The sequence below is a fragment of the Manis javanica genome, chromosome 5 (assembly GCF_040802235.1).
Source record: "Manis javanica isolate MJ-LG chromosome 5, MJ_LKY, whole genome shotgun sequence".
Taxonomy (NCBI): Eukaryota; Metazoa; Chordata; class Mammalia; order Pholidota; family Manidae; genus Manis; species Manis javanica.
Window position 1 is genome coordinate 30,710,830 of NC_133160.1, and position 117,538 is coordinate 30,828,367.

The 117,538-nt window shown below is 43.4% G+C and overlaps 3 protein-coding genes and 2 long non-coding RNA genes across 8 annotated transcripts; 2 read left to right on the forward strand and 3 right to left on the reverse strand.

Moving 5' to 3' along the window:
• Positions 1 to 21,173: 21,173 nt before the first annotated feature.
• Positions 21,174 to 31,822, reverse strand: TMEM230 (transmembrane protein 230). Of its 2 annotated transcripts, XR_012131517.1 has the most exons (5): positions 31,665 to 31,822; positions 29,641 to 29,761; positions 28,206 to 28,328; positions 27,344 to 27,607; positions 22,091 to 22,226 (listed from the first exon to the last, which is right to left on the reverse strand). XR_012131517.1 is itself a non-coding variant. In XM_017662337.3 (4 exons), exons 2-4 carry the CDS (start codon positions 29,737 to 29,739, stop codon positions 22,086 to 22,088), a joined length of 363 nt encoding a protein of 120 aa, XP_017517826.1. In that variant the 5' UTR covers positions 29,740 to 29,761; positions 31,665 to 31,822; the 3' UTR covers positions 21,174 to 22,085. The 2 variants fall into 2 exon arrangements, 1 of the variants encoding a protein (XP_017517826.1); XM_017662337.3 differs by lacking the exon at positions 27,344 to 27,607 and having other exon boundaries at positions 21,174 to 22,226.
• Positions 31,823 to 32,287: 465 nt separating this feature from the next.
• Positions 32,288 to 38,111, reverse strand: PCNA (proliferating cell nuclear antigen). The gene is made up of 6 exons (XM_017662345.3): positions 37,728 to 38,111; positions 36,809 to 36,906; positions 36,599 to 36,666; positions 35,708 to 35,902; positions 33,644 to 33,767; positions 32,288 to 33,553 (listed from the first exon to the last, which is right to left on the reverse strand). Exons 1-6 carry the CDS (start codon positions 37,946 to 37,948, stop codon positions 33,474 to 33,476), a joined length of 786 nt encoding a protein of 261 aa, XP_017517834.1. The 5' UTR covers positions 37,949 to 38,111; the 3' UTR covers positions 32,288 to 33,473.
• On the forward strand, positions 38,107 to 40,665 carry LOC118972266 (uncharacterized). Its single transcript, XR_005061135.2, has 2 exons — positions 38,107 to 38,502; positions 40,229 to 40,665. It is a non-coding gene; the product is annotated as an uncharacterized lncRNA (long non-coding RNA).
• Positions 40,666 to 43,128: 2,463 nt separating this feature from the next.
• LOC140849527 (uncharacterized) lies at positions 43,129 to 45,740 on the reverse strand. The gene is made up of 2 exons (XR_012131518.1): positions 43,855 to 45,740; positions 43,129 to 43,376 (listed from the first exon to the last, which is right to left on the reverse strand). It is a non-coding gene; the product is annotated as an uncharacterized lncRNA (long non-coding RNA).
• Positions 45,741 to 45,991: 251 nt separating this feature from the next.
• On the forward strand, positions 45,992 to 115,133 carry CDS2 (CDP-diacylglycerol synthase 2). Of its 3 annotated transcripts, none has more exons than XM_017662343.3 (13): positions 45,992 to 46,243; positions 100,772 to 100,908; positions 102,072 to 102,168; positions 102,886 to 102,983; positions 104,794 to 104,933; positions 106,420 to 106,478; positions 107,118 to 107,200; positions 108,514 to 108,601; positions 109,102 to 109,170; positions 110,100 to 110,252; positions 111,763 to 111,882; positions 112,329 to 112,432; positions 112,666 to 115,133. In XM_017662343.3, exons 1-13 carry the CDS (start codon positions 46,187 to 46,189, stop codon positions 112,796 to 112,798), a joined length of 1,338 nt encoding a protein of 445 aa, XP_017517832.2. In that variant the 5' UTR covers positions 45,992 to 46,186; the 3' UTR covers positions 112,799 to 115,133. The 3 variants fall into 3 exon arrangements, with proteins under 3 accessions (XP_017517832.2, XP_073092992.1, XP_017517833.2); XM_073236891.1 differs by lacking the exon at positions 45,992 to 46,243 and adding an exon at positions 57,458 to 57,579; XM_017662344.3 differs by lacking the exon at positions 45,992 to 46,243 and adding an exon at positions 99,586 to 99,762.
• Positions 115,134 to 117,538: the final 2,405 nt, after the last annotated feature.

Here is a 117,538-nt window from a genome sequence, read left to right on the forward strand (position 1 = left end):
GCAAATAGTTCTAAAATAAATATGGAACCACAAAAGACCACAAACAGCCAAAGCACTTCTGAGAAGGAAGAATAAAGCAGGGGGAATTATGCTCCCTGACTTCAAGCTCTACTACAAAGTCACAGTAATCAAGACAATTTGGTACTGGCACAAGAACAGACCCATAGGTCAATAAAACAGAATAGAGAGCCCAAATATAAACCAGCACATATACAACCAATTAATATATAATAAAGGAGCTATGGATTAACAATGGGGAAAAGACAGCCCCTTCAACAACTGGTGTTGGCAAAACTGGACAGCTACATGTAAAGGAATGAAACTGGATTATTTTCTAACCCTGTACACAAAAGTAAATTCAAAATGGCTCAAAGACCTGTATGTAAGTCATGAAACCATACAACTCTTAGAAAAGTATATAGGCAGAAATCTCTTGGACATAAATATGAGTGAATTCTTCATGAACATATCTCCCTGGGCAAGGGAAACAAAAGCAAAAATGAACAAATGGGACTATATCAAACTAAAAAGTTTCTGTACAGCAAAAGATACCATCAGTAGAACAGAAAGACATCCTACAGTATGGGAGAATATATTCATAAATTACAGATCCAATAAAGGGTTTACATCCAAGATATATGAAGAGCTCACACACCTGAACAAACAAAAAACAAATAATCCAATAAAAAAATGGGCACAGGATCTGAACAGACACTTCTCCAAAGAAGAAATTCAGATGGCCAATAGACACATGAAAAGATGCTCCACATCACTAATCATCAGGGAAATGCAAATTAAAACCACAATGAGATATCATCTCACACCAGTAAGGATGGCCAACATCCAAAAGACAAACAACAACAAATGTTGGTGAGGATGTGGAGAAAGGGGAACCCTCCTACACTGCTGGTGGGAATGTAAACTAGTTCAACCACTGTGGAAAGTAATATGGAGGTTCCTCAAAAAGCTCAAAGTAGAAATACCATTTGACCCAGGAATTCCACTCTTAGGAACTTACCCTAAGAATGCAGCAGCCCAGTTTGTAAAAGACATATGCACTCCTATGTTTATCACAGCACTATTTACAATAGCCAAGACTTGGAAGCAACCTAAGTGTCCATCAGTAGATGAATGGACAAAAAAGATGTGGTACATGTACACAATGGAATATTATTCAGCCATAAGAAGAAAACAAATCCTACCATTTGCAACAACATGGATGGAGCTAGAGGGTATTATGCTCAGTGAAATAAGCCAGGCAGAAAAAGACAAGTAGCAAATGATTTCACTCATATGTGGAGTATAAGAACAAAGAAAAAAACTGAAGGAACAAAACAGCAGCAGACTCACAGAACCCAAGAAAGAACTAACAGTTACCAGAGGGAAAGGGACTGGGGAGGATGGGTGGAAAGGGAGGGATAAGGGAAAATACGGGGCATTACGATTAGCACACATAATGTAGGGGGGTGGGGACATGTGGAAGGCAGTATATACAGAGAAGACAAGTAATGATTCTATAGCATCTTACTACACTGATGAACAGTGACTGTAATGGGGTATGTGGGGGTGACTTGATAATAGGGGGAGTATAGTAACCATAATGTTGTTCAAGTAATTGTACATTTACGATATCAAAAAAAAGCATTACCAGTATAAAAAGTTATTAAAAGAATTAGAATTTTAAAATAATTCATTACAAATAATAAGACCTATAAGTTCAAATTATTTAAATAGAAACTGGAAGACAAGAGCAGGAAAAAAAATTGTGCTTAAATTACCTTACAAAACAGAAGTCAGTAGATTTTGTTTCATTGATGTCATCTGGCTGAGAAATATAAGTTCAAATGTCTTTGATTGTAAAGGTAATCACAATTGGAAAACAATGTCAGAAAATAGCACATACAGAAACACAAGATATAAAGGAACTAACATTGGTTGAAAGTCTACTATGACCAAGCATGTACCAGATATTTTATGTGCATTTTCTTACTTACTCTTCACTACAACCATAATTTTATGCTGATTTTTACATCTGATGTCAAGTAATTTCTATAATTTCACACAGAGAGTTAAGTGACAGAACAGAATTTGAGCCCTGGATAAGTGACTCCAGAACACAAATTTTTTAGTTTGGAGCTTCCTAAGGATCTAGTTCCAGCCTCCTTATAGGGACTTGTGCTCTGTGTCATCAGGGCCAACCAGCATAGTAACTTAGGTGGGATTCTCTAAAACAGACCCTGATATAAAGATCCGTGTACAAGAGACAATTATTGAGGAAGGCTTCTAGAGAAAGTGGGGAGGGGCGTAAGCAGTATAGGATAAAGGGAGGAGGGTGGCATTTCAGGTGAAGTTCTAGTTTCGCCTGGTTCCTTGGCAAGTTCTGGAGTGTCAGTTGAACCCTAGGGTTATCCTGCCACCTGGCAAGACAGCCCGGTTTTCTTTCTCTCAAACCATCATTCATTGATTAAGGGCTGCTCTGGACAATGTAAAAATGGAGTGTTTATAGAACAACTCCAGGAACTCTAGGTCAGTCTTCCCATGAAAGTCATAGGCATGGGAAAGAACTTAAGTGCCCAGGGTTGGGCACACATAACCAGTGAGAGGGCTGCTGGATCTGGACATGGCACTGATAGTAACAGCCCAGCCTACAGAGCCAGAGACCTGGATGGAGCCAGTCTGGAGGGCCCCTGTGCTTCCTTTCCTGGGCTTTGTTTCTGGTGGCTCAGACTGCAGGCTCCAGGGTATTGCCAGGGCTCTGCTGCAGAGGCAGAGCTGGGGCCAGGTTCAGGCCGAGGCCTGGCACTAGTGCCTGCACAGGGTGGACAGCCCTGGGCCTGGGCAAAGAGAGGTTTGCAAAGCCCAGGCAAAGCAGGCTGCCAGCTCAGAGACAGGAGAGCCCAAGGCCATTCTGAGGCTTGGGTTGGTCAGAGTTGATGCACCAAGGCGGGGAAACTGGAAAAGGGCTTTCCTGTCCTCCTCACTCTTGGACTGTCCCCCTGAAGACCACATTTGCTCTTCTTCTTCCCACAGCTACATTCTTCCACACCTGTGGTGGAGTGTTCCCTGTGTCAGTCCTGCAGCTGACTCCTTTGTATGGCACTTCTGGCAGCAGCTCCCCTCAGGGTGCATTTGCTTCCTGCCCTGTTCTTGGACCCCCTGGGCCTGCCCATCTGGCACCAGCTTTCACAGCAGATTCTGGTCACACCCACCCTGGGGTGGACTCTGTTGAAGGCCCACCTTTGACCAGCTCTGTACACCCATCTCCTGCCAGCTTTACTGAGAATGGCGGCATGAACCTTCAGGTGATTGCCTTTCAGCACAGGAGACTGGTAACTGCTTGGAGGGCTGAAGTATTTGGGAGTTTTAAGTTCCCCTTTCCCCCCAGCCAATAACCAAAGACTGGAGTAGGATCACAACAGCCCCATTCCTCTGCCTGGGGTGTCATTTACAATCAGCCCAGAGGGCTCAGGCTGGGGCTGCACCACCATCCCACTGCGTCCACACTGGGCTTCCTCCCTCCCCTTCCTGTCCTGCTTCCCCAGCCCCTCCGCCCCACAGGTTTCCCATGGGAGCATTTCCCTCATAATCAACTTGCACCCATTCCTTGATTCAGGGACAATTTGATCCACACCTCAAAGGTTCATCGAAATGTTCATTTTGTTAACTGGAACTCACTGAATACTGAATGATTGACTGATAAAATTACATAAAATACCATGACGACATCACGATGTTGCCCCAGCATCCACTGCCCCTTTATCGCATGCACCCTAATTCTCCTTAGTCAAATCATCACTCCCCAGTTGTCAGTCAGGCAGTGTGTGGGGATTAACCCTACCCTAGCTCCTACATGGGCCCTAACTGGCTTCAGACAATCAACAGGCTCCATTCCTTCGGCCAAGGGATTAATTCCATCCTGGGCATGAAACCCAAACTGATCCAATAGGGACCTGAGGAGGCATCTGCTTGGGTGCTCAGGAAGGAAGAGGCCCCTTTTTGGAAGGTAAGGAGGAAAGGGTTGGCTGGTGCTGTTCCCGCCTGCCTGGGAAGGGAGACAATTCCTGCAGACATAGCTGAGATGTGAAGAAAGGAAAGCTAGGCCTGGTCACATCATTCAAGCCCTAGAAAGAAAATTACAGAAGCCCCCAAATTCCCTTTCATTATTTAGCCAGTTTGAGTCGGATTTTTTTTTTTGCACCCTTAATGTATTTTGAATGATTCATTGATTCTTTTTGGATGTAGCCCTATTTTGAAATTCTTTAAAGGAGTTCTTTATACATTCTGAATGTTCCATTTATAAGGGTGAATTAAAAGGAAACTTTCCCCCCAGGGGGAGGGGAGTTGCAGTTAGTGGGTATAGAGTTTCAGTTTTGCAAGACGAAAAGATCTTAGAGATCTAGTGCACAACAACATGAATATACTTAATACTGCTTAACTGTACACTTAAAAATGGTCAAAACAGTAAATTTAATGTTATCTATTTTTTACCACAATAAAGAAATCACGCAGAATGTGAGTGTATACATTTACCTAAGTGCATCATGCTGTACAGATAAGTGCATCACGCTGTACAGATAAGTGCATTTTATAGCACATAAACTATACTCCAGTAAAACTGATTTTTAAAAAAAAGGAATCTTTTTTCTATAGCAGCCCAACCTCACTATATCTTGTAAGATTACGTTTCACAATTGCTGTCAGGACTTCCAGCAATGGCCCAAGAACCCAACTCTGCCACTGGACAAGAGGGGCTATGATGTGGTTGTTACCATAACCCCAGGGGATACAATGATGCAGTGACTTGAGAGGCAATCACTGAGTACTGTTGAATGGATGGACCAACCAATAGGCAGCTGCCTGTTACAAATTCTCTTGCTCATCGTCTTTCAATTCATTTATTCATTTTTTCAACATATATTTACTGAGCAGTCACTACATGACCAGCACTGCCCTAGATGTTAATATAATAGTGACTGATACAGACAAAAATCTGTGCTCTTGTGCATTACTTTCTAGTAAGGGAGCTACACATAAATTAGATAAATGAGTAAATGTGTATTATGATGGATGGTGGTAAGTATTAAGGAGAAAAGTAAATCAGGATAAGGAATAAGGAACGTGGGGGATGGGAGTTAGCCTCACTGAGAAGGTGACATTTGAGTAAAGACGTCATGAATGATGAATCGCTATGTTGTACACTTGAAACCAGTATAATATTGTATATGTATATCAACCATACTTTAATAAAAAAAACATTGGAATTTTTATGGTGATTGGAATAAATCTGTAGATCTAAAAAAAAAGACCTCATGAATGAAACACAAACAGTACCTTCACTGTTTGTGGAAGCATAATCTGAAGCAGAGTGGTGAAGAACTTGCACCCGGAGAAAAGGGAGGCTGAAGACACATCAATTCCACATGGCTAGGGCCAGCTTCATGCATGTGTAACCTGTGTAGTCACACAGGGACCCACAGTTAGAAGGGCCCTTATATAGTTTAATGACCTGCTGTCACCATCTTGAATTTTTAATAATTCTTCAACAAGGGATCCTGCATTTTTATTTTGCACTGGGTCTTCACAAGTTTTGGAGCTGGTCCTGCATACAGCCCCTTCTTCTTTTAAATAAGCAATGCCTTCTTCCTAACATCCTCTTTGAAAGCACACATACTCCCAGAAAACATTAATGATTCATTGGGGTGAATTGTTTTTCTTCTGACAGGAGTGAAGTATGAGATAAATTTTATCAGTCAGGATTTTTTCAGGCTGGATTATGCTATGTAACAGACACTCCAAAATCCAGTGGCTCAAAACAACAGTTTATTTCTCTCTCACACTGTATATTCACTATGGGTCAGCTGGGGGCTCTGCTCTGCACCATTCTCACTCTAGAACTGAGTCAGGAGGTATGTGAAAACAAGGGAAATTGTGTACTGGCTCTTAAAGTGGCTTCTCAGAAGTGATGCAAATTATTCAAACTGACATTTCACTGGGCAACACAAGCCACATGGCAACACACACCTGAAGGGACAAGGAAGTACAATCAAACAGGAGCCCAGGAGAACTGGACATATTTCTTAATCAGCTGTTCTAATACCATTTATTAAACAACCCATCCTTTCTCTCATGATTTTAACTGTCCATTTATCACATACGATATTTTTATTGATATTTTGGCCTCTTTTTCGACAGTCTTTGCGTTCTGTTGATTTCCCTTTTGAAGTCTTTGCAGAATTACCCTGCTCTAATTTCTGCAGCTTTACAATGCCGTTTTATATCACACAGGGTTAACTACTCCTTCAAGAATCTCCTTTAAAATTTTTCTGGCTATTATCATCCCCTTAATCACTTTGTCAAGTCCTCCTTACGCCTCCTATGATTTTGATTAGAATGAGGTTGCATTTATAGATAAATTTACATCTCATTACAACATAGAAACTAACAAAATCACTTAAGTATCTCAGTAAGGTTTTATGATTCTCTTCAAATATATTCAGTAACTTCCTATTAGTTTCATCTCCAAGTATTCTGTTTCATAGTTATTGTGAATGAGACCCTTATTTTATTATATTTTCTAATTAGAATAATACAAGGGCTCTGATTTCAATATAGTTTGTAACCATCCATCCTACTGAACTCTCATTAAAAATTTATTAGATTTTTATAGGCTGCAGTCTATTTATTCACAAATTATTACTTTCTCGCTCTCTTCCTTTTTCTAAAAAAAACAAAACAATTTTATTCTTCTCATTTCTGCAGTAAGAGTGAAACTTGTGTTAAACAATGCAACTTTCATTTCCACTATTTTCTGTGCCCTCATGACCACTTCCCTCCAGCCTGGCAGCAGCTAGGATATTCTGTGCCTACTGGCTTAGAGAAGGGGTGACACAGCAGAATGCATGGGAAAAGGAAGTCAGTCAAGTTCTTGGAATTTTTAGTGTCCTTAACAGATACAGAATAGCACGTGAGGAGGCGACTGAGTCTTTATACCGGTTACTCAGTGTGGCCTCTGGACCACTGCTGGTCCGCAAGCTATGTCACTGGCCCATGATGGGTGAAGTATAGATAGTGAGAGGAAGCATACCGAAACTCTTACAGCAGTTTGATGTTGCCACAATATCCTAATGCATGACTGGCAGACTCATCTCCCTGAACAGCATTACGGATGAAAAATAATAGTCCCTGATTATTGGAAGTAAAATGAAAGGTTTTTCACCACAGACTGATCTTTAGATTAACTCCTTTAGTTAATGTGCTTTAGTTTAGTGCTTCTTAAGATTAAAAGGTGGATTCAGAGAAAAGAAGAGTTAGAGGGAAAAAAGTGGTTTCAAAACTTCATTTTGTCCTTGCATTCTGCCCCCTCCCACAGAAACCCAAGCACTGCCATACATGGAAGGTAGGGAATGCAAGAGGAGAGCTGCCCCCAGAACACGAGATATCCTTGACTGGGAAACTGGAATTGGAAGGGACTCATGCCCTTTTTCTATGTAGAACCTGGAAAGCAGCAAGGTCCTATCATTTCTTTTAGAAATGAAAAGGCTATAGGCAGAGCTGCACAGCCAGGTTACAGACAGCCCAGAATTCCCACACCCCAGCATGGGGCTGGACGCAACAGAGTAATTTGATGTGTGTTCAGAAAGAGCCCAAAGGCAGTGAAGAACCTTGGGCGTTGCCACCAGGTAGGCACAAGGGCCACCTAATGCTCTGACATACCCACATGGACACAGAAGGGGCTAAGAGATCTCTCTCTCTTAAGAAAATGTGCAGCTGAAAACATCAGACAATGCTACAGCTGCATGTATGGACCAACATCTGAGGTGTAGACATTTTCACACTATTGTCCATCTGGGTGCAAAATTTTGCGGAATAAGGCCTTTGAGGACCCTTTTCCCATTCTCAGGAGTTAGTGGGTCAATGCAGGTGTTCCATTTCTTCCTGAGTTTATTTTACTGATTTCTATTTATTTTAAAAAATACATTTCACTTGTTTTTAAACTCTTACATAAAGTTATACCTATAATGTTCTCCTCTCTTGAGTGTCTACCCCTAAATTCAGAGTTTCATCGGAAAGCAGTACTCTTGAACTCCAGGTGGACCCCTCCAATGTCCTCTTCAATCTCATTACAAATATGAACCTTTTTGTACAAGTTTCCTCTGCTATTGGAAGCAACTCTCCTCCAGTTCTCCTGCTCCATTTTCCTTTATGTTCTTCAATATTTTCATGAGCCAAATGCCTCCTTTCATCTGTACCCAAAGGAGTCTATTTTTGTCCAATGTCAGGAGTTAGATGGGCTTGATCAAAGACTGGGGATGCCTGTTCTAATCTAATTTCAGACAAAGAAGAAAAGTCATACTTTTTCTGGGCTTGCTTACCAGATTTAGAGATGAAAGTGAGAAGGGCTGGATCCCCAGCTGGGGTAGGGGACAGCAGGCTAGACTCTTTCCCATGATATAGAGGGGTCTCCAGATCTCGCCCGTCTGCATCTTCTTCCAAGGCCCCTATTATTTTATCCTACCAGCTGTAAAGAAGTCAGGCCATTCTTAGGCCACATCTACTTGGTTGCCTCTTACCATGTTACCCAGGCTGCTCAATCTGCCTGGGATGCCCGTGTCATGCTTCTTGACTTGGGAGGTGCTTCCTTGAGTTTTCACTTTTATGATAATTACTCAAGCCATATGTTTATGTTTTGTGCACCTTTCTGTATGTGCATTATATTTCACAATGAAAGGGGTTTAAAAAGTATGTCGATATATTTTTATAGATTCATTTTTTCTGAAAGAATACAATGGCAAACTGTTAATGAGGAGTCCTTAATCTTTTACTTCTTAATACAATTTCATATTTGAATAAGTTAAATTATTATTTTCTAAAGCCTAGAAAATGACCAGGTAGCAGGAAACCCCCAGGCTGACCCTGGATGCCCAGAGACTCTCACAGTCTTGGCTGTGTCCACAAAATTTCAACATGCAAATGTCTCCTTACTGGACCACAGACAAACCATGCCTTTGACCTGCTACCTTCTACTCTCATTGCAGACTGTCAATTACTCACAGAGTTTTAAACCTCAGGACCTAGTCTTTGCCAGGTCTGGCTCTGCACACTCCAGAGGCTTTCTAAGGATCTCAAAGAGCAACAGAACGTTCATTAAAAAAAAAAAAACACAGTTAGCTCTAATTCAATTACCCTTAAAAAAAAAAAGACATGGTATTTTCCATGGGAGACAGAGATATGAAAAGGAGGGAAGCTGTCCTTGCTTTCAGAGGGTCATAAAATGTATTTATTGAGCAGTTTTGGTACATTAAGTCAATGAGTAAAGAGGTGCCCAAGTCTCCTAACTTGGCTAGGTCAGCAGAAGTGTGAGCAAAGGCCAAGGAACCAGGTCTAACAATGGAGGGGCACTGCTGAGCGGAGCTCCAAGCAGCAAGTATAGTGACACCGCTGGTAACACAAACTCATCTGAATGTGGGTGGTGGGAACGTGGAAGAATCCAGGCCCTGGAAGGGTTTGTGGGGAGAAGGGAACATGGGCACCAGCAAAGAGCCTGTGGTAGGGAACCATGCAGGAGAACAGGAAGGAGGGATGAGAAAACAGAGTCAAACACAAAGACAGAGTGAGGCAAGATATAGACGATCACACTCGGGGACTAGAATTGTAATTCACCTTCCCTCCTGCTCATGGCACAGGAAGCAAAGAGGAAAAGCATTTGTGTGCTGCTTTGCTGTGATATTTGACAGCTGGAATCTTCCACCTAGGGCCAGTACAGACCTTAGGACCCTGGACAGTCCGAGGACAGCAGTTCATCTGCTCAGTGTCAAGTAGATGGGGCAGACCCTCCCACGCTGACCTTCCTCCCAATTACTAGAGAATAGTGAATCCTGATCATAAGACAAAAAAACAGAGAAGCAACGTAATCTTACAATACAGAACCCCTCAAAAGCCTGGAAACTGGCGATGCTAAGTATCTCTAAAAGTGAGGGTAGAGATGAAGCATACATGAGCGGATTGGTTAAAAGTTTATTTAAGAATTAGACTTTATGAGTTTGTGAAAATATATCAAGCTTTTGATTTTGGTACTTTTCTGCATGTACACATATGTCAATAAAAAGTAAAAAACAAAATGAGCTTAACCCTGTCTCTGCTCCCTGACTGAGCAACAAGGCAAAGATCATTCCCATACCTTGCGGGAATCTGCAAGTTTGCTCTTTGGAGGGTTTTTGAAATCAGAGTTTTTGACTGAGAGGCTGGGAGATACCATTTACAGGTGAGTGGGGAGCAGCATACTCAGAACAGGGAGTTAAGTAAAAGTCTACCTACTGAATGTAGAGACTCCCAGTCTTCTTTGCCAGCTTGGTTCCCGGATGTTGATGGTCAGCCCTGTCTGGGAAAGCCTCAGGGAAAGCTCTGGAGTTACTGACCATGGGTATTGTGCAACGAATGGCCCAGGCAGGTTGTCCCACAAAGAATTCCATAGTCGGCACAGCCCTTCCACTGGTACAGAGCTCCCTTGGGCTTTGTAGCCTCACTCTTTAATATGAACTGATAGCCAAGGATTACCTGAAACATAGAGACTAAAGTAAGAAACAGAAAAAGCAACCAAGAGAAAAGAAAGGCATGAAGGGAGAAGGAAACTTCAAAAACAAACGATCAATATCCTTAAAGAGAGTCATTCATTCATCTTTTCACTCAACGAAGATTTTTGGTGCCCCAGGTGCCAAACTGGTTTAAGGTGCTGGGAACATTAGGAACAACAAGAGATGTTTGCCCTTATAAACTGATAATCTGACTGGAATAGGCTGAGGGAGTGGGACAGAACAGAAAACAATGAAGAATACACATAATACAGAAGTAAAATTAAACAGTGAGTTGGAGAGTGACAAGTGCTATGGAAAAGAAGTCAGGCAGGAAAAGGGAGACCAGGAGAGCTGACGCCAGGGATGGATGGGGTGGAAGTGTGGGTAGGCGGCAGTAGTCAACACAGAGGCCGGGGCAGGCTTTACTGAGATGTGATTTGAACAAAATCCTGAAGGAATGGGTGATTCTATGCAGAAGGAACAACTAAAGCCAAGGCTCTAAGGTGGGAGGGGGCCTAGAGAATTCAAGGAACATGAAGAAAGCTGGGGTGGCCGGAGCAGAGTAACAAGAGCTGATGACAGGGACGCAAGGGGGAGAAGAGAGCACGGTGGGCCGTGTTGGCACTGCAGCTGTGCAGGCTTTTCCTATGAGTCAGATGCAGAGCCACTGTGGAACTTTGAGAGAAGTGATACATTTTAAAAGGATCACACTGGCTGCTGGGCTGATTAGTGAATATTTTCTGTTGGTTAAGATAATATATTGAGATAAGAAAAGATGTTAATGGCCACAAAATTAAAATTTACTGCTGTAAAAAGAACACCCTGAATGTTGAAGAGACCTTGAACATTAAAACCATGATAGAAAAAAATAAAACAAAAAGTATAACAAGAGAGTTAGAAGATAGAACTGAGGAAATCTTCCACAGAGCAGAATCTAAAGACAAAACTGTGGAAAAGAGGAGAGACAAGGTAATGACCAACACCTAAAGAAATAATTCCAGAAATGGAAAGCAGAGACATCTGAGTGAAGGAAATGATCAAAGAAATAAATTTCAGAAAATTCCCTAACACTAAAAACTATGTTTCCAGACTGAAAGGGCCCAGGTGCCTAAAAAAAAAAAAACAGATAATGGGTGCTGGGTAGAAGCAGGCTAACAACAAGACATGCCATTGTGAAATTTTGGATCACTGAAGACAGCCCTACAAGCAACCAGAGAGGAAAATCATAGAGAAATGAATAACCTTTCGTTTCATTTGACCAGACATCTCCACAGAAGTTCCACGGGAAGCCTAAGGCACCACAGTCACATCCTCCCCTCTGCGGGACAATAAGCAGTGAGAGAACGGGGCAGCAGGCCCCAGAAGAGTTCTTCAGGATGAAATGGATGGAATACCAGAAGATATGCACAATGGCAGAGTCTGAATTAGTGATAGGTACACAGAAGATCAAGCAAACAAAACAAGATTGTCAACTCCAGGGAAAAATGAGGAGTTGTGCCACAGGGAGAAGTAAGTCATAGTATGTGTCCTGGCTTAGCAGTAAATACGGTTTGTATGTTCTTCATAATGTAACATTTAATACTGGCCCAACCAAAATGACACAATTATAAAGAGAAAATGGAGGACCTGGAGTGTGTGAGTATGATGGAGTGCAGCAAGGCAAAGGAACAAGCTCTCTCTTCCACTGGATAAAGCCAGTTGATTAAGCCAAACACTGAAGAACTGTGGAATGGCAACATAAATATTTCATGTGCAGACACAGAAGTGAGAGCAAAAACACTTCACTGGAAGAACTACAGATGGGTGGCTGTCTTTTTGGGGAGCAAGAGAGGCTGCAGAACACTGCTGATTTTCATGATGAGCCTAGTGGAACTATGACTTTTTCAAGTATGTGTATTGCTGATTCTGAGCAAAATGAAACAGAATTCAAGAAGAAAACTACTATAGTTCCTCTTTCTTAGCTGGTCACAACCTGGTCCCATGTCACTTGGGCAACCTTAATGCACAGCTTTCCCAATGCCCAGTCTGGGGCCCCCTTAACACAGTACCCATTAACAGTTTGAGGCCAGCCCGAATTCCCTCCCACCTGCCCTTCATCTAGTGCAAGGCCTGTCTCAGTGAGACCTTTTCAGAGCCTAATAAGCCCCCTTTCCTCTCCAATCCACTTCACAGAGCAACAAGTTTTCTAAATCACTCATTTATTAATATTAATTATTACATTTGTTTAGCTAGATCAGGTGCTCTCTCCTTAAGTTGCAAACTTTTGGAGGAACTGGACAGTTCCTGTTTGATGCCTAGCAAATAGTAGGTGCCCAAAAAACATTTTCTGGGTAAACCTGAAAGTGCAATTCAAGGTGAATTAACAGACAAATTCAAAGTCTCGAGATAAGACCAAGGTTAGAGTAAAGTTGTGACTGAGTGACTGATGGTAGGCAAGACATGTGGAGGACCTACCTATACCAAGATAGAGCTGCTTTCAAAGCTTTGTGGTCTACTTTTTTGGTTAATATTTAAGTTGAGTTGTTTTAATAGAGATATCTTACTCTCAAAGTACTCTTTTAAGGTTCAAGTCTTAGTAACCCAGACCTTGGTTAAGTAAATTACCTTGGGTCCACCCTGCCAAAACCCTTTGTGACTTTATACTTTGTGCCTGCTTTCTTTTCCTAGATTGCAAAATCCTAATCTCTGCACCTTGAGAACTTCTTTTACTGCCAATCAGTGAGATAAGACTGAAGGAGAAGGAGACTCCCTGGCTCCTCGCAGGAGAGGCATGCAAACAGCTGGGAGAGCAGCACTGTGGAAGATCATCCTGAGTCAATGTCAGACGAGCAGGAGTCCTTGTACTTGGGCTAGCATCGTTCCATGGCTCTATTGGTCTGACTGTGGTTTTACTTTCCATTGCATGGAGAAAATACTTGGCATTTTCTAACATCCCCAAGACAGGGAAACTTGAGCTCTCCACAAGTCCCATCAGTTAGCTTTTAAGTCTTAGATGTTCGGATCACACCTACAAGGACAGGGGCTTGTAGTTATGTCCAGAGATCTGAATTATGTCCAACTCCTCATGGTCACTCCTCTTGACCAGTGGGTGTAAGTTGTCTTCTTACTCTGCCTGACCACAACCCTCCTAGGCTGTGCTGATGACCACTGCTGCCATCTGTTCAGTTATGGGGGTACTGGTCCCTTGGGTGGTAGTCTCAGAGCAAACTATGGATACTAATCCTAAGAAAGTCACCTCAAAGGAGTAGCATATTGGCCAAGAAACCTGATCCCTCAGGCTAGAGCATTTCCTAGTTGGTTCCTCTTAAGTTACTAAGGTAAGAATGGAGGCATCAGAGACCCACAAAGGTCTTGTAGAGAAAACAGAAGTTCCCTGGCCAAGATTCTCACCTGACCTTAGTCTGCTTGCTCACTGTGCATGTGCAAGGCACAGGCTTGCACACGTGTGGGCAATGAGTTATTACTGATTCTGAGTTCTGCCCAGTACTGCGGGGCTGTGAGGTGGAGGAAGCAGAGACTGGCTTACTGCCCGAAGACTTGCCCCAAGGTGGATGGGATTCTAGTGCTTGACCTGCCACCACAAGACTAAAGCTGAGTATGAACTTTAACCCTCAATGTTCCGCTGTCATTTTTGGTCTCACCGAATCCAGAGTAAACTTGCCTAGGGCTGAAACCCTCATGGTCAGACAACTGGCATAGTCTGCAGGATTCACTGTAGACTGAAAAAATGGAATAAGCTGCCTTCATGGGAGGGGTACTTTAATAGGCTTCCCCTATGAATGGGAAGACACTCAGGTATGCCCCAATGGAAATGTGGTCTGAGGTGGCTTGCCTCCTCTAAGACTGGGCTCTCCCCAGGACTGGGGGGAGGTGGAGGTTGATGCCTGAGGCAGTGATGGAGGCCCTCCGTGAGATTGGGAGATCCTTAGAGAAACGGAGCGCCTATGAGGTGGTGGGAACCATGCATTGGCTATTCTTCACAGTATCAGAAAAGGCCATGGGGGAGAAGGATGAACTCCTGCAAGGAGCACAAGAGGCAGCATGAGAATGCAAGCTGCAAGGTGCTGAGGTAGAAAACGACTTGGTGGAAAATGAGAAGTGTCACAGCAAAGCACTGAGGAAAAGGTAAAGGCCATGGAAGGGGAGGACATGCTTCTGTGAGAAGCATGAGAACGCCAGCTGTGAAGCATTGAGGTGAAGGTAAGAGAGCCGTTGAAGACTGAAATAGTATTGCTGTGAGGCACTGTAGAAAAGGTAAAGTGTGTAGCAGAGGAGGCACTCGGGGGAGTAGAGAGAAAGGTGCAATCAGCCCTGGAAATAGTGGAGGTGCTGGGGTTTGATGAGGGGCTGGAGATGGTGCTGGTTCCAGAGGCACCAACACCTCCTCTATTGAAAGCCCACTGGATAGTACTTAAAAAAATAAAGGCACAGCAACCAGGGATTCCTCTGGGAGAGGTGCAACGCCCTTCACGGGTCATGAAGCACTCTATGCTCTACCCCTATACTCAGGCTGAGCTGGTGGATTCGGGCTCCTGGTTTCAGCAGCAGCTTGGCCCTGCATCTTCAGGAAGTAGGGGGAGATGTATTGTTCTGTCTGGATCAGGGATGGGAAAGCTGGCTTCCCTGATAGTTCACCCTGTCTTACAGCAGTGACTTAAAAATGCACATCAAAACCCAGAAAATCACTCCCTCCTCCATTGGATTATGGCTGCACTTTGTGATGTATGGCCCAATCAGTGATTTACCATCCTTCCCATAAGATGGCAGAAATATGCCGAGCTCCAACAGATGTTATGGGGGTTAAGCATGAAACATGCCATTTATAGTTGACAATTATGGCCCAGATGAGGAGACTTTTACTGCAGGAATGAGAAATGTGGTGTTTCAAACAACTCCCCCATCCCTCTTTATGCCCCAAGTGAGGTTACCCATATAGTAGCAAACTTGGGAGAGGGTGAAGCAATGAGAACACAGAAGGGAATATGGTCCACTACTCATAGGAAGAGTTTCAAAGGGCCCATAAAGGTCACGAGGACCCAGATGTGGGTTGATTTGATAAAGGCAGGAGTGGACAGAGAGAAATTCGATGGAAAGTCAAATAAAACCTTACTGGAGCTGTGGCAACAACTGAAGTTCAAGCAGCAGTATCAGCAGTTGGTTAAATCAAGGACCAAGAAATGGAAACCAGAGACAAAGCCATAAGTCTGGCCCATGTGCCTGCAGGACTTTTCTGCTGGAGAGTGGGCTGACTTCACCTGGACTCTCACAAGAAGATGACTGGGTGATATGGTTTGACTAAACAGAGTCAAGGCATGCATCTTGGGTGACCAGGGTAACTAAATATCAATTTATTGGTCCCCAGTGAATGTGCACTGTTTCCTGGCTCTGGTGGACATAGGAGCTGAATGCTCTCTGATTTATGGCAACCCTGAGGGGTTTCCCAGGACCCCTGCTTTTATAGATGGATATGGGGTAAGGCTATTGAAGTGAAATATGCCTGAACTCCTTGAGAACAGGGCATCTAATATTGTATATGATCTTATGCTTACTTCCAATTCTCTTACAGACAAATGTGGCATTATTGCAAGAGGTTTGGGGTCTTGTAGGCTGTAGGCTGTTGAGAGTGTTTATCTCTCACTTGGCACAAATTCTGAGGCCCTTATGCCATTTGTATTAAAAGGTGTCAGGTGGGGCTGGGATGAAACATGCAGTTGCTTTTGCCATTGCAAAACGGACAGTCAAGTTATGGCCTTGATTGAAGCAGATCCATCAAGGCCCTGTGAGCTGGATGTCTATGGGACTGAAGGTGGTTATGACTGGGGCCTCTGGCAGTGGCTTGAACAAACTTGCATAAGCCATTTGCATCCCTAGTAAATGAAGCAGACACATTGGCCCAGGTGCACTGGCTAGAAGGAAAGTCTGCCTTGGGGAAAAGATAATGTGGCTGTAGCCTAACTTTGACCTTTGAAGAAGTCAGCAGAGCCAGCAGGAGTGCATTGTGCTCTAAAAGGGACTTACACTGAGTCCCACAGCAACATGGGACAATAGCTAAGGGACCAATTCCCCTTGTCAGGTGGCAGATAGACTATATTGGGCCTCTGCCCATATCAGAAGGGTACTGATATACTGTGACTTGTGTAGACACAGCTACTGGACTTCTGGCTGCTCTTCTGCATGTTGTACAGACCAGCAAATGACCAAAAGAGGCCTTGGGCATCTCTTTGAAGCCTACAGCTAACCGCAGGTAATTGAGAGTGATCAAGGCACTTACTTTACTGGACATGCACATGCACCCAAGTATGGGTGCAATAACTAGGGATAAAGTGGAAGGTTCACATACCATATAATCCTACTGAGGCAGATATGATAGAGAGGAGAGCTACAACAGTTTGTTAAAATCTGGCCTGAAGTCAGACACCAATAGTCTTTGGGGATGGTGAGTCTGCTTATGGGCAGTGCTATGGTGTTTGAATGAAAAGCCCTGGGCACTGAGACCTGCAGACATGCTAACACACATTGCTGCCTCCCCTATACAATTACAGATACAAACCAAGGAGGAATTATTGAAGCTGGGGTTTGGTCACCAGAATATCTTGAAAGTAGCACCAACTGCAATAAACCCCAGAGACTCCATTCAGTAGACACTTCCTGGATGTTTTGATAAGACCAGTGATGGTTGGTCCTCCTGGCACCTTTGGGGCAAGGCCTACAGGCCGACCTCCTGCAGTAATGGCAGAATTGCCCCCAAAGATCATGGTAGTATACCCTAAACAGCCAAAGATAAGGGCATCTTACTGGGGAGTTTTATCATTATTGCCAGGCAAGTGCCTCCAGTAGCACTATATACACACCCCTCTGTAACACCCACAGGGAGAGGGGTAAAGGTACAGTATACTAGACCTAGAAGGGACTCCCTTCCTGCCCCAGTCCTATCACAGGACCTCTCTTGCAGGCATCCTACCTGATGGACAAGATTTGCCTATGTTGGTGTCACTAAAACGTGTCTTATTGCCCTTAAGGTTACTTTCCTCTGTGTCTGGATTGGGCACCCACCCTAGCAAAAACTGCTTGCTTGCTTGGGTATGCACTAAAAGTGCGAGTCATGAACTGTGGTTTGAATACAGCTGGAATGACCACTTGGTGGCAATCTCCTCAGGTTTGAGGATTATTATAATTTCTGTTAACTATATCGTAATTTTTTTATTTGCATATTGTTATAATCTGTTATTGTGGAATTTGCTTACAATGTTTCAGCTCTCTTGTACAGGGACCATCATGGAAGATGAGGGCATGGTGACTGTGAGGCAAAAAACCTGGAAGGCTGCAGTGTAGGGCAGATGCAAGTTCCCTGGCCAGGTTCTCACCTGACCCTGTCTGCTTGCCCACTGTACACGTGCAGTGCCCGCAGGCATAGGCTTGCACATGCATAGGCAATGAGTTACTAATGACCCTATATAGAGTTCCATTCAGCGCTGCAGGGCTGTGAGGCAGTGGAGAGGCCCAGAGGCACAGACTGGCTTGCTGCATACACACTTGACCTGAGGCAGAAACGATTCCAGTGTTTGACCTTCCACTACAAGAATAAAGCTGGGTGTGGATAAAGTGAAGGTTCCTTTGGCCAGGATCCTCACCTGGCCCTGGTAGGCTAGCTCACTACACATGTGTGGGCAATACATTGTTACTGACTCTATATAAAGAGCTCTGCCCAACATGGTGGCACAGCTGCAAGGCTGCAGGATAGCAGAGCAGAGGCTGGACTGGTGGCAGCGCCAAGGACAGAGACTGAGATGGCTGCGTGGGTAGAGAGGCCCAGCGGCAGAGACTGGCTTGTTGTATGCAGACTAGCTCTGAGTGGGTAGGATCTACTGATTGACCTGTCACTGTGGAAATAAAGTTGGGTATAATCCTTTCACCCCAGGAATGTTCTAATGTCATTTCTTTGGTCACACTGAATCCATAGTGAACTTGTCCGGGGCAGAAACCCATTGGCAAGGCACTGGGTATAAACCCTTTTACCCCAATATTCCATCATTTTTCGATCTCACCAAATCCAGAGTGAACTTGCCTGGGGCTGAAATCCTCAGGCAAAACAGGTCTCCTCACACCCTCCCACCACAGGCTGTTCTGTCAGGGAAGGGAGCCTGTGGAATAGCAGTTAAGGCCAGCCTCAAGGATAACAGACAGTCTCTCACCCCCACTGTTTCACCCCAGGCACTACTCCTTGAAGCCAGGGGAATGACTTTCTTCATTTTCTCCAACAGCAACTTCCACTTACTGAGTGCTATGTGCCAGGCTCTGTGCAAAGCATCCTCCCAAGTTTAATTTGATCCTCACAATTACCCTACCATGTAGTAACTGGCTTATCCCTACTTTGAAGATAAGGAAACTAAGGCTGCAGGGGTAATTTGCCCAATAACCTTGGACTCAGTCTGTGCCCTTCCCATGCTGGCATTAAACCATAACTGAACCACACACCTGTGAATCCAGAATTCTGTGGGCTGCATCTAGCAGAGGAGCCTCTGCATAGGAATTCACATGATAGAGCAGGGCAACTAAGGTGGGTGGTTTTGTTTATGACCCTTTGAAAGTCAGAAAACCAAGGCCTTTCCTGTCCCTCTAGTTTCCCTCACCACACCAGAAACAGCAGACTCTTCTGTGCCACCTGCAGTCTCCTTGCCCAAGCTGCTTCACTACCTAGCTCTCATTGATTGTAGCCTCTCATTTTTCAGGAAAAAGCCAAAAGCAAGATGTGAACCTTTCCATTAAAAAAAAAAACTGCATGCCAACATCTGTGGTCACTAGTTTGCAACCTCCGTCCCCCACTGACCAAGCCCTCTCTCTGCCTGGCTTTCCTTCAGCACTCAACAATTCCTGGCAGAAAGGAAGCAGTCAGTAAGCGTCTGGCACACTGATCAGGTGAAGCTCATCCAGAGGCAATGGATCTTAAATCTCCATCATATGTAGAACAGCTGATGCAACTACGGAGGACTTTTAGCCTCAGAAATGACTCATGAGAGGTGAATAGTTGTTGTGAATAAAATCCTTATAAAGCTAGGGGACATGGTTTGACAAACACTTTACGGGGGAGGGAGAAGGCTGCCATTAGGTAAAATACACATTTGACAACTTACTTTCATCCCTACTACTACTGTCCATACCTCTACCCACCCCCAGGCCCCCCAAATTCTTTACTTGTTCAAACCTTGAAGGCATTTGGCTCTCATAATCAGTAAGGGGAGTTCAGGTTCTGCCAAAATTTGGGTCCCAAATATCCAACCTATTATCTAAGAATCTTACCCAACTAAGGGTTTTTCCAAGAATTAAAATGAAATAAAATACATGATGACAGTGCTTGGCACAACATTTAGCAAAGGGTCAAGAAATATTCACCAATATGATAGAGGTTTAGTTTCTTTGAAGCACCAGAATATATAATTACTTTCAATGCACAGTTACAGGAAGTCTGATCTTAGCTTGATAACACTTCCATAACAATCCCAACTGAAATGAGATTATGAACCTACATGTCCAAACAGAATAGCAAGGCCAGTCCTCAGGGGACATGGAGAGGGGTTACCTGTTCCAGATATATGACTTTTATGGTCTCTGCTCCTAGGACCCTTTGACTAGATGTGCAACATAGAAAATTATAATGTACTTTAAAAAGAATGTGGCTGATCTTGATGGACACAGATACATAAATTAGAGAAAGTGGAAAAACAGATTACAGAACTACACAGTGGGAGCATGAGTTTGTTTTTTTAAAAGGATATATATAGGTTTATGTGCTCAGAACATTTCTGATTGAGTGTTCAAAACACTTAATTAGACAACCTTGGAGCCTGGGCTGGGGGAGCAAGTGTTTACTCCCCCACTATGCAATGATTACTTCTCGCTTTACAGGCTCTTTTTTCCTTACCAGCAGCATCATTAATCCTTATAAAAAAGGACTAAATAATTTAGTTTGGCCCAAACCTTATGGTCTTGAGTTTGCTTTGCAAATACTGCCCAGGATAAAGCTTTATACAGCTCCTCACGCCTTCACTCTCAAGGCCTTAGGACTTTCATTAGAGCACTGAACCCCCCAAGGCAGCCCTCCTACTACCAAATGCACCTAATCTTGGAGGCTGCTTCAGGTCACACACTCTTTGTCCCTCATTTCCTAGATCTTAGTTTTTTTTCCTCCCATGTGCACTCACTCCAAGGGTGACCTCATCCTTCCCCATGGTAGGCACTGTCCCAACATTTACTCCCAGAATTCTATCTCAAGCCTAGACTCCCTCCTAAATTCCAGACTTGTGCATTTCAACTGCCTACTCAACAGCTCCACTTGGGTGCTGACTGGACATCTAAAACTTAACACATACAAAATTGAATTCATCTACTCCAATACCATAAGACCTCCGAATCTCAGTTGATAGCACTTCCAGGCTTCTGGATACCCACATCCATAACCTCAGAGTAAAGAATTACTGGAAAGCAGTCGGCCCACAATGAAAGTTATCTAAAAATGAAGGTAGTCCTGAGTATTGGGATCAAAGATATACAATCATTAAACATTTTCTGAAAATATTTAAAGTTAAACCATTTTAAGTCTGGGACTTAGATTTTGTCATTTTAATTTTTTTTGACTACAGGACAATTCTTGCAAGCTAGGAAACAGAATCAAATTAATGCAGTCAGTCCTCTAGAGATCCAGGCTAAATCTTGAGCTCTTTAGCAGAATGGTATAGTACAAGGTGCTAATGACGGGGTTGTAACAACCATTTATCTGTAATTTTCCTTAGAAAACAGCCAAAAGTCCAGTCCTTAAAGGCATGATATATAGAACATCTTGATCTATAAAGGACAGAACGACTCAAATTATATGCTGGCCTACCTACTAGCAAATCTGATCAGAGTTGGCCAAGGACTGGTGAACAGAAAAAGTGTTCATTTTTTTAAAAACTTGCTCTGAAGTTTACAAAAGTCCTAGCTACTATATAAGACAGCAAGTAAAAAATATTACCAATATACCCACACTGATACTTGATTGTCAAGGTCTTTCACTAGAGATGTTATGTAGGGGATAAGATACTTAGGTATTTTCAAAACAAATTACTTAGTATATGAAATTTGAACTACATTCTTCTATTTGCCATGAGAACAAATTACAAGGAGGTCTATTGACAAGAAATGCTCAGCTGTAAAAAGGCTGGTGGCAGCAATGCTTTCCACTATAGAAGAAACTGTTTTCCCATATCATTAACATAGCCGCTCTTCCATGATAATGTATTCATGCAAAAAAACTTGTCAAGAGCTTTTGCCAGGGCCAGGAGATGAAAGATAGAGCATGTCCTAATTAGGTAATTATAAGCTCAGTTAACATCTTGAGGATGGATCCATAAAATCTGACCAGTTTTAACATCTGCAAACTGCATAATTTCTTAGCCCTTAGCCATAGTTTCTGCTCAGTATCTTAAAGCCAGGCTCAGTCCCATCTGTGACTCTTCTCCTCAGGGCTGAGGGTGGGTGTTAGTCATCAAAGTCTGGAATGTCATCGTAGGAGTAACCCCGGTAGCCTTTGGATGCATAGTAGGCGATGCGCAGGTGGTAAAATCCTGGCAGGAACACCAGAATGCCAATGATCAGGACGGGAACAGCCCGGTCTGCCCCCTGGTGGCAGAAGGAGGCAAATGCATTAGTACCATACAAGCTTCCAATTTTTTAAAATAAAAGGGTCCAATCCGTAGATCAGTATCTTACACTTTTTAGAGCATTTCCTTTGGGTAATGAACTAGCAAAGTAAGAGGCTTATATCTCTTTTCCTAACTATCAAATGAATAAAAAAACTTCAAGCACTAAAAATTATAAAGAAAATAAATTATAGATTTTCATCCACAGATATTTTCACTTATTTCCTTCTGTTTCTTCTTTCAAGTTTTTAGTCATGAACACACCACACCCTGTGCCTTGATTTTGTCTATTGTAACAAGCACTTGCCAAAATATTATTAAAAGCTCTTCACTAGAGGTGAGGGGAGGCAAAGTGGTGAGTGGTGAGTGGTGAGTGTGGTCAAAAGGTACAAACTTCTAGTTATAAAATAAATCCTGGGGATGTAATGTACAGTATGGTTGTGACAGTTAATAATTCTGTACCATGTATTTGAAAGTTACTGAGAGAACAGAACTTAAAAGTGTTCACTGCAAGGAAAAAAATTGTGACTGTGTGGCGATGGATATTAACTAGACTTATTATGACCATTTTGCGATACATACATCAAATCATTATGTTGGACACAGAATGCTGTGTGTCAACTAATGTTGTGTAACTTTCCACTGTGATACATGTAACACAATTTTACTTAACTGCCCTCCTAGACTTTTGGATATGATGGTCACTTCTCACTTTTCTTAACTATACAGACCACCACAATAAACTTCGGTGGTTTTTTGGCCTTTCAGATTATTGCCTTAGTATCTCCATGAGCACAATTCACAGGTCAAAGAGGGAGGAATGGTATTTGGTCTCTTTATCAGTATGGCTTCAACTTTTTGGAGAATTCTATGAGGGCAGGGACTTTGTTCACCCTAGTATCTCTAGGTGTGCCCAACATCTAACAGAGGCTCAATAAATCTGCTAAATGGATTCACCTTTGTAAAATTGCTTTCTCTGTCTTGTTTCTCCAGATGCAGTTTAAAATGTTTGCACAGTTCGATTTATCCTTTTCCTTTGTGACTTTTCCCATTGTTTTTAAGCTTTGGAAGATTTTCCTCACCTAAAAATTTAAACCCAATCTAAAAATGTCCATTTAATGGGGTTATTTACATAATGTACTATCACTAGGTTACCTAATCAATGTAGCTTTGGCTGATTCATTCACAAAAAGAAATAGGAGTATTTACCTCATATAGTTAAGAGTGAAAATTAACATGAAATAATTTAACCAGCTGGCACACAATGATTCAGTAAGTGTGAGTTTAAAACCAAGGGAACAGAAACTGAAGATGCTCCCTTAGACCAAATACAGACTATCTGATCATGGAAAAGAAAGTCTACAACTCTCACAACTGACTTTCTTGGTTCTACTTCTGTTATCCTATTTTACATTTTCTACTTTCCTGCTTCTTTTATCTTTTGCAGGACTTTGACCAGACATCCCTAATGGGATATATCCTAAGGATTGAAAGAATTGCAAAGAAAACTTACAGTGCATTTAACCTTCTTATATTTAGCACTAATACTCCTATTGGTATTTTGAAGCTAACATATGTATAATTTAGAATAAGGCAAATCATTGCATCAATATCATTTGGATAGACATACATATATAAAAATCAAAGAAATTAAGTTTTTTCTCTAATCTTAAATTTTGCATTGGAAATGTCTGTATGTTTTTATATCTCTATATATCTGTATGATATTTTGTCCCTTGTTTTCTAAATGATACCTATATCCTGATTCTGTCATTGAAAAGGCCTAAAAACAAGGAAAACCAATAGCAACAAGCACCATTAATGTTCAATTTGTGATCTGTAATTCTATGTCCCATTAACAAATCAAGGCTCCTTACAGAAATGGCTGTTTAAAGGTTGGGGGTGGGGAGGGTGGGGGCAAGAAATGTATAGATGGTCCTGGAATAACTTGCTAGGCCAGAAAGCAAGAAAGCATCAAAAGCTACCAAGACGTAGGACTAACTTGAAGAGACTCCTAGTGACCAAATATTAGATGATTTATGTGTTAAAAAGAATACAGACTGCAACTGATTGAAACACAAATATATTTTTAAATGATGCTAACAATTCTTTGGTCATCTTTTGAAGTTGCTAGGTGTGTTTTTATAAAAGTTGAAAAGAGAAATAATCATTTTCCTACCTTTACTATACCACATTGTATTTCAGGGTAACCAAATAGTGGATTTGAAAAAGATCTTTATAGAAGAATTTCAGCTGATAAATGCAGAAAATGACAGAACTGGATTCATCGGTGCAAACGGTGATAGGCAAGTTTATAAATTAGGCTGAAGACAAGTGAACCCAGCCATCAATCTTAATAACAACTGAAAATCAGGACAATCATTATGTCTCCTAATGTAATGCTATAGTGATAGTTCTCAGTATGTGGTCCTTGTACCATTAGCATCATGTGGGAACTTGTTAGAAATGCAAATTCTCACACCCTAGCCTAAACCTACAGAATTGGAATCTGGATGGGGACAAGGAATCTCTGTTAGTAAGTCTGCCAAGTGATTCTGATTAACTTTTAAGTTTCAGAACCAATGTGTTAGCAAATACACAGTATTTCCTATGAAATGTTCTTTATAAAACAAAAGTAAATCCAAATCTAAGCAAGTCCCTAAATCTAACAGTTTGCAAGAAATATGAGGAATGGACAAAACAAGATCAATGATATTAAGATAGTACCAGAGGGTTTATGTAAAACCTGTTAGAGTTGCATACTGAAAAGAATTTATCAGTGAAATGTAAATCTGGTATTTGCTTTAATATACAGGAAAAAGTTGGGGGAATAGATGAAACACTTTAATTGCTGATTCTGGATGGTAGACAAATTAGGGTTCAGTATATTATTCTATATACTTGTGTTAAAATGTGATAAAAAATGAAACAAGTATTAAGATTAGCATGCATAATGGGGGGGTGGGAGAAAGGGGAGGACTGTACAGCACAGAGAGGACAAGTGGTGATTCTGCAGCATTTTGCTATGCTGATGGACGGTGACTGTAAGGGGGTTTATAGGGGGGACCTGGTATAGGGGAGAGCCTAGTAAACATAATATTCTTCATGTAAGTGTAGATTAATGATAACAAAAAAAAAAAAAAGAAAGAAAAGGGGGATTACTCCCTGATAGGATAAAACTTACTGTAAATCAACGATTAATGCATGCTTTAAATATCTTTAATTTTGATCACTTAAGGGTGTCAGATGATCAGCTATGGAGGTACATTTTTCTGATAATATTCCTTTCTCTTAAAAAAAAAAAGCAGTTCCTGTGTGGTGACCTCCAATGAGTTCTACACAATGGTATAAAGGGCATATCAAAATGTGGGCAAAGGGTCTGTTTGTGCTTATACAGAGGATCAAAGCCTAATTTGGCTACCCAGAAAATGAATTAAGATACGATATGAAGAAGAACTTCCAACATCAGCACTCTCTGGAAGACTCATACCAGAAGATGATCATCAAAAAACCTCAACAAAGATTCAGGCACTGCTACAGCTATAGCTGCATTCATCCCCCCGGTTCCTGGACTTGTCATTGGAATGAAGAAGGAGGTATCTAAGCTGGCCTGTGCATACAGTAAAACAACAAATTTGACTGGATCTATACTGTTGGAACTCAACCAAGAATTAGGAGAAGTGCAAGTTGTAGCGCTCCAAAATCTTACAACTACAGACTATCTACTGTTAAAAGAACATATGGGATGTGAACAGTTCCCAGGAATGGGTTGTTTTAATTTGTCTGATTTCTCTCAGACTGTTCAAGTACAGTTGGACAATATCCGTTATATCATAGACAAATTTTCACAAATGCCTAGGATGCCTAACTGGTTTTCTTGGTTTCACCGGAGATGGCTGGCAATTACAGGTCTGCTATGGTTATGTAACTGTATTCCTAGTATGTTGATGTGTGTGCGCAATTTAATTAGTAGTTTAAAACCTATACATGCTTAAGTTACTATACAAGAATATATGTCAAAGAAATAATCAATCTTCCCATGTTTTCTTCCGTCTGCTACTTCTATAGCTTTTCCTCTTCCTTCCTAATTACAACCCTTAAATAGAATTCATGCCTCATATCGAATTTACCGAGTATCACAATTCTTCCAAGTGGTAAAGATACCTCAAGACAAATGCTGGGCATAGAAGCCACAGGGCATAAATCTGCAAAGAAGTAAAAAGCTAACCTTTTCAAACAATATTGCTTCTCTCTCACTTACCAACTTTACATCTCCCTGTATGGCCCCGGAAGATGAGTGGATAGCCAGAGACGGGTAAGATTCCTCAAGGGAGGAACAACCTAAGACAGGCACAGTCGCAGGGGGGCCATCAGGTGAGAAACTGGGGATCAACAGAGGTGAGGCTTAGAACCTCACCCCCCGTTTTGAGAGAAATCTTCTGCATCCATGGATGTTTTATTGCCCTTGTCTAGCTAGGATTAACACTTAGTCTATAGGCATACACCTGATCATCTACATTTGCTCTCTTACAACACTAAACTATGTTTTCTACCTTTATCTTGCATCCACCTACAGCTTCAGCATTTTATTAAAAAAATAATAATAATAGTAAGGGAGAAATGTGGGATTCACATATAAATCAAGTATAAAAATCAAACGAATATTCATATTTGACCTGATCGTTTATAGTTCATAATGCGTGATCAAAACCAAAAGTCTCTGTGATGACTGCCCTTGTACTGTTCACCATGTAAGAACTTGTTCGCTATGCTTCAGAAGATTGGAGACTGACGAAAATTAGGCTTGGGGTGGATTAATGATTGTGCATTGAGCATTGAGTCCCCTATACAGAATTTTATTGTTGTTAACAACCATTTGATCAATAAATATGAGAGATGCCTTCTCAAAAAAAAAAAAAAAAGTGAAGCAAAACAACCCAAACCAAAACACAAAATCTACTAGTGATTTTTTTTTGGTATCTACTAGTGATTTTTTAACATCTTATCCTTATAGTCTTTTACATCACACAAGGTGAAATGTTTGTTGCATGTGGATCTCACATCCACACTCTATTTTTATAGTATTAATAGACTTACCTAATACTGCATGCTGTTATGAATGTTAACTGAAGGCACAGTCCTTTAGTTAGGTGCTCAAACTTAGATTGCACCAGGTAACACTTGGTGGTTACATAAAAATTTTAAATAGCTAGCTATAAGGCAAATCAGATGCACTTCTTAAATGCCATATCCAGCTATTTTATCGGGACAGTGCTACTATTTCCCAATTTCTATGATAATGTCCACAGTTTCAGCTCTTGGGTGTCTCTTCCATGAAGCAATATGACCATCACCCCTGGCCTGGTATGTGTTGAAGAAAAGACATGAATTATGGTCAATATTAGTTCAGAACAACTTAGACACTGTATACAGCCCAAGAGAATGAACTACCAAACACCACCTTAGGTTTCTGAGGTAACATATTGAAGCTCAGCTGGAATTCCAACCAAACTGATATAAGAAGGATCTGGTTCATTAGCCAAAAGTCCGGGTTTGGTCAGTGGCCCAGACTATACATGCGTCACTGCTTCTCCCCCAAAACTGAGTAGTATGTTTGTGGCATTGCAAAACTACAGTAACAGCATTTGATTCCAATTACAGCCTTTATCAGTCAGGAATCCTTAATGCCAGGCTCAGCTTTGCTGTTTCAAACTATGACAATGGGAAAACTGCCTAAAGACCGGAGGAAAATTTTGCCTATCCCCTACCACTAACCTCATAGGAACTAAGGGAGAAGTTTGTAACTGAAGCACATTTTTTCTTATCAGAGAACATCTGAAAGAAAACCTTTTTCTTCTTTCTGCTGGAATCTGTTGTACTAAGTATTAATATAAAACAAATGAGCCCTGGCTCACATTTTAAAGATCTCCTGGCACATTTCCCAAATCCTTCAGCTTACCCCTTTGCTGATATAGCCCGCCAGCAGGAGGGAGCCTATGATAATGAGAAAGGCGCCAATCAAAAACAGCACTGTAGCAAGCGCAATAGCCTTATACGGGATCTTAGGAGGGCTTTTCTTGAACTGGAAGAGAAACAAACAAAAAAGAAAAGTAAGAGCATTATGAAAATACTAGGCCTCTATCACTTTAAAACAGGAATGATAGTAAGAACTAATCTAGAGGTTTTGTGTCTTGAAGTAAATCCTACTACCCAGTGCCGCTCTGGGAGAGTAAGGACAGGGACAGGAGGGAGATGAGGCTCTAGTTATTGTTCTAAAAGTCACTCAGAGGAGTCCTAGCAGAATGGTATTCTTTTCAGTTCTAGACTTTTCCACAGACCTTTCATTGTATACCATAAGAAACTATTTTCTTACATAAGCAAAAAACACTTTATGGCCATTAATCGACTGGAAATGTGTTCATTAAGTGGCATATGGAAGGCTGTACTAATCTATAAGGATTCAAAAGTAAACAATATGTTCTTGGGAAGTAAAGAAAATAAGTGATTTCTGGCACTCTAAGTAAAGCCAGCATATAAAGGTTTTAGAAACAGCTTTTTCTAAAGCATTAGTTTCCTGCCCCGTGAAGGAAATAACCTGACTTACCAAGTTCAATTCAAGGTTAAGATTCAAGACAAAACTTTCTAAGGTTTGACTCATAGTTGTATCTGACCTAACTAGCTGGAAGCTTCCCAGATGTACTTAAAAAAAAAATCTATCTCCTGCATGTGTAGGTCCAAAGAGGACAAAGAATAATTGATTTGTTTATATTTAAAAGGATGGGTTCTTGTCACTTCCTCCTTGGCCCTGGTTCCATCTAAAATATTCCGTTGTAAGGGAAAGTGGGCAAAGGAGATGGTACACCATCAAGTATTTTATAAATGATGATCAGGGTAGGGTATAAACTTAATAAATATTCTATTTTACTTACTGTTTGCCCCAATGAATACATTTAATAAATTGGATCTTATGACATCAGGAAAGAAGGAAGATTCCCACAATCTGCTGGCTTTAGCAGTTAATTTCTCCCTTAAAAGATGAACTGGCTTTGACTAAAGTGTAAACAAACTGATGACACAGTCCTTTAAAAAACTCTACTTAACAAACACCATCTAATTACTTTCCAGATGAACTAAATACAATTTCCAAATACTAGGCTCTGGCTTTACAACTAAAAATTCTTAGAAATGGACACTATTTATATTGGTTTGAAACTGCTCTGCCAAAGTCCCTCAGTCTGCAGGCTATGGCTAAAAGGGTCTCAGAGCTTGAGCGTCCTTCTTGCTGCTCCCTCTACTCCCCAGGGACAGTTAGCAAAACCTCCACCTGGAAGGCCTTCCTGCTAACTCAGTAGAAACAGAGCCAGCCAGTCTCACCAGACTCCTTTTGCAGTTACCTGAAGGTCAATGTAGCCATCGTCTGTGCTGGAGAGCCTTGAGTATTTCACTTTACTACTGGGGATTCCAGTAGCCAGATTGGTACGAGATGGCATCATAACACTCTGACAGAGCTACAGTCTGAAAACAAAGAAAACTATTATTCTCTGCAAGTCACAATGGTGTTATATGTATCGGGCGTTCTGGGCTGCAGTGTCATACAAGCAACTGGCAATTTAGGCTCCACAGCTCTTAGAACCTGATATTCCTTTGACAAATGAAAACATTCCCAATATGCTTCTACTCTGGTTTTTCTTGACAGAGTGAGTCAAGACATTTGCCAAAAACCAGACCTCATGTTTATCTTGCAACCACCAACATTCCCCTGCCTCTCAATTTTTTCAAAGCCACACAGGGAGTAGATGAAGAGTGGTGACTTAAATCCAAGTCCATCTGACACCAAAGTCCACATTTTCAACCATTTTACTATAGTACTGCCTGTCACCTGTCCTGTTTCAAGAAAAGGCATGAGGAACATATACTCAAGTGATTCTTTTATTTGTCCAGGGTGTGTGAATATATGTGTGATGGAATACATTCACATCAACAGTTTGCCATTTCCCCCGCTAGATAACCATTCTTTTAACGCAAAGGCTCTGTAATTAAAACTTGTAAACTATTGGCTATCAGTACTGTATCTGCGCAGTACTGTATTTGTCTGCCTCTCTGCCCCACCCCAAGCACTGAAAGTAGTGATTTTACTTTCCAGATTACTTACTTCTATAGCTCCATAAGAGAGAGGGGGAAAGAGGAGAACTGAATAAAAATCTGGTTTTTGTTCAAAATATTCAAAGTAAACTTCAGTCATGAAACCATGGCTATTTGTCACCAATTTAAGAGATACTACATAAAATTAAAAACCATGACATTTAACTAGAAAAAATTTGTACTTTGTGCACCTTACCTCCATAAAACCACAAAGTTATATGAATGAAATAAGGAAATCTACTTTGATCCTGAAGCTATTTATTTCTAAAGTATCTTTAAAAAGATAAAATTAAGTATTTCAATAAGGGCAATATAAAAAACATAAACCATAAAGACTGGCCTTCCTCGAGTATGACACTATACAAATAAATATCATCATTATAATAAGGGCAGTTAATAATGACCTAGTGTTGGTTAGACACCAGGTACTATTCCAAGTGCTTTATATATGCTTAATCCCAAATATTAATTAGCTATTTTAACTGGCCTGTACTCAACCTAAAACTAGCATTATGAAGCAATTTTGCTAAACGCTCATGTCCCTTCTTAGTAATTACATACTGGTGCAGAAATCAAGTATTGAAAAAACAGTATGCTAACGTATATGCTTTTCTAAAAGGCTGAGATCAAATTCATCAAATACTAAGTTTTTAAGCATTTCCACCTTGATCACATGATAATCTAAATTTATAAAACTTAGTCCAAACTACCAATATGCGGGGGGATTGAGAGCATTTAATCACGTCTGATTTGTATTAGCCTTAAAAAAAAAGTGTACGTATTCTATCATCGACTATTCATAAACCCACATCAGAACATAAAAAAGCTCAGGGCGTGAGGGAGAGGGGAGACGGATGTTTACTGGCAAAGAAAATTCTAAAGGAGAAAGGAAAAATGAAAATCAATGTTTTCAAAGTCCAAGTTCCCAACAGGCTTTTTGACAGCTCCACTGCAACCCCCAAATTTCCTCAGCACCTGAATGCTGCAGCATTTTTAAAGCACCCGCAAGGTACTTAACACAGTGCCTGGCACTACACTCCTACACTCACTACTTTCCGGCCGTCTCCAACCTAGCTAGTAAGAGAAATAAGAACCGACGCGAATTTAGACGGAAAACAAACAAAACCGGTTTGGGGAAAGAGGCCAGCAGTGCCATGGGCGGCGACCGCTGCACAGCGAGGCCTCGGGGTTTGAATTCGGCTGGAGCACAGCCCCTGCCACGCCGTGAGCCTGAGGGGGGCGCCTCTGCTCCTGCCCAGCCGCACGCGCGCCTTACCGGCTGGCCGCTCCAAGCCGCCTGCGCTCCCGGTTCACCTCGCTCACAGCTGGCAGCAAAGGTACTTGAGGTCTCATGGCCAGCCTCACCTAACCGCCGCCCCACCCCCACACTCCACCTCTTCCCCCTAGCGTGCCGCCGGAAATGGCGTGCGGAAGGCGGCGCGCCGGAAGTTACGTATGATGGAGCTACGTATTCTCCCGCTGAGGACGTCGATTCATTTCTACGTTGGTATGAGCGTCCTGTCGGAAGAATCGGGGCTCTCGGGGGCGCCGACGGAGCGTCTTCCAGTAGTTTGTTGCGGGATACCTCCGCTGGGGCGGCTAGGTGTCTAGTGACCGGCTGCCTCGGTCGCAGTCAGGGCCTGTGCAGGGAGCTCAGTGGCGCCCCCAAGAGGTGTAAGCTGAGCACAGCGCTCCCGGTGGACCGAGCTACCAGGTGGGTCTCCCACTCATGGCCCCGAGCAGCCATTCTTCCCTGGGAGCACGCCACCGTCTCTGCTGGTCAGTACCCCACAACTCTTCTAGATTATCCGCACAATCTTGTGCTTCAGTTTCCCTCTCGTCATCAGGCCTTGCCCCAGTAACAGGCCCACCTCACAAGGACATTTGCTGCACACGAAGCACTTTAACACGTCAGGTTTATTAAGGTATAACTTACAGTAAAATACAAGTGGATGAGTTTTGACAAATGTGTACATTCTTGGAACCATCACCAGTCTAGATAAAGCATGTTCACCCCAGAAAGTTTCACCAGGCCCTTTTGCAATCAATCTCCTTCCCCACCCCCAGACACACAGAAGGTAATGAAGTTACCCCACTGGATATAGTGAGTTAAAATGTCCAATTATAACTCAGTCCAGGTACTACAACAAAGAAACCAGCCATTTAATCCAAGCACAAAATACACTAGGAAAAAGGACTAAACCAATTCTCAATAACCCTGTAGCATAATTACTAGAACCCTTTAAACACTCTTGTCTTTACATTCTTGGTTGAAGTCAACATCCATGGAATTTAAGCCATCTTCATCTTTTGAGGGAGTCCCAAAAAAGGCTGAGACCAGAGAAATTATTTTTGCCTCAACATACTCATTGGGCCCTATCACAGATCTAAAACTTCCAAGATTCTTGTAAAAGGCTCCCTAGTCTACAGAAACACTGCCCTTTAACAGTGGGTCCATTAAGCTTCTGAAAAAAATGTGAGTCTTTTGCTAACAAGAATGACAAAAGTGAACTGTGTAGGATTTGTTCTTGTCTCCCCTGTCCATTTCTTGGGCTCAAGTGATAAAAGCAAAATGTTTGGCAAATAAATCCCAAAAACTATCTTATCACCTACTGTATGTGGAAAACTTTCCATTGTTGTTCCTAATATATTTAAGTGGGATGTTCTAAACTAGAAAAATAAGCACATTTACAAAAGAGGGTAGCTTGAACTGTGTCTTTCCTAAGATTCTTGCAACAATAGTCATGGTCCAAATAAAGGCACTGTCCTGTGATGTTTGAAATTCAAATAACTTTTATTTAAATTCTTAAAACTGCATTTAGAGTCAAAACCTTTTTGTTATAAAAATCTTAAGTATTTCTAGTTAAGGCAAAAGTACTTCTAGGTTAACAAGACCAGATTTGACTTGGGACTTTAGTCTTTAAACAAAAGAAGAGAGAGAAAAAATACGTTATTTACAGAAAACAGTATCTACATATGTACTCGGAGGTACAAATTTGATGACAGAAGAGACGTAAGTACATGCCGGCACCTCAGAAGCAGTTCTCAAAGAGCTTAATTCTATTTCCTTGGATTTTAAGAATGCCTAAGATCCATCTTCATCTTCAATCTTGGGAGCCAAGTAGTACTTTAAATGTCCCATATCAGCAATTTTATACTCTACAACTGAAAAAAGACAGGAACATGGTTAGTTACTGAGAATGACCACATAAACGACTCCTGCAAAAATAAGATAGAAGAAATGTATTCTCTTACCAAGGGGTACATCTGCAGACATACTGAGTGTTACTGTAGGAGAGAGTGGAGTGGCTTTTGTAAAGAAGTTCAGGTACCTCAGTGCAAAAGTTAACTGAACTGGTTCATTCATCTCTATGGTAACCTATGGGAAAAAATAAGATTCATCAGTTACAAAACATCAAGAAAGTTTAATACTCATTTGAAAACCAAAATAAACCTTTTCTGTTACTCTGGAGTGTGGTATGAAAACTAATTTTGAAGACTGGTAGTAAATCAAGAGTCAATAATTTAGCCTGCATTTCATTTATGAATTTTATATCAACCATATTGTGTGGTAAGACTCTTTATGGGAACATTGCTAATAAACAAATCAGTTAATAAATGAAGGAATGAAATATATTAATAGATTCTGGCAAACTCTAATGGCTTAATGATTCTAGACAATTATTTTGGCTGCTAAAATAAGATATCCTCATGTTTCCTACTAGACTATAGTAGGTCATTATGAAGTATTCTTGCTTTCCTATCCCCCCAATTAAGAAAACACCCTGAATATCATCAAGTTTCTAGAGCTATAGCTACCTGCCTATAGGAAACACGGAGTAGAAGAACATATTGACATAAAGGATACAATTGGCAAAACCCAGGCTTCGGGAAACTCAATGACAAATGACTTGGTTTTATTAACAAGTAAGTTAGTTGCAGTGGAGAGGGGAAAGAATGTGAAAAGATAGGAAAAAATTCAAGTGGCCTATCAATGAATTGCAATGTAAAGACTTTAATAAATCTTGATTCAAAACAAACTTCTGAGATAACCAAGGACATAGGAACAATAAAAAATTTCTTAATATCAAATATCTTTGATATTGTAAAATGTTTATACTTTAGGTAGTACCAAAATATTTATGGATAAATTAACATTTGAGATTAAAATAACGGTTGGCAGGGGGTGAAATATAATTTAGGAGAGATAAAAAACTCAGAAATTAGCCTCTGGACTTTTGTTACTGTTTTTTTTTGGCTTTATTTAAACTGAGTTTTACCTTCATTTAAACTGAGGGTTGACTACTCATGCAAAAGGACAAAAAAACATCCAATGCTGACCAAAAACTTACAATATACCAAACACTATGCCTAGCACTTTGAATGTTACTATATTTAATCCCAATAACCCTATGAGGTTAGGACTTTTGTCTTTGATTTACAGTTAACTGACATTTGTTCACAGGGTAGCAATTAGATTTTTTAATTTTAGTACTATTACTAAGTACTAGTTTATAAATAAGGATCTTTAAAAAAGCACTTGATTACAGGAAAACCTTAATTTAAGGAGATTTAGGAATTACAGTGGTTTTTTTCCCCCTAAATGAGGGTTTCTAGGCCCCCCTTTGAATCTACCATGCAGAAATATAAGGTCTACATAAGAGCTCCTAACAGCTAGACTTTTATCCCTAAGTAGATCCTTCTGTTAATTTGCTGTGCTCAATAGAGCATTTCCTATGCTCAGTTACTTGGTAAAAGCAGAGTAAATTCCTCCAGTAAGCTAGATGCTACCTTCCCAATCCTATCCGTAGCATATGTGTTCTGTGGTTTATAAAGTAAGCTCTGAATCTGCATTCCCCTCTCACAAACTGTAAATTAGATGGCACTTATAAATCACCTGCAGATTTCAGTAGTATCTTTCAGTTCTCACAAAGTAGTCACTTTGAAATGCAATTTTATTTTTCTTTAGTTTAATTTTAGCAATTATCTTGTTATAGACTGTCTCTCTCCCCCCCCACCCCCCAAAATTTATGTTAAAACTGAATCCCCAATGTGAAAGTATTTAGAGGTGGGGCCTTTGGGAGAAGCTCTCATGCAGGTTCCACCAGGTTAAGGCTGCTGTGAACTAAAAGCAGGTCCTAACCAGACACTGAATCTTCCAGCTTCCTAGCCTCCACAACTGTGATAAATTAATTTCCATTGTTTATAAGCCACTCAGCCTATAGTACTTGTTAAGCAGTCCGGACAGACTAAGACATAACCTAATATTAATAGTTTCAATTCTCTTCAAACTATTTTGCTTACTTAAAAAGTACTTACAGCTTCCTCCTCTTTATCGACATTACTTGTTTGTGACAACTTAATATTTCCATTTCCAAGTTCTCCACTTGCAGAAAATTTAACTCCATCTTTTGCACAGGAAATTACAACAGCATCTCCAATATGACTGAGATCTCGGCATATACGTGCAAATTCACCAGAAGGCATCTTTACTACACAGCTATACTCCTGTTCCTATAAAACAAACAAGCATTTAAAGGTCAATTGCTAGAAATTAAAGACTTGGCACCCTCACTTTCTGAAGAATCAGCATCTACACAGAACTCAGAGTTTAAGATTTTCTGATTACTTTAAAATATCACTGCGTAATTTCCAACCACTCAAAAAATACATGCAATATAAAAGGAATATAACAATCACACTAAGAAAACAAATTAGAGCTAAAGCCTGTAATAATACACTATCCAGGGAACAAGAGCCTCTCCCTAATCATTTCCAGGGTTAAATCAAGAAGACATTAGGGTATGGCATACAAAACATGATGGGTGTGCAAGCAGGTTGGTCCAACTGCTTTCCCAAACACAAGATACATGTTATTTAAAAAATACCAACACCTCTTTGATGTTGATAAAACTAACCTTAATGAATTTCTGCTAACATAGCCTAAAAATCCCTTAATAAAAAGGATGGTGGAGGTTAATGCAAATTCATACTTGGTAGCAATGAATTCAACCGGTGATCCATTTCAGGATAAAGGAGTTTAACAAAATGACAAATATGCCAGTCTAAATACTAAAACCTCACTTTGAAACATGCATCAGCAGATATATAGAAAAACTTGGTAGGAATTCAGCTTTAAATTAATTAACATATCTTATGTAATTACCATAACTATACAGTTATGCACAATCAGAAAATTTTGATACTCACTGGAATTCCAAGTTGTTCAACATCTAAATCCATTAATTTCATTTCATAATCTGAAACCTTTTCTTGATCTACCAAAAGAAAGTATTGAAGAAAAACACGTTGTTTATAATGATGTAAATTTTACACCCATCACAAAATTTTTCACAGCTCTTGAGAAATACGGGTATTGCATTTTAATTTTCTCTAACTCAGTAAAAGGGTATGACTTACTTGGAGCTTCAAATACTAATGCCAAGGTGTCTGCATTATCTTCAGCCCTTAGTGTAATGATGTCTTCATTGCCAGCACATTTCAGTATTTTGGACATGCTAGAACACAGAAGACACATGTTTTAACATCAACACCATCTTCTCAAGATCGTTAGATTTTTAACGCAATTAAAACAAGGGATTACCATTTTTACCAACTGGACGGTCTGCCGAATGAATTGGGTAAACGTACTGCAGGATTTGAGTCCAACGTAGTAATACTTAAATTAAAAAGCCCACACCTTGCCACAAGCAATTTCACTTTTAGATGTATATAAAAGAGCCGTATTGTATGAATTGCAGATCCCTGTGGTGGGTGCAGTAAGTTACTGGGCCTGGACGATCACTTAAAAAAAATCTAGTATACCTTTTAAAACACACTTCATTAGTACGGGTAAATGTTTCTCATAAGCTTTAAATATGTGTAGGTACTGTACAGGTAGTTACTGAAAAGTTGAAAGCCACTGCCCTGGAGAACTGTTTCCTCAAATCTGAGAACTTAAGAGTGCCCTCTGTAACCCTGCGAAAGACCAGAAACGTATTACTCCGTAGGTTGGGTGACAGAACCGGGCACCAGTGGTGCCCGCACTTAATGACCGTAGAGCTGTGCAAGTCATTCGCGGGCACGGTCGAGAAGACCGTCATTTTCCCGCCACCACCGCTTTGTGACTTTGGCGCGGAAAGATCCGGTTCGCGCCGCAGTCAGCGCGGGCTTTCCGAAACGCGCGCTCCGCTGGGTCCCGCCCTCCGGCGTCGCAGGCCAATGAGGAGGTGCCGATGGTCCATGCCAGCCAATGAGGGCCCCGGCTCAGAGGCGCTCCCGCCAAGATCCGGAGGTGGGGGTGGGCGAGGGACCCGCTCCCTGCTGCCCTGTAGCTCACCTGGTGAGGTTCACTCCCATGGCCAAGTTGCGGTCGCAGCGGTACGTGTCGAATCCCTCGGACCGCAAGGTGAGCTGCACCAGGGAGACGTGGGATGAGTCCATGCTCTGCAGGTTCACGCCGCTCGAGCTGATGTCCCAACAGGCCTCGTTGATGAGGTCCTTCAGTGCCTCCAGCACCTTCTTCAGGATGGAGCCCTGGACCAGACGCGCCTCGAACATGGTGGCGGAGTCGCAACAACGCGGCTACAGACAGGAATAAGGAATAGTGTAGCCGGCTTTGGCGTCACAAGATGAAGACGAGAGCCTGAGACCGAAGATCACAAACAGCCCGCTGCGCCGGCAACTGTTTAGTACCGCTGCGTCTGCGAGCGCGCGCGCTCAGCCCCTGCGCGCCCTGTGGAGACGTCACCACGCTGTTCCGCCCACTGGTTGGGCGGAGAGACTCCAGGGCCAATCGCGTCCCAGATCCTAGAGAGGCCCGCCCCCTCAGGACATCCATTGGAGAATGCGAGTGTGGGGGGCAGGAGGGTGGCTCCTCTGCGGGGCTGGCGAACCAGCTTAGGGCGGGAGTCCCAAGCTTTTTCGTTCCGGCTTCCAAGCTTGGAACTTGTCCGGGCATCTCGTAAAGACAGGTCCCCGACCGAGGTCGTTGAGCTACAATTTTGTGCTTCCTCAATCTTCCGCGTCAGGAGTAGAAAGTTTCTAGACACGAAAGTGAAAGTGAAACGCAAAATCCAGCCATCAAGAGGAAAAGCCGCCTTGGAACCTGAAGAGTACGACTGCTTTGAACTTTACACTATTTTTACTATTGTAGAAGTGACGCTCCTAAAAGTAAAAATGATAAAGCGGTGTACAGTTACGATTTTAAAGACGTTATTTCGGCTCCCACATAATTTCTTAAAACACCCTCCACATACACACTATACAGCTTTCTAAATTTTTAATACGAACGTTTTTAAAAAGGGGTCATTACCGTAAACATTTCTGCAAAGTACTTAATAAACTTTAATTTTATGCCATCTTTTCTGTCAACACCTCTTAAAAAGGTGACATTCTATGTATGTATCTTAATTGACCAATTGTAGTTACAAGCACCTTTGGGCGCTTGGTGATTTTTGTGAGGTCAACTCCTTGAAGTAGTTTTTCTTGGGCGGGAAGAGCATATGCATTAAATTTTTGATAGATGTTGCAAAATTGACAATTGATTGCCAAAAGATTGCAATTTCCCTTCCAGCCGAGACTATGAATGAGCATACTCATTTCCTGTATTTTCCTAGCTATAGATATTAGCAATGTTTTTAAATCGTGCTCATTTGTGTGAAAATTTAAATTTGCATATGAAAAAATTGTTACAGGTTGATATCCTTCATGTATTTCCTGACTTTTGCATGTTAATATTTTAAAATTAAACCTAATGGTTAAAAGGAACACTATCATTTCTCTATTAGATATGTCTCCCATTTGTTACTGCTTTTTTGCTTTGATTGCAGCATTTCACTTCAGTTCCATTTGGTGCCTTATCTTGGTCTGTAGAATTCTTTAGTTTTTCTACCATATATCTAGGTCTGGATTTACTTTTATTTATCTTGTTCAGGAAATTTTGTATCCCCAAATCAGAAGATTCATGTAATTGCATCAAGTCTAGAGTATTCTGAACCATTATGGCTTCAAATATTGCCTTTCCCTACTCTAATCTCTCTGGCAATTCTATTAAATATATCTATTTCATTGAATTTAAGATACCTTCAATTGTCAGATGTACAGTTGTTTTATGTGGCTCAAGAAAGAAAATAAAATATCAAACTGTTAGGAAGAAAGATACACTTGAGCAGCCGGGAAAGGGGAAGGTAAGTTCAAGGAAAAAACTGCCCAAACTATGCCCATGTAGGGGAGTACCATGCGAAGACTACAAAGGCTTTGCAGAGAAATAAATTCTTAGCCTACTGGGACCAGGCCATACTGGTCCCAATCTGATCCCAATGTGGACGCAATGGAACGACACTAAGAACTGCCCCAAACACACCGCACTGATGCTGGGGTTCTTGTTTGAGGAGGAACTTAGCAAACGCCCAAGGTAGGAGAGCCAGGACAGCGGCTTTTATTTAGAAATAAAGTGAGAGGGCAGAGCACCTGGCTCTTGCCAGGAGTGGACCAGAGAGCCCCGGGGTAGTTCGTTGTCTAGGGGATTTATAGGCAGTTGAGGATTTTGGGGAATTGATAAAGGATTTAGGGTGTGGACTTGTTAAAAGTGGCCTTAGGATGTTTGTCCTTGATGAGATATTAAAACCCTTTTAGCATGCTAAAGTGAATCTTACATGTGATTACAAACAATCAGCATAATAAAAACATGGGCTACTTTCCTTTATCTGGGGAGTATCAACTGATCTCACTGAAGAATGACTCTAGAGCTTAATGTTTAACACAAGAGTTTTGGTAGGGGATTTCCTTGCATGTAGTTACATTGCTCTGACTGTAAGTGTCTTGCCCTGCTTTTTCCAGAGGCCCTCACCCTATTCTAACTACACCCACGGTCCCTGTCTCAGCATCATGGAAAAGCCATGAGCACCGTAAGGCTGGAGGCATTGGAGGGAGAAGGGCGAGGACAATGCAGGCGGAGCAGAGATGGCACCAAGTAGCTCTGTGCTGTATGGGGAAGGAACGAACAGCTCTTCCTGGATTCCAGTCCCATGACGTGCTGACAAACTCCTGATGCAGACCCCCTCCATCCGGAAGGAGGAGACCTCTTGCTATCCATCACCCGACCCTGAGTCAGTAAAAATTCCCCACCTACCTCTAGCACGGCCCACTTCCCCCTCCCTTCCCCGTTCTCTTAAAAACTCCCTGCCTCCCCTCCTGGACGCGACTTCCCTGGCATGTGATAGCCAGACCGGAGGACCTCACTCAGAAATTGCGCTCAAATAAATTGCCTGGCCCTTTGTTGCCTCTGGTCGCCTGCTTATTTCGGCTAGAATTTATCTTACAAGCACTGAGAGGGATGGCTGTATAGCTGGACCTGTCAATCAAATAACCCTACCTTGTCAGTCAAAGAGGCGCCTCCTAGCCTGATTGTAGTATAAGGGCTTCCCACTTAAAGGATGGAGCCCTTTAACCTTGACTCTGGCCCACTCCACTCTTGGAATGTATTTAAATAAAACTTCCACTCTGCTTCGCTGTTGTATCTGGGCCTTTCAGTTCTTTGTTTTGGCGGGGACAAGGAGAAAAAACTGGACCGCAGTGAAACTGTCACACAATGAGTTATTTAGAATTTCAGTTTTGTAATAATCAAAAACTTTTAGACTTTGAAGGTAAAGAAAAAAAACAACTTGTATTATGTATTGCTTTTGTGCATATGTGAAATATATATATAAATAAAATAGTTTAAGGCATTCCTAACATTATATTCAGTTTCCCACTCAGTTGCTGTCATGTAACATCATATTATGTTGTCAAGGGTGTTGATGATGGAGCACTCTCAGTACTATTCTATCATCTTTGGAACTTCCAAGTCTCTTCCACCCACTTGTACATTTTTTAATTAAAAAATTTTTAAATACAATTTATTTAAACTAAAAGAAAAAATAAAAACCCAGTTCATCCATTTCTCCCCCCTCCCCACTCCCTGCCCCTGGCAACCACCAATCTATTTTCTATCTATGAGCTGGTTTTTTGTTTTCATTTTTGTTTTTGTTTTAGCTTCCACATATAAGAGCAGTCATAAGGTATTTTGTCTTTCTTAGTCTGACTTATCATAATGCTCTCAAGGTCCATCTATATTGTCACAATGGCAAGATTTCATTCTTTTTTATGGTTGAATAATATTCCTTGGATATTGTACATCTTCTTTATCCATTCATCCATGGAGAGACACTTAGCTTATTTCCATATCTTGGCTATTGTAAATAATGCTGCAGTGAACGGGTGTGCAGATATCTTTTGGAGTTAAGTGTTTTCATTTTCTTCGGTTAAGTCCCCAGAGGTGAAATTGCTGGATCACATGGTAGTTCTGTTTTTAATTTTTTGAGGACCCTCCATACTGTTTTCCATAGTAGCTGAACAAGTTTACATTCCCACCAACAGCACCTTTTCTCCACATCCTTGCCAATCTGTTATTTCTTGTCATTTTGATACTGGCCATTCTAATTGGTGTGAGGCAATATCTCATAGTGGTTCTGATTTGCATTTCCATGATGATTGGTGATATTGAGCTTTTTTAATATACTTGTTGGCCCTCTGTATGTCTTCTTTGGAAACATGTCTATTCAGATCTTCTACCTGCTTTACATCAGATTATTTTTTTGCTATTGAGGTAAGTACTTTATGTATTTTGGATATTAGCCCTTTGTCAGATAAATGCTTTGCAATTACTTTCTCCCATTCAGTAGAATGCCTTTTCATTTTGTTGGTGGTTTCCCATTTGTAAATTTTGATACTGACACTTTTTTGCTTTCTGTGATCAACTATCCTTTTGCATATATTTTAATATCAAAACATAACAGTTTCATCTATTTGTGAGTATTTTCCTTTCTTAGGTCTTTTAGAGTGTCCAGTCCTTTGCAAGATAGGGAATATGTTCATTCCTCCAGCAAGGAACATTTGCTTCACTTATAAAAAATGTATGCTCTGCTACCCTATTTCTGTGGTCTCTGTCTACATAATAACATTTTGGTTTAATGCCAAATCAAAGTGCCATCTATTTGAAGACATTTTAAATGACAATTAAGCTCCACTCATGTGGTACCCACAATGAACATGATTAGTTGAAATGAGGACATATGAATGGCTATAACCTAGGTCAGAGACAGCCTCTCCAAGGAAACAGAATTTTACCTGAGATGCTAGCTGTTTGAAAAGTGGAAGAAAGAGTATTCTAGGCTGAAAAAATAGCATGTTTAAAAAGTATAGCATTCTTAGAAGCTGTTCAGATAAGAGTTTGTTTTAGAATTCAAAAATTTTTTTGAATTCAAAGTTCACTGAATTCCTGCTCAGCATAGGGCAGATCCCTTGCCAACTCCTAAAGCCAGGGTCACCTGGTGTCCAGTGTCTGCTTGATTGCATGGCATGGGAACTAAGCCCATACCATCCTGGAATTGGGGGAAACCTCAGAGCACTGATTGAAGTAAGACTATGTTCTGAGAACTTCCCAAAGGCAAAGAAAGGAGACTTTTGGGCAGACTACTAAAGAGCAGGATCATATAGCTGCAATCTCATCCAGGTCACCCAGGTGACAGGAACTTGCAAGCTCAAATCAGAGATCTCAGTAGCCCTTCCCTACTGGTCTGAAGTAGAAGAGAGAAAGAGGTAAGACTATTGTTTAAATCTAGAAAACTGAATGAAGTAGTGAAGTAACAAAGACGTCATGAGGAAAGGTGAAAGGAAAGGAGCGACACACAGCAGCAATCCATCGGAGAATTCCGCTTTATTAGGGAAAGGTGCTGGGTTATATAGGAAGGGGCATGGGGTGATTGTGGTGTTACTTCTACGGGGCTGGTGGCTATTGGCTAGGTGCTGGGAGTGGGAGGGGGGAGAGAGTTGACTGGTCTTCAGGTGGCGCCGTCGGGAACCGAGGACTCAGAAGAGAAGCCGGAAGTTTGCCATCTTACTGGTGGGGGCCCTTCAAAAGGCATCTCTTTTTAAGCTCCCCACAGTCCTGGAAGAGTGTGGAGACAAAACATAATAAGCTGAGCAGTAAGGTTTTATTTCAGGCAAAGTACACACTTTCAGAAAGGGGAGTGTGGGCAACCTCAGAGAAGAGGTGCACTTAAAGGCTTAGGATTCATGTTTTTAAAAATGATTTCAACAATGGGGCAACGGACCAAGGGAGTTTAGGCTTGACATGATGTCTTTCTCTGGTGAGAGATCTTGTATCACCATACATAGCCAGTCCTCTAAATATTCTGTAAGATAAACTTAATACAAGGAATTTAATGATCCTGTTGTCTTCCAAGTTACTGGTTAACCTCAAGCAGTGGGGACATATCATTTAAGACTGCTTGTCCTGCCTGAAGATATGGTTGGTTGTTGGCTAATTGTCATAAAATGTTATGTCTTATTTCCTAATTCCCTGGTTTTTGAAAAGTGGAATCTTAGCCTTAAGATGGAGTGCCTCCTGTTTTTAGTATACATACCTCGGCATTTTTCATCATGGTCAGGAAAAGTTAATCATGATGCTTGTTCCATGTTTCTGTTCCACGTCACAATTGATGCCAGGGTTTTTGTTTGCAGAGTCGAAGAATGAACTTCACAAACATTCAAGGTAGGAGATAAAGCAAGAGGACAGAACTCCTGGCTGAGGCCAGGAGGGGACAAGAAAGTCCCAGGGTGTTGTGTTGTCTAGGGGTTTTACAGGCGGTTGAGAGACAAAGGGCTAGGGATGTACACCTGCTAAGTGGTCCCAAGATGTTTATCTTTGAAGAGACATTAAGTTTCTTATTAGTCTTCCTGGTTATTTACAAGAAATTTACTGCTCTGATTTCCTCCCAGGATAACTGCTTCCTGGTCTGGGAGCATATCACTCCAGACTGCCTGCTTTGCTCCCAAGGTGGGCTGAGTTATTGTCTGTTTGTTGAAGAGCATGTTAAGAAACTTACTTTTTAACTAATTGAGTTTAAAGATGCAATCTTATTTTCAAGATGGAATCCTTCCTGTTTGTTTTGGGCTTGCTTGTTAAATTGCCCAGGTGGCAAATCACTTGACTAGGGCTGGAGGAAGAAAAGCAGCACCTGGGTAAAGTCAGAAAAATAAGCTGAGCCCCCCAGCAGGCCAATCAAATCCCACAATGGATTCTCTTGCTTGGTCTTTTTCCAGAGGCCCCCACCCTACTCTGACTACACCCATGGTCCCTGCCTCACAATGACATTAGTCAAAATGGTGCCCACACACTAAATCTCTTTGGATTAAGTTTTAAAATCACCATCAGCATGTTATTTACTTTTATAAATAACATTAAAACAAAAGACAAAACACCAAAGAAAAGCTTTCTCTAAATAAATTATGGTTTGAAGAGAGTGGTCTGTTTCTCCAAAAAACAAGTATTTGTGCAAAGTTTTTAATAGGAAGCAAAGCATACTGAATTCTGTGTTTTCAATACCTATTTTGCTGCTACTCTAAAGCACTGTTACAGGAACTTGGGAATATACTCTTATAGAAATAAAGAGAATATAATGGTTTTCTCAGAATTATCACAACTTTCCCACAAACCCTCAGCTCAGGTCAAATTTGGTAATACTAAAGTACAACTCCTATGTATTCAAGTTTCACTCCTTGTTAAATTACAATATGCTTAAGAGAAGGGACCCCATTTTATGCTTGCTTATATGACAGAAGGCAGTGCTTGAAGAAAACAAGTATTAACAGTTTAGGAAGGTGGGAAGAAAATATAGTGATTAGTGTAGGCTTTGGTAACAGATTTGTGTTCTAACTCCCTGTGGGCACTTTCTAGCCGTGAGACCTTAGGTAAATCATTTTCTTTTAGGAGAAACTGAATTCATTCTACAAGTGCTTAGAATATGTCTGGTACAAAGAGGATTCAGCTGTGAGCTAGGTAGACAGTATTCCTATCCAAAAAAGTCAACAGGGGAGAAGACAGAAGAGGAATCTGAAAAATTGTGTAAGATAATTTTAACTTCCAAGTGTTATAAGGATTAAATTTTATAAACGATTACTTAGTTCAGGGCCTTGCACATAATTGTGCTCAATAAATACTAGAGACATCTAGGTGGAGCAACGGGCCGAAGTTTGGGTTTAAATCACTTCTTTATAACATGATACCCTTCTTACACAAGAGGGCTCCCCAGGCCTTTCTGCTCAGGGCTTGACAAATGTCTTTTTATATGTGTGAGGGAACAGCACTTGCTAATGAGGCCACGAAGTCGAGAGCAGAGAGCAGCAGGGGACCCAGCACCTCTGGGTAGCCTCGTCTCATGCTCCGCAATCCGTTATGGCTAGTGACCCAGGGCGCCAGCACCCGCCACACGCAGTCAGGCCGGAGCTCCTATTGGCTCGTCTCCCTCGGAACGCACGCCTTTTCCCGCCCCCTCACGCGGCTATCCAATGCACGTCTTTCCACTGCTTTCCACCCCGTTCCCCACAGCCCCGCCTCTCTGGCAGATTCGCCCCATTGGTGGATCTCCGGAGCCGGGATGGCGGCGGTACGCGTGCGCGCTCACTGTCGGGCCATCCTGCCGTGAGAAGCTAACTGGCCGAGGCTGGAGGAAGCTGGCCGAGGCTGGAGGAGGTCGACCTCGCTACGCTCGGGTGAAAGGGCTGCGGGGCTGGGTGGGGCCGAGTTCCAGGACTGACGCCCGGGGCTGCCGTTAGTGCTGCGAGTCGCTGCGGAGCCGCGCGCCGCTCAAGGCGGGGCGGGGCCGGCCCAGCGGCGTTCGCGCGTGCCCGCGCTGTGGTGCCCGCCCCGGCTGGAGCGCTCCTTGCCTGCGGCGACGTCGCACCGGTGTCTCCAGCATGACCGAGCTGAGGCAGAGGGCGGCCCGCGAGCCGGATGCAGCGCCCGAGGATAAGGTAGCGGCGGTGTCGGGCTGGGAGCGGAGGGTCCTCGGGTGCGGGGCCGCGGAGCGCGCGTCTGAGGTCAGCGGCTCGCAATCCTGGGACTCGGATGTGGGGGTGGTATCTCGGGGCGCGGGAAGGAGCGCGCGGCGACGGGGGCTTGAGCACGGCCGCCTACCTTGCAGGGCTGGCTGGGGGTCCGCGTCCAGTCCTCCTCCCCGGGGCCTTTCTGGGTGTGAATACTTCGAGAACCCCTCAGAGCTTTCTCTGGCGACTCCTCTGAGCTCGACTTAGGTTCTTCGCTCCCCTTTACAGTGTTATCCTTTGGGGAAGATTATCAAGACAAGACTGGGATTTGCCTCTTAGGACGTTTAAAGCCGTTCTTGAAAATTAAATGCGTTGGCTTTGAGCAGAGAAGTCTCTTGACTTGTGGAGTCAGCCGGTGTCGGAAAGTATACTCAGTAGATGGGCTTGTTTCCTGCTTCAAGTGTGGGCATTGATGGGGTAGAGGAGGAGGGTAAAAAGGCCGTCATGGCGGGGACGCAGCTGGTTGGGGGGGTGGGGGTGACAGATGAGGGGAGCAGACTCCTTTCGCTGAAGTGAAAGGTTTGTGTAGGGGAGTTGAAGATGGAAAGTGGTTGTATTACTGTGAATGACAGCCAGGGTTGGGACTTTGTGGTACTATTTTGAGCCTTGAATTAGCAGTGGTCAGGAGCAGTGTATTTGGTAAATTGACCTGGTGGTGATGTGCAGAATGGGCTACGGGAGTCCGAACCAGCATGAAAGAGACTGGGTAACTCGGGCGTTGCCAGTGCAGCACCTGCTGCTATTTTCTTTGGACCACATGTTGCTTTAAAAAACCGGAAGATTTCACCTACCAGTCTGAATTTCTTGCCTGTTTGGATAATTGGAAGATCTGCCATCACATTCCCAGCTGATGAACAAACGTTTGGCTGGAGCTGAGATGAACAGCCGTCCCCTCCAGTGTCTCTACACGAGGCCCACTATAACCATATATGTGGCTTGCAGATTTGATAACTGGAGGGAAGAGACATACAGAGACATCAGGAAGGATGAAATCACAAGATGGTGACAGGGAGGCAGTGGAGCAGGTAAACTAGGAGGAATGTTTTGGGTGAAAGAGAATGGGGTGTTAAAACAACTTCTTTGTTGTTCCTATTGATGATGGATCATCCAAGGTAGACTCTCCGTATTGGTTTTTAGAATAAATTCTGGAGAAAATCTAGGGTTTCAGCACAAGTTCAGGAGTTGCTTGCCAGAGGCAAGGTACCTTGAAATCTCTAATCTCCCCATTAAACATTGTGGTTGAGCTTGAAAGAACTCTGTCCACATCCTGCATGTGCTAGTTGGTCAGTGTTCAGATGTTTGGAGGTTATGTAGCCCTAATTAAGGGTGAAACACCAGACTTGATGTTAATGGGACTTCGTGGGCCTAGAAGGTGTGAGAAGAGGTAGAAAAAAGAAGGCTAGCTAGTGGGTTGTATTTTTGAAAAACTATTTTACCCGTAAAAACAAAGCAGAGTCACATGCACAGAAGAACCCCATGGGATTATGAGGTGAAATAAAAATTTTAACCTCCCTACCCGACTTCTTGGGTCCAATCCCAGAGAAAAGTACCAGTTAATTCTTATATACTTTCTCATTCCATTTTTTAGGTAGGGTAGGCATGAGGAGCTGTCCAGCTAAGGGTGACTTAATTTTTTACAACTGCTCTTAAACCATTTATATAATGACAGAATGCCTGGGGGGTTGAAGTCCACTGAGTGCTGCTCCCTAAAACACAGCAGCTACTGCATTCTTTTAGAAGCCTGATGTCATCCACTAGCCCTGAGCAAGACCCTTAGCTCTTCACCCCATTACTCAGTATCTCTGAAATAATCGTGTATGGTATATTTTTAATAAGATATGTTTTAAGAACTGCAAAATACTTTTATTTGCCCTTGATGAATGTATATAGTGAAGTTTTAAAAATGTTGATTCATTCGATTTCATACTTTGAAAAACCTACTTCCAGCATTCTGGCTTTGCCAATATTCTTGTGTGAGAACTTGAGCAAATTAGAAATAATAAAACAAGGATATCTTTTTAGGGAAATTAATTGATAAATAAGAACTTTGTTATTTCATAGTAGAACTCAGAAAACAGTATCAGGTGAACTCATTAAAAGAAGTAGAAAAAATTTGGAATATTCTTTAAAATGATACAGCTGCTTAAATGTGGCAGAATTGTAGATAAACAGCTTCAGAATGATCTGGTGAATGTTTATTATTAAAGTCAGAAGGTATTTTGTTATATTTAGCATCTTAGAATGGAATTTTCAGAGCCAATTGCTAATAAAGGAAATGTTTCCCTCTGGGAACTGTGCTTACAATTTTAAAGTCCCAAAGCACAGTATTGTTGCCAAACTTGGAATTTAAGCTTTGGGAATAATTCTCTTCCTGCCCAACCATGTTTTTCCAATGGAGTTTAGGAAAGAAAAGGATGAAACATGGGTCAAAAGATTGGCATCTTAAAATGTATCATTGGCTTGACATTTCAGTAAACTTTGTTACTGAAGGTTAGAGAGAAGTTTCTGGGGTTTTCTGCTGAACTTTGGTGCTGGAGTGCTATTTAAATTAGAACTTTTACTTGTCCTAAGGCTTCCTTTCTAGATGGATGAAACCAGTTTGGGGAGGAAATAATAACATCATTTAGAAAGGGGAGTTTAAATTTTAACTGAAGACAGTGGTTAAAAAGCAGGGGCATAACAGTCAGTCAGATCCATCTTGAGCCTGGGCTCTGACACTTACAGTTGAGTAACTGAGCAAATCACTTGATTTGTGTAAAAGCCTCAGTTTGACCATCTCGAAATGGGGACTAATAAAATAGCAAGTGCTTCAAAGGATATTCAGGTGGGTTAAATGAGTATGCATGTTACATGGTAGGGCAGGAACTGTCACATTGTAATAATGTGTTAGCTAATTCCTTCTGCTTGAACTACAGTATTACAGCAAAAACTTTAATATTCACCTTCCATCCTTGGAATATGATTACATCTTCAAGTTAGAAGTGTTTGGAGTCATCTTTTCCTGCTTGACACCTTTTAAGCAAAGTGGTACAGACAGGAATTGGCCTTTTGTGACCTATATTTTTCATTTCATTTTCTTACTGAATTTTTCAGTGCTCAGAATCACAGTTAGCTTTGGCTGCAGAAGGAGCATTGCTGTATGCAATTATCTTCCCTTCATAGCCCTAGCTATAATACATTTTAGGACAATGGTGAAAAATTAAAAGTGGTTTTCTGATAGACAAGAATGAGCTAGTGAAATAATAAAATTTTTCTCTTAAGTGCTATAACTACTTCAGATGTAGGAGAAATGCTTTCAGAAAGAATTTTTTACATTAAGAAATACTTTGAGTATTGAAGAAAAATTGGGAAACCTTAACTATTCTTCTCAGACTTGAGTAGGGAGGGAATAATAATATTGATTTGTTATATGACCCACCATTTTTTTATTAAAGTATCATTGATATACAGTCATACGAAGGTGTCACATGAGCAACATTGTGCTTACTACATTCACCCATATTATTGAGTCCCCCTCCACACACCATTGCAGTCACTGTCCATCAGCCTAGTCAGATGCTATAGAGCCACTACTTATCTTTTCTGTGCTAGACTGTTTTCCCCGTGACCCCCTACATTATGTGTGTCGATCATAATGACCCTTAATCCCCTTATCCCTCCCTCCCCACCCACCCTCTCTTACTCCCTTTCTTTTGGTAACTGCTAGTTCCTTCTTGGAGTGTGTGAGTCAGCTGCTGTTTGTTCCTTCAGTTTTGCTTTATTGTTATACTCCCCAAATCAGTGAAATCATTTGGTACTTGTCTTTATCCGCCTGGTTTATTTCACTGAGCATAATACCCTCTAGCTCCATCCATGTTGTTGCAAATGGTAGGATTTGTTTTCTTCTTATGGCTGAATAATATTCTTTTGTGTATATGTACTACATCTTTATCCATTTATCTATTGATGGACACTTAGGTTGCTTCCATATCTTAGCTATAGTAAATAGTGCTGCGATAAACATAGGGGTGCATATGTCTTTCTGAATCTGTGGTCTTGTTTTCCTCAGGTAAATTCCTAAGAGTGGAATTCCTGGGTCAAATAGTATTTCTATTTTTAGTTTTTTCAGGAACCTCCATATTGCTTTCCACAATGATTAAACTAATTTATATTCCCACCAACAGTGTAGGAGGGTTCCCCTTTTCTCCGCATCCTCGCCACCATTTGTTGTTGCTTGTCTTTTGGATGTTGGCCATCCTAACTTGTGTGAGGTGATATCTCACTGTGGTTTTAATTTGCATTTCCATGATAATTAGTGATGTGGAGCATCTTTTCATGTGCCTGTTGGTCATCTGAATTTCTTTGGAGAAGTGTCTGTTCAGATCCTCTGCCCATTTTTTAATCAGGTTATTTGCTTTTTGGGTGTTGAGGCTTGTGAGTTCTTTATATATTTTAGATGTTAACCCTTGTATATGACCCACCATTTTGTTTATTTTCATATTGATCAAGCAGTCTAATTTTATTTTAAAAATTCATTTGCTTTCTGATATATAACTACTTAAAATTAGGTTTTTTTTAAAAAGCTAATTTTGTTTAAAATGTCTTGTGTTTGTACAAATTTGTGACATTTCCTTAGAAGAATTTACATCTCTTTAAAATGTTAAATTGCTCTCATTGTGAAAGGAAAGGAGCGACACATAGCAGCAATTCACCGGAGAGTTCCGCTTTATTAGGGAAAGGTGCTGGGTTATATAGGAAGGGGTATGAATTGATTGAGGTGTCACTTCTACGGGGCTGTTGGCTGTTGGCTAGGTGCTGGGATTGGGAGGGGAGCGAGAGGTGATTGGGCTTCAGGTAGCGCCGGCGGGAACCGAGGACCCCGAAGAGAAGCCGGAAGTTTGCCATCTTACTGGTGGGGGCCCTTCATTCCCCTCTTTCTCCTCTGGTGTTGTGGACGTTGCTTTCTCTCTGGCTGCTTCCTGCTGAACAGGGGCGGAGAAGGGAGTGAGGGCTTGAGGATTGGGAGGAAAGGGTTGATAGGACTCCCCACAGTAAGGATGAGTAGATGTGGACTTCTTCAGGTTTGGAAATCAATGAAGTTTCCCTGTAACCATAGGTTGAGGGCCTGTTGATTCCAATGGTGCCAAGAGGATATGGGTGTCAGGAGCCAGGCGTCTACAGCCATTGTTTCCAGGAACAGTTTCCAGCGGGGAGAGGGGTCCATCTCAGTGTGTGGCGAGGAGGTCACGTGAGGGTGAGGGATCTTCTGTGGCCAGAAGCTGGTAGTTCCTGAGTAAAAGCTGGTTGAAAGCTTGATTAGAGATTTTTCCGACTTGGCATTTGATGAACTTTATTATACAGGGTAAGAAGAGACAGGCGAGAAGAATGATTATAATGGGGCCTGCAATGGGCCAGAGCCAGGTGAGGAGGGGGTTTGTTAGTATTGAAGAGAATGGGTTGGAACTGGAAGCAGAGTGGAGGCTGGAGGCAAGGTCGGTGAGTTTGGTGATGTCAGTTTCTACAATGCCGGATTCGTTGATGTAATAGCAGCACTATTCCCAGAGGAAGACACAGGTGCCGCCCTTCTCGGCTGTAAGCAGATCTAGGGCCCGCCGGTTTTGAAGGGTGACTTTAGCTAGCAAAGTGACCTGTCTTTGGAGAGAGGCTAGGGAATTGGCAGTGGATGTCAGGGCTCCCTCAAGTTTGGCGTTGAGATCTCTAACTGCCTATAGAGAGTGACCCAAGGCTTCTCTCGAAAACCCTGCCCCAATGGCTGAGGTGATCAAAGAGCTACTGACCATGATGGGAAGGAAAGCGGCTCTTTTTGTGCGCAAGGGCAAGGGAGGTTGGAGCTCAAGAAATTCTGCCATGCTGTAAAGTGTTAACTGTGGGATTAGGGTGACGAGAATGCAGGGTGTATCGGAGTTGAGAGGCAATGAGTTGAAAAGACTGCCATTACACCAAAAGAAGTGTCCCGGTTGCGTAAAAGTCTTAGAGTTGGAGGTAGGGGTGTAGATAGAGAGGCAGTGAAATGCGCTGGAGGGGGGTGGAGTTGGGCCTACACAGTGGTGGATGGTGAGATTATCTGCGTATTCTGGTTCCCATAGGGGTATGTCTGCCAGGGGGCAGAGGGGTTGTCCTTCTGCATGGAAAGAGTAGTTGGAAATACTGAGGGGCACGGCGGCCAGCAGTGGGCGCTGTAGTGATGCGCACAAGAAACAAATTGACGGTGTTGAGGGTGTGGTTGAGAAAGATGGTGTCTTGAATGAGCTGTAACCAAGAGTAGGAGGAATAAGAAGATGAAGAGGCGCCGTCAAGAGTTTGGATAATGACTTCCTCGGAATGTCTGATATCTGATGCAACTTGAGAGATCTGGGAGTGAGAGGGAACATACTCTCGAGAGATATGAAGGGTACCGTGGGGGGTCGAGGACCCCTTGTAGTAAACTGAGGCTGTTACTCCAGCAGCCCATCGAGAGTTCCAGGAATCTGGGATTGATAAGGAGAATGAGCCGTTGGGATATTTCATGAAACGGTTGGAGGAGTAATACTGTGGGTACTGGAAGTTACCCATGTAGTGAATGGTGCAAGACCAGTAGGGACATCGCCTGTAGGTGTCTGCCTATCGCCTGCAATAGGCTTGTTTTTGGTCATAGAGGCAGCAGAGGTAGGGAGAATAAGGGTAGCTGCTAGTGAACACTTCAGTGGAGGGAGGAAAGTGGAGGTATAAAGGCTCAGAGCAGCTTTTCAGAGGGCAGTCTGGTGTGGCAATGAGGGCAGTAACTTTTGTTTGATGCTGTGTGTAAGTCTGTCTGACTTTGAATCACCATACAAAGGAGGCTGGGGTGGCGGGGAAGACAATAGGAATGAGGAGAAAAAGCAAGAGAGCAGTAAAGGAGGAAAAAGTCATGATTCGGGTATGGATGGCAAAGGGGGTGAACGGGATTTTGGAGGAAAGAGGACAGTAAGGTCAGGAGTCTGGAGGGAGGGAGAGTCTGTAAACTTTTGTAGGTTAAGAGATCTTTTAGGTGATGTGGGTACAGAATGGTAAGGGGCGCCCTGAATGTCAGTTTATGAGCTTCTTTCTGCAAGAGCTGTCCAGTGGCTAATGCTCGTAGGCAGGGGGCCCATCCCCGAACTGTGGGGTCTAATTGCTTGGAGAGATAAGCTACTGGGGCAAAGGATGGGCCATAATATTGGCTTAGGACTCCTAGAGCTTGACTGGACCTCTCATGAATGTATAATGAGAAGGGCTTCGACAAATCAGGAAGATGGAGAGCTGGGGCTTCCACAAGGGCTTGACAGAGCTTAATGAAGGAGTGTCGGGGCGAGGAGGATAATGGTTTTTTAGGGGGGGCTCTTGCTGAGGTCGTATAGGGGTCTTGCCAACAGGGATCAGGGAGAAGTTAGGGATTTACGCTCTAAAATATCTAGCCAGGCTTAGAAAGGAAAGGATTTCTGTCTTGGTTTTGGGAATGGGCAGGTCAGAGAGGAGCCATTTTCTGTCTAAGGTAATGGACTTTCTTTGTTGAGGTAGAAGGAATCTGAGGTAAGTGACAGGAGGGGAAGAGATTTGAGCTTTGACGGGGGATACTCGATAACTCTGGACGCTAGAAGGTTAAGTAGGGAGGCAGTGTCAAGTTGAGACTGTTCTCACGAGAGACTGCAGAGTAGAAGATTGTCCATGTATTATAATAAGGTGGACTTGGAGTGATCATGATGAAACTGTTTGAGGTCCTGAGCTAGGACCTGTCTAAAAATATGGGGACTATCTCGGAAGCTTTGTGGCAAAACTGTACAAGTGAGTTGTTCAGAATGTCTTGTGTATGGGTCTGTCCAGGTGAAGATGAAAAAATCTTGGGAGCAGGGGCTTAGAGGGATAGAAAAATGGGTCCTTGAGATCTAGGACTGAGAATTGGGAAGCTGAGGCAGGGATCTGCAATAAAAGGCTGTATGGATTTGGAACTAAGGGATGGATAGGGACAATGGCTATGTTGATGAGGCAAAGGTCTTGGACAAGGTGGAAAGATCTGTTGGTTTTTTTAACAGCTAATATGGGGGTATTAAATGGGGAGTGAGTGGGTCTGAGGTAATTTTTGTTTAAGAGATCTTGAATGATGGGTTGGAGGCCTATGAGGGCTGAAGTGGTTAGGGGGTATTGGGCCTGACAGATATACTGAGAGGGGTCACGTAATTTGATAGAGGCATGGGGACATAGGGCCACGGAGGGGCTTGTAATGTCCTAAACTTGGGGATTTACAGGGTGTATGAGGGCAGAACCGGAGCTTTCATTTGGTAGAGGGGGGTCGTTGGCTATGAGGGCCATCAGAAAGGGAGTACTGGGGGCTGTGGGAGTGGATATAGTTATGGAAACATGGAGGAGGGAAAGGATGTTCCACCTTAGTAAAGGGATGGGACACTGGGGCATAACCAGGAAGGAGTGGGAGAAAGGTATGGGATTGTCTTGGATTGTGCATAAAGAGGGGGGGGGTTTAATGGGAAAATGTGTTTACCTCTTAACCCTGACTATAGGAGTAATGGTAGGCATGGTAGGGCCCCGGTATCCTCGCAAGACTGAGAAGGTGGCTCCTGTGTCTAGGAGGAAGGAGATGGGGCGACCGTCTACTGTTAATGTAACCCTGGGCTCTTGTTTGGTGATGGAAATGGTCGGGCGAGAAGCCCCCGGGCCCCATCAATCTTCTTCTGCCAGCCCTACTACGGCGGGCTTAGGATGGGGGTTGTTCGTCCAGCCTCTCTTTCGGGTGATTGGGCAATCAGACCCCCAGTGGCCCTTTTTGTGGCATCTGGGCATGGGGTGGTAGGAGATCTGGGGAAGGGGCACGCCCTTGACCAATGTCCCTCTTTTCCACACTTGAAACAAGCTCCTGGGGGGGGCTTGTTTGTAGAGGGGCGCCCAGGTTGTGGTTTTATCAGCTGGGCCAACATTTGGAAATTGGCCTGATCAGCCTTTTGTTTACGGCGTTCTTTCTCCTCCTCCCGCTTATGGAAGACTTTAAAGGCCACTGTTAGGATCTCAGTCTGTGGGGTAGCGGGGCCCTGTTCTAACTTTTTGAGTTTAGCTTTAATGTCGGGGTAGCCTTGAGCTAGGAAGTATGTCATAAGGACATGTCTTCCTTCAGGTGTTTCTGGGTCCAGGCTGGTATACTGTAATAGGGCTTGAGTGAGTCTGTCTAAGAACTCGGAGGGGATTTCGTCTCTCTTTTGAATTATGTCTTGGAGCTTTTGAAAATTGACTACTTTACAAGCTGCCTTTTTCAGACCTGCTATTAAGCAGGAGGCAAAAATATCTCGAGAGCGGAGACTCATGGCGGTGTTATAATCTCAGTGTGGGTCTTGTTTGGGGACAGCAGTGGGGCCAGGGGGATAGGTGGGGTCAGTCCTGTGGGTTTCGGTAGCCTGCGTTTGGGCGAAGTCTCAAACTCGTTTATGCTCTTCAGGGAGGAGAGTATTGGCCAGGAGCATGAAAATGTCATGATGTGTGAGGCTGTAAGACTGGAGGGTCTATTGAAACTCCCTGATGTATGTCATGGGATCAGTGGAAAAGGAACTTAGGCGTTTCTCTAGTTGGGCTAAATCTCTTAAGGAGAAAGGGATGTGAACGCGCACGATGCCTTCGGATCCTGCTACTTCCAGGAGGGGGGCGATAATTTTGGGAGGTTCTCGGGACTGAGTCTGAGGGGGACTGAAGGGTTCTGGCTCAGTCTGTGGGGGAGTGACGCGGTCTAGCCGTGCCTAGTCGAGCAGGTCCTGAAGTGCAGAAGAGGGGCAGAGAAAATAAAGAAAGATAGAATCGGACCCACATGTCGCCAGCTAGCAGCTCAGCTGCTTACTTCTGCCGCTCTAGTTGGGCTTGAACTCATGACTCTTGAGTCCCATGCTCTACTAACTGAGCTGCAGCAGGGCTCTAGTTAATTGCTTATGGAATGCGTAAACAGAATGTTCTTTGTTCTCCATTCCTGCCACATCCGCAAGTGGGGGAAGGGCATATTTAGAAGCAGGGGCAGTGTTTCTACACATCTTCAAGGTCTCCCTATTTTCAGAGTGAGGAGTCTTGGCAAGATATGTTTTTGTGGACAGATAACTTCTAAGGACTGCACCGGTTGTTCTCTAGCTTGTGCTTTCCCATGCTGCGTTCAGACATGGGGGAAGGTGCTTTCCCATTCTCCCTACAAACATGTGAGAAGACAAAGGCGGTCCCTAACAGGGGAGAAACAGGTGATGAGGGCAAAGACAGACGAGGCCCCTGGGACCTAGTTAAAGAGGGGCTGAAAGGCTCAGGCTTAATCTGCAGGGAATGAAGGTGGAGGAGGTGAGATGGGGGAGGAGATGGTTGGGGAGGAAGGGAGAAGGGCTGTTGTAGGAGAAGAAGGGGAAGGGAGTGAAGGGGAGGCTTCTGCGGGGGCGGCGGCTTGCAGGCTAGAACTTGGGAGGGGGCGGGGAGAGGAGGAGGCGGAAAGCTTCCATATAGGGAATCTCCTTCCATTTTTTCAGGCGCTGGCAGTAGTTAAAAAGATCGCGAGTGATGTTAGGATCAAGAGTTCCCCCTGTGGGCCATTGGTTGTTATTGTCTAGGGGGTATGTCGGCCAATCTTGGGAGCAATATTTATGGAGAAGTTTTGGTTTTATATCAGGCATCAGGGAGGGGGTAGCCAGATGCTTAAGCAGGCATTCAAGAGGTGAACTTTCAGGGAGGGATGAGGAGGCCCCCATGGCTAAAGGACAGAGAAGGAGACAAACAGGGGAAGACGAACGGAGATCCTCGGACCGGAGGCAGACGGCAAGGAGACAAAGGGCGTCCCCGATGATCCTTGGTGGTCTGCGGAAACTCGTTTATGAGTCGGAATTTCTTGGGAAGTGTGGGTCGTCACCCAGACTTCCCTAAGAAGGCAGAGTGCTGGAGTCACGAGGTACCTAGCACTAGGTGTTTTCGGCAGACAGAACAGATTTCAGAGGACGGAACAGAAGAAGGAGGGGGCGGGGAAAGGGAGCGTTCTCATCCGCAAAGGAGTCACCTTGTTTACGGCTGTTGGAGGCGGGGCCTGAGATTCTGCCGCACCCGTGAAGGCCTGAGGCAGGGATTTATGGCTTTCGGAGGAGGGGCCTGAGGGTCCGCCGCAGCCGTGAAGGCCTGAGGCAGGGAGAGTTTCCTCCTCATCTCCGAGCGTCGGGACCTTGCCGGACGATCACGGTCAATGGCACTGCGATAGCTCGGGGAAGAGTGGCCCACTCCGGGGGGAAAACTTACCTAAAGGCCAGAGAGGAGTGGTGAGTGTGAGGAGCCAGCGCCGGAAAAAGAGGACGAGGGCAAGCTGCTGCTGGTGTCGGGGGGATGACGGGGCCCAGTTGGGGTGTCCCGTCTCCCGGGTTTCGGCACCAATGAAAGGAATGGAGCGACACATAGCAGCAATTCACCGGAGAGTTCCGCTTTATTAGGGAAAGGTGCTGGGTTATATAGGAAGGGGTATGAATTGATTGAGGTGTCACTTCTACGGGGCTGTTGGCTGTTGGCTAGGTGCTGGGATTGGGAGGGGAGCGAGAGGTGATTGGGCTTCAGGTGGCGCCGGCGGGAACCGAGGACCCTGAAGAGAAGCTGGAAGTTTGCCATCTTACTGGTGGGGGGCCCTTCACATTGGATGTTAGAAGGGACCTTACAGGTCATTATACCAAAGACCAAAAATTTGTTACTTGCCAAAGGTCACTTATCTGGTTAGATGCAAAATAGTTTGAAGGTTTGCTAATTCTTGTTTTTTCTTTTTCTCATGTTACAAAATTCTGCCTTCCAGGGTGCAAACCCACTTGCAGACTTTAAAAGGTCCTGCAGTGATTGACTTTGATAGAAAAAATAATAAAAATATCAGCCTTTTTTCTTAAGAGGCTACAAAAAATCAGAAAAATAGCAAAATCTTTAAAAATGTTAAGTGTATGGAAAAAAAATCACAGGTAGTAAATGTGGAGGTTCTGAGAAGAAAAATTTTTTGGTAGGAAAAATTAAATAGGTCCTGTTTTCCTAGTTATTGGATGATGGGTGATTTATGTATTTTGAAGCCCATCTCTGAGAGCAGCCACTTGGGTATCCTTGAAAGGAACTCCTAGGGCAGTGTGGTCCCCTCACTCAGAGCTGCATGGGAGGCTGCTCAGAATAAATGCTTTCTGTTTGATGAGTCTCTTAGTATCATAACCTTTGTCCTAGCAATAAACAGTCATTCAGTATTCAACCCACCTTTTCCTTAGAACATTAACTGAATCCAGTGTCAACTGGATACAGTCTCCATTAGCTCTGAGGGAGGGTTGGTCTTTGTGTTCATGAGAATGTTCTGAATTTTATACCAGTTTTAGCTCCAGGTAATCCATGGTTTCTTCTGTTATTTGAAGAAATTATATAACTTTGAATGCACTAGGAGACTTTTGAAATGAATTGTGTAACTAATTCACAGTGCCAATGAACATCCTTTAAATTGTTTGAAAAAATGTGAGTGTCAATATAGTAGTGTTCCCCTTATCTGAGGGGGATACATTCCAAGACCTCCAGTAGATGCCTGAAACCATGGATAGTACCAAATTCTATATACACTGTGTTTTTTCCTATACATACAGACCTATGATTTAATTTAAATGTATAGTTAAATTTATCATTTAATCCATTAATTAGGCACAATAAGGAACTAACAACAATAACCAATAATAAAATAGAACAATTATAACAACGTGCTTTAACAAAAGTTATGAGAATGTGGTCTTTCTCAAAGTATCTTGTACTGGACTCATTGTACTCATCGCTTCTTGTAATGATGTGGGATGATAAAATGCCTGTGAGATGAAGTTGGGTGAATAATGTAGGCATTTGACATGTTGTTAGGCTGCTATTGACTTTCTGATGATATGTTAGAAGGAGGACCATGTGCTTCCAGACAGTGCTTGGCCAGGGGTAACTGGGACTGCAGAAAGTGAAACCATGGGTAAGTGGGGGGACTATTCTATTTCCGATTTGCACACTCTTCCATCTTTTCTAGGATCCACAGAAGCGGGAGTAAATTGAACTTGTTAGTGATCCAGGGAGCTTGCTGAGTAACTGCTCTAAACACTGCTTCTTAAGTTGTTCCCTGTGCTGTGCCAGCCTCCCTGAACCCTTCTTGACTGGTGCTGGGGGTTGCTGGGGGTAAGAAAGCACAGCCTTTCACACATACTACCTCGGGTTTAGAAAAGAGATGGAGAGACCCTGAGTTATTTATTTTGCCAGAGTCTTGTTGAAAGAATACTAATTTGTTCCCAGTGTCAGACAGAGTTGTTGCTGTCCAAGCCTTGTCACTTGGTGGTTGCCTGGCTGGAGTAGTGGTGCAATGCCAGTGAGGGCAGACCTGGTCCCCATCAGGCAGCTTTCCCTGACAGTCCCTGATCTTTGTTACGCTGTTTGCACCAACAGTGGGGATGGCATAGGGCCCACTAAGTTGAGTGACCTTTTAGAGAAAAAGTTGAACTTTATTATGTTATTTGACTAGGCAATGCACATTCAGAATTTGAAAGGTGTAAAGGGTTCAGTGTGAACGTCTCCTTCTCTCCTACTAGTCCCCTCTCCCCACAGAGTTAGCCCCTGGAGCAGTTGGTGATACAGAAGCACCTTATGTATCCTTCCAAAATACAAATGCCACAGCTCCTTTGTATTAGGATCACTACAGGGCCACCCTGGGGCTTCTCTGTGAAGACTTCCCTGTATTTTTTTTTTTAATTTTGGTATCATTAATCAACTTCCCTGCATTTTTGAAAAGTCTTTGAAACTTTGGCTTTACTGGCAACCCTCTTTGTTCCTGGGTTCTGATGTTGAGAGGACATTGACCCTCGGTTCCTGGGTAGGTGACTCTCAGAGCCTCATTCTCACAGTCTGTGCCCTACTAGTCTTGTGGTTTTAGTGGTCTGCTGCAGGACATTCCTAGAGCATGTTCCGCAGTCATAGCAAACTTACTTTGTCTCATATCTGAATTCTGTCCTTGCAGATGTTGACCCTCCTCCTCCTGTCGCCTCTGCAAGTAGAACCGGGTCTCTGAGTTGCTCCAACTTGAAACTCATTAGACCCTATCTGCTCTCTTACCTAGTCCCAGGTCACACGTTCTAACTGGGTGTTATGTAGATTCCTTACCTGTTGCTCTTGCATATTTAACGTAGTCTGGGATTTGATGCCTGTTTGTTGTAAACCTTCTAATTGAGCTCACAACATTCAGGATCTGCTCTCAGTCCCTTTTAGCCCTCCAGTTCTTTTTTATGTTGTGTCAGCTCTGAAATCATCCTGTGATTTACAGGGGGTGGGTGGAAGGAATTCTGGTCCCTTTTGCAGGTCTTTTAGACTTGGTCCTTCATAACCTTCCCTCCTAACTGGCCCTTCTCCCTCTTGGTGCTTCTGTGGCACATATCTTGACTCTTGCCATTCTGAGCCCCTGAAATGCACTTTCTCTGTCATCGCCTCCCTACCTTCACCTATTTAATTCTTTCTCAGAATCCAGTTCAGATCTTCCCCATCTCAGTACTTCATCCAGGCATGTATTCATTGTAGAAATCACATAAATGTGTATATATGAGGATGAAATCCATCTGAAATCCCATCATTCAGAGATATAACCATTGTTCAAATGCATATCTCTCCTATGCATATTGCTACACATGGCTGAAATAATAGTAGTGACCTTGTATGATCTGATAACTAGCCTTTTATGCACTCAGAAGCATTTGCCATATTGTTAAGGTTCATTAAATTCTTTGTAAACATTTATTTCAAAATTGTTTTTAATTATGAAAGAAAAAGATAAAAATAAGAGATCTAAGTCTGGGGAAAGGAAATCCCAGGAAAAATACCCCTAAAACCAAAATCAGTCAAAGGGAGAAATAAAGTTTAAAACCCGTTTATCGCTTACAAACTGCAGTCTGTGTTCGTATCTTTCCTGCTTCCGCTGAAGTAAATCAGACCTCCCTCTAACCTCTGAGGTTCAGATAAACCCTCGGTTGCCCAGGTAATTAATTACCCATTGATACTGAGATGAACCATTTTCCACCCCTTAGGAACGCCTGTTGATATGCAGATACCCTAAAGCCAGGCAAGATATTCTGAAAATATTACAATTTTAACACAGGCCACCCCTCCAGAAATCTCGCCTTACAATTTTCTCGTTTCCCTTCTTCTACAATGGCCCCTGGGTGGGAAACCAGAGCATTGTGACCAGACTAATAATATACAATAGTAACAGAAATAAAATCATGATAATCCTCAAGCTGGAGGATTCAGCTAATTTCAAAGTCTTATGCAGATTAAGTCTGAAGCTCATGTATTCCATAGGCAGGCAGTAGCTGAAGAGGTAGAGGGTTCAGAGCAATCATCATGCGGCAGCTGCAGCCAGAGGCTGCATCCAGGCCACAAGGACTGTAGGAGAAAATAACCTTAAGGGCGATAAGATACATGTTTTAATGATGCCAGCATAGGGAAATCTTGTCCATCAGGTAGGATACATGCAAGAGAGTGGTCTTGTGATAAAAACAGTGGCAGGAATGGGATCTCGTCCTGGTCTAGTATACCAAACTTTCACCCCCCTCCCTGTGGGAATTACAGATGGGTCAACATACAGGGCTGCTGGAGGTACATGCACTGGCTGTAAAGATGAAACTTTGCCACAGGATGCTTGTATCTCCTGGACATTTTGGGTACACTACTGTGATCTTTGGGGGCCACTCTGCTGATACTCCAGGAATACACACAAGGCCAGCTTTCAGGTCTTTTCTCCAAGGTGTCAGAAGGGCCAGGCATCGCTGGTCCATGTGTTGAAATGTCCAGGGCCATGTCCATTCAACAGTCTTCAGGGTTTAATGCTGTAGGGGCTGGAGCAGGATGTTGCTTTGTTGTCCATATCCTGGCTTTAATAACTCTTCTTTGGTTTGGATGTACAGTAGTATAGGAGAGGCAGCAAGGTATATGAACATATCCACAGGGCTCAAAGCTCCTTTACATGGCTTTTCATTCAAACGCTGTAGCACTGTCCATAGGTGAACTGACCAGCCCCATAGACTATTGGTGTCTGACTTCAGGCCAGATTTCAAAAAACTGTTGTACCTCTCTATCATGCCTGCCCCAGCAGGGTTACATGGTACATGAAATTTCCACTTTATTCCTAATTGCTGCACCCATCCTTGTAATGCATGTCCAGTAAAGTGGGTGCCTTGATCTCTCTCAGTCACCTGTGGCCAGCCATAGGCTACAAAGAGATGCTGTAGGCCCCTCTTGGTGGTTTGCTGATCTGCATGATGTGCAGGAAAAGCAACCAATAGTCCAGTAGCTGTGTCTACACAGGTCATGGCATACTGATAACCTCCTGATATGGGCAGAGGCCCCATATAGTCTATCTGCCACCTGACAAGGGGTACTGATCCCTTTACTATTGTCCCATGTTGCTGTGGGACTCAGTGTAAATCCCTCTTAGAGCACACAAGGCACTCCTTCTGGGCTCTGCTGACTTCTTCAAAGGTCAATGGCAAGCCCCACTGACAGGCTACAGCTCACATTATCTTTTGCCTTGAGTACAACAAACGCTGGTGTAGCCATTGGGTGACATCAGAGGCAGGCTTTCCTTCTAGCCAGCATACCTGGGCCAATGTGTCTGCTTCATCATTCCCTTGGGATACCAAAGGCAAATGTCCAGTCACATGATATATGGTAACAGTCTTAGTCTGACCAGAGGCCCATAGGTCATACCACAACTCTTGCCCCCAAAGGGGCCGATGTCCACCCATCCACTTGGCATGGTACCATATCAGTAGCCACAGGGTCAAGCCTTGATAGATGGCCCAGCTGTCAGTGCAGACAGCTATGGGGGAAGGTTCCTATGTGATCATGAGCCCCATACTGCCTGCATGTCAGCTCATTGGCTGCTCTTCCCCTCTCCATCCTCCATCCATATTGTCTCAGTCTTAGGATGAAAAGTCACAGCCCTCCACTTCAGGGGCTGCCCACGACTGGAGCTATCTGTATACCAAGCAACTTCAGGTATAGGGGCTTTTCCCTCCTGGTAAGGACTCTTGGCTACCAATGGCTCAAAAGCAAGCTCTTCCTGCTTTCCATTGGTATACTTCACTGGCCCCAGTAAGTGGTGGAGTTCTCCACTTACGGGGCTAGTAGAGAGGGTGCTACACTGCTGTAAATATGTACCCCATTTGGTCAGTGTAGGCATCTGTGCCATGCCCCTCCGTGGCTGTTGGGTCCAGTCTCGCACCCACTCCACAGTGGGATAGGTACTTATTACCTTGGTTGGAGCTGTTCTGGCAATGGGCTCCATAGCCAGCAAGGTGTGGTAGACAACAGCCAGTTGCTTCTCTATTAAGGTGTACCAGACCTCTGCTCCTTTCCATAGTTGTGACCAGAATCGAATAGGTTGGTGTGTCCATTCAATCCGCTGCCACAGGCCCCATCCATAACCATCTTCAGCTACATGAACATATAGTTCATAGGGCCTTGATGAATCCATTACATTCAAGGCCTATACGGCCTTGACTGCCCGCTTGGTAGCAGTAAAAGCAGCTGCACATGTCTCATCTCAGTCCCACCTGATGCCCTTTCATACCAACCTGTATAAGGGCTTCAGAGTTTGTGCCAAGTGCAGGATAAACACTACAGTAGTCCAAAAGGCCCCAAAACTCTTGTAATACTGCCATAGTGGTAGGGGTGGGGAAAGCCTGGACCTTGTCTATGACCGCTTCAGGAGCAACTTTAGTTTTACCCAACCAGACAACCCCCAAGAATTTCAGAGACAAACCAGGTCCCTGAACCATGGTGCTGTTCACAGCCCATCCTTTTTCCTGTAGATGTTGCAACAGTCCAGGAACTGCCCCTTCTAAATCTGAAAGAATCAGATGTGAGCATAATATCATCAATATAGTAATACAACTGCACTGTTTGCGGTTTCCTCCATGTGGCCAAGTCCTGGGCTGCAAGTCCATGACAGATGGTGGGACTGTGGAGGTATCCTGTGGAAGGACAGTGAATGTCCATTGCTGGCCTTCCCACGTGAAGGCAAACTGTACCTGGCTTTCCTGTGCTATGTCAATAGAGAAGAAAGCATTAGCAAGGTCTATTACATAATGATACATTCCCAGCTCTTGACTGAGGGTCTCCAGAATGTCTGCTATAGAAGGGACAGCAGCCTACAAAGGGGATGTGATTTTGTTCAATTGCCTGTAGTCCACAGTCATACGCCAGGAGCTGTCTGCCAGGTGCTGTCTGGCTTTCTCATGGCCACACTGGGGAATTAAAAGGACTATGAGTGGGCTTTATGATGCCCACCTTCTCCAACTCCTGTTGAGTCTCTCCAATTTCCTTGTGCCCACCCCCAGGCAATTATACTGCTTAATATTTGTCACCTGCCAAGGTACAGGCAGAGTTACAGGTGGGTGATTAGCACGTCTCCTCAGAACTGCCTTTATCACACGTACCTTCATTCTGAACTCACCTGCAGTGGTCTGTAACCACAGGCCCTGCAGGATATCTACCCCCAAAATATATTCAGGGATGGGAGAAATGTACATGGTATACTCCTTTGGGGGTAAACGCCCTATCCCCAGTGAGATTTGGGCTTTTTTCACTCCAACTGCCTTACCCCCATAGCCATCTATCAAAGCAGGGGTCCTAGGAAAATGCTCAGGGTTGCCATAAATCAGAGAACACTCAGCTAGTGTGCCCACCAGTGCCAGGACACATTGTACATTCACAGGGGATCAGTGAATTGCTAATTTTACATACATGTGGCGTCCAGTCCTCACCATGTCCCCCAAGGTGGAGACCTTGAGCCCTGCGTCAGTCGAACCACGATACCCAGTCCTCCTCCTGTGGGGTGAGGGCTCAGGTGAATCCTGAGTACTGTCTCCCAGGAAGTTTTGCAGGGACACAGGTGAGGCCTTGATTCCAGTTTCTGTGTCCTGGACCTCAGTGGCTGGAACTGCTGCTCTGGCTTTAATTGGTGCCACAGTTCTAACAAGATTCTGTTTGGCTGCCCATCAAATTTTTCTTAAACTACCCCAGCCTTTATCAAATCAACCCACACCTGGGTCCTTGAGACCTTCGCAGGGCCTTGTGCACCTCTTGTTTCAGTTGTAGCCTGTACTTCTTTCTGTGCCTTATTGTTTCAACCTCCCCAAGATCTGCCAAAGTATGAGTCACTTATGGGTTGCCCTGGGTGGGGGGCAAGAGTAGTCACAAGGGGCCCAAAGAGAGATGTGGGAGCTGTATGCAGCACCAGATTTCTCATTCCTACAGTGAACACCTCCTCATCAGGGCCTTGGGGTCCATATTATAGATGATATTTTTCATACCCAATTTCTACTGTACCTGTTGGAGCTCTGCATACGTTTTCCAACTACTGGGTAAATATGGTAAATCACCCTGATTAGGCCAAACTACCCTGATGGCAGCTGTCAGCCACTCCAGGAGTGTCTGATTCCCTGAGGCGTGGAGGGCATTTTGCAACTGCTGCCAGAGGGAAGGGTGAGTCATTAGGGAAGCCATTCTACTCATCTCAAAATCCGAAATAACAATGTTTTCCACCCCCATATCCCAGAGACATAAAAGCCATGTGAGCAGAGATTCTGATGGCTTCTGCCTATACTGGACACTCATGTCCACAAGCTCATCCTGTGTTTAGACACAGAACATGGAATGCTCCACAACCTGGGGAGGTGGATCCTCCCCATGAGGAGCCCGTGGTTGTTTTGTTTTTATTTTCTTAATTACAGCTGGGTGGGCCTTTAAAACAGAAGAGGATGGTACCTCCAGGGGTGGCCTCCGTAGCAGATCCGCCTATGGCCCCGCCTCCTCCTCTCCTCCCTCAGGCTCTACCATCTCCGGGGCTGAAGGCCGCACTCTTTCCTCCCCCTCCCCCATGGCCTCCTGCAACATGGCTTTTTCTGCCACCTCCCCCCTCATGGCTGCTAAGGAATCTTCTAGGAGTATGACCTGCCTTTTCAGTAACTCACTCTCTTTGCTAACCCTCTTGATAATCCCCTCTTTCTCCTGTATAACATCTTCCACTATCTCAGTGAAAAGAGACTCTACAATGCCAGCCTCTGCATGGCCCCCTAGGGTCTCCAAACAGCCTTCCAACTCAGAGGACTAATTCTGCAGCTTCTGGTGTTTCTACCCTTCCCCAGTTTTGGGGAAGGCCCCACCCCTCTAGGAGGTACTTTACCCTAGACCAGTTCTCCACTAGGGGCTCCCAAATTGGGAGCCTCACAGCTGGGGGGATAATAACACATGCAGCTGCGCCTTTTGCTGCTGTATCCACTGGGGCCTCCCCACCATCCACAGGGGTTTCTGGGCATCTCCCCACATCTCTAGGGGCAGCCCTCCCATAGGTTGCACCTATTATGGCAGATTTTGGGTTCAGAGGTCCTGCCGACTGCGCCAGATGTAAGTCCGGGGAAAGGAAATCCCAGGGCAAAATACCTCTAAAACCAAAATCAGTCAAATGGAGAAATAGTTTAAAACCCGTTTATTGCTTACAGACTGCAGTCTGGGGCCATGTCTTTCCTGCTCTGGCTGAAGTAAGTCAGACCTCCCCCTAACCTTTCATGTTCAGATAAACCCTCTGTTGCCCAAGTATTTACCCATTGATATTGAGATGAACCACTTTCCACCCCTTAGAAGCACTTATTGATATGCAGATACACTAAAGCCAGGCAAGATATTCTGGAAATATTACAATTTTACCCACAAAGGTATTCATTGTAGAAGCACCAAAAAGAAAAGAAATCACCTAATCTTGTCCAAACTCAGAGAACCACTGTTTATATTACGGTGTGTAACTTTCCTTTTTATACACAATGCACATTCCTGTACTGTGTGTGCATTTTATAACTCATTTTTTAGCTTAAGAATATGTCCTAAACATTGTTCAGGTCTTTAAACATTTTAACCCAGCATTATTTTTAATGATTATGTGTCATTTTGTTGTGTGGCTGTACCTTAATTTATTGAAGCAATTAGACATTTCAGTTGTTTTAAGTTTTTGCTGTTGTGAGCAAGCTGCAGGAAGTACTTGTTAAAAAAAAAAGAGACCTTTCAGCATATGCAGGATATCTTCAGATAAGTTGTGCATTTAGAACTGCAGACTCAAAAAGGAATGTACATTGTTTAAGCTTTTGACACAAACAATACATTTCCTTCCCCAGTAAATTTGTAGTCACCATTACTACGTGAGAGTGTCCTTGCGGTTTCTACTCCAGGACAAAGGAATACTGAGTATTCGTTTGTTTCTTGATCTCAGGAGAAGCATGGTAGTCTAGTGGTTACCAGCACATACTCACAGTTGGACTACTTGATTTATAACCTGGCCTCACCACTAATTTACCTCATTTTCCTCATCTGAAGAAGGGGATTTAGAGAGGTTTGTTCTGAGGCATTATCATGCCTGAGGCCTTTCCTATATGAATAGTACCTTAGAGTAACCAAACAGTGGATTTGAAGTTTCTCTTTATAGAATAAATGGAAAAGCAGTGATAAAATATTAATATTGTCAACCTCCATTGAATTAATAGAGGAAGTAACTACCAATGCTTCCAAGTTCACAGAGGCAACTAGATACTGTGTATCTCCTAATGGAAGTGTATAATACTACCTGAAAGGCTCCCACCAGTAAGATGGCAAACTTCCGGCTTCTCTTCGGGGTCCTCAGTTCCCGCCGGCGCCACCTGAAGCCCAATCACCTCTCGCCCCCCTCCCAATCCCAGCACCTAGCCAACAGCCACCAGCCCCGTAGAAGTGACACCTCAATCAGTTCATGCCCCTTCCTATATAACCCAGCACCTTTCCCTAATAAAGCGTAATTCTCTGGTGAATTGCTGCTGTGTGTCGCTCCTTTCCTTTCACTACCAAGTGGAGGAATCTTGTTCAAAAATCATACCTGAGCTTAGCTTGATCAAGACTCTAGTTCTGAGTTCTAGTTTACAGGAAGTTCAAGGGACAGAACACACTGAAAAACACCACTAGACAAATGACCTGATTGTTTTAGAAATTAAATGGCAAGGAGAAACCCCTCTCTTCTACTAAAAACAAAACAAAAGGAAGAGAGGGGAATGATATATATGGAGTGTAAAACCTACAGATTAAGTGATTTAAGGCGTATTAATGATTTCTGTGCTTTCTTTCGATCCTAATTCAGCCAAACTGCTATAAAGACAAAAAATTGAGATATTGGATATTTATTATAAAGATACTGTAAATTTTTTAAGGTGTGAAAATGGTATAGTGACATTTAAGAATCCCTGTTAAAAACACTATAAAGCAAACAGTGAATAAATTGAGCTACATTAAAATTAAGAACTTATGTTTATTGTACTGTGAAGAGAATGAAAAGGAAAGCCACAGGCAATGAGAAGATATTTATAAAAAATGAATCTGACACAGGAGTCATATCCATAATCTATGAGGAATTCCTATAAAACGGGTGTATAAAAAAGAACACAATTCAGAAATGGGCAATTCAGATGGTCAAAAAGTATAAAATGTGCCCAGCATCATTAGTAATCAGGGAAATGCAAATTAAAACTGACAGATATTACACACCCACCAGAATGCCTAAAATTAAAAAGACTGTAAGTACTAAGGGTAAGTATGTGGAACAAATGGAACTGTCATATTCTGCTTGTGGGAGTATACATTGGTACAGTCACTCTGGAAAATTGTTTAGCAATTTACTAAAGCTAAATACACACAAACCTTATGATCTAGTAGTTCAGTTCTTAGGTGATTACCTGGTAGAAATCACCAAAGACAAGTTCATTGAAAGCCATGGTCTTTGTAGTAGCCCCAAATTGCAAACAACCCAAACTATGAATAATGCTGCTATGAACGTGGGTGTACAAATCTCTGTTGGCATCTTTTCTTTAAAGTATTTTGAGTGTATACCCTGAAGAGGAATTTCTGCATCATATAGTAATTCTATCTTTAATTTTTTGAGGAGCCACCATACTTGTATATTCTTGTGTTTTAGAAACTTATGTTTTAATTTCTAATAATGGCAAGTATTGAGAGCCTACGGAAACAACTATGGAAGTTCTCAATAATTCAGAGTGTAAAGAGATCCTGAGAGTAAAAAAAAAGTGCAGGTACTGCTGCATTAATGAACTGCATGGCTCACCAAGGAAGACAAGGGTTAAACTGGTCGTTGTTGTTAATGGGGGTGGATAGGGCCGGGTGAGTAGGGTGACACACCTTTTCTCCAGTCTCCCAGTTTGGATGATATATTATACTGTTGCCCTAATGATGGGGTCATCCTTGTCATGTGGACCGTCAGCCTCAGTAACCAGTCAGCTTTGTTTTGGTGATGCTGTAGAGCTTCCTGAACTGGCAAGCTTTCATCTTCCTATGGACCATGCTTGAGGATGAAAAACTGCAGAATGAAGCTTTGTTACATTCCTGGTTGTGATATTAAACATTTCTTTGTATGGTGCTAATAAGACATGACATCAGGCCATTTTTAAAAAGAAAGCTTCATTGTATCTTCACAGAGCATATGTTGCCAACATGGCTCTCAAAATACCAGAACCTTTGGAGACTACACATCCCTTTTGAAATTTGACTAATGATTTGAAATTTGTCTAATGATCCTGACCTCCTAGTGTTATTTGAAACATAACTCAAAAATTTGCAGCAGAGGGCTGCTTATCAGGGCCATGATGTCATTACAAGGCCTGACCTTGCAGTGACCAGCTGGCTACTTGTATATATTTCTAGAGGTGTGCTCACTGCATTAGTAAAAGTATTGGCTCTTATTTTATAGGGGTGGACAAAAATCCCTGAAATTTAAGTTAGAATTTGAACCCAGGTAGGCTGACTCTGAGTTCCATACCTTTTGCCTTAGCCACTTTGCCTTCCTGGCTGCCTAGTCCCTCAGTCATTTTTCTTCCATGGTTTGGCCCAAGAGCCCCTAACACAGGAGGACCTGTGAGCATCTCAGGTTAGCCAACAGGACCGTGGGGGTGGGAGAGCCCTTGCCTCACTCTGCACCAGTCTTGGAGACAGGGGTGGTGGGGCTATTGAACCCTTGTGGCCTGCAAGCTGGAAGCAGGGGCATCTCTACACAGCCCTGCAGGCTGTGCCTTGTATGGCTGGCGCCCTTAGACCCTGAGACCCAGTACCTCTGTGGATGTCTATTGACTCCTACACCCTGTTTCTCTGTCTCCTTCCCTTCTCCGGCTTCCGTGGAAACTGGCTGTCTGAATCAACTTAGTTGTGATTATGAATTATTGTGCCCTTTTCTCCCCCCACCCCTTGGTAACCACTAGTCACTTCTCAGTGTCCATGAGTCTACTGCTGTTTTGTTCCTTCTGTTTTGCTTTGTTTTTATATTCCACAAATAAGTGAAATCGTGATACTTGTCTTTCTCTGCCTGGCTTATTTCACTGAACATAATAACCTCCAGATCTATCCATGTTGTTGCAAATGGCAGGATTTCCTTTTCTTTTCATGGCTAAATACTATTCCATTGTGTATATGTACCACTTCTTTTTTATCCATTAATCAATTGATAGACACTTAGGTTGCTTGCGTATCTTGGCTATTGGAAACAGTGTTGCAATAAACATAGGGGTGCATATATCTTTTTGAATCAGGGATTTTGTTTTCTTTGGATAAATTCCTAGGGGTGGAATTACTGGGTCATATGGTATTTCTAGTATTAGTTTTTTGAGGAACCCCCATACTGCTTTCCGCAGCAGTTGTAACAATTTGCAGTCCCACCAGCAGGGTAGGAGGGGTCCTATTTCTCTGCATCATTGCCAGCATTTACTGTTTCTTGTCTTTTGGATAGTGGCCATTCTAACTGGTGTGAGGTGATACCTCGTTGTGGTTTTTATTTGCATTTCCCTGATAATTAGTGATGTGGAGCATCTTTTCATTTGCCTGATGGCCATTTGTACTTCTTTGGAGAAGTGTCTGTTTAGATCCTCCACCCATTTTTTAATCAGGTTAGTTGTTTTTTGGGTGTTGAGACTTATAAGTTCTTTATATATTTTGGATATTAACCCTTTATCAGAGGACTTGTTTATAAATATATTCTCCCATAGTGTAGGATGCCTTTTTGTTCTGTTGACAGTGTCCTTTGCTGTACAGAAACTTTTTAGTTTGATGTAGTTCTACTTGTTCATTTTGTATTTTATTTCCCTTGCCAGAGGAGATGTGTCCAGTAAAAAGTTGCTCATGCTTACATTCAAGAGGTTTTTGCCTATGTTTTCTTCTAAGAGTTTTATGGTTTCATGACTTATATTCATTGATCCATTTTGAGTTTACTTTTGTGTATGGAGATAGACAATCATCCAGTTTCATTCTCTTACATGTAGTTGTCCAGTTTTGCCAACACCAGTTGTTGAAGAGGCTGTCTTTTCTCTATTGTGTATTCATGGCTCCTTCATCCCATATTAATTGACCATATATGCGTGGGCTTATATCTGGGCTCTCTATTCTGTTCCATTGACTTGTGGGTCTGTCCTTGTGCCAGTACCAAATTGTTTTGATCACTGTGACTTTGTAGTAGAGTTTGAACTCAGGGAGCATAATCCCCTCAGCTTTGTTCTTCTATCTCAGGATTGCTTTGGCTAGTCAAGGTCTTTTGTGGTTCCATATGAATTTTAGAACTATTTGCTCTAGTTTGTTGAAGAGTGCTGTTGGTATTTTGATAGGGATTGTATTGAATCTGTAAATTGCTTTAGGCAATTGGCCATTTGGACAATATTAATTTTTCCTAGTCATGAGCCCAGGACAGATTTCCATTTATTGGTGTCTTCTTTAATTTGTCTCATGAGCATCTTGTAGCTTTCAGAGTTAAGATTTTTCACCTCTTTGGTTAGGTTTATTCATAGGTATTTTATTATTTATTTATTATTTTTTTATTTTTATGGTATAATTAATCTACAGTTACATGAGGAGCATTATGTTTACTAGACTCCACCCATCACCAAGTCCTCCCCACAAACCCCATTACAGTGACTGTCCATCAGCATAGTAAGATCCTGTAGAATCACTACTTGTCTTCTCTGTGTTGCACAGCCCTCCCCATGTCCCCACACACATTATACATGCTATTCGTAATGCCCCCTTTCTTTTTCCCTCCTCTTATCCCTCCCTTCCCACCCATCCTTCCCAGTCCCTTTCCCTTTGGTAACTGTTAGTCCATTCTTGGGTTCTGTGTTTCTACTGTTGTTTTGTTCCTTCAGTTTTTTCATTTTCTTATACTCCACATATGAGTGAAATCACTTGGTATTTGTCTTTCTCTGCCTGGCTTATTTCACTGAGCATAATACCCTCTAGCTCCATCCGTGTTGTTGCAAATGGTAGGATTTGTTTTCTTCTTATGGCTGAATAATATTCCATTGTGTATATGTACCACATCTTCTTTATCCATTCATCTACTGATGGACACTTAGATTGCTTCCATGTCTTGGCTATTGTAAATAGTGCTGTGATAAACATAGGGGTGCATATGTCTTTTTGAATCTGGGATCTTGTTCTATTTGGGTAAATTCCTAAGAGTGGAATTCCTGGGTCAAATGGTATTTCAATTTTGAGCTCTTTGAGGAACCTCCATACTGCTTTCCACAGTGGTTAAACTAGTTTACAATTCTACCAACAGTGTAGGAGGGTTCCCGTTTCTCCACAACCTCGCCAACATTTGTTGTTGTTTGTCTTTTGGATGTTGGCAATCCTTACTGGTGTGAGGTGATATCTCATTGTGGTTTTAATTTGTATTTCCTTGATGATTAGCAGTGTGGAGCATCTTTTCATGTGCCTATTGGCCATCTGAATTTCTTCTTTGTAGAAGTGTCTGTTCAGCTCCTCTACCCATTTTTTAATTGGATTTTTTGTTTTTTGTTTGTTGAGGTACGTGAGCTCTTTATATATTTTGGATATCAATCCTTTATCATATTTTTCATTTATGAATATATTCTCCCATACTGTAAGATGCCTTTTTGTTCTATTGGTGGTGTCCTTTTCTGTACAGAAGCTTTTCAGATTGCTATAGTCCCACTTGTTCATTTTTGCTTTTGTTTCCCTTGCCCAGGGAGATATGTTCATGAAGAAGTCACTCATATTTATGTCCAAGAGATTTTTGCCTATGTTTTCCTCCAAGAGTTTTATGGTTTCATGACTAAAATTCAGGTCTTTGATTCATTTCGAATTTACTTTTGTGTATGGGGTTAGACAGTGATCCAGTTTCATTCTCTTACATGCAGCTGTCCAGTTTTGCCAACACCAGCTGTTGAAGAGGCTGCCATTTCCCCATTGTATGTCCATGGCTCCTTTATCATGTATTAATTGACTGTATATGTTTGGGTTAATGTCTGGACTCTCTATTCTGTTCCACTGGTCTGTGGCTCTGTTCTTGTGCCACTACCAAATTGTCTTGATTACTATGGCTTTGTAGTACAGCTTGAAGTTGGGAAATAAGATCCTCCCCCACTTTATTCTTCCTTCTCAGGATTGCTTTGGCTATTTGGGGTCTTTTGTGGTTCCATATGAATTTTAAAACTATTTGTTCCAGTTCATTGAAGAATGTTGTTGGTATTTTGATAGGCATTGCATTGAATCTGTAGATTGCTTTAGGCATGATGGCCATTTTCACGATAATAATTCTTCCTAACCAAGAGCATGGGCTGAATTTCCGTTTATTAGTGTTCTCTTTAATTTCTCTTAAGAGTGTCTTGTGGTTTTCAGGGTATAGGTCTTTCTCTTCCTTGGTTAGGTTTATTCCTAGGTATTTTATTCTTTTTGATGCAACTGTGAATGGAATTGTTTTCCTGATTTCTGTTTCTGTTAATTCATCATTAGTGTATAGGAAAGCCACAGATTTCTGTGTGTTAATTTTGTATCCTGCAACTTTGCTGAATTCGGATATTAGTTCTAGTAGTTTTGGAATGGAATCTTTAGGGTATTTTATGTACAATGTCATGTCATCTGCAAATAGTGACAGTTTGACTTCCTCTTTAACAATCTGGATGCCTTGTATTTCTTTGTTTTGTCTGATTGCTGTGGCTACGACCTCCAATACTATATTGAGTAACAGTTGGAAGAATGCGTATCCTTGTCTTGTTCCCAATCTTAGAGGAAAAGCTTTCAGCTTCTCGCTGTTAAGTATGATGTTGGCTGTGAGTTTGTCATATATGGTCTTTATTATGTTGAGGTACTTGTCCTTTATACCCATTTTGTTGAGAGTTTTTACCATGAATGGATGTTGAATTTTGTCCAATGCTTTTTCAGCATCTATTGAAATGATTGTGTGGCTTCTGTCCTTTGTTTTGTTGATGTGGTGGATGATGTTGATGGATTTTCAAATGTTGTACCATCCTTGCATCCCTGAGATGAATCCCACTTGATCATGGTGTATGATCCTCTTGATGAATTTTTGAATTCGGTTTGCTAATATTTTGTTGAGTATTTTTGCATCTGTGTTCATCAGGGATATTGGTCTGTAATTTTCTTTTTTAGTGGTATCTTTGCCTGGTTTTGGTATTAGAGTGATGCTGGCTTCATAGAATGAGTTTATAAGTATTCCTTCCTCTTCTATTTTTTGGAAAACTTGAAGGAGAATGGGTATTATGTCTTCTCTATATGTCTGATAAAATTCAGTGGTGAATCCATCTGGCTCAGGGGTTTTGTTCTTGGGTAGTTTTTTGATTACCACTTCAATTTCTTTGCTGGTAATTGGTTTGTTTAGATTTTCTGTTTCTTCCTTGGTCAGTCTTGGAAGGTTGTATTTTTCTAGGAAGTTGTCCATGTCTTCTAGTTTTTGCAGATTGTTAGCATATAGATTTTTGTAGTATTCTCTAATAATTTTTTGTATTTCTGTGGGGTCCATCGTGATTTTTACTTTCTCATTTCTGATTCTGTTGATATGTGTAGATTCGTTTTCTCTTAGTAAATCTGGCTAGGGGTTTATCTATTTTGTTTATTTTATCAAAGAACCAGCTCTTGGTTTCATTGATTTTTTTCTATTATTTTATTGTTCTCAATTTTATTTATTTATTCTCTAATCTTTATTATGTCCCTCCTTCTGCTGACTTTGGGCTTCATTTTTTTCTTCTTTTCCAGTTTCAATAATTGTGACTTTAAACTGTTCATTTGGGAATGTTCTTCCTTCTTTAGATATACCTGGATTGCTATGTACTTTCCTCTTAGAACTGCCTTCTCTGCGTCCCACAGAAGTTGGGGCTTTGTGCTGTTGGTGTCATTTGTCTCCATATATTGCTTGATCTCTGTTTTAATTTGATCATTGATCTATTGGTTATTTAGAACCATGTTGTTAAGCGTCCATGTGTTTGTGAGCCTGTTTGTTTTCTTTGTACAATTAATTTCTAGTTTTATGCCTTTGTGGTGTGAGAAGTTGGTGGGTGGAATTTCAGTCTTTTTGAATTTACTGAGGCTCTTTTTGTGGCCTAGTATGTGATCTGTTCTGGAGAATGTTCCATGTACACTTGAGAAGAATGTGTATCCTGTTGCTTTTAGGTGTAGGGTTCTGTAGATGTCTGTTAAGTCCATCTGTTCTAGTGTGTTATTCAGTGCCTCTGTGTCCTTACTTATTTTCTGTCTGGTGGATCTATCCTTTGTAGTGAGTGGTGTGTTGAAGTCTCCTAGAACAAATGCATTGCATTCTATTTCTTCCTTCAATTCTGTTAGTATTTGTTTCACATATGTTCGTGCCCCTGTAGTGGGTGCATATATATTTATAATGGTTATTTACTCTTGTTGGGCTGACCCCTTTATCATTATGTAATGTCCTTCTTTTTCTCTTGTTACTTTCTTTGTTTTGAGGTCTATTTTGTCTGATATCAGTACTGCTGCACCTGCTTTTTTCTCCCTGTTGTTTGCATGAAATATCTTTTTCCATCCCCTGACTTTTAGTCTGTGTATGTCTTTGGGTTTGAGGTGAGTCTCTTGTAAGCAGTTTATAGATAGGTCTTGCTTTTTTATCCATTCTATTACTCTGTGTCTTTTGATTGGTGTATTCCGTCTGTTTCCATTTAGGGTGATTATTGAGAGAGATGTACTTATTGCCATTGCAGGCTTTAGATTTGTCGGTACCAAAGGTTCAAGGTTAGCTTATCTACTCTATCTAACTGTCTAATTTAACTCGGTTATTAAGCTATTGTAAGCACAGTCTGATGATTCGTTTCCTCTTTTCTTATTTCCCCTCCTCCAATCTTTATATGTTAGGTATTTTATTCTGTGTTCTTTTGTGTTTCCTTTGATTCCTTTTGTGAGTAATTAATTTTTTTTCCTTTAGTTAGTATTTGGTTGGTCTGCTTTCTTTGCTGTGATTTTATTTTCTCTGGCGAAATCTATTTAGCGTTAGGAGTGCTTCCATCTAGAGAAGTTCCTTTAAAATACCCTGTAGAGGTGATTTGTGGGAGGCAAATTCTTCAACTTTTGCTTGTCTGGGAATTGTTTAATCCCTCCTTCATATCGTGCTGGGTACAGTATTCTTGGTTCAAGGCCCTTCTGTTTCATTGCATTAAATATATCATGCCATTCTCTTCTGGCCTGTAAAGTTTCTGTTGAGAAGTCTGATGATAGCCTAATTGGTTTTCCTTTGTAGATGACCTTTTTTCTCTCTCTGGCTGCCTTTAATACTCTGTCCTTGTCTTTGATCTTTGCCGTTTTAATTATTATATGTCTTGGTGTTGTCTTTCTTGGGTCCCTTATGTTCGTAGTTCTGTGGGCCTCCATGGTCTGAGAGACTATTTCCTCCCCCAGTTTGGGGAAGTTTTCAGCAATTATTTCTTTAAATACACTTTCTATTTCTTTTTCTCTCTCTTCTTCTGGTACCCCTATAATGCGAATATTGTTCTGTTTCGATTGGTCACACAGTTCTCTTAATATTCTTTCATTCCTGGTGATCCTTTTATGTCTCTCTGCATCAGCTTCTCTGCGTTCCTGTTCTCTGATTTCTGTTCCATTAATAGCCTCTTGCACCTCATGCAGTCTGCTCTTAAGCCCTTCCAGAGATTGTTTTATTTCTGTATTCTCCCTCTGTACTGGTTCCTTTAGCTCTTGCATATTTCTTTGCAGATCCATCAGCATTGTTATGACCTTTATTTTGAATTCTTTTTCGGGGAGATTGGTGAAGTCTATCTCCCCAAGCCCTGTCTCATGGGTTGTCTGGGTAATTTTGGACTGGACCAAATTCTTCTGCCTTTTCCTGGTGATAGAGGTAGCTGTAGGCAGGTAGTGCATGTGTCAGCTGGGAGAACAAAGTGGTTTCCTGCTTTCTGGTCGCCTTGTCCTTCTCTGCTGCCTGTGTCAGTTACCCGCACTCCTGGAGCAGCCTCCAGGTTAATCTCCTAAGCTGCTATGGGCAGGGTCTCCATCAGAGTAGTGCAGAGTCTTGCGGGGAGTGGCAGGCACGCCAGGTGTGCTCTCCTGTGAAAGCAGCACCTCCGCCTGGCAGCTGTGTGCTTGCTGTGCCTTTGGGTCTGGCCCGGGTGGCTGCACACTGGGCTGAGATTCTGGGTGGCTGCTGGGGGCGTGACTTTTCCTGGGCTGCTCCTCCACCGGCCCCCCTGGGCTGCTCCCAGGCCTCTCTGGTGCCACCTTCTCATGTGGGCCAGTCCCGGCCACTCGGCTGCCACTGCTGCGGGCTCGTGCGGGCCTCTCCTGGGTCCATCTGGCACCACCGCTGCCACCAGCTCTCATGGGCCCCTCCTGGGCCCCTCTGGCGCCGCCACTGGCGCGCATGGGTGCTCTCCTGCTTCTGGGCCGGTGTGTCGGGGCCTGCACCAGTTGGGGGAACGACTGGAAGGCTGCTTATCACCGTGAGGGGCTTCAGAGCCGCACCGCTGCCCAGGGGGTTAGGTCGCCTAGAGTTCTCCGGGATTCTCAGGTGCTGGGCTGAGTGTGCCATGACGACTTTGTCCAACTGTGAGGTCCCTGTCCCTTTAAAACTTGCAAAAAGCACTCACTTTTCTTTTGTCCAAGGGGCACCAGTTGCGGGGACCAGCTCACAGGTTTTGCTTTTCTGTTTCTCTAATATCCTGCACACCATGCACTGTGTGTCTACGCTCCCAGTGTGGATTACTAGAGCTGGTTGTTTAGCAGTCCTGGGCTCCCTCTCCCTCCCCTCTCCGATTCCTTTCTTCCCGCCAGGGGGCTGGGGTAGGGGGGGTGCTCGGGTTCCACCAGGCTGCAGCTTGTATCTTACCCCATTTGTGTGATGCTGAGTTCTCGCAGATGTGGATGTAGCCCGGCTGTTGTACTGTATCCACTGGTGTTTCTTTTAGGAATAGTTGTATTTGTTATTTTCAAATATATATATATATTTTTGGGAGGAGATTTCTGCTGAACTACTCACACCGCCATCTTGGCTCCTCCTAATTTATTTTTTTGATGCAGTTGTAAATGGAGTTGTTTTCCTGATTTCCCTTCCTGCTAGTTCATTGTTGTGTATAGGAATACAACAGATTTCTTTGTGTTAATTTTGTATCCTGAAACTTTGTTGAATTCAGTGATTAGTTCTAGTAGTTTTTTGGTGTGGATTCTTTAAGGTTTTCTATGTACAATATCATGTCATCTGCAAATGGTGACAATTTAACTTCTCCCTTACCAATTTCTCTGAAATTGTGACTTCAGACTATTTATTTGGGATTGTTTTTTTTTCTTCAGGTATGTGGGACGACTTTTCATAAAGTAAGCTCATGTGTACAGCGAGCCCCCAGGTCAAACAAAACATTACCAGTGTCTGGGAAGTCTCCCTCATAATTTCTTCTAATCACTCTGCTCTCTCAGGGGTAGCCACTAGTGTCTTGCCAGTGGGTTCCAGCCCTGGACAAGTTGACTATGGATTCAGTGAGACTGAAAAAAATGACAGTGGAATGTTCTTGGGGTGAAAATGTTTATACCCAATTTTATTATCATGGTGGCAGGTCAGGCACAGAATCCCACCCACCTTGGAGCAAGTCTGCATACAGCAAGCCAGTCTCTGCCTCTGGGCCTCTCTGTCTCTGCAGCCATCTCAGTCTCTGCTCTCCTGCAGCCATGTAGCCCAGAGCACTGGGCATAGCTCTTTATATAGAGTCAGTAGCAACGTATTTATCACATGTGTGTAGTGAGCAAGCTGACCCAGGCCAGATGAGAATCCCTTGGCCATAGGATCCTTCATTTTCTCCACAACTAGCCTGGCTCCTAGCACTGTATTTCACTGTATTTTTGGCTAGTTTTGATCCACTGAATTGAATTTTTGAGGTCCAGTACGTCTCAGTTCACAGCCCAAAAAACACAGCCTTATCTTAATTTTATCTCCCTAATATCACTGAGGTAGTAATTGTATATGTTTTATAGGTGCAAAAATTGGGGCCCTCAAGGTATTACAATGTCTCCCAAGATCACACAGGTGGTACTGGTCTCGCCTTTAAAGAGTGACCTGCTTCTTTGGAAAGTCAGTTGCAGCCTTTTTTACCTCCTGTCTTGTTTATCACTCTCTCTTGTGCTTCCAGGATTTATATTCATTATTAATGTAGCTTTAGTGAATTCTGTTATTACCATTCTTAAGTACCAAGAATGTTTTTTTGTTTGTAGTTTTGTGATTATGAGTTGTATACATTTACTCATTGCTTTGGAGGTTGTGTGTTTTGGAGGCTTTCCTGGTGTTCATCCTCTGCCTCCCTAATAGAATGAAACTCTACAGGGGCGTAGATGGCATGCAGGTGTGACTGATAACTTAGACTGGCTGTTCACATCCTTGTCACTCTCACTGTGCAGCAAAGTATTGTGTTTCCTTGTTTTGCCTTCCCAGCCTGTGGAAAGATTTCTTCCCATCCATATCTCCTTCAGGCTTCAGAATACCTGCCTGCAGGGCCTAACTGCTGAGCTGCCCTGTCATCCTCAAATCTTTCTGGTTGGTCATTGCTCCCAGGCAGGGCCTCTCCCAGTAGATGCTATGAGAACAGCAAGGGCTGATGTCTCACAGTCTGCACCAGCAAGTCCTTATTAGACATCAAACTTGTAGACCCTTTTGGGTTGTGAACTGTTCTCTGGCTCTGTCCATTCTTAGCTCAGGCCTAGTTTTGAGAGCCTTGACCTTCTGAGTTCTCCACCCTTGATAGAGTCCTCTGGAGACAAGCAGTTTGGAAATGCCCTCAAGGCAGGTATGCTAATAGCCAGTGGTCTGATAAACTGTAGGATGCCAGCCTGAGCACTGAAGCCCAGAGTCTGTATGGTTGGGGCAGACAGCCTCTTCCATCATAAGCTCTGCACAGGCAGAAAAGCAATGAAGATTCTACATGTTGAGGACACAACAGGTCCAAAGTGCAGCTGTGTATGCTAAGTCCTATCTTAAGTCCTATCTCACCAAACTGAGACTTAATTACAGTTTCTGCTCTCCCAGAAATGGAATGTTAAACTGCAAATTCCAGTCAGGACTCTTCTGGCCAGCACTAATTAGGGATCCTGCCTGTTAGACCCCCTTCCCTCCCCTAAAGGAAAATGATCTTGCAATCACCAATCCAGTTTTTTGTCTTGTGTAACTTCCTTATCCCCACTGTCTTCTCCCTGTAAGAGTCTTTCATTTTGTATAGTTCCATGGAGCTCCTTTTATCTGCTAGAATGGATGCTGCCTGATTCATGAATCATTAGATAAAACCAGTAAGAGCCTTAAAAGTTACTCTGCTGGATTCTGTTTAACAAAGGAAACTAGGATAAGGTCCTGCAAAAGTGTTGCAGCAGTGCAGCATAATGCTTGGGCAGAAGATTTGCAACCCCAGACATTTAAAAGAAAGCTCTGTTGTATTGGTGAAGCAGGTAAGCTTTGGTTGTCTAGAAATTTCACTATTGATTAGCAGGTTTTTCCTTGATATCAAGTGACTGAGGCATTAGAATTTATTCTATTCGTCAGACCTCAGTCTTCAACCAAGACGGAGCTGAGTAGAGAGACAACAGCCTGTTCACAGTGTGAAGATTAAGGGGCTCATGCTATTGCATTTGTATTTAAGAGGCTGAGTAATTACTTTTTTGGTTGATGCCTTTATCTTGCTTAGAGCGGAAACCAACTTGGCATGGAGTTCAGCTTCTGGAAGCCCGAACTGCAGGAGGCAGCTATCTCCTTTTTGCAAGGATTCTGAAAGAGAAAGCAGTCAGTAGCTTCTTAAGATTCCCTTCTCCTAGTACTCACCTCTATACTCCTGGATGTTTGATGGGTCATCTTTATGACATTCTTAAGAATTTAACATTCCTTCCACTTACAGAACCTGTATGTAAAAGTCTGTTATAATCACAGTGAGATGTGGACATTTTGTGCAAAGTGGCTGGGACTGTGGTGTGATAATTAGGCTTGCTATTTTAGCAGACAAACTCAGAATTGGGGAACTCCGTAGTTATTCCTTAACCTGTCATCTTTGCTCCCATCCTCCCTTTGTGAAGAAACATTTATTGAGGACATCTCACAGAAATGATCATGTGGTTTTTGTCTTTCTTTTTGTTGATGTGGTGGATTATGTTGATGAATTTTCGAATGTTGTACCATCCTGGCATCCCTGGGATGAATCCCACTTGGTCATGGTGTATGATCCTTTTGATGTATTTTTTAATTCAGTTTGCTAATATTTTGTTGAGTATTTTTGCATCTACGTTCATCAGGGATACTGGTCTGTAATTTTCTTTTTTGGTGGGGTCTTTGCCTAGTTTTGGTATTAGGGTAATGTTGTCCTCATAGAATGAGTTTGGGAGTATTCTCTCCTCTTCTATTTTTTGGAAAACTTTAAGGAGAATGGGTATTATGTCTTCTCTGTATGTCTGATAAAATTCCAAGGTAAATCCATCTGGCCCGGGGGTTGAGGACATCTCATAAGCCTGTTGCAGTGTTGTAGGCTGTGGGGATATAGCAGTGAATAAACAAAGTCCCTTCCACATGAGCTTATGCTCCAGTGGGGGAGATAGACAAATAGGTAATAATTTTAGTTGGTAGTGATGTTATGAAGAATAAAGCAGGTGTTTCTTAATATGAGGGTAGTGCTTTGAAGTGTTAGCATTAGGAGAGGACTTCCAGTATGCAGTCTGATTAGCTCAGCAGACGGATGTATTCTCTCTCTGCCTGGAACATTTCCCATTATTTAAGGGAAATGGGTAGAAGTGTGCACAAACCTATACATTCTTAAGGGCAGGAGTGAACCATTTAGAACTCTAAAAGTTCTATTAGAACTCTGCCTACTGAGTCATTATTCCTGGCAACACCTTAGTTGCTGTCTGGAAATGAAATTCATTACCACCCTGGGTTTTATGGGTGTCCCCTAGGGGCTCCCCCCTATCATATTAACCTTTGGAAAGGTCTGAAAATGCAGCTCTTACAGTCTTAGTTGCATTTATATAACTGTAGCCCTAGGATTGTCTTCTCTACAAAAATGCTGGCATGCCATTATTCTAGGCCTTGTAGATAAGGCTGATGAATTTGATTAAAATTCAGTGAGTTAAAAAAAATACTCTTTGAGCTTTTACCACATTCAAGGCAAGGAGCTTTCAAGGCAAACAAAGATGAAGAGGGCAGTCCTTACTTTTTGTGTGTGTGCTTCATTTTTTCTTCTTTTTCCTCTTGGAGTGTCATTGATGCACAATATTACATTGGTTTCAAATATACAACACAGTGGTTTAACAGTTACCCATATTATTAAATCCTCATACCATCTACTGCAGTTACTATCCCGTCAATGTAGAAAGATGTTGCGGAATCATTGACTGTATTTTCCATGCTGTACTGCCATCTGTGTGACCAACTTATATAATGATTGAGAACTTTTGTGCCCCTTTAACCCCCTCACCCTCCCCTGCTCCAGCCCCTCTCTTATGGTAAACCACCAGTCACTTCTAAGTGTCTGAATCTACTGCTGTTCCGTTCATTCTGTTTTGCTTGTTTTTATATTCCACAAAATGTGAAGTCATTTCAGTCCCTACTTTTCATGAGTTTGAAATCTAAATTAGATTATGGAAAGTACCCTCTTGACAAACACAAAAGGCAACAAATGGTATGAGGGAGGTACAGGTAACAAGTTGTGGGAAACTTACTGGAAGAGGAGATAGAGGTGGTGAGAAGGATCTTCGTATTAGTTTCCTGGGTCTATTTTGACAAGTGACCCCAAACTAGGTGGCTTAAAAACAACAGAAATTTATTTTCTGCAGTCTGGAGGCTAGAAGGCTGAAAAGAAGGTGTCAGCCAGACCACACTACATTCAGAGTCTCTACAGGAGATTCCATGCATTGCCTCTTCCCAGCTTCTGGTGGTTATTGGCATTCATTGGCTTGTGGCTGTGTCTCTTGCTCTGCTGTGCTCTGTCTTTACATTGCCCTCCCTGTGTGTCTGTGTCAGAATTCCCTCTCCCTCTCTCTCATAAGCATACAGGAGGTTGCATTTAGGATCAACTGGAAAATCCAGGATAAATGCCTCCTTTCATACCTTAATCACACTTTTTGCAATGTAAATTAATATTCACAGATTCCTAGGAGGACATCTTATTTTGGGGAAGGGGCATTTTTAATTTCTGTCTACTGTAGATGGGAATCAGGAAAGACTTTACTTGAGGAGTCTTAGTGGCTTCTAAGATGGGACTTGAAAGATGAGCAGAGAGGAGAAAAGGCAGGGAGTAAACGGGGGGAGAAGAGGGAAGGGTGGGGATGTAACCAGGGCCAGTGGGTAGTTGTGCTGGGTTGGAGAATATGGTCTATGCAGAGTGTAGCAGATGGATTATGGAGGACCTGGAGTGGGAGACAGGCAAAAATGAGTGAGAAGGGGTGTAATCAGAGCTGTGCTTTATGAAGATCAATCAGGAAGTGTATAGAGAATAAAGTAGAGATGGGAAGAATTAGTGGGGAAACTAGTTGGGAGGCCGGTGTAATAGAGAAGGGTTGATGTACAGACTTCAGCAAGGCTACTAGCAGTGGGAGGAAGGAAGGACCCAGTGGTGATAGTGAAGTAGAGCAGGACATGGGACAAGCATCATGATTAATTTTTCTGGCCTCTGATAAAAAATGCTAAGATATTAGTAGTGTAGTAAGAACAGAGGGGACTCTGTCTTAAGGCTCAGCTTCCATTTTAAAAACCAGGGAGTTAGGAGGTAAGATTCCTAACATATTTTGTGGTAATTAGCCAATAACCAGCCCTATTTTAAGGCAGGCAAGCAGTTCTAAACGGTATGTTTCTGCTGCTTGAGGGTAACAGTTATCTTGGAGAAGAATAGGGTCAATAAATTCCTTGTGTTGTTTATTTTACAGAATATCTAGGGGACTGACTGTGGATGGTGACATAAAGTCCCCCACCAGAAATAGACATCATGAGACCTCATGTCAGGCCTACACTCCGTTGGTCCTTTACCCCATTGTTGAAATCCTTAAAAGACCCCATTCTTGAAATCCTTAAAAGACACAAATCCTAAGCCTTTAAGCACACCTTCTCTCTGAGGCTGCCCAGACTCCCCTTTCTTTGAGTATTTTGCCTTAAATAAAGCCTTCCTGCTGCTCATCTTAGTGTTTTGTCTCCACACTCTTCCAAGCCTCTTGGGAGGTTATTAAGAAATAAACATCTTTCCCAGTAGTAAACATCTTTGTTACTTAACTGTTTCATTCACTTTTCTAGACTTAAATAAGTCTTCTGTCTCTGTGTTCTACTTAAGACAACAAATAGGGAAGGGCTGCTGAGATCTCTGATTTGGGCTTGCAAGTTCCCGTTGCCTGGGTGACCTGGACAGGACTGCAGTTATTCAATCATGCTCTTTAGTAGCCTGCTTGAAGATCTCTTTTTTTGCTTTGAGAAGTTCTCAAAACAATCTCACTCCATCCAATGTTCTGTGGCTCCCTCAGATCCTGGGGTGGTAGGGACTTAGTTCCCATACTGTGCAGATTCAAGTGAACACTGGACCACCAGGTGACCCTGGCTTCAGGAGTTGGCAAGGGATTTGCCCTATGCCAAGCAGGAGTTCATTGAATTTTCCTTTTCTCTCTCCTTTCCCTTGCTTTCTACTCCTGCATGGATGCTGCCATTCGCTACTATTCTTTCTCATTAATTCCTTCCTTACCTAACTTATCTGATCTGTTTGAAATTCTTTTTTGATGGGTTGAGGTTTCATATAGCGCACTGGGAGAGACCTCCTCAGACGCAGCTGCCGGCAACACTAGGGTCATGGAGTTTGGGAACTGATGAGGTGTAGAGTTGGGGTTTGGAGACTGGTGAGGATCAAGTTCCCTGTGGAGCACATCTCAGATTAGGGCCTTCAAGAAAAGCAGAACGAAGAGCTAGTGTCGGAGGGAAAGGAGGTGATTAGTTTTGAGCTGTTGAGTCTGAGGTTGGACATTGAAGTGTCTTGGCAGATTGAAATGTAGTGCTGTAGCTTGGAGGAGAGGACATAACTAGTGTTATGGAAGATGGATCCATAGAAGAGAGGCTGATGGCAATGGATCACTCCGTAAGGGTGTGGTGTAGAGATAAAAGCTTGCGGAGCACCAGCATTTAGGAAGTGTGGGCAGGAAGAACAGAGCAGATGTGACTGGAGAGGAAGAAAACAGACTATTTTAGTTTTAAGTGCAGGAAGCCACTCAAACTTGATTAAAAGGGAACACAGAATCCATTAGCTCATGTAACTTAAAAGACCAAGGGAACTGTAGCTTCAGGCCTAGTTTAATCTAGGGGCTCAGATGTCACCAAGCCTTGGTCTCCCTCCATCTCTTGGCTGTCCTTCATGTTGGCTTCACGTCTAGGCTTTACCTGGTTGCAAGATTATCCATCATGTGAAATTCCCATGGACAGTCCTGCCTTCTTGGGGGCTCCAGAAGAAGCACGGGGAGTCACTGATTTGTTCATGTGTTCACCTCTGCCCTGGTGGTTGTGGTCAAGGGAGCCCAGTGCTCTAATTAGGTCTAAATTACTTGCTTACACCTGGTGGGGGAGGAAAAGATTGCCCCAAAACATAATTAAGGAACTATAATAAAAAAAGGGGGAACCAAAGATGCATAGTAAAACACTAAATGTGCACAATAGCAGGATTGATCCAAGCCCACCAGAGTCACCAAGGGTCCAGTCTGATAATGTATCTAAAACCCAGTATAAACAGTTTTTTATCCTGCCTTTTCATGTTGCTACCTGGTGTTTACAGTTGTCTTATTAAAAGGTACACAGAAAGTTGACTTACCTTGATTTACATAATAATTTTCCCTGACTAGGGACATAAAGCCTGTTTCTACCTTTTTATTTTTAGCAGTGCAGTAATGCACGTTCATTTCCCAGTTGTCCTCAGGCTCAGCCCCTTTGGTTGCTTTATCTATTCCTGTTGTGGTCTTGCTCCTCTTGTGTCTCTGTACTGTTTTAACCACTGTACTGCATGTATTTACCCTTAGGTAAGGTCTGGCCAGTGCTAACTAGACCATACCTGTGTTTGTACAGCCTAAGATTTAAGATTAATTCTTGGTTAGGTGACATGGAGCTTATCATAAGCAACTCTATTTTGGGCCTGTTGTCTTGTTTTGAACAAATAGCATTAGTTTTGAACAAATAGCATTAATTTTGTTTGTTACTTGAACTGTGAACTGGTGATTGTCAACCAAAGTCCTTAAGTCTTTGTGTGTGTATGTTACTGTTAAGCTGTGTCTCCCTCAGTTAGTGCTTCTGAATTGTCCTGTGCTTTTTTAAAAGATTTTTCTAGCTGGCCTAAGAATCAAATTTACATGAGACAGATTAACAGTAGAAAAAAAAACAAAGTTTAATTGCACACAGACTAGGAATCCATAAACATGAGATTTCAAAAACAGTCAGGAACAGTGTGGTGTATATGTCATCCTGAACTGAGAAGTGGGGCAGGGGTCTGAGGCTTCAAAGGAAAAGGGAAAATGAAAGAGAAGATGTTTGGTAAACAAATGTTTGTTATGCCACCCAGAAACAATGGGACAGAGAGAGGAATTTTTAACAGACTTAGCCACATCCGTCTCTGTCTACCACACTTAATTCACATAATGTTATCTACGGTGGTAGTTTTCTCTTCAGGGAGCATATCTAAATTCTTTTGGGCAGTTAGGGGAAAGGTCAAAGTTTCTTTCTGTTTTCTAAGTCTTTGATTGTTTTCAGCTCTGAAATAATCTGCATGTCATGGATGGCACATCTGGGGCAACTTGCCCTTGGTCCTTCCAAATTCATTTTAGTTCCCAGAGCCTGAGACATTACACTGAGGCTACTTGAATTTTTCTCTGCTGAGATGCTGGGTGTCTGAAAGCAACTTGAGTTCAGCTAAGTGGCTCTTTTTCAAAACTTTTTATTAAAGGAACTTCTCAAAGACAAAGGAGAATAATTTAATTAGTTCCCGTGTGTGCGTTTGTAGCTCTGGGCTGGATGGGGTCCTGGCTCTGGGCAAGTTCACTCTGGATTCAGTGAAACCAAATAAAGACAATGGATCATTGGAGGGAAGAAGAGGGTTTATATCCAGCTTTATTCTCCCTGTGGCAGGTTGAGCACTAGGATCACGTCAGCATCATCTGTCAAGTCTACATGCAGCAAGTCCATCTCTGTCTCTGCTCCAGGCTCTGCTCCGAGTCCCGTGCAGAGCTCTTTATATATATAACAACACAGGCGATAATGGCTTATTGCCAATGCATGTGCAAGCATGTGCCTGCACCATAGGCCACGTATTATATCATTACATGTGAACAGTTGCTGAGTAGATTAGGATCTTGGCTATGGAACTTCCATTTTCCCTATAGCATTGTAATAAAAGCTCTTTAATTATTTTTCAAGAGATGATCTGGTATCCCAGCAACCTTCAGAGGTGGCCAGGGTGGGTTCTTAGAATTACCAGTATAAGCTCACAGATTTTCATATACATGTGTTTAAGTTACTTTTAGTTTATTATTAGTTATTTTAATACTCAAATTGTCTCATCTTTGGTCATTCAGAATCTTATTTCTTAAATGGTTTTCTCATTTTCTCTTTCATCTTTTCACACGTATCCATCATGATTTATCAAAAAAAAAGAAAAATTTTTGCTCTCATAATTTCTTCTACAACTAATAGGACAATTTTGGGATTGAGAACACTGTTAACTTCTTGTTCTTCAAGGGAGAAATACTGGAATTTATTTGATTGGCACTTGTTTGCATGACTATTGGTTATGACCAGGAATACCAAAAAAAGTGACAATATAATATAACACTGCTGTAAACAGCTCAGGGTGCTTGCCCACTTACAGGGGCAGTGGTGTTGGGGTATTAGGCATTGGGAACATAACTCTCATGTCCACTTGTCTAGTAGTCCTTTAGTGAGCATTGTTGGGGATAGGTGACAACAAGCCAAGGTACTGGATGGTAATTTATGATTTAGGGGTTCATCAGATGTGAAACCTAGTACCAGTCCTGGTTCCACTTTTTGGCAGAAGTTGAGGGAGCACACTTGAGCCCAGTTCTGAGATTGCAAATTTATTTTTCTTTCCCGTCTTAGTAGATTTTGGGGTAGTATTTGATACTTTCTTCTTTGGAAGGACCTTATTCTAATAAAGAGAAAACTTTAAAAAATTCACTTTCTCCCCAGTAAGGCTGAAGACAAGAAGAGAGCCTATTGGACTCCAGCAGGATTTCAGGTTTTGGTGTTCATGCTCTAACTGTGGAGGACAATGGAAAAACAAGTGATATCATCAGAACAGAACCATGTGCAGAACCTCCCAGGAGACAGGCGATTTTCCCACCTCTGTAGTCTTTGTCCTGAATTAAATAATGTGTTCAGATGATGATTGGTCCTAGATTAGAGCTGTATGCTTCTTTTTTTTTCTGTCAAATGTTATTTCAGTTATTTATTTGTTTTTTTTTGAGAGGGCATCTCTCATATTTATTGATCAAATGGTTGTTAACAACAATAAAATTCTGTATAGGGGAGTCAATGCTCAGTGCAGAATCATTAATCCACCCCAAGCCTAATTTTTGTCAGTCTCCAATCTTCTGAAGCATAGCGAACAAGTTCTTACATGGTGAACAAATTCTTACATAGTGAATAAGTTCTTACATGGTGAGCAGTACAAGGGCAGTCATATCACAGAAACTTTTGGTTTTGATCATGCATTATGAACTATAAACAATCAGGTCAAATATGAATATTCGTTTGATTTTTATACTTGATTTATATGTGAATCCCACATTTCTCCCTTTATTATTATTATTATTATTATTTTTAATAAAATGCTGAACTGGTAGATAGATCAAGATAAAGGTAGAAAACATAGTTTAGTGTTGTAAGAGAGCAAATGTATGATCAGGTGTGTGCCTGTAGACTATGTGTTAATCCAAGCTAGACAAGGGCAATAAAACATCCACAGATGCAGAAGATTTCTCTCAAAATAGGGGGGGTGAGGTTCTAAGCCTCACCTCTGTTGATCCCCAATTTCTCACCTGATGGCCCCCCTGCGACTGTGCCTGTCTTAGGTTGTTCCTCTGTTGAGGAATCTTACCCGTCTCTGGCTAACCAGTCATCTTCTGGGGCCATACAGGGAAATGGAAAGTTGGTAAGTGAGAGAGAGGCCATATTGTTTGAAAAGGTTAGCTTTTTACTTCTTTGCAGATTTATGCCCTGTGGCTTCTATGCCCAGCATTTATCTTGAGGTATCTTTACCACTTGGAAGAATTATGATACTTGGTAAATTCGATATGACACACGAGTTCTATTTAAGGGTTGTAATTAGGAAGGAAGAAGGAAAGCTATAGAGGTAGCAGATGGAAGAAAACATGGGAAGATTGATTATTTCTTTGACATATCTTCTTGTATAGTAACTTAAGCATGTATAGGTTTTAAACTACTAATTAAATTGCGCACACACATTAACATACTAGGAATACAGTTACATAACCATAGCAGACCTGTAATTGCCAGCCATCTCCGGTGAAACCAAGAAAACCAGTTAGGCATCCTAGGCATTTGTGAAAATTTGTCTATGATATAACGGATATTGTCCAACTGTACTTGAACAGTCTGAGAGAAATCAGACAAATTAAAACAACCCATTCCTGGGAACTGTTCACATCCCATATGTTCTTTTAACAGTAGATAGTCTGTAGTTGTAAGATTTTGGAGCACTACAACTTGCACTTCTCCTAATTCTTGGTTGAGTTCCAACATATAGATCCAGTCAAATTTGTTGTTTTACTGTATGCACAGGCCAGCTTAGATATCTCCTTCTTCATTCCAATGACAAGTCCAGGAACTGGTGGGATGAAGGCAACTACAACTGTAGCAGCGCCTGGATCTTTGTTGAGGTTTTTTGATGATCATCTTCTGGTATGAGTCTTCCAGAGAGTGCTGATGTTGGAAGTTCTTCTTCATATCGTATCTTAGTTCATTTTCTGGGTAGCCAAATTAGGCTTTGATCCTCTGTATAAACACAAACAGACCCTTTGCCCACACTTTGATATGCCCTTTATACCATTGTATAGAACTCATTGGAGGTCACCACACAGGAACTGCTTTTTTTCTTTTTTTTTAAGAGAAAGGAATATTATCAGAAAAATGTGCCTCCATAGCCGATCATCTGACACCCTTTAAATGATCAAAATTAAGGATATTTAAAGCATGCATTAATCGTTGATTTACAGTTAGTTTTATCCTGTTAGGGAGTAATCCCCCTTTTCTTTTTTTCTTTTTTTTTTTGTTATCATTAATCTACACTTACATGAAGAATATTATGTTTACTAGGCTCTCCCCTATACCAGGTCCCCCCTATAAACCCCTTTACAGTCACTGCCCATCAGCATCGCAAAATGTTGTAGAATCACTACTTGTCTTCTCTGTGTTGTACAGCCTGCTTCTTTTTTTAGTAAACAGATGCATTTGCTCCAAGAGAGGCTTAAATGGGGAAGGTGCAAGAGAGCTTGGGGAGAAAGGAGAACTCCCATTCATTTTGTGTCATCTAAATAAACTGAGGCTGGGACCCAGTCAGTGGTGTCTGTTTGAATTAGAAAGCCTTTTGTTCAGGTAGGTTTCCTCTTCCTTTTCTGAACTCTTCCTCAGTCATGCCTCTGTCACAAATCCTGGTGCCTTTTTAGAGCCCTGGTCAAGTTTTTCTCCTCAATTCTTGTCCTCCCTGTAACAAAGAATTAAAAGTAGAGACATAGTAGTGAAGCAGAGGGAAAGTTTTATTTGAAGACACTCCAAGGGAGGAGTGGGCCAGAGTTAAGGTAGACAAATGCCTTGATAGGTTAGTCAAGAGGCCTTTTTATTACATTCTGGTTAGGAGGCTTCTTTGACTGACAAGGTGAGGCCATTTGATTGACAGGTCCATTTATATAGCTATCCCTCTCAGTGCACATGTCCTTTCCCAGAGTGCACACAGAAAAGCCCACGGGGGTCGAGGGGGCAGCAAAACTGTAATCTTATTTTACTGAGGTTATGATGAGATGTGGTTTCTTAGGTTTATTCCATGGTGTGAATTGGGATCTGGTTGGGACCAGTTTAGCCTGGTCCTGATAGGCAGAAGTTATTTCCCTGCAAAGCCTTTTTGTAGTCTTCGTGTGGGACTCCCCTACCTGATCAGGGTTTGGCAGTTTTTCCCTTGAACCTTGTCTTTCCCTTTGCCTTCTGCTCATGTCTGTCTTTCTACCTCACTCCTATATCACCTGGGGTGCATTTGGCCACAGTGACTGAAAACCCAGAATAACGGTGTCTTACCAAGGTAGAAGCTCTTTCCTTTCTCATGTAGTAAGCAGCCCAGGGCCCACGCTGCTTTTGTCTTCCATAGGTGGTTTTTTTCATGGTTTTGTCCATTCATCTTGTTGCCTTGTCATTTGTAACAGGTGGTTTTCACCTCCTAGGCCAAGATGATTGCTGTAGCTCCAACTAGCGTGTTCACATTTCAGTCAACATGGAAGAAGGATGCTAGAGTCACACACAACACTTCTGCCGACATCTTATTGGCCAGAATTGGAGATTGTGGTCTTGGTTCTAAGCCCAGCTAAACACCAGGGCTTCTGTTATGATGTCTAAGAAAGAAGAGATGGACAGTGGGACAATGGGCTAGAACCCTGAAATGCCTTATATAGTGCTTTTCAGAGTGCAGAATATGTTAAACTGCTGAATTCAACTGTATGTTGCCCAGCGATCTGTGAATTCAGTGAACCCTGGATCCTCTCTGAGTGATCAGTTGAGGCTGCTTAAGCAGATATGGTGAGACCCCCTTACTGTCTTCTCTGTTGTAGTCATCACGCCAGATGTTGGTACCATGGTGAGGAAGTCAGTATGCTCCCTGCAAAGAGATTATCGTCTATAGGAGGAGACCATGTAATGTGGGGTGTGCTCTTGAGGAAGGACACGGGGCCACTGGGACACCCAGGCAGTTGGGGAAGGTTTGGAGAGATCCTAATGATAGATTAGAATTGGCCAGGAGAGAGGAGTATCCACAGAGGGTGGTTTGCTGAGACTGGTCTACGTAGGTACAGAATGAGCAAAAGACCTAAAGGTGAGAAAGTGCAACTTGTTCTTGGAACTGGCTGTAGTTCAGAATGGCTGTGAGAAATGAGGCTGAAAGGATAGACAAGACCCTGATCTCAGAGCAGCTTGCACACCATTTAAAAGAGGTTAGCCCTACCCTGTAGTTTGGTCTGTCCTTTAGGCTACCACAGGTGGAAAATCACCTCTGTTGAGACCAGGGAGGCTTGGGAAGGAGTTCAGGTCAGAGAGTGACATGATCAGATTTTCCTTCTGGAAAAGTCCTTCCTTGTGCAATGTAAAGGGTAGAGTGGAGGTAGGAGCCGGCGCAGGCTGAAGGTGAGGTGGCCAGCTGGGCTACCCCAGTAAGAGATGATGTTGGCTTCAGTTAAGGGAGTTCCCGAGGCTCTGGGAGGGAGATGGGGCTGAAAGCTGTTTGGGACGGAGCCTGAGCAGACTTGGTGATAGATGGTTCTAGGGGCTGAGGGTGGAGGCACCAAGGGTGATGGCCACATTGTTCACTTGAGAATTTAGGGGAAAGGAAATGGATGTGATTTTGGATACGTGGAGAATTTTAGGTGTCTGTGGGACACCCACGGGGAAACATCTAGTACATTTGGGTGTATGGGTTCTGAACTTCTCTTCTGAAGTTCAAGAAGAGGCAGCTGGAGGCATCAGAGTGAATGGGAGGAGTGGTAGTAGGAGACAAGAGCGCCTAGGATGAAATGCTGTGGAGCCCCCAAATTAAGGGACAGGCTGAGGAAGAGGAAGCTGCCAAGGAGAAGGCCAGCTAAAGGAGGCAGGTGGGAAACAAGGATGTGCTGCTTGGAAGCCAGGGGAAGAGTGTTTCTCTGCAGTAGCATCAAAAGCTGCTTCCGGACTCAGGGAGAGGAAGACAGAGCACATGGGTTTAGCAATCAGGTCATTGTTGACGAGAGTGTCAGCCACATGGCTGGGTGTGATGTGGCTTCTGTGGTTTGAGGAATGTGCAGTGAGGTAGGGGGATGGGTGCCCACAGCTCTTCCCAAAGGTTCACCTGTGAAGCAGGGGAAAAAAGTGCACTGGGTGAGTTGCCAGAAACTTTCAATTGGTGAGGCTGCTTAAATGTTTGTAAATTATGGCCTATGGCTAGGTAGGACAGAGGAGGGACAGAGATGTTCCATGGAGTGAGGTCTCAGAGGAGGTGGGAGGAAAGGGGATGGTGAACAAGTGGGCAGCTCCCAACTGGGCTTTGCTGGACATCCTGAGACCAATTGTCCATTTGCAGGAGCTCTGTCTGACCCTGTGGCCATCAGTAATGTGTTCTCTGCAAAGGTCCCTGAGGCCCCTTGTAAATAGTATTGTCTGGAGGTGAAATGGTCCATTGCCAGAGAGGTTTTAAAAAGCGGAATCTCCCACACAGGTGTCTTTTTGTGTCCTTTCTCTGGAGCTCTTTGGTGTGGAGAGCAGTTACCTGTGGAGGTACTTTACGTAAAGCAGTCTATGTGGAGTTGCTGAATGCATTTTTTGTAGAGCACATAATAGACAGAAGGCTTTTGGAGAACAGGGTATGGCCATATTAAGGATGATTCTAAGCTTTCTGAGTAGGGTTCCTCCTCCTACTTGATCCGCTGTTGAGACAATTGAATTTGTCAAATGGGATTAGTGTTAGAAAAGCTAGAAATATTTTCTTTGCTGTTCCTAGCACTACACAGACACACACAGACAGAGACACACGCACACACAGCTTTTTCAGGGAGAGGGACACGTAAGTCCCTGACACTCTTATTAAGGATAAACCTGTGTTTGGTAGATTCCCTCCCGGGCATGAGTCTGTAAGTGGGGGAGTTGATTGCCCTGGCAGCTGCCACAAGGGGCTTGATCAAGAAGATTTAAGGTGGAAAGGTTAGGCTCAGCCTGATGGCTCCTCCAGGACAAGGTTTGTAATTTGCATCTAAAGCAATGCCAGACTTTAAGTTCTGGAGTCATTCAGTAAATGAAACAGGAATTTGATGTAGTGCTAGTGAAGAGGACAGAGTTTTTGGAAGCATAACCAGCCAAGTGCATGGAGCTCTGCCTTTAATGAAATTTCCTTGAAAATGAAAAAAAAAGAAAGCCTACTTGATGGTACAGTTTCTTTCCCTAGTTTTTCACTCCTCTTAGGCAAACATAAAGAGAATATTAATATATTTTCTTCAGCAAGCTGTACAAAACTGAGTAGCATCTGGTTAAGAAATGGGGCATGGGGGTACATGGGTTCCATCTGCCTGGATCCCGGGTGGCACAATGCCAAGAGGTCCTGTCCACCTGGCTACAGCCACATTTGTTTTGTCAAGCTTTGACCATCGCCCCTTGTGGGTGTCAATTGCAGAGTCTTGAGAAATTGCAAGGTCAGAGAGTGGGCCCCTGACACCGGCCGATGACCAAAAGGGAGGCTCAGAAGGATGCTGTGTGGTCAGCCCAAAGCAGGCCTTCAGGACATCCTGAGAATTAAAGAGGAGTGGGAAAAGATAGGGTCTTCTACCTAGAGAATGATAGTGAAAGTGAGTTCTACAAGTGCTGTTTGCAGTTCAGCCAGGTCCCTCCCCAGGCCAGGAAACGCAAACCTACCACAAGAAACCTCCTCTCCCAGCCTGCTGCTCCCTCGGGGTCTCCTTTGCTACCTCCTCTTGCTTCTGTAGAAGGAAGGCTTCTGTGCTTTTCTGAGCCCCCACTTGGTTCTAGGGAGCCCCAGGTTGGTGCTCAGTTGGCTTCTGGGCAGCGATGGGGGCAGAGGAGCCCTGGAAGGCATGTAGGGAAGCCTTTTTTTAAGCATGGGTTTCTCCAAAAGTGTTGACAGGTCTTACTGAGCCCTTGGCACCCAGAACAAACCATGTGTCCTTCACCCTAAGTGCTTTCCCTTTCCCTGTAGGGTCTAAATGATCCAGAAGGAAAGAGGCTTGGAGGGAGCTTTTCTTCCTTCCTTTTAAAGCAATACTTTTTGTTTCCTGTTTATGCCAGCACCACAACCCCCTTGGGAAATGGCTGAGAGACTGTGGAGGATGGGTGGTAATTGAGAATCTGAGAAACAGGATCTGTTCCACTTAGCCTGTGATCTCAGCCCATGAGATGAAAAGTGAAAAAGGAAGGAAGGAAGGAGGAGAGAAGCCTGGGAGCTGGGCTGAGACAGTTTGAAGCCTCTCCCTGCTACCCTGCATGGTCCAGGGAGCTGACCTGGGTCCTCAGACCTACCCTGCAGCAGGGAGCACAGGAATGGGGTTACTAGTCTGCTCCTGCTGTGAGGGCCACTGCGGAGGCAGGGGCAGGAGGCCTGGTGCACGGGCTGGAAATCAGACTGGGTTCTGTACACTCTCAGTGCCATCTGGGCACTTCGGTCCATGGCAGTTCAAGTAGAAATAATTATTAGCTCAGTAGTTCAACAAATGTTTGGGTGCCAGCTGTGGTCCAGGCACTGCTCAGTGCAGTTGGAAACAAGAGGCCTAGGGCTGCTGCACATTTTTTCTGAACATCCAAATCTGGACTCATGTGGCTGATGCATAGTAAGCCAGTCTCTGAGTCATCCGGTTTATTGAAGTAGAGGAAGCTTTATTATCAGAGGGCAGTCCTATGAGAAGGCAGGGGACCCTTCCCAAATCTGCCTTAACAATCAGCCAAAGGATGGCAAAGGAATGTAATTAGAGCAGAACTTGGAAAGGTCTCGAAACTTTTTGGAGTTGTGTGCCCACCCCACCTTTCTGGAGCCACCTGAGGGGTCTTGGTTCATGCTGACCCCACATCTGGAACCAGTTCTGCAACATAGATGTTATCAGCTCATATCCCCTCCACCCCATCCTGTAACCAGCATCAGGGGAGAGGACAAAGGACAAGGTTAATAATCCCTGCAAGGTCGTGGAGCATGTCAGTGGACTGGGCGGGGGAGAGCCTGGTGAAGGTGTAAGTGCATAAGGAAATACACGTCCGGGTTCGATACCACTGTGTCCAACATGAATGTGATGTTTTAACCATGTGCCCCAGCTTGAACCAGCTTACCCCATTATGTGCATGCACTGATAGGTCTATCATAAAGCACACACAGGAAAGAAAATATGAATGAGATCAATAACAGTAGGCTCTAATGGTTCTTCCCACACTGCCAGTTGCATTGCATACAGCCCACTTCAGGGAGCATCAGTATGGACTGCTGCCTTTGTTTCGAACCTCCACCTTCCATGGTAGCTTTGGAAAGTGGATCATTTTTGAGTTGGGGCTGCCTATTTGATGAATGGAAGGTATGAAAGAGGAAGGCAGGCTGGCAGATGCTGAGCACACATAATTGGTTAGAATGTGGACCCAGCAAAGTCTGATGGCCACCATTCTTTCTCCCTCCACCCTCCCGGGAAGGTGCCTTGGATGCTGCCATGGTATGCTGCCGTCCTGGGGCTGCGGTCAGGCGGCCAGGGCTGGGGCAGGGGTGTTGCTTTTCAGTCCCTTTATTGTTTTCATAGACTTTCATTGATATTGTGTCTAATAATCCCAGCAACCATCCAAGATGAGGGATCCTTTCCCCACTGGGATAGAGAGTGGAGGCCTCAGCAGAGTGTAAGGAGCACTGGAGCCAGGACCTGAACTCTGCTCTGCTACCTGGCTGCTGCCTCCTGAGAGAGCTTTCCTTTGCATCTGCCTTCTCCTGGAGGAGCAAACCAGTAAACATGCTCCACACCTCTGACTCTTGGTTCAGCATGTGCCCCTTTTCTTCTGAGTGAGAACTTGGGCTCTAGGCCCCTGCTTCCTTTGGAGTCTGCGGTGGAAGCTGTCACCAGCGTTTGGCCTCCATCACTCAGGTGTAAGTAGCGCAAGAGGAAGTCCTAGTGTCCAAGTGTAAGGTCTTTGCCCATGCGTTCAAGGGGAGTCCAGAACATTGGAGGCTTCCATTTTCTCTGAACTTTCTTTTCCCTTGGCCTGCTCCCTTGTGACAGTCACACCTGGGTGGGGATTGGGGGCCAGGAGCCCACAGAGTTGGCTGACTTGTCCCCTCCCCATCTAGGTCTTTCTGGGCTGTGTCCTTTGCCCTTGGCCCAAGAATTTGCCTTTCTGCCTTGTTCAGCCCTGTTTCAGCGTGTGCGAGAGTGGCTGGCTGTATAGGTGTTAATCTTCCTGCTCAGAGGGTGCCACCAGGTGAGGGCTCTGGGAATGCTTATTCAGTGTGGCCAGGGATGAGGCCCCTGGAGTACTTGATTAGAGGCAGGTAAAATCTAGAAAGTTAATCTTCAGGCAGGGCATTTACCTCATTTCTTAGTTGTTTATCCCTGGTCTCTTGACGTCTTGTTAATACAAAAACCACAACCTCTTTGTAATAGTTCTATATCCCCTTTTACTCTTTCTGCTTCAGGTACTTCTGTCTAGTTCACCCCTTCCTAGCAAGGAAGGAGAAATCTGGTACGGGGATGTTCCTGGACAAAAGGCTGGGCTAATGTTCATAAAAGGGCCTGGAAGGTCCAGGAAGACAGCCCAGAGCAAGAGCTCCCTGTCCCTCCCCTGCAGGGGCTCTCTCTGGGCTTCTTCCTGCTTTTCCTTGCCTGGGGAACCAGAGCCTTTGTGAGTCTCCTTGACGACAGGATGGATAAGTTAAAAATAACCTTGTGCTGGGGCCTCTTTGTGTGTGCGCATGCATGTGAGTGTGTATGCTCATGTACAGGCATGTGCCTTTTGCCTGCTGTCCTCGATCTCAATCACTGTGGCTTCTGGATGCCTCTGGAGAGGATCTCTGGGCAGCCTTGGTGGGGCCCAGGTGCTTGTGTTTGAAGACCCTTGGTTCAGGGGTCAAACTGAGATCATGCCATGCCATTACCTCATTATCACTGATGATGTCGGGGAGTGTGGGTATTAAGGTTAACATAAAGAATGGGAAGCTGTTCTGAATGCCTTGGTCTTCAATCAGCCTAACTGAAGAGGGATAATGCTGGAGGTGCTGCTGTGTTTCAAAACCTCTTGGGGTGGTGGAATAGGACACAGCCCTGGGTGGGAGTTTGCATCTCCAGGGAACCCCCCACAGGTAAGGGGGGCCCTTTCTGGATCCTGAAGTAAGGAGACACTTGTGGGACTTGTCCAGAGCCACATGACTCAGCTGTGGCAGAGTGACCCCATCATCTTTGCCTCAGATCCCAGGGCCAGGGCCACCTCTGTAGGTCCTTTACCCAAGCCAGCTGTTTCTTCTGTATCACCAGTCTCAGGAGCACTGGTTAGGGCCTTCTGTCTTGTGGTGTTCTCACAGTTGTAGGTTTAGAAATAGCTGTTACCATGGAGGTAAGACTGGGGATCTCTACCACACCTGGAATTAACTCTGTGCTTCCCTCCTTCCATCCATAAGTAAGTATTTTGCTGTGTGCCAGGCACAAGGATGTCCTGAGAACAAGGTGCCACGGTCCTCATCTTTAGGAAGTAACAATCAGTTACAAAATCTTCCCTTAAGTCCCCACTGTGTCCAGTGCGAAGGGGGAAAGGGAGATGGTCTGGGTGTTAAGTGAGTGAATGACTGGGGTGAGGTGTGGGTTAGGGAAGCGTGAGAGAACATGTCACTGACACAAAGTACTTAAATCTGGAATGTATAATAAACTCATACAACTGAAAACAAGGCAGGAAACTCAGTAGAAAACTGGCCAGTGACTTGAGAGATACTTCATGAAGGAAGATATCCAAATGGCTGATAAATATATGAAATGGTGCTCATTTCAAATAATAGGGAAATACAAATTGTTAGTTCAACTTTAAAAAATAAGTAACTGTTTCTGTGTTTGCACATGTATGTTAGGAAATCTTTGAAGATGGAGTGAAACATCTTTCTGCCATTTCTAGTTTACTTCATTCTGAATTTCTTACTGAAAAATAAAAGGGATTCCAAGATGCTTAAATGAAAAAGAAGTCTGGTGGGATGAACACAATGAAGTCAGAAGACCTGGTTTAAGAGGAGATTGGGACCAGCCATTGAACTTCTCAGAGCTCCTGTTTTTTCATTTGTAAATAGGAATCTTTTGCCTTCCTTCCCTTCCTCACAAAACTACTCTCACAGGTACGGGAAGCTGTCTTAAAACTGTGAAGGGCTATACAAATACTATGAAGTATTATTAGATTCTTTCTAAGTGATTTGATTTCTCCTCTACTTCTCACAGCACCTATCCTAAATTCCCCTAAGAACTAAGTGCTCTGAATAGTAGGATGGTCCCTAACGTTCAGAGCAGGCTGCTCCTTGGCCTCCCCTGTGAACTGGGAAACAGTGCTTTCGTGCGGGCATTCCCTGGCATGGCAGGTCCTGGGTGACAAATTGTTGAGTGAAATCGCAGGGTCTGCTGATGCTGGGCCTGGTGGCAGGAGAGGGACAGGGATGTACCAGTCCTGGTGAAGCCTTGACTCCAGTGAGTGGTACTACGTGGCTTCCATACCGACTGGGGCTCCCCTCCTCCTGGGCTGCCCTCATGTGGTCTGGAAGTAAAGCTGTGGACTTTGGGGAATCCAGTGGGGGGCAGTAGCCTGCACATCCAGCTTTCCCTGAAAGAGCCTGGCCAGACCCACTCATGGCTCTGGATCCATAGCACGTTGTGGCAGGGCAGGGACTGCTCCCTGCATGATTTAGGTCTTGGTGGAGAGTGGGTCTTTTTAGGTGCCTGCAGCCGAACCTTTATAGGCAGTAAACCTGGCATACTTGCAGGAGGGCAGGGTGAAGGATGAGGCCCTTATGAAAGCCAGTCACAGCCACCTTTTGCATTCTTTGGCTACAGAAGACCTCCATTCTCCCTTTTCCAGACTGTTCCTTCCCTTGCTCCCCAGAATGAAGGGGGATTAAGCAGATCTTGGCAGTTAACTTATCCTCCCTCAGTGCAGATGCCCCTCTTCCAGCAGAGAGCTGGCCACTTTGCCACATGTCAGAGCAGGGTCAGGATTGCTGTTCTGTCATGTGACTGGGCCAGGTCTTCAAGCCCTGCCTGGGATCTTTTCCCACAGGTCTCTTATGACAGGCATATGCTTCTCAGTATCCTACTTGCCATTTTGACCCTTTCCTCTTCTGTTTTTCTACCATGTAGGAATCAGAGTCAGAAATAAAAGTAGATGGAGAGACTGCATCGGACAGTGAAAGCCGAGCAGAAGCTGCTCCCATATCAACCTCTGCAGATGATACCCCAGAGGTCCTCAACCGGGCCCTTTCCAACTTGTCTTCAAGGTAATGGACTTCATGATGCAAGTGCTTATTGGGGGTCAGTGTCCAAGTGCCACAGAAGAAAGACCCAGAGCTCTCAGTCCACAGCCTATGGTGTGAGCCCAATTCTGTTTCAGTGTTTGGGGCAGGCCTGCCCACTTGGATCAGCCACAGTGTCCCCTGCCTCTGCCTAGGGCTCCATGGAGTATAATCTAGTGCGTATCAGCAACTACGAGCACAGCCTGGAAAGATCTGTCCCTTGAATGGTAGGGTGTAGGCTGGGCTGAGAGGTGCAGTCCAAGGAGGGGGAAAGTGTGGACAGAGGGATGTGGTGGTGACACAGCATGTGAAGAGAAATGGCCCTTGAGGTGTGACTAATGGGTGGGCTGCTTTTCACAGAGGGGCCCAAGTTTCTAGCTCAAAGTGTAGTTTTCCCTCTCCTATACACATCTATTATGGACATCCCTTAAATTCTCATGGAAGAATTGAGGAACATCTCAACTTGGGTGAATCTGGGGTTAAAATTTTGGTCCCTTGAGACTTTGGTCCCTCCAGCACCAGCTATGTGGGTAGATTAAAAACACAAACTATAAGACCCAAAACATTGTCTACAGTGTTCTTGTCTGCCCCCCTCACATGCGTCTCTTTGAAAGGTTGTATTGTGCAGTGGTTAAGGGCATGGGTTCTGGAGCCAGACTCCCAGGATTCAAATTTACATATATACATGTAAAGTCTTTACTAGAAGTGCCAGGTGAATGTTTGTGATAGCTATTATTATCATGGTTTAACACTGTTATCAATGTAATGATGCAGGGGTAGAGCAGTGTAGGATTCTGCTGCAGGAAAAGTGTTCTTTGGTTTTTCTTTGGATAGAGACAGCTGCAGAAGCCATCCAAGTAGATACAGAAGCAGAGGGCACTGCATTTCCCTCAGGATTGCTGCCTGAGGGCATAGGTGGGTGTATTTTTCTGTAGTCCTTGGAGTGCCTGCCGAGTTTGGAGTGGGTGCGGCAATGGCTACAGTGGCCCTGCTCCTGCCAGCATGTGGCTGGTGCCTCTGTCCAGGTGAAAGAGCTGCTCCCGGAATGCCTTGACCTCAGTCAGGGTCCTCAGGGAGAGCTCAGATTTGAGCTTTGGTTCTCTTAGGGCCCCTAACGTGTTTTCTCCTTTCCCTCCTCTCTAACTTAGATGGAAGAACTGGTGGGTGAGAGGCATCCTGACCTTGGCCATGATTGCTTTCTTCTTCGTCATCATTTACCTGGGGCCATTGGTGTTAATGATGATTGTAAGTGCTGCCTGCATTTACTTCAGTCTGGCCTTCAGGTTTTCTGGTGAGAACAGTCACCTTCAGTGCCCGGTCCAGGCTCCTCAGACCACATCTGCCTTAGAATACCTGTGACTTGTCACCTTTCACCAGCCAACTGGAGGGTCATTGGCATGGGCCAGTTGTATGTGGTTAAAGATGTCTCTTAATTTTAAAATTTGATTTTATTCCTTTAGCAGTTTGATGAAACTGTGATCCCAGCTCTGACTCAGTGTGATTCTTGTTTTGCTCCTTGTTTTCCTGGGGCCCCACTAATGGGCTTAGAACTTCTACTAAGAAATCCCAGTCCACAGTGCTTCTCTCCTAGTCTCCCACTGTCATGGACAGAGTCAGGTGACCAACAGCTGACAGCTGAGCACAGTAGTTGGGGCTTTTCATGTATGTCTATTCGAAGTCTAAAGGGGAAGAGATTGAGTCCTGGGAGGTTCCACAATAAAAAAAATGAATTGAAGCTTCAGGAGTGTGTATTATTGTGAGACACTGTGTGACATAAAGGGCTGCATTGCTATGTGGGGTGCGGTGAGAAAGAGAGGAGGAGAGGAGAGCAGAACCACTGTAGGACTGACATTGTTCTTAAATAGAATGGTTTTTCTTAAAGGCCCGCGACCTGTTAGTTCCTGTATCCAAAGATTCTAAGAATTGAGAAGTTAGCAAGTATTTTCATTTTGTGTCCTGCAGGTGATGTGTGTTCAGATTAAGTGTTTCCACGAGATTATCACTATTGGTTACAACGTCTACCACTCCTATGACCTGCCCTGGTTCAGAACCCTCAGCTGGTAAGATCTTTAGCCCCACTGGGACCCTGATTAGATTTGGATGATCAGTGTTTGGTGGTAGGTGTTTACAGGCATGTGGGTGGGAGGGAATGACAGCCACAGACTCCCACAGCACCTTTGCAGCCCAAATGTTTCATAACTACACAGGCTGTGGCTGACCTGTGAGGACTCTTTAGTAGTACCTGGAGTCTGGTAGGAAGTCAGAAGAATCCAGCCTGGCTGCACCTGTGACCGTGCTTGCCTTGGTGCCTGGTTTCCAGAGACTCTGCACAGTGCCCCCGTTTCCTAGACCAGTGTATTTCAGGCTCTTGTATCGGCCTCCTAGGAGAGCAACCTGGATGTTGTCAGTGCTGGTGTTGCTATCTCTGGAACTTGCTTTCCTCATCCTTAAAACAGTGGTTTTCCAGCTGTGGATTTGGGACTGAGGTGCCCTAGGTGCCAGAGAGAGCAGGAGCATGGCTGCATGCAGAGGCTCTGCATCCTCAGAGAAACTCTGCCTTCTCCTCCTCCTGGGAGAGGGCCTGGCTGGCTTAAAGCTAAAACAAAGTCAACATCCATAGAATAGATGGGTGTTGATCCTGATCTGAAACTCTGCCTTTTTGGCCATGCTGTGCTCAGGTGGTAGTGTGTGAGCAGAGCGTGTCCCCGTGCTGAGGAGCCTTGGGGCAGATGCGGCCCCTCCTTGCCCCACTGTGCTGGAGCTCCAGGCTTGATTCTGTGACTCGGCAGACTGGGGTCAAGTGTTTGGGACCTCAGATACCCAGTCATGGCCAGCGGAGCAGATGTACTCAGACTTGGGCTGGACATGTTCTTGCAGAGGTGCTTCCCCATCAACACAGTGCAAGCTGCCTTGCCTCTCCACCCAGGCCTGTGCCTGCTGTCTGCCTGAAGATGTGGGTCTCTCTTATGGCTGTTCTTAGCTGGAAAATAGTGTTCTAAATTTTGTTAACATACTAAGGTGTTTGACCCCGGACTGTAGCACTGTTCCAATGAAGTGCTTTTCATGTAACAGAAAATAAGCTCAATATGAGAGTTCTTGAACTTTCACAATTAGCTGCTTGCCCCTCTCTAAACATCACCAAGGCTGCACAGGTACGAGCCATGCCTTCGCCTTTCCCAGAGCTCCAGCTGAGGAGAGAGGTTATAAGCAAGTGAAGAGTCGATGCTAGTGAGAGATTTATGTGTCAGCCAGGCTTCAGAGAGGGTGGCAGGCACTCTGAGATGGAGCATAATTATTTACTTAGTGAAATGGGCAAATACTGCAGAACAGAAATAAATGCATGGAAGGCAGATGTCATGTTAGGTTGTGCAAGGTTTTATGGGGAAAATAGTATTTGAGAAACAAGTGAAAAAAACGGAAAAGTGAAGAGGTGGTTTGAGGCAAGGAAGACAGGAGCAGAGCAGAAAGGGGGCCAAGCCACAGTAAGCCTTTTTGATGTGCACACAGGGTTCCTGTTGGGAAGAGTGGAAAGAAGATGGGGGAGGCAGGATGGGGCACGAGCTAGAGGGTCATCTTACGGTTTCCTGTTCTTGGGTTAGGCATGAAAACTCTGTAAAAGGGGCAAAACACTAGTCCCATGTTTGTGAGAAATGAAGTGAATGAAAGCTGCCACAAATTTCTAGATAAATTTCTCACATGTGTTGTCACTGGAGAACAGGCAGCTGTGGTCTGCTTGTCCCTCTGAGAGGTGCCCCTGGGGTCTTGAGAATGGGGTGGACTGCTGCTGTGGTCCTGGGCCTTTCTGGCAGCTTTGCTGTAAAGAGAGGCCATGTGTGCTGCGCTGTGGCAGTGACCTCTCTTCATTTACAGGTACTTTCTACTGTGTGTAAATTATTTCTTCTATGGTGAAACAGTGACAGATTACTTCTTCACGCTGGTCCAGAGAGAGGAGCCTTTGAGGATTCTCAGTAAATACCACCGATTCATTTCCTTTACCCTCTATCTAATCGGTAAGCATGGAGAAGTTTTACTAGTTCTTGTGTCTGTCTTCTGGTTTTTGTATGTCTTCTGAGTAGGAGTTGGGAAATTTCTTGGTTAATGTGAAGTTTTGATGATGGTAACTGAATGTGGGGGGAAGCAGAAGCGAGGGCTCTGCCTCACGTGAGCTGTGACAGCCCTTATTTATAAGAGAAATGAGACAAAGGGGCTTGTGTGGCTGTGGGGACTTCAGTCTATACCGTCTGTCCTTGTGCTATAGCATAGCACAGCTCTGTTCTGACTTCCCATTGGCAGAGATTCTGTGGTGTGACTGAAACAAAGACCACGCAGAATCTTGTGTATACAAACAAGTGGCCATCTTCAGGGAGTCATCTTAGGAGGCTGCGTGAGAGACGCTGCAGTGTGGTGGACATTTACAGATTTGGGTTTAAAAAGACTGTGACTTCCGAAGAGCTGAAGCTTTATCTTTGAACCCAGATCTTTTGTAATCTAGAGGTTAAACAGCAGACTTACTGTTTGACTATAATCAGATACATTAAAGCTTGACAAAGAGTAAAATGCTGTGTTAATTCAAATTCAGTTAACTCTGGGTACTAGTTCTAATAATGCTGGTATTTTTCATAGTTGCCCTTAAAGCCAGTTTGATGCATATGACAAATTTGCTCTGACCTAAATTTCAGTCTGACCTATTTTTGGTCAGCTATTGATAGCAATCCTTGATTCTGTAAATGACACCTGGCTACTAAAATACATAATCCATTGCCAAGAGATCTGCTCACATTGAGGCTAGTCAGAAAGCATGCCTGGGAGCCTGAGAGCAGCCCCCTGCAGAGAATTATCAGGGGTTTGGACAAAGAGGGACATGCTCTCTTTTGGCAGGCTTCTTTTGGGGGCCCTGCAGATTTTTTTGCTACCATATGGGTCATTGTGAGAGATAAAAGGGTGGCTTTGACCCCATACCAGGTGGATCCCTCTTCTGCCAGACTATTCTTTAGGACAGGAAATGGCAAACTTTTTCTTAAAGGTCCAAATAATATTTAGGCTTTGGGAGCCATAAGTCTCTGTTGCAGCTCCTCATTTCTGCTGTTCTAGCACAAAAGGAACTCTAGACAGTGTGTAAACAAATGGGCATGGCTGTGTTCCAGTAAAATTTTATTTGTGACAACAGGCAGCTGGCCTGATGGTTATTTATTGGCCCCTTCTCTAGAATCAAAACATTTGCTTCCGGTGGACAGTGTCCTAAATTGAGTGTCATCTGCAATCTTTTAGAATATTGCCTTCCTTTGATTGTCTTTAAAGGAGTCATTTTTTCCATCTGACTGCCTGTCTGAATAACCAACTCTATTGCTCTGCTGTAGAATTGTGCCCTGGTTAACTACTGCCAGGAAATCAGCCAAAGGACTACCACTTAACACAGCTAAATGAAATAACTGGGACAAAGATAAATACAGAATGTCATTCATTTTGCTCTTCTTTCCTCTTCCCTCCTCAAACTAGGATTCTGCATGTTTGTGCTGAGTCTGGTCAAGAGGCATTATCGACTGCAGTTCTACATGGTAAGGGAAATTGTGTGTGTGTGTGTATGTGCATGCGTGTGCGTGTGTGAATTCTTGGCTTAAGTTGTGCAGAAACTCAACAGGCTTCTCATCTTTTCTGTGATGAATGGAAACTGTAATGCAGTCTGTTCTGTATGCACTAGAACCTAGAGCACTAAGGAAGAGCACCCATGTTTAAGTTCAGTGGCTCTACATCCACCCAGACCCAGTCACTGTTATTTAATTTACACCCAAAGCAATCTGTCCACTAGGACCTGAAGGTGGCCTCCAGGTAAGGCTCAAGGTGAAGCGAAGCTTCGGGCATTGCCAACAGATCCTACCTCGTACATCACTCCCTCAACTTGAAAACATGCCCTCTCTGAGTGACTCAAGCACTTGATACCTACTAGGAAAATGAGTAGTACCCAGGCTTTCACTCACTAGCAGGCCATGTGGTCCCTCTTTTTGGTGGGAATGGTAGCCGGGGGACAGTTACTTCCAGAGGTTTGTTCTGTGCCTTGCCACTTAACAGTAAGACAGGTCAGGAAGCAGATACCTTTTCTGCCTGTTTCTCAGAAGTTTTCTATTTGGTATTGACTGTTATTTGAAGTTCCTTTCAGGGTAAGCCGATAGATAAGGTTTATTTTTTCTCTTTTGCAGTTTGGCTGGACCCATGTGACATTACTGATTGTCGTTACCCAGTCACATCTCGTTATTCACAACCTGTTTGAAGGAATGATCTGGTGAGTGATGTCAGATGAGGGAGACCTCCTGTTAGTTTGTGGGCATGCTCATGTACAGGTGGGCCGGAATGCCCCCTTACCTTCCAGCCAGGTGTTCCCACCTTGAACTACATCGGAATCTTCTGTAGGGCCAGTTACAACAAAAGATTGCTGGGCTCCACTCCTGTGTTTCTGCTTCAGTAGATCAGGGGTGGGGCCTGAGAATTTGAATTTCTAGAACATTCCCTGGTAATGGTGATGCTCATGGTCAGGACCTATGCTTTGAGAACCACTGTTCTAGACAGACAGGTACAGGGATGTTTAAAGAACCAAAGACAGTGCATCTGGATGGCAGCACATTTGAAATCCTAGAGGGAAAGTTCATAATTTCTGGTAAAATGTACACTATTAGAAATCATACAGAAGAGAACTCGAAAAGATCAGTAACTATAGAACTTTGAAAACTGCCTAAGAGTCCACACCATGATAAAGATACAACTAATGATAACAGCTGCATTGTGTCTAACCCTTCATACTAAAGCCAATAAGCATAAGGAGCAAGAAACAAGAACAATAAACTGATTTCTTTTATGATTGTAGATAAACTCTTCTAAATAAACTATAAGCAAATAGAATCTGACAGTGTGTCAAAAGAATTGTATACTGTTAGTTAGCAGATTTTATTCCAGAAATGCAGTGGTTTCAGCAGGAAATCTATCAGCATTAATAGGAATCAGCCGGCTCACTGAAGCAGCTGGATGATCTTAGTGGAATGGTGAAGTTGCATCTTGGTGTATATAAGGGCTACTAAAATACTGTGGCGAAGACTCCAGCCTCTGTTTACAGATCTCAGAGTGAGGATACAGTGGTATCCATGTCCTGGGGAATTAATTAATAAATATATGGAAAGTGGTTAGAACAGAGACTAGCTCAAATAAATGTTAGCCTTAGACGTCATTATGTTTAAAACAGTGATCGTGGCACAGCTCTGTCACTTCCCTTCAGAGTTTTTGTTAGGTAATTCTAAAGAGTGACTCTTGCAAAGTCCTCCCATTACACTGCTTTAGAATGATTAAACAACAAATGACGTTTTATAGACTACCAGCTCCATTTATTAAGTAATCATTCAGTAACCACTGGAGTGCCTGCTGTGTGCCAGGTACTAGGTATGACTTTTATTTGGTGTTTTATTTCTTGTTTAACCTATTCCTTAATGGGTAGCAAATAGTGGGTGGGTTATTTTGGTACTGGGATTTATGAATAAGGTGGTTTTGTGTACATCAGAGGTATTACTGTCTTGGTAGAGTTGATCATTACTTTGGTTTATTTCCTAGGTTCATTGTCCCCATTTCCTGTGTGATCTGTAATGACATCATGGCCTATATGTTTGGCTTCTTCTTTGGTCGGACCCCACTTATCAAGGTAAGTGGATCACCCTAGCAAAAATGTCACCAGGAGGGAAGGGTGGGTGGCGCATTCAGTATGAGTAGGTTGGCTTGGGGGACAGGAGTTCCAGATGGTGTGTATATCTTCCTGTCATCCTGGAGAAAGGATGGCAGGCAGTGTTTGACAAAAAAAAGCCAAAGGAAGATATTGACAGCTGCTCACAGGAAAAAAGTGCTAGTGCTAATAGAAAAAAATTTTTTTATGGACTGTATAGGCATACTTCTTGATCTGGATTGGAGTATTGTCATTTAATCCATATACTGTCTTATAATGCAGTTTTTTGAATGAGCAACTGAAGCAGAAACTGAGGGGTATTGAGCAGGGAAAAAGAAACCAAGCATGGGGGTATTTAGAAGGTTAGGTGATTAACAGAATGAGTTTTTTTTTAATAGGGGAGGTTTTTAACAAGTCATCATTATTCCCAAAGCCAGAGTTATCAGAAAGTCCTATGTTAAGAGCCTGCTCTCTGTCCACAGCTCTCCCCGAAGAAGACCTGGGAAGGCTTCATTGGGGGCTTCTTTGCAACTGTGGTGTTTGGCCTTCTGGTAGGTGGTGGCTCTGGGCTGGGTAGGGGTGTGGACAGAGGCCGTATATCCACCTTCAAAGCCTGTCCGGGACTAGAGGACATGTCTCCCATGGCCAGGGACTCCGTCCTGCTGAATGGTAGCCTTGGCCTGTGAGGGGCTCAAGCATGGCATACTCTGTACTGGCTTGGGCAGCACCAGCTGCCCTTTACCTACCATGGCAGGGTCTGGGCTGAGGACCAGGGGTGTGTGTACCTTGTACTGCTCTCATGTTGAGGCATGGCAGCCCTCAGCAGGTGGCGTTCTTGTCCAGGCATTTGATATTCCAAGGCTGGGTGATTGGCACCTGAGACTAAGAGGGTGAGGTGAGAGATGCCACCCCAGCACAGATTCTCTCCTCCATGTGCGCTGCCCAGAGGTGGGATGATTGTCCAGCCCTTTCTAGAGCACTGTTCCCTGCTTCTGACCCTCAGACCAGTCTCCCTTCTTTTGCAGTGCTGACTCCCCTTCTTCATTACTCTTGAGCCTTCTTCCTCCTGGCTGTCTTCCTCTCACTATACCACTCCCCTGCGGCCTGCCTCGAGTTTGAATTAAGTTAAGAGATCCTGAGAAAAATGGACCATAGCTCCAGCATATGGGGAGAAACTTCTTGTACTTCTTTGCCCAAATTCCATCAGATCTTTCCTGGATTTATTCAGGACCTGGGTGTTGGGGCAAGTATGTGTGAGGCCTCAATGGGCCACACATACTTGGAAAATTTTCTGTTTTTTAGTGTTTTTCCAAATTCAGATAAAATACACATACGAAAAAAGCATGAACCTCTGTCTCAGTGCACAGCTTGTAGTTAGCACGGTGCTAGGCACGAGGGATGGGGCACCTGGTGTCTGTCACGCAGGTGGGATGGCTAGGATGTGTCTCCTTCGCTGGTTTCTCTTGTTTTTCATCCTCAGCTGTCCTATGTGATGTCTGGGTACAGATGCTTTGTCTGCCCTGTGGAGTACAACAATGACACCAACAGCTTCACTGTGGACTGTGAGCCCTCGGACCTGTTCCGCCTGCAGGAGTACAACATTCCTGGGGTGATCCAGTCGGTCATTGGCTGGGTACGTGCCACTCACATGGGGGAATTGTCCTGTGTCGCGATCACAGACAGAGAGCCCCTGTCCACCGCTGCCTCCCCTCAGAAACCCGAACCTCACGCACTAGCTTCCTCCTTCCCCAAAGTTGTTAGCCCCAGGATGAAGGAGAATTAATGGGCAAGTCAGCTCAGAGTGAGGGCAGGAGACCTTCCTTCCCACTTGAAATCATTAAGGCTGTGGTTCTCACAGTGTGTCTTGTGGATCCCTGAGGACTCTCAGATCCTTTTAGGGGGTCTGTGAGGTCACGATTATTTTCATAATAATACAATGATACTACTTGACTTTTGCCATTTGCCTTGGTGATGAGAAAGCAGTGGTGGGTTAATGTGCTGGCCCCTTAGTATGAATGCAGGCAGTGCCACCGAACTGGATTAAGTCGTTGGATTTTCAGGCCACACACTTGTAGTAAAAATAAGTCAGTTCCTCCTAAGAGTGTTTGATGAAATAGTAAAATTATTAATTTTGTGAAGTCTTGCCCCTTCAATACACACCTTTCTAATACTCTTCTTACCAAAATAGAAAGTATGCATAAAACACTTCTAAATGCTGGAGTATAGTGCTTCCCTGAAGGGAAGGGAAGCATATGAGCACCTGTTTGAGTCATGAGCTGAACTCGCTGCTTTTTAATGGGAACATAATTTTATACTTGAAAAGAGCCAACTATAGTTTTCAGACTTGGATATTTAGCAGCCATTTTTCTTGAAAATGATTGAAATGAGCTTGTCACTTCTAGGAAAACAATTGACAGTAATTGTTATCAGTGATAAAATTTGACTTTTGAGTGACAATTAAAATTTTAGCATACATCTGCTACTGTGAGCTTGGCAGCTTCCTAATACTTAAAGGCATTTCTGATAGACCTGTGGTGATTTTATTTTATTTTTTTGGTGATGATTTTAATTTTGGTGATGATGTTGTTTTGATAATGTGTAAGTAAAATGAGTCTATATTTGGAGATATACACAACTCAGTAAATTAGTAATTTTTAAATGGCCAGTGCATGGTGTTATATTTACATATGGGTAAAAAGAACCATTCAAAGTGCTAGACAGATGAATAGATTTTAATGTAAGAGTACAGAAAGTTTGTTGATAGGATTTCAGATTCCACATTGTGCCAGCTTTTTAAGAAACTATACTTGTCAAGCTCTGGTGTAGAGGTAAAGAAGAATACCCATAATTTTCATAAAAGCAGTACCTAAAATGCTCTTTCTTTCAGCTACATATCTGAGTAAGACTGGATTTTCTTCCTATACTTCAGCCAAAACACCCCATCACAAAAGACTGAATGCTTAATAACCATGTCTTCTATTAAGACAGATATAGGAGATTTACAAACATAAAACAAAACCCTGTCTTCTTACTAATGTGGGTTTTTTGGGAAATACAGTTTAGTTTCATAAAGAGCTTTTTATGTTAACAAGTAATAAGACTGGGCTTGCAAGTATCTTGACTGACTCCGTTGCTGTCCTCAGAAAACAGTCCGGATGTACCCCTTCCAGATCCACAGCATTGCCCTCTCCACTTTTGCTTCGCTCATTGGCCCCTTTGGAGGGTTCTTCGCAAGTGGATTCAAACGAGCTTTTAAAATCAAAGTAAGACAGCCTTCTCTTCTGTTCCTCATTGTCTTCCTCCAGGCCCTTTTGCACCTCTTTCTGCCTTTCACCTCCTGTCCCTCCCATCAACCGCCACCCTCTACAAAATGCCAGGCTCTAAAGCCTGAGTATTAATGTGCTCTTTTTCGCCCATGCACAGAATTTAGGAAGGTTAAGTAAAAATACATTGTTTCCAAGAAAACTCAGTAGTTGGATTTTCAGTTTATTTGTTAATATACCTTATATCTTTCTTCAAAAGGGACATTTGTAATTTAGTAAGATGTGTCCTATTGTAGCCTCAGTATTTGAATAAGTACTGAGAAAAATAGAACTTGCCATTGCCCTCAGCTACCAAGGACAGTAGCTGGACGTTGAGGTGGGACTGCAGGCCAGTGTTTGATCTTGCTGGAGCCCAGGCTCACCAGTGCTTCCTCTGCCCCTCACAGGACTTTGCCAACACCATTCCTGGCCACGGGGGCATTATGGATCGCTTCGACTGCCAGTATCTGATGGCCACCTTTGTCAATGTGTACATCGCCAGTTTTATCAGGTATAGTGCCTTTCTGTCTGATCCAGATTGGTGGATTTTTTAATGTGAAATTCTAAAATTTGAGCTACATTGCAGTTTGAGTGAAAAGCAGTCTAGATGAGTGCAGTTTCCAGTCGCTACCGTTGATGTTTCTCTGAGGCCCTGTCCTCTGTTTGTGGGGAGCAGCACTTGGATAATCAGTCCCAAGAGGTTCTGGTCCCTGCTCAGTGCTGTTTCTTCACATTCTCTTTCAGGGGCCCGAACCCTAGCAAGCTGATTCAGCAGTTCCTGACCCTGCGACCAGATCAGCAGCTTCACATCTTCAACACACTCAGGTCTCACCTGATGGACAAGGGGATGCTGACAGCTGCCATGGAGGGCGATTAGGGGCCGTCAAGGCCAGGAGAGCAGGAGCAAGACTGAGCAGGATGGGGCTCCGAGGCAGGCCCAGCCGTGTGACTTAGACAATGATGAGGCTTCAACTCACTGTCTTTTTTTTTTTTTGTAGCGTTTTTTTATTTGTGGCTTTTTAAAAAAAAAACCCTGTATATGCAGTCTATGTGCTTGTGATTTGGGTTGTGAGTGAATTACAGCTTTGAGTTGGAAAGAAGTCATGGGGGTAAAACTGTTTGGAGTTTTTTAAACAAAAGGTTTTAACAAATTGGAAGACGGTGTTCCCCAGCTTGGGAGTGTCTGCTTGGCACTTCCGGCTCCCAAGCTAAGAGCTTCTGTTTGTGGGCCCAATCAGAGTTTGATGTTCATCTGTGTCCAACCTGTTCAGGGGCCACCAGCAGGATGGGGTGCTTGGATGTCTTCGCTGCTGGAGAGCTGTCACCTGGGCTTCTCTGTAATCCCTGCCGTGGGGCTGCAGGCTGGCTGCCTTCCGGAGGCTGGAGGGACTGAGGCTTGTTAACCAGACAGGCATTCTGCCCACGGAATCCAGGGAGCCTGAGCTCTGCTGTGTGATACGGGTTCACTTTATCACAGACTGAAAGAAGCCTTCAGTTATTTTTTTTCAGAGGGCACGAAAAATTATAACAGCCTGGAAAACCGATGTACTATTTCAAGCGTGTGTAGTAGAATGTACTGTGACTGAGCCCTTTCCCGTGGTTTCAGGTTCAAGTGGCTCCTTAGGGCAGTGCAGCTAACTGTGGCTTTTCAGGGATGATGCTGTTTGTGCTCTAGGCATGTTGCTGCTGAATTCTTCCTGGGGGCTTTCCCGTTAGGCAGGGAGCGGGGCTTCTCATTCATGCACCCTTTGCCTGAGCAACCACCCATGGAGCTGCTGTGTTGTGTATATATTACCTTAGGGCAGGTGTGTGTCTGTGTGTGTATTTCTGTGATTTCAGTTGTGCCATGACTTCCTCATTGAAACCACAGAGTCTTGCTTACCACTCTGGAAAACCTAACCGCATTCGAGGTTTGACTATCCTGAAGATTAAATGCACACTTTATATAATGTGACCAGTTTAAATGTAGTTTTTGTTTTATTGGAAGACTCTTTTTCTTCTAAACTGTGATTTTTCCACCCCCTTCCTGATTATAGGAGTGAGGTTGACTTTGGGAAGACTAGTTCTTTGTCAATATAACAAGCAAGGGAGTACAGAAGAGAGAACTTGGTGCCTAAATGAGTTGAATTTTTCATGCCACAGTGGTTCTCATTGCCAACGAGGGTGTAATGGCCCGCTTTAGCACCTTGGTCTGCTGTTGGCTTGTTTCATTTCTGTTTAAGTCAGCCTTCTGCCCCCCTCCGGAAAGCTCACAGTCAGCCCAGGTCACTGAAGTGTCCAGCTCAGGGCCAGCCCCTCTCGACACCCCAGCTCACTGCAGAACCTTCCGCATGCATGCAGCCCTGGAGCAGCTTCTTTCTTCTGAGCTTGTACTTCTTCTGTCTTAGCATATGGCTTTTCCCTTTCAGGTCCAAGGCCCTCTTAACAGGAAAATGTGTTTTTACATGGGGTTTCAGTCCTGACTGTGTGACTCTGGGCAGGACACATCACTCTGTGGGTTCCTGTTTTCTGAGCTGTCTTCTAATTCCAGTATCTATGATTCTGAGTGAGCAAGTTCATGTCACCAGACGCTTCTGGTGGGTCATGTCCGGGGCACCAAAAAACAAGTGCTTTCGGGCCTTTTCTAAATACATGTCCTAGAGATGAGTCAGGAGCTCAGTGACAGATCTTAAACACTGAGGTAATTAGTAACAAATCTAGTTTTCTCATTGACGAATGAACTTGGTTCCCAAACCAGGGACAGAAGGCTGCCTCATTTGTCTCTGTTGCCCCGTTGTGGGCATATGGTGGGGCCCTTGGTTGCTGGGGCCCAGCAGCTGAGAGCCGCTCTTGAATAGGGTTGCCTTTGGGATCAGCAGTACCTGGTGCATTCCTTTGTGGAAACTGTCACTGGTGGGGGTCCTGGGCAACTGAAGCTGGAGGCTCACCAGGGCTGCCAGCAAGGTCAGAGGGTCAGCTGGGTTATTTTCTTCTGCTTTCCGCACACACTCTCTGGTGAAGTAAGAGGAATTTCCTAGTTCAGTAGCCAGGAGAGCAATACTACATTGTGTTTGTAGTGCCACACTCTTCTTTCTTCCATTTCTTGAAAATATTTTGCCATACAGTCAAGATGCAAGAGACTCACCATCAAACTGTGCAGATCTTGAAGTCATGGCTTGCTTCTGATCCTTTTTTTTTAAATTTAAGTAAGAAATAAAATGTGACTGAAACGATGTGCTCTCCCTTGTCATGAATTCAGTTTTTCACTTCTACGCATGGTTTTGTGTTTCCCACTTGTTTTTGTATTCACAAATACTGTGTGGCCCTGCTGTTGCAGAACTTCATTTTGTTTTGCAGTCTGAACCCTATACATCCTCATAACATCCTTGTGAGGCGTGTCGAGCATGAGTCACGGGTGCCTTCTAGGTGAAGAAGCTGAAGGGCCGGAGGAGACAGTCCTCCCCCAGGGTCAAGTAGAGTCCCAACTGATCAACCCCATCCCACTTGCTTTTGCAAAAGTGGCATAAGAGCACCTGAAATTTTGTGTGGCATCCCTCTCTCCCAGGCGTAGGAGGCCTGACCTAAGTACCAGATGGGAGCTTAGTTGCTGTTAGCCCATAGCTAGTGGCGTGAGGAGCTGATGAACAAGGGTGTGGCAGAAACCAGGGAGCCTCTGTGGAGGGCTGGGCTGGAGTGTCCTCCCTGCTGAGTGCTTGTGGCTGTTCATGGGACCCCCAGACTTTTCCCTGTATTTGTACGTGCCCCTTAACTGCCCTCAGCATTGAAAAGTACACATTTGTCTTTTATTCCTGAAAGTGAAACCCTCTGAGGCAGCCTGGGCCTTGTTTGTTTTTATTAATTACATTTTACTTGTTCCATATTCTGAGCATTTTGGCAGCCATAGTGTAACTGTATTTAAGATGTATTTATCCTCAGTGTTGTACAATCCTGTATGTTTGAAACCACTGTTTCTTTCGCTTGCAGAGGGGCGAAATGTAACTTTTAACCTACACAGGTGGACTTTGAGGCCATTTGTATGGTATGTATTTTTTCCCACTGGGGTTTTTGTCATGTTACTTGTACAAGAAGATTCCCAAAATATGTTTTAAGGGAGACTGAACAGACTTCATGATGTGAGTTGAAGTTAGTAGCTGAGTTGGCTGGAGAATGATTCAAATGGATTCTTGAGTTCAGACCCTCAGATTCCCACTGAGCCTCCCAGGAAGCTCAGGAGCATCCCCCAAGTTGGTGGGTGGCCAGGGGGAGGATGTGACTCAGGGTGAAGAACATCACTGCCCCGAAAACTACAGCAGTGACTTTGTTCTTAAGAAGCCTGTCTGAGGTCGATTTCTCAGGGAGCAGGCTTTCATTGCTCTGCCCAATGTGATGGTCCTGGCTGAAACCTCTTCCTCTGTCACTAATGTCTTAGGCACCAAGGCTGTCTTTTTGGAGGGACTTGCCTTTTTATTGCACCCACCTTGATTGTGCATTGTGATTATGTGCTGAGAAAAGGTGGATGGGGTCAGTTTCATTTGGACCTGGGGTTCCCATCCTCCCAGAGTCAGGGTGGGGAGGAAGGCTAAGGAGGATGTCCGGGTGACCGCTGTAAACACATCAAAGATGGTAAACCACTGGTGGACTCGCTGCTTTTCTGCAGCAGGGGATGCGAACAAGTAGCTGGAACAAAACATCAGCTCCCTGAAGAGGAGGGTGGATCCTTGGGTGGATTCTCATTATTCTGCCCTTGTCATCCTGGTCAAAATAAACTTCCTTTTCCCCTGATCACTCTCCACACATTGGCCTGGCTTCCGCTTTTTAAAGAAACTTGCTTTTCCTTGTTGGGTGGGCCCCTGTGTCCTGATCTGCATGGGCTGCTGCTGTGTAGACCAAGTGGTGTGAAAGTGCCTCCTCTTGATCCTGGACTCTGCTCACCCACATCCTGGGTAGAAGGTGGGCTTCTTGCAACCCAGCTTCTGCCTGCCTGAATCCTTTGAAAGTGGCCCCTCTTTCTGTTCCTTCCAGCACTGCTCTGTGCCCTCCCCTGCAGGCTGACCACCTCACTCACTGGGCACTCAGGTGAGTAGAGGGTGTTCCTTCCTGGGGCTGCCTCCTGAGTAAGGATTCACCTGTTGCACATTTTCAAAGAGAGATCGCAGTGTACAGGCAGTTTGGGAGGTGTGCTTTGGATGCTGAAGTGTTGGGGATTTTAGAACATGGACGGTTCATGATGACAGAGGGGCAGAAGAGCTGACATCTAGGGTTTTAGGGCCGTTGGGTTTCAAATCCATTGGCTGTTTGAAAACCCTGTCCCCACTCCTCCCATCCTCCACCAGATGCCTATCTCTGAGGCTCCTGTTCTTATTCTTGAGGTAGTAATATACCAGCAGCATGTTTATTCATAATAATTGCAATAATAGTAGTAGTGCTTAATATGTGCCAGGTACAGTGCTAAAGGTTTACATACATTATCCCTTTTAATCCAGAAAACCTTTTGATTAGCTATTGTCCCCATTTTATAGATGGGGAAACAAAGGCACCTGACAGGCTGAGCTTATTGGTTAGGAAGATAAACTTCAGACTCAGTCTTTGGTTTGGATAGGTTGCTAGGTATAGCTCTGACCCAGCTGAGTCAGCTGAG

Bases quoted from the DNA above. Each gene is read 5' to 3' on its own strand.
- TMEM230 (XM_017662337.3), bottom strand. From the start codon at position 29,739: ATGATGCCATCTCGTACCAATCTGGCTACTGGAATCCCCAGTAGTAAA. The intron at 28,329-29,640 runs GTAACTGCAAAA...TTTCTCTTCCAG, and splicing joins ATGGCTACATTGACCTTCAG to TTCAAGAAAAGCCCTCCTAA. The intron at 22,227-28,205 runs GTAAGCTGAAGG...TTCTGCCACCAG, and splicing joins CGGGCTATATCAGCAAAGGG to GGGGCAGACCGGGCTGTTCC.
- PCNA (XM_017662345.3), bottom strand. From the start codon at position 37,948: ATGTTCGAGGCGCGTCTGGTCCAGGGCTCCATCCTGAAGAAGGTGCTG. The intron at 33,768-35,707 runs GTAAGTACTTTT...TTTTTCCCATAG, and splicing joins TCGATAAAGAGGAGGAAGCT to GTTACCATAGAGATGAATGA. The intron at 33,554-33,643 runs GTAAGAGAATAC...GTCTTTTTTCAG, and splicing joins GTCTGCAGATGTACCCCTTG to TTGTAGAGTATAAAATTGCT.
- CDS2 (XM_017662343.3), top strand. From the start codon at position 46,187: ATGACCGAGCTGAGGCAGAGGGCGGCCCGCGAGCCGGATGCAGCGCCC. The intron at 107,201-108,513 runs GTGAGTGATGTC...TTTATTTCCTAG, and splicing joins CTGTTTGAAGGAATGATCTG to GTTCATTGTCCCCATTTCCT. The intron at 111,883-112,328 runs GTAAGACAGCCT...TGCCCCTCACAG, and splicing joins AACGAGCTTTTAAAATCAAA to GACTTTGCCAACACCATTCC.